General features: G+C 39.6%; 3 non-coding genes and 9 gene segments (V, D, J or C); 3 read left to right on the top strand and 9 right to left on the bottom strand.

Moving 5' to 3' along the window:
• Nucleotides 1-16,745: 16,745 nt before the first annotated feature.
• Nucleotides 16,746-17,295, bottom strand: LOC123943626. The segment is given in 2 exon segments: nt 16,746-17,080; nt 17,204-17,295. Coding segments are annotated over 2 exon segments (381 nt in total).
• An 8,224-nt stretch (nt 17,296-25,519) lies between these two features.
• Nucleotides 25,520-26,135, bottom strand: LOC123943625. The segment is given in 2 exon segments: nt 25,520-25,875; nt 26,060-26,135. Coding segments are annotated over 2 exon segments (405 nt in total).
• A 346-nt stretch (nt 26,136-26,481) lies between these two features.
• On the top strand, nt 26,482-26,586 carry LOC123945341. The gene has a single exon (XR_006819183.1). It is a non-coding gene; the product is annotated as a U6 spliceosomal RNA (small nuclear RNA).
• Nucleotides 26,587-29,159: 2,573 nt separating this feature from the next.
• LOC123943624 lies at nt 29,160-29,713 on the bottom strand. The segment is given in 2 exon segments: nt 29,160-29,494; nt 29,618-29,713. Coding segments are annotated over 2 exon segments (381 nt in total).
• A 16,254-nt stretch (nt 29,714-45,967) lies between these two features.
• Nucleotides 45,968-46,631, bottom strand: LOC123943623. The segment is given in 2 exon segments: nt 45,968-46,323; nt 46,508-46,631. Coding segments are annotated over 2 exon segments (405 nt in total).
• A 300-nt stretch (nt 46,632-46,931) lies between these two features.
• On the top strand, nt 46,932-47,036 carry LOC123945331. The gene has a single exon (XR_006819174.1). It is a non-coding gene; the product is annotated as a U6 spliceosomal RNA (small nuclear RNA).
• Nucleotides 47,037-49,387: 2,351 nt separating this feature from the next.
• LOC123943622 lies at nt 49,388-49,927 on the bottom strand. The segment is given in 2 exon segments: nt 49,388-49,722; nt 49,846-49,927. Coding segments are annotated over 2 exon segments (381 nt in total).
• Nucleotides 49,928-54,605: 4,678 nt separating this feature from the next.
• On the bottom strand, nt 54,606-55,226 carry LOC123943620. The segment is given in 2 exon segments: nt 54,606-54,961; nt 55,146-55,226. Coding segments are annotated over 2 exon segments (405 nt in total).
• A 343-nt stretch (nt 55,227-55,569) lies between these two features.
• On the top strand, nt 55,570-55,674 carry LOC123945329. The gene has a single exon (XR_006819173.1). It is a non-coding gene; the product is annotated as a U6 spliceosomal RNA (small nuclear RNA).
• Nucleotides 55,675-66,074: 10,400 nt separating this feature from the next.
• Nucleotides 66,075-97,182, bottom strand: LOC123943619. The segment is given in 2 exon segments: nt 66,075-66,451; nt 97,083-97,182. Coding segments are annotated over 2 exon segments (429 nt in total).
• A 4,266-nt stretch (nt 97,183-101,448) lies between these two features.
• LOC123943618 lies at nt 101,449-102,156 on the bottom strand. The segment is given in 2 exon segments: nt 101,449-101,846; nt 102,030-102,156. Coding segments are annotated over 2 exon segments (450 nt in total).
• A 10,102-nt stretch (nt 102,157-112,258) lies between these two features.
• On the bottom strand, nt 112,259-112,798 carry LOC123943617. The segment is given in 2 exon segments: nt 112,259-112,593; nt 112,717-112,798. Coding segments are annotated over 2 exon segments (381 nt in total).
• Between the last annotated feature and the right edge of the window lie 9,679 nt (nt 112,799-122,477).

The raw sequence follows: 122,477 nt of genomic DNA, 5'->3' as shown, positions 1-122,477 counted from the left end.
TTTTTGAAGGATGTAATGTATAGCCCTATATGGGACTTATCATTTCTGATAAAATGCTAGAGCAATTTTCTGATATACTTTAATGAAATAAATTCCTTCTGGGAAATTAGTGTTAACACACTCAAATGATTATTAATAATCTGAGGAACCTAATATCCAGTGCACAGACATTCAAAAATAGAATAATAATGAACCAGTCCTCTGACCATACTAATGATCTTTAATCAGACTTTTAAAAAAATCTAGTCTCCTACGAAATGTCTCTAACAAGGCTGATTATTTGAACTTGTTTCCTGAGGAGCTTTTCTCTTGCAATAATTTGAAGTAAAACTTTGACATGTGCTCATGATTATTTGACTTGAGTTCACTTTTCTACTTTCCAAAGCCTTTTGGATATGTCTTTTTTCCTTTTTCCTTTTAGGTGTTTCATTATGGGGTTACTAGCCTTTGAGTTGGCCCAGCTCATTCAAATTACACCTGATAAAGTGAGTGCAGCTGCGTGGAGACAGGCTGAGACTCTGAGTGGATATAATTATGTGGCAGACCCCACTGAGCAAAGAAAGGCCAGGATCTGAGTCTGGAGGATAAGGGCCACAGAGAACTAAATTATACCACATACTTAAGCAAAGATAATATATATAATGTTGGGTCAGGGATGAAAAGAAAGAAAAAGGGGGACAGAAAGGAGGGCCAAAACATTCATTCGTTCCATTCCTTCACGCATTCATTCAGTAGAATGATAGAGCAGTAAACTCCCTGAGTTTTCTTTTGCCTTGTATAATTGACAACTGTGGGTCAGTCACTATTCTGTGCACTAAGAACAAACCCATGAACAAAACAAATAATACCTCTGACCTCACAGAGCTTTTATTCTAACCAGAGATACAGGCAATGACTATATCGACACCTAAGTCAACAATGTAACTGCACGCGGTGGTTACTACCACCAGGGAAATAACTGGAGTGTTGGGATGGAGAGTTAGGAGGAGGTCTGTGGGGGGTCGCACTAGTCAGAGAGACCAGCAGAAGTCAGAAGGCTTTATCTACAGTAGTGCTATTTGAGCTGAGAGATGAAGATGAGTTGGGTTGCTGAGATGTAGGGGAAGAGCATCTCACATGGATGAAAGAGTGAGACCAAATGTGGGAAAAGATATGGCAAATTCAGAAAACTGAGAGGAGATCAGTGGTGTTGTGGCACGGAGAGAGACAGGGAAGGAGAGCTAAGATCTGAGACTGAGGGGTCAGGAGAGATTCAAATGATGCCCAACCTTGTATATCATAGCCCGCAGTTTGTATTTTACTGTAGGAGTTAATAGAAAACCACTGAAGCATTTTAGGCACGTAGAGACAGCTTTGGACTTATACTTTAAACAATCCTTCTGGCTACCAATCAGACTGCTGCTTCTCAAACTTTTAAGTGATAGAATTCCCTGGGACTCTTGGTAAAATGCAGACTTAAATTCAATCAATCTAAGGTGGAGCCTGAGATTTTGCACAAGTTTCAATACTGCTGGTCCACATTTTGAATAGCAGAGATGTAGGAAATAGACTGCTTTTAGAGAAAAAAGACCTGTTAGAAGGTAGCTTGGACTAGAAGAGTGTTTTTCAAACTCTGTTTAATGTTTTATGAAAGGATATTTATTCTAACTGTGTAGTGTACCCCGGTGTTTTCCAATCTTATTTTTTAATGACAAAATGCATAAACCCGCAGGTTAAAAGAAGAGAAAATTAAAACAAGGAAAATGTTCACTTAGTAAAATGGAAACCACCTTAAAATAATAATATCCTTATCTGGTAAAGTGTTGGAAAATCAGCAGCCTCATATACTCCTGTTGAAGTCATAGCTCAGTTACAAAATTCTTCAGGGAAATCAGACATTCAGTGTCATGTCTTTTCCCTTATCCAAGCAATTTCATTTCCATTAAAGGTACAGCTTTAATGATGTTCATAAAAGCATTGTCTGTAGTACTGGATGGTTGGAAATAATATCAAAAAGTGGTTAATTTAGGGTGAAATAAGTAATGGGAATTAAAGAGTGCACTTGCGATGAGCACGGGTGATGTATGAAACTGTTGAATCGCTATATTGTATACCTGAAACTAATATAACACTGCATGTTAACTGAAGCTAGAATTATAATTAAATTAAATTTTTAAAAGAGGAAACAAAGTGATTAATTCAAAAAATACATCTATATAATGGAAACTCAGCCCTTAATATATGTTTCCTGTGTTTCCTGGGGATGCCAGCCTGGCTCAGTCAGTGGAGCATGTGACTCTTGATATCAGGATCTTAAATTCAAGCCCCACATTGAGCATAGAGATTATATATTTATATATATATATAGGGCGCCTGGGTGGCTCAGTGTGTTAAAGCCTCTGCCTTCGGCTCAGGTCATGATCCTGGGGTCCTGGGATCGAGTCCCGCATCGGGCTCTCTGCTCAGTGGGGAGCCTGCTTCCTTTCCTCTCTCTGCCTGCCTCTTTGCCTACTTCTGATCTCTGTCTGTGAAATAAATAAATAAAATCTTAAAAAAAATATATATATATAATATCTCATATACATATATGTTTCTTGGCAGGGAAATACCTCCATTATTATAATATTGAGAGAAAGAAGTGTGCTAATAAATACCAGGTACATTATAAGTACCTTTTATAGGAAAATATAGCTGTATGTGTGCACTCACAAAAAATTGAAAAATAATAATAGTTACCATTTTTATATCGTGAAATTACACGACTGTTCTATTTTGGAAGGGGGGTTTATTTCTCCTAACTAACGCAAGGTTAACATGGAAATTAAATAATAAAATTTTAAATCTAATTTAAATTTAAAACACATAACTCATTCCTTCAAATTCTAGATCCTACTTTGCATCTTTAGTGGAAGAAGCAATTGATAAGGGGTCAAAATGTCCCGGTCTTACCTTTAGCTTCCGTTTTGCTGTAAGTCATGCTTTGAGTAAGTCATGCAATGCCTGTAGATCCTAATTCTTCCATCTGTTAAATAAAGGGCATGGCTGAATCAGTATTTCCTAAAGTGTGATTGATACTAGAAATTTGTTAGGTAGTACATTTTTATTTGTTACATATATCAGGCTGTTTTAACTTGTAATCAAAAAAACATGAGCACATCAATTATACGGTTTCACAGATGGCGTCAGTTAAAGCAAGCTACATTATTTTTATGTAGTTATTTTTAAAGTCTATTTAATATAAAAGTCAATTTAGTATTAAATTATTAAATAATGATATAAACTGTACACGGATATAGAAAATGTCAGGAAGATTATAAACAAATGAATAAAATGCTGCTGGTGAGGGTGCCACTTGGCAGAAAATTGCTTCAAGGAATGACAGCCTGAACCACAAAGGAGTCTGCCCTCTTCCAGTGACAGCAGTGGAAGGCCCTCTCTGGGTACACAGGTCCAGGATTAGTATAATCTGCAGTGAGCAATGAAATTTCAATAGCAACTAAAGGAAATTGAAGTCAATATAAATTCAGATTCATCACATTAGGGAGTTGGTATATTATCCTTCATTTCTGTTTGGAGCCAAAAATTATACAGAAAATTCCCTCTATAAATAAAGAAAACAGGTTTGCTCCCACCCACTTGTGTCAAGAGGCCCAGCTAGTGGGTTGTGCTCAGAGAGCACTGGACCACAAAAACAGAAGTAGATGGTCTAATTTCCAGGATGACAGGCTGGAATATGCAAAACTTTATACAATTTCTCCTTTCCAGGAAGTTCTTTAAAATTTTTGCCTGCCTGTTCTTTTCAGCTTGATTGAATTAAAGATGCACACCCTTTCCCAGAATCCTGCTTAAACCAATGAAAGTTGTATAATTAAGAATGGTGTGTGCTCTCTCCTAGATACTCAGGAATGAAGGAGTCTGTTCAAATGTATATGGGCTGCTCAACTGTGGTTAAACAGAACCACAGAAAAAGATTTATTAATTGCTGATTATTTTTGCAAGAATAGAGTGTCTTTTCACAATCCCCCCAGCTGAACCTGGTACCTCTAGCCACCCTTCCATAGCTTGCAGATTTATGGCAAAGACGATTAGGATCTGATCTTTTTGTTCATATCTCCAAAGCCCCAAAACTCACAGCACAGCTGCCAAAGAAAGTAGCAAATGAAACTCCCAGGGACTTCTCCATTTTCCTATCTTCAGACTTTAGTGGACTCAGCTTGGAGTCTGAGAGCTCTCAGATGCTACAAGCCTCATTTATCGTTCAGTTGTCACAGGAAGCAGAGAGATTCCCAGAATTAGATCCATTCGCCTGGGCATGTATTCACTCAGCCACTCCTGACCTCTGAAGAGATCATAAGGGAAGAGCACCATGTCAAGACCAAGTGCAGATTAGTTGGAGAGCTACACCTATTGTTTGTCCCCTAGACTGTTTTCTTTCCTTTTGTCTTTTATAAATTTTTTTCAGCATGTATCATGTATAAGTTATAAACTGAATAGTAAAAAAAGCATCCCTCCCCCCAAGGAAAACCGAGAGAGGTTCTTTTCTCTCTTCTCAGTGCAGAAATCTACTAAATGAGCCCCTACATAGGAACCTACCTAGTGACACTGTAGCTCAGTACAGTGATCTTATATCTAACCCCTGCTCATAAACTCATGTGGATCCGTCTTACAATTTACATTAAATACACTAGCAGTAGGGTGCCTGGGTGGCTCAGTCAGCTGTGCATCAAACTCTTGATCTCAGCTCAGGTCTTGGTCTCCGCGTTGTGAGTTCAAGCCCCATTTTAGATTCCACACTGGACGTGGAGCCTACTTTAAAAAAAATACACTAGAAGCAAGAAATTGTGATTTTGTTGTGCATAACACCTATGAAATAAAAACTAAAACAAAAACAAACCCAAGAAAGCCTTTACAGTCTGTTCAGATAATTGGATGGGATATGTCAAATAGAGGAAGACTCCCATCCATCACCATAGGAAAATAACATAATCAATAGTAGAATGAAGGATACCTAAGCCTTAGTTTATATTTGATATTTTTTGTTATTTTTTCTTAAATTATCTTCACTGCCTCATCCCATCTATGTCCAAGAATAAACATTAGTTGAAAAATTATTTTCTGCTAATGCCATTAATTTAATTTAATTAATTGAATTGAATCCTTACAACTATGTGATGAGGTATATGTTATTATAGATGATGAAATATAGGTCCTCTCAGTTTAGTAATTTTGTCATCACATCATTTAGTAAGTGCAAATTTCAATGTCTATGTCTTTCATCAGCAAATGAAACATGCCAGTTACAGAAAGCAAGTGAAGAAAATGTGTACATTGAAAAAGAAATTTAATAGTATATTCCTTTAAAAGAAAGTAAACACCATAGACCAATCTAGATTCACACCTCATTAGGGAAGGTCTTTTGGTATCTTCATTTGTCTGTTTTGTTCAGTACTCTACATTATAAGTCTACAAAAACATCTGTCACTTATTGTGTGTTCAATAAATAATTGTATAACAAATAAAATCAATGTGTGTCTTTTAGATCAATTATGACTAAAAAGAAAATGAAACTTTCTATTTTACCTTCACTTAGTCTTTTTTTGATGTTTTCCTTTGCTTTATGTCAGTCTCAATTGTTGACCTATATTCTTTTCCTTCTCTCTAAAGAACTTTAAATGTCTGTTGCAAAGCAGGTCTAGAAGAAAAAAATTCCTCAATTTGTGTTAGTCTGAGAAACTCTTTATTTCTCATTCACTTTTGAAAGATGATTTCACAGGGTACAGAATTCTAGGTTGGTTTTTTTTTTTTTTTACTTCTCTCAGACTTTAAACATTTCACTTCCCTCTCTTCTTGCTTGTGTAGTTTCTGAAAGAAGTCAGATGTAATGCCTATATTTGTTCCTCTATAGGTAGGGTTTTTTTTTGCCTTGGCTTTCTTAGGGATTTGTTGTTGTGGGTGTTACCTTTGATTTTCTATGTATGATAGAAATCACTATCTATGTAAATAGTGATATGCCTAAGTGTCATTTATTTATTTCTTTGTTTGTTTTTGGTTTTTTTGGCATTTATCCTGCTTGGTGTTCTCTGAGTTCCCCAAATCTGTGTCCGACATTAAATTAGGAAAATAAGCAGCCATTATTGTTTCAATTATTTCATCTTTTCCTCTCTCTGTTTCTTCTTCTTCTGATATTTCCTTTAGACATATGTTACAACTTTTGTAGCTGTGACATGTCTTTAGGATACTCTGTTCTGGGTTTTTTTTTCAACCTTTGTTTTCTTTGCTTTTCAATTTTAGAGGTTTCTGTTGAGATACCATCATGTTCAGAGATTTTTTTTCTTCAGGTGCTTCTATTCTAAGTGCTTTTGATCTCTCACGTTTCTTTTCGATTCTTTCTTGTGATTCCATCTCTCTGTTGAAATGGCGCATTTGTTTTTGCATGCTGTCTGCTTTATCCATTAGAGGGCTTAGCATATTAATTGTAGTTGTCTTAAACTCCTGGTCTTATAATTCCAACATCCCTGCCACGTCTTGTTGCTATGTTTCTCCAAAGTGTGCTTTTTGTTTTTTGGTCTGCCCTGTAATTTTCCTTAATAGCCAGACAGGATGTATAGGCAAAAAGGATTTGTTGAAATAAACCTTTGGGAATGCGGTGGTGAGAGATGGGAAGAGGGGAAGTATCCATGGTCCTGCTAAAGGGAAGTGAAAGACTGAGCCTGTGCTTCTGGATTTTGAACTTCTCTAGTTTTCTTTTTCTATTTCTTTCTCCCTCATTAGGAGGGACAAGATGGCTAAACTGGCCAGACTTGGGTATTTCCTTTCCCCTAGGTTAGTTAGGCTCTGATAGGACCTCGGCAGATTAAGTGCCAGTTAACTCTTCCTCTGAGGGCAAGCCTTGTGAAGGAAGAATAGATTGCTCTGGTGCATTTTCAAGCAGTTCTTCTCCCACCCCTCTCTGCAGAGCATTAGGGGATTTTTCTCCAGTATATACTGTGGGTACCTGATTGAGCTTCTAGATGTAATCTCACAACATTGTAGGGTTCCCCTATGACTGTGTGCCCTGGAATTTTTAACTCTCAGACTTGTCCACACTAAGCCTCCAGCAATTCATCAATTACAGTTTGGGATTTCTTGTCCAGCACTGGTTCCCCATGTAGTTTGTGCTCATGAGTCTTTGCTCCAATAAGCTGCAACTCTGTTTCCACTGTCTGTCTCTCCAAAAGGGACAGCAATTTGTCCTGTGTTCTCCTCCTCTACAGATCCAAGAACAGTTGTTGATTTTTCAGCCTGTTCAGCTCTTTACTTTCTAGGATAAGTGATAACTTTAAAGTTCCTTACATGCCGGGTTGTCTGGGTGGTACAGTCAGTTCAATATCTGACTCTTGGTTTTGGTCAGGTGTTGAAATCAGGGTTCTGAGGTCCAGCCTACATCGGGCTCTGCACTCACTGTGGAGTCTGCTTGAGATTTTCTCTCTCTCCCTCTGCCCTTCCTGCTTGTCTCTATCTTATAAATTAATTAACCAATCAAGCAATCTTTTTTAAAAATTTTTATTTATTTCTTATTTTTTTATAAACATATAATGTATTTTTATCCCCAGGGGTACAGGTCTAGGAATTGCCAGGTTTACACACTTCACAGCACTCACCATAGCACATACCCTTCCCAATGTCCATAACCCCCCTCCCCCTCGCCCAACCCCCCCCCGCCCCCAGCAACCCTCAGTTTGTTTTGTGAAATTAAGAGTCACTTATGGTTTGTCTCCCTCCCCATCCCATCTTGTTTCATTTATTCTTCTCTTATCCCCCTAACCCCCCATGTTGCATCTCCACATCCTCATATCAGGGAGATCATATGATAGTTGTCTTTCTCCGATTGACTTATTTCACTAAGCATGATACCCTCTAGTTCCATCCACATCGTCGCAAATGGCAAGGTTTCATTTCTTTTGATGGCTGCATAGTATTCCATTGTGTATATATACCACATCTTCTTTTCCATTCATCTGTTGATGGACATCTAGGTTCTTCCCATAGTTTGGCTATTGTAGATATTGCTGCTATAAACATTCGGGTGCACGTGCCAATCAAGCAATCTTAAAAATAAAAAATAAAGCTCTTTTCACACAGAACAAGAAACTGGAAGTCCCTAGTTTTTGTTTTTTAATGACCTTTATTTTGACATAGCAGAACCTATGAAGTATAGAAAGTTAGATATATAAACAAGAAAATATATAAAAATAAAATTATTCTTACCACTCAGAGATTACCTTTTTAAATATCTTATTATATATTCTTCTTCTTGTTTCTCTCAGTTAGTATCTACCTTTCAAATAAAACAAATATTTATCTCATCTAACTCTTAAACCATATTTAAATTTCTCAAAGTGTCTCAAAAAAGAACATCGTAGCTAATTTGTGCAATCTAAGACTACACATAGCATGAAGACATTCTGTCCTTTATGTTTATTTTCTAGAATACTATTAGTTGAAGAGCCTGGGACAGCTGCCCTGCTGTCCCAGAGTGACTGTGCCTGCTAGTATGATGTTGGCATAATAGTATGAGCAGAGACGTTCTCCGAAGGAGCAGCTGTGGAAGGCAATAAATGAGTTGGGGGTGCATCTGGAAAGGTGGCTTGATATGGATCATGGATAAATTGGTAAAGCAGATCTCTCCCCACAGAATACTTCCTCAGAAATTGAATAGCCATTAAGTGAGAACTAAAATCTGTCAGGGGGAAGGAAGCTTATCAGATATTGTTCTCAGCCCCATCAACTTGTTGCTTTTCCACTTGGTTGTCATTCTACTAGTCGCCGGACACCAGACAGAGCTGATCTGTCCCTTTAAAGCAAAATTATTATTTACTTCAACAGCAGTAATGCAACATGACAGTCTTACCTTTGGGAATAGCCAGATGTGGCAGTTAAATTTATGTGTTGAATGAAGATAACTTTATGTTATGTAGACATCCCAGTTTAAGTTCAAAATAATATGCAAGAAAGAAGTACCAGCTCACTTGTGAAAGTATAAATGACATAAAAAAAAAAAAACACAATGCTCTACTTCACCTCCTAAGCCTCCTTAACAACCTGCAGGTGCAGATTTTGGTACTGGCTGCAAGTGCCCAGGGAACACGGTGCGCTCACGGCACAGATGTAGAGGGCTGAATCGCTGAGCTGGATGGCTCTGATGTGCAAGGAGCTGTGCTTGGAGGTTGTATCCAGAGTCGCTGTGTACCTTCCATCAGACTTTCTGCCGTCATCATTAGCCATGACTATCAGAGAAGCAGGACCTCTTCCAGTGCCCTGCTTGTACCACCTTAAGCTGCTAAAGGGGGTCACTGAATAGTTGCATTGAATTGTGCAGTTCTCCCCCTCCAAGATGACCAGGGATTGAGGGTTCTGTTCCACTTGGTTTTTGCCACTCACCCCTATCCAGAAAGCAAAGTGAGATTTAAGAAATAGAACATCAATTTGAATGCTCCTTAATCTGCCACTTTTTCTTCTCTCCACTGAATCCCAGGTAAACCATAAAATGACCCAATTTTCTTCCCTTCTCCTATCCCAATGCAATGCACTTTTGCTGAAAATCCTAAGAGAATGTTCCCTAAACTTCCTGCGTCAACCTGGCTAAAACTCTGCATTAACTTACAACAAAAATGGAGCCACAAAACCACCAACGGGGTTCTCAGTTGCTTCTCCATCCTTCTTCTGCACAGGGCTGCCCCCAAAAGACGAGTCAGGGCTGACTCATCTATTCAACATTTTTTAAACACTAAACAAAGGGATTCTCAGAGGTTGTGATCAGCCAATCAGAAACAACACGCCCCTCCTACACACAATCTTTCTATAGGCAAGGCCATTGAAAACACCGCCATCTTGCGGCTGTAGCTACAGTTCCTCAAAAGCTCTGATTAATTTTCTTCTTCTTCTTCTTTTTCTTCTTTTTAAGACTATTTATTTATTTGATAGACAGAAATCACAAGTAGGCAGAGAAGAAGGCAGAGAGAGAGGGGTGAAGCAGGTTCCCTGCTGAGCAGAGACCCCCCCCCCCCCATTTGGGGCTCGATCCCAGGACCCTGGACCCTGAGCCGAAGGCAGAGGTTTTAACCCACTGAGCCACCCAGGTGCCCCTCTCTGGTTAACCTTCTTGCCAGGTTTTCTCCTTGCCATTTGCAATATAGTGTAGAATATAAGCCTGATGAGTCTGTATAAGCACAGTACACTAGTACTTAAAATATATGTTTAGGGGCGCCTGGGTGGCTCAGTGGGTTGAGCCGCTGCCTTCAGCTCAGGTCATGATCTCAGGGTCCTGGGATCAAGCCCCGCATCAGGCTCACTGCTCGGCAGGGAGCCTGCTTCCCTTCCTCTCTCTCTGTCTGCCTCTCTGTCTACTCGTGATCTCTCTCTGTCAAGTAAATAAATAAAATCTTTAAAAATATATATATGTTTAAACACTTCAGTCTGAATTCTGGCTATAGGTGATATTGGATCAAAGAGTTAAGCCTCAGCTTTCTCATCTGAGAATAAGTGTAGTAACACTTCTTTGACAATTTTGGAAAGATTTAGAAGACACGATGCAGACCATATCTTCCTATATAGAACCACTACACTGATTTAACAATGATATAGTACCTTGGAGACAAATTCAGAATCCAGCTAAGAATTAAAAGCACCCCAGAGTAACACAAACTGAAAATAGCTGCATTGATACAGGTAAGAAGACCAGTTTCACTTAACCCAGGTCTGTCCTTCCACCCCATCAAGTTAGCTCAGTACCAAGAAGATTGCCTGGGCCCGTGATTTCTTCCATGGAGAAGTAGGCGTTTCGAGGGTGGGGAGTAAGAATCAAGCACACACCTGGCTTCCCAGCCTCTCAGGGCCTCCTCTGTGGGGCTGGGTTCTATCTTGCCTTATACCAGTGCAGAACCACAGGCAGAGCCCAATCTGTTAGGACAGCTGGGAAAAAAGTAAAGGAAAGGCATCATTCTACAACTGGTATGGTTTGCAAGATTGGGAATAGGTGCAGAACTGAGGTTTTATCCTTGCAAAGAAGGGATGGAAGGGAAGGAGGCCCGATGCCCAGTAATTCCAACCACCCTCCATGAGCCAGTTTCTATCTCACCTCATACAGAGCACTGAACAACAGTCAGAGCTTGAGCCTCTCAGCTAGCTTTTTTTTTAGATATGACCCCCAAAGGCACAGAAAACAAAAACAAGAATAAATGAGTGGGATTGCTGTTAGGTCCGTGGTCAAAGGAGCGAGACTGATACAAAGTGAAGGTCAAGCAAAGCTTTATTTCGCACCAAGCATCGAGAATCAAACCAACCATTCGGGGCCACCTCTTACAGAGAGAGTGAGCAACTCCCAGACTCACAGACTAACTTTTATAGAGCAAAGGCCATGTGGTTGAGCCTGGCCACACACAGGTGGCCAATGAGATTGCAACACACAGAGAAAGCTGCACAGTCATGCTAGGTCACACACGGGTGGCCAATTGAATTACAATTCACCTATGGGTGAATAGCTACTATGGTAGCTATTTGAACTAGCCTATCACCTTGGTCAGAACTGGCACCCAAAAGCTGCCCAAAAGGCAGGGCCCACACTCCTTGGTAGCTAGGGAGACAGTATGTGTGCCCCACTGATTGGATGTCTCCACCTGGCCTGACTCATCCCTGCATTCGGGCTCTGTTTTCTCCACCTGACCTGACCCGCCCTTGTATTTGGGCTCTGTTATCAGGGACTGGTGGACCACGTGTTACTGGTTTCCTGGACTTGCTTTTAAGTAAGTTCCCCTGGAAGGGGGGGGCGGGGTCAGCTTAAGTTTTACTGCATAAACAACAAAATTACTGTTTAACTGAGATGAAATCGCTCTGGCTAAATAGGCCCTTACATTGCATTGAATTAAACACTTCTGCATGGCAAAGGAAATAGCCAAACTCGAGTGAAAAGATAACATATGGAGTTACAGAAAATATTTGTGAACCACACATCTGATAAGAGACTAACATCCAAAATACATAAGGAGCTCAAGCAACTCAACAGCAAGAAAGCAAATAATTTAAAAATGGACAAAGAAACTACATAGAAATGTCTCCAAAGAAGAAATACAAATGGCCAGCAGGTATATAGAAAGGGGCTCAACATCACTAATCATCAGGGAAATGCAAATCACACCCACCATGAGATACCACTTCACACCTGTTAGAATAGCTATTGTCAAAAAGGCAAGAGATAGCAAATGTTGGTGAGGATGTAGAAAACAGGGAGCCAGGTGTCTGGGTGATTCAGTCAGTTAAGTGTCTGCCTTCAGCTCAGGTCGTGATACCAGGATCTTGGGATTGAGTCCTATGTCAGGATCCCTGCTTAGTGGGGTGTCTGCTTCTCCCTCGTCCTCTGCCTGCAGCTCTCCCTGCTTGTGCTCTCTCTCTCTCCTTGTCAAATATGTAAATAAAATCTTTTTTTAAAAAGAAAGAAAGAAAACAGGGAGCCCTTGAGCACTGTTGGTGGTAATATAAACTGGTACAGTCACTATGGAAAACAGTATGGAAGTCCCACAAAAAGTTAAAAGTAGAACAACCATACAATCCAGCTATCCCATTTCTGGGTATAAATCCAAAAGAAATGAAATCAGTAATTCAAAAAGATATCTGTGCTCCCATATTCACTCCAGCATTATTCACAATAGCCAAGGTATGGAGAACAACCTACATGTCCACCAACAGATGAAATCCTGCCAGTTGTGACAAAAAGGATGCACCTGAAGGACACACAGTAAATGAAATAAGCCAAACACAGAAAGACAAATATTGCATGAATCAAGCTGTATGAGGAATCTTAAAATGTTAAACTCACAGAAGTAGAGAGTAGAATGGTGGTGTTAAGGTGGCTTTGGTGTGGGGAAAAATGGGGAGATGTATGTCAAAGGATGAAATAAAGTTTCAGTCATGCCAGGTGAGTAAGTTCTGAAGACCTAATATCCGAGATGGTAGGTATAGTTAATAGTACTGCATACGTGGAATTTGCTAAGAAAATAGACAGACCATAAGTGTTCTTATCACACACACACACACACACACACACACACACGCACACACAATAGTAACTATGTGAGATAGTGGATATGTTAATTAGCTTTGTTGTGGTAATCATTTCATAATGTATACATTTATCAAAACATTATGTGGGAAACCCTAAATATAGACAATTTTTATTGTCTATATTTAGACAATTTAGAAAATTTTATTGTCTATATTTAGACAATTTAGACAATATATATGCCTATATATAGGCAACTTTACATCAGGAAAGCTGGAAAAAAATTTTAAACAAAAGGGAAGATGCATATAAAGTGCCTACAGCAGGGAATAGTTTGAATTTAGCCCTTAACTAAAATATAAACTTCTTAGGATATCTGTTCTATTCTGTACTATACCCTCAGTTTGTAAAAATGGGCACATAATAAGGTTTCATTGAATGAATTAATAATAATTTTTCCCTCTAATACTGATGGTAGTACTTTTTATTACTCATTTGTAATTCAACAATTTTTTTTATAGACCTACTCTTTGTCAGGTATGCTTGTACATGCTGAGAATAAGCAAAGACTCTGCTCTCGTGGAATTACAATCTAGTAAGAGGAAAAGCAGAATATTTGAGCATAGATACTGGTAAATAGTAAGTTTAGAAGCTTGTGAAAATTCTCTTCTTATTGCTTCCATTTTTATCAATGAATAGTTGAGGGTGTATATGTATGAGGCTTCATTGCAAGTTTGAGATATAGTACACACAGTGGCTGAATGCTAAAGATGGAAAGAAATATACCATGCAAACCCTTATCAAAAGAAACCTGGCATACTGTATTCATAGAAAACAAACTATTCTAGAGAGTTTTGTTTTTTGAGAAAAGTAGAATTCTATTTCTTTAGAAATAGAATTATTGGAGGTAAAGAAGGTGTGATGGTTAATTTCATGTGTCTACTTGACTAGGTCGTGCAGATATTTTCAAACATCAGTTTAGAAGTCACTATGAATGTTTTTTCATTTTTGTTTTGTTTTGTTTTGTTTCAAGAGATGTAGGCAGAAGGAGAGGGAGAAAGAGAATCCCAAGCAGGCTCCACACCACATGGTACTCCATCCCACGACCCCGAGATCATGACCCAAGCTGAAAGCAAGAGTCATATGTTTAACCAACTGAGACAGTATGTTTTACCAACTGAGACACCGAGGCACCCGTGAAGATATTTTTAAGATGAGATTAATATTTAAGTCAATAGACTGAGTAAAGCAGATTACTCTCTATAACATGAGTGGGCCTCATCCTATCAGTTGAAGATCTTATGAAAAAAAAATGAGAGGTCCTGGAGGTAGAAGGAATTCTGCCTCCAGACTGCCTTTAGGCACAAGCTGTAACATCAACTCTTGCCTGGGTCTCTAGCCTGCCCACCTGCCCTATAGAATTGGACTTGTCAGTCTCCACAATCACATGAACCAATTCCTAAAATCTCTGTCTCTCTCTTTACACACACAGCCTCACACACACCCTGTTGATATTATTGATTCTGTCTCTCTGGAGAACCCTAATACAGAAAGTATTTTTAAAAATTAATGAAGAAATTTCATATTCAAAAAAAATCAGTCTTAAATTTGTGTACCCCTGAATAATACAGTTGGTGTGTTTGTGTTGGGTACTTTTGTGAAATTTTTTGGATTTCACAGTAAAATTGTTTTTAATAAAAAGTATCAATGGTGAAGATATTGTAGCCCCAAGAAATGGTTGATCCCTCAGAGACACTCACTTCAGGAAAGAACTAAAACACAGAATTGGTCCAGCAAACTCAGGAGGGAGAAAGCTGAAGAAAGAGAGGAGAGGATAGAGGGAGAAAGAGAGAATCTTAGACAATATTCCATTGTCATTATTCCATATTCATTCTGCTTAAAATAAGGGCATTCTGTTTTAAATAAAGTGTACTTTGAACAATATTCCATTGACAATATTCCATACTCATTCTGCTTAAAATAAGGGCATTCTGTTTTAAATAATGTGTACTTTGAACAGCACCCTCAAGAGAGGCAATGCTTGTTACTACAATGGATTTTCATAAACTTCATCAAGAAGCATATACAGTAATAGAAGAAAAGTTAGGAAATTTCCTGCAAAACAGTGACAGGTTCCAAAACACTGAGGCAGCATCAGCTTTCAAAGCATTTCAAGTAGCTGGGACTCTTCTGAACTCCAAAACCAAGTCTTGGGTATTTAATTCCTCTGCTTAAAGAAGGACAAAAAAGCTACAAAGTTGTACTTATTCTTCAAACTTGGCTGTCTACTTCCCATTCTTGAGTGAATCCAAAATGACTGGCAAGAGTCAGAAGAACTGGTGGATGGTTCACATGGCCTGAAAGGACCTCTCACTACACATCTTGTCAAGTCATGGGCTGGGTTTGCCTCTCCCTCCTTCTCTAATGGCACTTCTTCCATTCACAACATCTTCTCTGTATTAAGTTCTAGAATGGGCTCCAGGCTGAATGGACATATATATTCTTTACATATACAGTAAGTTATTGGCATGAAGCACCAAAATATTTAATATAAATTTTGGATGAAAACACAGCGGCTAGGTTGAAGACCTTAACAAGGAAACATTTATAAGTGGAAAAAACCCAAAGAGAATATTTAACATCAGTGAAGAATAATTAGTCATTCAAGAGTGGATGTTGAGCCTGGTTAGTTGCTTCAAACTAAACAAACAAAATTAAGGAAAAGAGAAAGCCTTGAACCTCAAGCTTCCATCTTATACTCACACATCCAAGTGAAAGATTTAAAAATAAAAATAATATGGGAAACTAAAGAAAATATGAGATAAAATGTTACCATTTTATGAAACAAGATGGGATAGGGAGGGAGATAAACCATAAGAGACTCTTAATCTCAGGAAACAAACTGTCGGTTGCTGACATCACTGCCCACTGTCATTTTTTGTCTGCTCTCTGTGGGGTTTATGCCCTTTATAATTTCCTTACCACCTTTTTAACAGGGCTTCAGGGATATAGAGGCTAGTATGTATGGTGCAGCTTTCCTTGGCACTGAAAAACCACTTCACTCAAGGCCTACTTGTTAGAAGGTTAATGATGCATGTACTTGCCGAGAATAAGAGGAAGGGCACAGTGGGTGATTTAGATATGAGCCAACTCCTCAATTCTGTTTCTAACCTACCCCTTCATGTTGAATATCAGCCTGAGTCTCCCACCTGATTTACTAGAAAAGAAAGCAGGGCAGAGGTTCCTGGTCTCTCTTTTCTTTGCTCAGGTACATGTGTTTCTCCTCCTTTCTACCCTTCCCTTCTTTCTCTACTAAAACCTGGTTTGGGATTGATGCTCTTCCATCACCTCTCCTGCCATACTCGGTCAGGAAGACACTGGACAGAGGTCACCTTCTCAGGCACATTGTGTGTCTCTAAAAGTGTCATAGACACAGAAACACCTAGCAGGGAGCCATGAACAACTTGTGGGACTGGACGTTCACTGCAAGGATGACCACAAGACCACTTCATTGTTATGTGATTCTACCTTGAAATCACTTATGCCATGGCTGAGGAACTCTTGGATTCAAACTAAGGAACACCTGGGGTTGGGGAATGTTACTTCTGGTTCCTGTGCTCTAGTCATTTGTATAATTTTGTGTCAACCACACACTGGGGGACGAACAACCACAGACTGTGCTGGAACCAGAATGGATCAAGCAGAGATGCTCAGCATCCAGGCCCTGTTCTGCTCAGAGTTTGTGCTCAGCTCCCCCTGCAGTCCCTGTCACTGTGTCGTACATGGCACAGTAGTACACAGCTGAATCTGATGCTTTCACTGAGCGTTTCTCCAAGTGGAAGGATTTGGAATCTTTGTTGTAGGTGGCTTCAAATCCTTTGTTGCTTCCTTTCTCTTTGTCCTTCAAGGCTTTCAGGAGGAGCTCTAGACCTTCTCCTGGATACTGGACATACCAAAAAAGAGTGGGGGACCATGATGTTGAAAAAGTACAATTTATAGTCAGGAAAGCCTCTTCTGAGAGGGTCACTTGGCCTTCTGTCTGAGTCACTGAGTCTCCATGTGTTTGTTCTGAGGAAAAGGAAATGAGACCTGTGTCACTTTGTCCATAAAGCTTTTGGAGAAATTACAGTTAAACAATTTGCTGATACAATTGAAGAAAGAATCCCAAATTTTAAAAGACATTTTACTTACCAAGCATTAAGAGTACCACAGTCACGAAGCCTGGAGAACACTTCATCTCTGGAGTGTCACCTAAATAATGTTCTTCATTCTTACCATGAAGAAATGTTGGACTGACAGAGAAATGATCAGTGGAAGCCAACATTTCACACAGGAAATGTGATTCTGTTAGGAAGCTGCACCCCCTGGTGGACAGGGACTGAAATGCATGCACGTTGGCCAGAAGCCTCCCCAAGTCAGCCATCTGTTTCATCCCTCACTTCATGAAGCACATGTCAGTCTTCAGGTGGCCCCTGGAAGTCTGAACAACAGCAATCCTGACCTCACAGGTCTATTTGTTCTTAAGAAACTACCTTATATGGGAGTTCTTTAACACAGCATCCCAGGGAACTCCTGTAGCTGAGAGGGTAACAAACTTCTTAAAGCATCTTACTACAGTACTTCATATACTCATGTGTCCATGTGGACCAGCCCAAAATCCACTGACTATCAGAAATACGGTTTGAGTTGAGTATGGAAAAAGTAATTACAAGTCCAGTCTTTGCGGAGTGATTCTGTATTCGTTTGTGTCTGTTTTGTTTTGCTCCAATATTTAGAACAGTGACTGTCATTTTTTAAGCACTCCCTAAATATATGTTAAATTAAAAAAAAATGAACAAATGCCCTTTCCCTGAAACACTGTATTACTTGGTCATAAAAATTAGCAATTTAAGAAATACTATCTTCTTAATATATGTTTTTCAGAATACAAGTCACCCTATTTTATAGGTAACCATTTTAATAGTCAAATATTTATTTTCAGAATCATAAACAAATGGAAAATATCAATTGTATTCAGAAGAGAGATCACAAATGAAGTTGTCAAATCCCTATAGAATGATGTGAGATTCTTCTTTTTTTAAAGATTTATTTTATTTATGTTTGAGAGTATGAGAGCAAGGGGTGGGCAGAGGGGCAGAGGGAGAGGGAAAACACTCCCCAGGCTGAGCACAGAGTCTAACGTGAGGATCAACCTCACGAAACTGAGATAACAACTTGAGCCAACCAAGGGCTGGATGCTTAACTGACTGATCTGAGATTTTTATCTTATGCTCTCACAGCTTCCTTGACTCTAGCATGAGATGAACAGCGTATGTGAATCAGGTAACAAATACTAATGTTATACTCCTTTTTTTAAAGAAAAATGTTTATTTATTTATTTATTTATTTATTTATTTGAGAGAGAGAGCACAGGCTGGCAGGTGGAGCAGGGGCAGAGGGATAAGCAGAATGGGAGAAGATAATGCTATATACTCTTAACAGGTTTTAGCCTCAAGGATGCATTCTATTACCACCCATCTACCACATTCTGTTGCCAAATGCTAATCAAAAAAATTTTCCTCATGATGTAAGAAATCTGGATTATCAGCATAAAGTTCCAGGAAGGAACACATCTTCTGTAAAGCCCTATAAACATTTATCTCTAGACACAGAGATGGAAGCTTAGCTCAAGCTCTTTCCTAAACGCCACTCTCCACACAATCAGATCAAGGAACTTCATGAGTCCGGAGCTAACATGGGAAGTTTTCCAGATGCAGAGCAAAATAAGAAATTCAGGCCTGGATATCTCTTGGGTTCACGTGGCCCTTCCCTTCCCTTCCACCTTCTAATCACATTATCAGAAACTGCCTAAAATCTATGTTAAAAAGGAATTTGGGACAAGTAGCTGCAAACTTGTATTCAGACATGTAGGCAGAATTCCAAATAAGTTGGAATGATGCTGGATTGAAAATAAACCTTTTAAAGGTGAGGATTCCCTTCCATCATTCTCTATTGAAAATAAACAGTATAGCACATGGTTGCGGAAAGTCATTACCTATAACTCCTAGTTAAAAAAAACATATTTCTAGGCCACTGGAAACGTACAAGAGAAATATTTTACCTTTTAGTTCACACAAAAGAATTGTACAGCATTGAGGGAAGATATGCATAGTAAATTTGGATGTTTAATGGCTTTATTAATGGGTCATTTTTGTAAAAAATAAACTGTGCCAATCTGAAGTGAACAATTCTATAAGACTTGCCCTCAGCACAGTTGAGATGATGAACATATGCATCACCCAACTGTTCCCTCATGTCTCTTTGTAATCTTTCTCTTAACACTCACCACCCCCATTTCTAGGGAATATTTCTGTCATGAATTTGACTGCATATTTTTAATTTTGTAGAAATTCTGTGTTGTACTCTTCTGTCTGACTTCTCAGCAGAATCATTTTGAGATTTTTTCATTGGTCATAATTATCAAGAGTTTGTTTCTTTCTGTTGCTGTGGTGTATCCCATCATGTGCGTATAAAACAATTTGTCTATTCACCTGTTGCTGACTATATCCCATTAGTCCCAGTGGGCCTCTTACAAATAAAGTTGCTGTGAATATATGTGTATAAGACTTTTTTATAGACATATGCTTTCATTTTTCTTAGTCCATATATGGGAGTACAATGGCTGGGTCATATGGTACATATACAATTGACTTCGGAAACTAATTTGTTCTAGCAGCTATTTTGTAGAGTCCCTTGCATTTTCTGCTGAGGCAATTATGCTGCCTGTTAATAAAGACAAGTTCACTTCTTCCTTTCCAAACTGTATGGCTCTTGTTTCTTCCACGTGTCTTATTGCATTGGCTGGAACCTCTACTTCAATATTAAATATAAGTGAAAACGAAAATTCTTTCCTTACATTCCAAACTAAGGATAAGGATTTAAGCTTTCACCATAAAGTATGATATTTGGTGCAGACTTTTTGTGGTACCCTTTTTAAAGGTGAGGATTCCCTTCCATTTGATCTAATTCACTGGGACTTTCTCTCAGGTTCAGATCAGGACTTTGTCAAGATCCCTCCTAAATTGCTCATCAGTTATTTGTCAGAGTCTTTGGATACATAACTGTCAAATTGTCACAACAAAATATTTAAAAAGATATCACTTTTCCATTTTATAAATAATGGAACAAAGCTCAAAATGATCAGGAAGTTTCATGGCAGGACTAACAGTTTAGAACACGGAGCTCAATGATAGCAAAAACCTGTTCTCTGTGTTTCTACTTTGATTGTTGTCAGAGAAAAATTGAGAGAGAGAGACTATATGGTAGTAAAATGACTTCTTCCCAGCCTTTGAAATATTTTAAGACACTCCTTAGCAGGATCTTTATTTATGCAAATGAAACTAATAAAGAAGAATTAAATAATTACAAGTTTAACTCTTTTAGCAAAAGAGGAAAGACAATGTAGTACAATGGATGGATACCCAAACTGAATGGATACCCAAACTGATATTCAGGAACTGACCAGTGGCTAGTGGCTTCACCATTCCTTCCAGACCAAATATTAGACACCTAATTTAAACAATGTCCTGTCAAACTCTTCTAGGGTTTTGTGAGTCACTGATACACTAGAGCTCCATTCATGACTAGTGATCACTCTCTTTCTCTGTTCCTTGAAACTTGTTTGTTATAAGGCAGTCTAGAACATTGTTGTTCTGATTAATAAGTATAAATGTTTCTGAAAAATTCTGAAATAGAATGGCCTTATAATCCAGAAATTCAACTGTCATCATGCACTGAATAAAGTTCTCAGACACCAGTCTGAGAAGTCATGCAGCACTGCCTCTGCAAGGGAGAGCAGCAGCAGCTGAATCCTGCACATAGCTTTTATTGTTTTGGGTTTTTTTTTAAAGATTTTTTTTTATTTTAGCATAACAGTATTCATTGTTTTTGCACCACACCCAGTGCTCCATGCAGTAAGTGCCCTCCCTATTACCCACCACCTGGTTCCTCAACCTCCCACCCCCGCCCCTTCAAAACCATCTGGTTGTTTTTCAGAGTCCACAGTCTCTCATGGTTCATCTCCCCTTCCAATTTCCCTCAACTCCCTTCTCCTCTCCATCTCCCCATGTCCTTCGTGTTCTTTGTTATGCTCCACAAATAAGTGAGACCATATGATACTTGACTCTCTCTGCTTGACTTATTTCGCTCAGCATAATCTCTTCCAGTCCCGTCCATGTTGCTACAAAAGATGGGTATTCATCCTTTCTGATGGAGGCATAATACTCCATCGTGTATATGGACCACATCTTCCTTATCCATTCATCCGTTGAAGGGCATCTTGGTTCTTTCCACAGTTTGGCGACCGTGGCCATTGCTGCAATAAACATTGGGGTACAGATGGCCCTTCTTTTCACTAAATCTGTATCTTTGGGGTAAATACCCAGCAGTGCAATTGCAGGATCATAGGGAAGCTCTATTCTTAATTTCTTGAGGAATCTCCACACTGTTCTCCAAAGTGGCTGCACTAACTTGCATTCCCACCAACAGTGTAAGAGGGTTCCCCTTTCTCCACACCCTCTCCAACACACGTTGTTTCCTGTCTTGCTAATTTTGGCCATTCTAACTGGTGTCAGGTGGTATCTCAATGTTGTTTTAATTTGAATCTCCCTGATGGCTAGTGATGATGAACATTTTTTCATGTGTTTGATAGCCATTTGTATGTCTTCATTGGAGAAGTGTCTGTTCATATCTTCTGCCCATTTTTTTGATATGATTATCTGTTTTGTGTGTGTTGAATTTGAGAAGTTCTTTATAGATCCTGGATATCAACCTTTGTCTGTACTGTCATTTGCAAATATCTTCTCCCATTCCGTGGGTTGCCTTTTTGTTTTGTTGACTGTTTCCTTTGCTGTGCAGAAGCTTTTGATCTTGATGAAGTCCCAAAAAGTTCATTTTTGCTTTTGTTTCCTTGGCCTTTGGAGACATATCTTGAAAGAAGTTGCTGTGGCTGATATCGAAGAGGTTACTGCCTATGTTCTCCTCTAGGATTCTGATGGATTCCTGTCTCATGTTGAGGTCTTTTATCCATTTTGAGTTTATCTTTGTGTACGGTGTAAGAGAATGGTCGAGTTTCATTCTTCTACATATCGCTGTCCAGTTTTCCCAGCACCATTTATTGAAGAGACTGTCTTTTTTCCATTGTATATTTTTTCCTGTTTTGTCGAAGATTATTTGACTATAGAGTTGAGGGTCCATATCTGAGCTCTCCACTCTGTTCCACCGGGCTATGTGTCTGTTTTTATGCCAGTACCATGCTGTCTTGGTGATGACAGCTTTGTAGTAAAGCTTGAAATTGGGTAACGTGATGCCGCCAGTTTTGTTATTGTTTTTCAACATTCCCTTAGCAATTCGGGGTCTCTTCTGATTCCATACAAATTTTAGGATTATTTGCTCCAGCTCTTTGAAAAATACTGGTGAAATTTTGATCGGAATGGCATTAAAAGTATAGATTGCTCTAGGCAGTATAGACATTGTAACAATGTTTATTCTTCTGATCCAAGAGCATGGAATGGTCTTCCATCTTTTTGTATCTTCTTCAATTTCTTTCATGAGTATTCTGTAGTTCCTCGAGTACAGGTCCTTTATCTCTTTGGTTAGGTTTATTCCCAGGTATCTTATGGTTCTTGGTGCTAGAGTAAATGGAATCGATTCTCTAATTTCCCTTTCTGTGTTTTCATTGTTAGTGTATAAGAAAGCCACTGATTTCTGTACATTGACTTTGTATCCTTCCACATTACTGAATTGCTGTATGAGTTCTAATAGTTTGGGGGTGGAGACTTTGGGGTTTTCCATATAAAGAATCATGTCATCTGTGAAGAGAGAGAGTTTGACTTCTTCATTGCCAATTTGGATACCTTTTATTTCTCTTTGTTGTCTGATTGCCCTTGCTAGGACTTAGTATTTCATTGTTTTTTTAATTAAAAAAAAAAGATGCCTCAAAACATGGGAAAGGATTACAATGGGATGGCGAATGCTTGAAGCAGGCTCCTATTGTAGGAACACAAGCAGTCAGTCATGGGGTAAGGGAGGAGCTGAATGTTTGGGCTAGCAATCGCCAGGGGCAGAAAGGGAGGACTGAGGGTGGAATTCTTTCATACCTCCTAACTTATGCCCTGCCCTGGGAATCCATCCTACTCCTACTGGGCTATTGGGCTCAATAGCCCAAGAGCTGGAATGCTGTTGATGTTTCAGCTGCTTCCACAGTCACTCCTTAGGGCTTACAATATATTTTCCAAGAAAACCTCCACATTCAACTTCAAGATTCTACTCAAAAATGGAAAGAATTTGGCTATATACCCACAATATTGAAATATTTATGGACTCCTATTTCCATCCAAAGGTGGAAGCAACCTTAAAGTCCATCCACAGATAGATGTACATAAACAAAATATGCTATGTACATACACTGGAAAATTATTCAACCTTAAAATGGAAAAAAATCCTCACACACACTTCAACAGAGGTGAATGTTGAGACATTATGTCAAATTAAATGCCACAAAATGAGCAGCATTGTATAATTCCACTTCTAGAGGGGATATAGCTCAGTGGTAGAACATTTGATGGCATAATTCCACTTCCATGAGGCACCTAAAGTAGTCAAACTCATGGAAAGAAAATCAGAATAGTAGCTCTCAAGGACTTGGGGAATGAAGTAATGGAGAGTTATTGTTTAATGAGTGCAAATATTTAATTTTTCAAGAGGAAAGAATTCTGGAAATGGGTGGCATTGCTAGTTGAACAACAACGTAAATGTATTTAATACCACTGAAATGTACACTCAAAGTTTTTTTAAATGGTAAAAATATATGTTAAAATGGTAACAGTTTGCAGTTAAAAACATTTGAAGAGATTCTAGTTAAGATTTCTATTTTACTCATCTGCCTTCCTAGCAAATAAAAGAGGGTGTTAGAATGCAAGACTAATTATCAACCATCCAGTACCATCTGAATTTTAAGGTACTGGGCAAATAGGGTTACAGATGAAGGAGGAAAATGGAGAGAATGAGGATTTTGGAGAGTAGAGCACTGTTCAAACGAGGAGGGCTCAGAAGTGTGCCAATTGAGCCACATGTTGGCAAGAAGTACTTTTGAAGGAGTGTTGAAGTGAAGGGCAGGAACAGATAAAGGGGAAAATTCACACTCTGCTCCTTCACTGTATCCCCCCTAAGTGTCCCTAATTATGATCATTTGTGGATCAATCTGGGGAGATGCAGGTAAACCTCCATGATGGAAACTGGGCACATCTATGCTAGAGGTTTTAGTAAGATGGAATGAACACTAGTACAAACTACCTTACAGAGCAGGCTCGCTAGAAACTAAATGTGAATATGATAACTCAAGGCAAACATAATTTTTTGTTATATTAGTTAAAACTAATTTTAAATTAAATCATTAAATGGCATAAGATATCAGGATATAAAACAAGAAAGGAAAATCACACTTCACAGCACTCACGATAGCACATACCCTCCCCAATGTCCATAACCCCCTCCCATTCTCCCAACCCCACCTCCCCCCAGCATCCCCCAGTTTGTTTTGTGAGATTAAGAGTCATTTATGGTTTGTCTCCCTCCCAATCCCATCTTGTTTCATTTATTCTTCTCCTATTCCCCTAACCCCCCATGTTGCATCTCCATATCCTCATATCAGGGAGATCATATGATAGTTGTCTTTCTCCAATTGACTTATTTCACTAAGTATGATACCCTCTAGTTCCATCCACATCGTCGCAAATGGCAAGATTTCTTTTCTTTTGATGGCTGCATAGTATTCCATTGTGTATATATACCACATCTTCTTTATCCATTCATCTGTTGATGGACATCAAGGTTCTTTCCATAGTTTGGCTATTGTAGACATTGCTGCTATAAACATAAGAGACTATGGACTCTGAAAAACAACCTGAGGGTTTGAAGGGTCAGGGGTGGGAGGTTGGGGGAACAGGTGGTGGGTGATAGGGAGGGCACGTTTTGCATGGAGCACTGGGTGTTGTGCAAAAACAATGAATACAGTTATGCTGAAAAAAATAAATAAATTAAAAAAATATATAAAAACAAGAAAGGAAAATCACAGAAACATTCACGATCTTTCTTATTCAAGAAATGCCTGTAACATAATATATACTCAATAAATATGTACTGAACAAATATGTACCAAACAAATAAATATGTACTGAAAATCCAACAATGCGTGCACATTATTACTGATTTTTGAGTCAAATGTTTCTAAATGTCCTTAGCCAATTCTTCTAGCTAAATCTAATTGCAACATGACAAATTCTTTTTCATGACTAGTCTTCAAAAACAATTTCAACACAAATTTTCAGGGATGAGGAAGTGTCTGATGCAGGATAACTCTTATCCAGAGTGGTATTTTCTTAGAGTGAGCTTGTCCCTCTAAGCCTGCACCTGTGCCACTTCCTGTCTGGCATGGCAATTGCCCCCCTTGGGCCCAGCACAGGGGAAGCATCAACAAGAGCCCTGGGGTTTGGGTATACCTCCCTCCATCCCTCCCCTCACTGTGGGCTCCAACAGTGCACAGAAATACACTGCAGAGTCCTCCAGCTGTGAAGCTGAGATGACAAGTTGGATGAAATTTCTTGCCTTCTGGAAATTCAGTGAGTAGCGACCTTCGGTGGCATTTTGCTGGTTGTAAGAATCCTGACGAATAAGGAAAACCATTGCCCCACTGCTGGGCTGCTTGTACCATAAAAGACTATAACTTGGTTGATTGGTGTTATATATGCATTCCAGAGTGACAGTCCCCTTCTCCTGCACTAACATTGCTGGTTGGGCTTGAGTTACCTTCTGGGCAATACTGGATCCTGAAGGAAAACAAAAGAAAAGCAAAAACACAGAATCAGAGACGTCTGGAATACGTGATGTGGCACAAAGAACTTCTATTTTACACACTGTCATCCCTCCTTCCCAAGGTTCCCATAAGATCCTGCCTATCTCTCTTGATTTTAGGTCATAGAGGAGACACATTCGCACAGGGACCATCCTTACCTAGCCACACAGAAGCCATGACCACCTTGAGAAGGTTGGAGAGCAACATGTTTGAGTTCTCCCACAAGAGGGAAAATTTCTTCTTCTTCAGCTTCAGGGCTCAGCACTGTGAGGGGATCCTGACAGGGTGAGGGAATGATTGCTAGTTATGTGCTGCTGTGGAAACAGGAAATAGGGCTTCCTGGTATAGCAAGTGTGTGGGTCATATTACACTTCTCTATGTCCCAGTGAGAGTCTCAGTACCCAAAATTCTTTGGTACTAAGCAACTTTAATTGAAAACCTTACCTCTGAAAATAGACATGAGTACAATTTATATTGAAATGAGGATTTGAGGATTGATGGTTTAACTAACTGTGATGTTCATTCATCACATCTGTGATAAAGTGGGTGGGTGGCACTTATTGAAAATGTGTCAGATAAGGCTCCCTTTGGGAGCACATATGCCAAAATTAGAATGATACAGAGAAAATTAGCTTGGCCTGTGTGCAAGAATGACATGCAAACTCATGAGGCATTCCATAATTTTTAATACCACATATAATGAATTATGGAAGCAATGAAGATGTAAGAATCATGGCGAAAAAAACGTAAGAATCTTGTATGTCTACACTGTATGATTTCACCCAAGGTAGAGATAAATCACTTTATGATAAGAAGGCAGTGTTTAGACATTCACTGTAGCTCTTTCAATGTAGCTATTGTTATGCCAGTGTTCCACCTCACTACTCGTGTCTGTTCAGATGCCTATGTTGGAGCCAAAAGCAGAAATATCTAATCACTCTTGCTGAAGAGTTGAGGCTGCAGCCCTCAGGCAATAGACCCTGTCATGGAGGACTTCTACTCACTCTTTAGTTTCCACAGCTCAGCTCTGTTCAGAAAGGCCAGAATAGACACCAGAGTTTGGTCATTAGGTTATCAATCCTTTGAATCTGTGTTTTTCCCTTACCTCATTTGAGCCACAATAACCTCCCATGCTTTGTCTGCTCAGTTCTGAGCACCCAGTGTGACCACTCAGTCTTCTTATATACCTTCTCTCCTCCAATACCCTCAACATACATGCACACAACCACACCTGTGCACACACATACCAACATGGGAAATGCCGTCTTCCTCATTTATCAAAAAACATGTGGTGCTTCTTTTCTCTGACTTTTCCCAGAGGCCCCAACACATACTGAGGTGCTTCCACAGTAGGCAAAGGTTTCTTCTTATCTAGTCTTTCATGCCAGTTTCCCTTTCTCCATATATAGCTTATTTCCTAAAATTGATTGGTGTCACAGTCTGCAAATAGCTTTTTTTCATATTTCTATTTGTTTCTATGGCTTTCTGTCCTTTCGGATGTCTTCACTAAAATTTTTTTTTAAAGATTTTATTTATTTATCTGACACAGAGAGAGATCACAAGTAGGCAGAGAGGCAGGCAGAGAGGCAGGTAGAGAGGCAGGTAGAGAGAGAGGAGGAAGCAGGCTCCCTGCGGAGCAGAGAGCCCAATGCGGGGCTCGATCCCAGGACCCTGAGATCATGACCCGAGCCGAAGGCAGCGGCTTAATCCACGGAGCCACCCAGGCGCCCCTTCACTAAAATTTTTAAAGAGTATTAGAGAGGCGCCTGGGTGATTCAGTCAGTTAAGCTTCTGAGTTCAGCTCAGGATATGGTCTCAGTGTCCTGGGATGGAGACCTGCCTCCTGCTCCCTGCTCAGTGGGAAGTCTATTTCTCCCTTTCCATTTGGCCTTCCCCCCTGCTTGTGTTCATGCACGCTCTTTCTCAAAAAAATAAAATCCTTTTAAAAAAGAGCATTGGAGAATTCAGGAGATAAATATATACATTATTAATCTACCAATTTTTTTTAGAGATTTTACCTTTAAGTAATCTTTACACTCAACATGAGCTCGAACATAAAATCATGAGACCCAGAGTTCCAGCTCTATCCACAGAGCCAGCCAGGCACCTCTAGTCTACCATGTTTATCCAAATGTCTGAGAAAACACTTATTAAGTATCTTCCAAATCATTTGAAGTATATTTTCACATGCATTTATGTATATACAAGTTGCAAAATAAAAATTACATTTTCAACCAATTAAAAAATGTTTTAAATCAAGAATATATAACTAACATCATAGGGAATGTATTAATATTCTGATCATGACTCATTCATAAAATCTGCAGATAAGTAGATAATAATTAAAGAAGATTGCAACAATATTAACAAAGTCTTGCACTGCAACACAAACATTGCTTTTGTTATTCTTACAGAACTGCACTGACTCCTGTACATTCTCCCAATCCCATGACTTGTGGCTCTCTGTGAGAGGTTGCAAAACAGGAGTTAGAGAAATCTATAGGAGTTCCCTCCCAGTGTCACCTAACTATCATATTTTTAGGAGATATCAGTGAAAGAGCATTTTCTCTCACCGTATTTTCTGGGCACTGAGAACAATCTCACTTCAGCTCTTACTGTCAGAAAGCCAACTGATCTGTTTAAGTTGGGAGGACATGAGCCACTTCCTCCACTCTGTTTCTGCTCCCTACCACTTCATGTTGAATATCAGCTTGTGTCTCTCACCCGATTGACTAGAAAAGAAAGCAGGGCAGAGGTCCCTTACCTCTCTTTTCCTTGTTCAGGTACATATGTTCCTCCTTCTTTCTTCCCTTCCCTTCTTTTTCTACTAAAACCTGGTTTCTAGCTGAAGCTCTCCCATCACATCTCCTGCCATACTCTGTCAGGAAGACACTGGGCAGACGACACTTTCTCGGGCACACTGTGTCTCTCTGAAAGTGTCATAGACACAGCAACACCTACCAGGGTGCCATGAACAACTTGTGGATGTTCGCTGCAAGGATGAGCAAGAGACCACTTCATTGTTATGTGATTCTACCTTGAAATTACTTATGCTCTGGCTGAGGAACTCTTGACATCGAACTGTTCTCAATGTCACTAAGGAATACCTGGGGTTGGGGAATGTTACTTCTGGTTCCTGTGCTCTAGTCATTTGTATAATTTTGTGTCAACCACACACTGGGGGACAAACAACCACAGACTGTGCTGGAACCAGAGTGGATCAGGCAGAGAAGCTCAGCATCCAGGCCCCTGTTCTGCTCAGAGTTTGTGCTCAGCTCCCCCTGCAGTCCCTGTCACTGTGTCGTACATGGCACAGTAGTACACAGCTGAATCTGAGGCTTGCACTGAGCGTTTCTCCAAGTGGAAGGATTTGGAATCTTTGTTGTAGGTGGCTTCAAATCCTCTGTTGCTTCCCTTCTCCTTGTCCCTCGAGGCTTTCAGGAGGATCTCTAGACCTTCACCTGGATACTGGACATACCAGAAGAAAGTTGGATACCCAGTTGCTGAATAGGTACAGTTTATAGTCAGAGAAGCCTCTTCTGAGAGGGTCACTTGGCCCTCTGTCTGAGTCACTGAGTCTCCATGTGTCTGTCCTGAGGAAAAAGAAAAGAGACCTGTGTCACCTTGTCCATAAAGCTCTTGGAGAAATTGCAGGTAAACAATTTGCTGATACAATGGAAGAAAGAATCCCAAATTTTAAAAGACATTTTACTTACCAAGCATTAAGAGTACCACAGTCACGAAGCCTGGAGAACACTTCATCTCTGGAGTGTCACCTAAATAATGTTCTTCATTCTTACCATGAAGAAATGTTGGACTGACAGAGAAATGATCAGTGGACGCCCACATTTCACACAGGCAATGTGATTCTGTTACGAAGCTGCACCCCCTGGTGGACAGCGACTGAAATGCATGCACGTTGCATGCATTTGGCCAGAAGCCTCCCCAAGTCAGCCATCTGTTTCATCCCTCACTTCATGAAGCACGTGTCAGTCTTCAGGAGGCCCCTGGAAGTCTGAACAACAGCAATCCTGACCTCTCAGATCTATTTGTTCTTAAGACACTACCTGATATGGGAGTTCTTTAACACAGCATCCCAGGGAATTCCTGTAGCTGAGAGGGTAACAAACTTCTTAAAGCATCTTACTACAGTACTTCATATACTCATGTGTCCATGTGGACCAGCCCAAAATCCACTGACTGCCAGAAATACGGTTTGAGTTGAATATGGAAAAAGTAATTACAAGTCCAGTCTTTGCTGAGTGAATCTGTATTCATTTGTGTCTGTTTTGGTTTGGCACTGTGCTCCAATATTTAGAACAGTGACTGTCATTTTTTAAGCACTCCCTAAATATATGTTAAATTTAAAAAAATGAACAAATGCCCTTTCCCTGAAACACTGTATTACTTGGTCATAAAAATTAGCAATTTAAGGAATACTATCTTCTTAATATATGTTTTTCAGAATACAAGTCACCCTATTTTATAGGTAACCATTTTAATAGTCAAATATTTATTTTCAGAATCATAAACAAATGGAAAATATCAATTGTATTCAGAAGAGAGATCACAAATGAAGTTGTCAAATCCCTATAGAATGATGTGAGATTCTTCTTTTTTAAAGATTTATTTTATTTATGTTTGAGAGTATGAGAGCGAAGGGGTGGGCGCAGGGAGAGGGAAAACACTCCCCAGGCCGAGCACAGAGTCTAACATGAGGATCAACCTCAGAAAACTGAGATAACAACTTGAGCCAAACCAAGGGCTGGATGCTTAATTGACTGGTCTGAGATTCTTATCTTATGCTCTCACAGTTTCGTTGACTCCAGCATGAGATGAATAGTGTATGTGAATCAATTAAGAAATACTAATGTTATACTCCTTTTTTTAAAGAAAACATTTATTTATTTATTTATTTATTTATTTATTTATTTGAGAGAGAGAGCACAGGCTGGCAGAGGGAGCAGGGCAGAGGGATAAGCAGACTCCCTGCTGAGCAGGGATTCCCAACATGGGGCTCAATCCCAGGACTCTGAGATCATGACCTGAGCCAAAGGCAGATGCTTAACTGACTGAGCCACCCAGGGGCCTCACTAATGCTATATACTCTTTTTGTTGTTGTTGTTGGTGTGTTTTTATTTTTATTTTTTAAATTAATTTATTTATTTTCAGCATAACAGTATTCATTGTTTTTGCACCACACCCAGTGCTCCATGCAATACATGCCCTTCCTATTACCCACCACCTAGAGCAATCTATACTTTTAATGCCATTCTGATCAAAATTCCACCGACATTTTTCAAAGAGCTAGAGCAAATAGTCCTAAAATTTGTATGGAATCAGAAGAGACCCCGAATTGCTAAGGAAATGTTGAAAAACATAAAGAAAAACAACACTGGCGGCATCACGTTACCTGATTTGAAGCTTTACTACAAAGCTGTGATCACCAAGACAGCGTGATACTGGCATAAAAACATACACATAGACCAGTGGAACAGAGTGGAGAGCCCAGATATGGACTCTCAACTCTATGGTCAAATAATCTTTGACAAAACAGGAAAAAATATACAATGGAAAAAAGACAATCTCTTCAATAAATGGTGCCGGTAAAACTGGACAGCTATATGTAGAAGAATGAAACTCGACCATTCTCCTACACCGTACACAAATATAAACTCGAAATGGGTAAAAGATCTCAACGTAAGACAGGAATCCATCAGAATCCTAGAGAAGAACATAGGCGGTAACCTCTTCGATATCAGCCACAGCAACTTCTTTCAAGATATGTCTCCAAAGGCCAAGGAAACAAAAGCAAAAATGAACTTTTGGGACTTCATCAAGATCAAAAGCTTCTGCACAGCAAAGGAAACAGTCAACAAAACAAAAAGGCAACCCACAGAATGGGAGAAGATAATGCTATATACTCTTAACAGGTTTTAGCCTCAAGGATGCATTCTATTACCACCCATCTACCACATTCTGTTGCCAAATGCTAATCAAAAAAATTTTCCTCATGATGTAAGAAATCTGGATTATCAGCATAAAGTTCCAGGAAGGAACACATCTTCTGTAAAGCCCTATAAACATTTATCTCTAGACACAGAGATGGAAGCTCAGCTCAAGCTGTTTCCTAGACACTACTCTCCACACAATCGATCAAGGAACTTCATGACTCCAGAGCTAACATGGGAAGTTTTCCAGATGCAGAGCAAAATAAGAAATTCAGGCCTGGATATCTCTTGGGTTCACGTGGCCCTTCCCTTCCCTTCCACCTTCTAATCACATTATCAGAAACTGCCTAAAATCTATGTTAAAAAGGAATTTGGGACAAGTAGCTGCAAACTTGTATTCAGACATGTAGGCAGAATCCCAAATAAGTTGGAATGATGCTGGATTGAAAATAAACAGTATAGCACATGGTTGCGGAAAGTCATTACCTATAACTCCTAGTTAAAAAAAAAAAACATATTTATAGGCCACTGGAAACGTAAAAGAGAAATATTTTACCTTTTAGTTCACACAAAAGAATTGTACAGCATTGAGGGAAGATATGCATAGTAAATTTGGATGTTTAATGGCTTTATTAATGGGTCGTTTTTGTAAAAAATAAACTGTGCCAATCTGAAGTGAACAATTCTATAAGACTTGCCCTCAGCACAGTTGAGATGATGAACATATGCATCACCCAACTGTTCCCTCATGTCTCTTTGTAATCTTTCTCTTAACATTCACCACCCCCATTTCTAGGGAATATTTCTGTCATGAATTTGACTGCATATTTTTAATTTTGTAGAAATTCTGTGTTGTACTCTTCTGTCTGACTTCTCAGCAGAATCATTTTGAGATTTTTTCCATTGGTCATAATTATCAAGAGTTTGTTTCTTTCTGTTGCTGTGGTGTATCCCATCATGTGCATATAAAACAATTTGTCTATTTACCTTTTGCTTACCATACCCCATTAGTTCCAGTGGGCCTCTTACAAATAAAGTTGCTGTGAATATATGTGTATAAGACTTTTTTATAGACATATGCTTTCATTTTTCTTGGTCCATATATGGGAGTACAATGGCTGGGTCATATGGTACATATACAATTGACTTCGGAAACCAATTTGTTCTAGCAGCTATTTTGTAGAGTCCCTTGCATTTTCTGCTGAGATAATTATGCTGCCTGTTAATAAAGATAAGTTCACTTCTTCCTTTCCAAACTGTATGGCTCTTGTTTCTTCCACGTGTCTTATTGCATTGGCTGGAACCTCTACTTCAATATTAAAAATAAGTGAAAACGAAAATTCTTTCCTTACATCCCAAACTAAGGAGAAGGATTTAAGCTTTCACCATCAAGTATGATATTTGGTGCAGACTTTTTGTGGAGCCCTTTTTTTTTTTTAATTTATTTATTTTTTCAGCGTAACAGTATTCATTGTTTTTGCACAACACCCAGTGCTCCATGCAATACATGCCCTCCCTATTACCCACCACCTGTTCCCCCAACCTCCCACCCCCGACCCTTCAAAACCCTCCGGTTGTTTTTCAGAGTCCATAGTCTCTTATGGTTCGCCTCCCCTTCCAATTTTTTTTTTATAAACATATAATGTATTTTTATCCCCAGGGGTACAGGTCTGTGAATCGCCAGGTTTACACACGTCACAGCACTCACCATAGCACATACCCTCCCCAATGTCCATAACCCCCTCCCCCTCTCCCAACCCCACCTCCCCCCAGCAACCCCCAGTTTGTTTTGTGAGATTAAGAGTCATTTATGGTTTGTCTCCCTCCCAATCCCATCTTGTTTCATTGATTCTTCTCCTATCCCCCTAACCCCCCATGTTGCATCTCCATGTCCTCATATCAGGGAGATCATATGATAGTTGTCTTTCTCCGATTGACTTATTTCACTAAGCGTGATACCCTCTAGTTCCATCCACGTCGAAGCAAATGGCAAGATTTCATTTCTTTTGATGGCTGCATAGTATTCCATTGTGTATATATACCACTTCTTCTTTATCCATTCATCTGTTGATGGACATCTAGGTTCTTACCATAGTTTGGCTATTGTAGACATTGCTGCTATAAACTTTCGGCTACACGTGCCCCTTCGGATCACTATGTTTGTATCTTTAGGGTAAATACCCAGTAGTGCAATTGCTGGGTCATAGAGTAGCTCTACTTTCAACATTTTGAGGAACCTCCATGCTGTTTTCCAGAGTGGTTGCACCAGCTTGCATTCCCACCAACAGTGGAGGAGGGTTCCCCTTTCTCCACATCCTCGCCAGCATCTGTCATTTCCTGACTTGTTAATTTTAGCCATTCTGACTGGTGTGAGGTGATATCTCATTGTGGTTTTGATTTGTATTTCCCTGATGCCGAGTGACGTGGAGCACTTTTTCATGTGTCTGTTGGCCATCTGGGTGTCTTCTTTGCAGAAATGTCTGTTCATGTCCTCTGCCCATTTCTTGATTGGATTGTTTGTTCTTTGGGTGTTGAGTTTGCTAAGTTCCTTATAAATTTTGGATACTAGCCCTTTATCTGATATGTCGTTTGCAAATATCTTCTCCCATTCTGTCAGTTGTCTTTTGGTTTTGTTAACTATTTCCTTTGCTGTGCAAAAGCTTTTGATCTTGATGAAATCCCAATAGTTCATTTTTGCCCTTGCTTCCCTTGCCTTTGCCGTTGTTCCTAGGAAGATGTTGCTGCGGCTGAGGTCGAAGAGGTTGCTGCCTGCATTCTCCTCAAGGATTTTGATGGATTCCTTTCTCACATTGAGGTCCTTCATCCATTTGGAGTCTATTTTCGTGTGTGGTGTAAGGAAGTGGTCCAATTTCATTTTTCTGCATGTGGCTGTCAATTTTCCCAGTACCATTTATTGAAGAGGCTGTCTTTTTTCCATTGGACATTCTTTCCTGCTTTGTCGAAGATTAGTTGACCATGGAGTTGAGGGTCTATTTCTGGGCTCTCTATTCTGTTCCATTGATCTATGTGTCTGTTTTTGTGCCAGTACCATGCTGTCTTGATGATGACAGCTTTGTAATAGAGCTTGAAGTCTGGAATTGTGATGCCACCCACTTTGACTTTCTTTTTCAATATTCCTTTGGCTGTTCGAGTCTTTTCTGGTTCCATATAAATTTTAGGATTATTTGTTCCATTTCTTTGAAAAAAATGGATGGTATTTTGATAGGGATTGTATTAAATGTGTATATTGCTTTAGGTAGCATGGACATTTTCACAATATTTATTCTTCCAATCCAGGAGCATGGAACATTTTTCCATTTCTTTGTGTTTTCCTCAATTTCTTTCATGAGTACTTTATAGTTTCCCTCGTATAGATTCTTAGCCTCTTTGGTTAGGTTTATTCCTAGGTATCTTATAGTTTTGGGTGCAGTTGTAAATGGGATTGACTCCTTAATTTCTCTTTCTTCTGTCTTGTTGTTGGTGTACAGAAATGCAACTGATTTCTGTGCATTGATTTTATATCCTGACACTTTACTGAATTCCTGTTCAAGTTCTAGCAGTTTTGGAGTGGAGTCTTTTGGGTTTTCCACATATAGTATCATATCATCTGCAAAGAGTGATAGTTTGACTTCTTCTTTGCCGATTTGGGTGCCTTTAATTTCTTTTTGTTGTCTGATTGCTGAGGCTAGGACTTCTAGTACTATGTTGAATAGCAGTGGTGATAATGGACATCCCTGCCGTGTTCCTGACCTTAGCGGAAAAGCTTTCAGTTTTTCTCCATTGAGAATGATATTTGCGGTGGGTTTTTCATAGATGACTTTGATAATATTGAGGTATATGCCCTCTATCCCTACACTTTGAAGAGTTTTGATCAGGAAGGGATGCTGTACTTTGTCAAATGCTTTTTCAGCATCTATTGAGAGTATCATATGGTTCTTGTTCTTTTTTTTATTAATGTGTTCTATCACATTGATTGATTTGCGGATGTTGAACCAACCCTGCAGCCCTGGAATAAATCCCACTTGATCGTGGTGAATAATCCTTTTAATGTACTGTTGAATCCTATTGGCTAGTATTTTGGCGAGAATTTTTGCATCTGTGTTCATCAAGGATATTGGTCTGTAGTTCTCTTTTTTGGTGGGATCCCTGTCTGGTTTGGGGATCAAGGTGATGCTGGCCTCATTAAATGAGTTTGGAAGTTTTCCTTCGATTTCTATTTTTTGGAACATTTTCAGGAGAATAGGAATTAGTTCTTCTTTAAATGTTGGGTAGAATTCCCCTGGGACGCCGTCTGGCCCTGAGCTTTTGTTTGTTTGGAGATTTTTGATGACTGTTTCAATCTCCTTACTGGTTATGGGCCTGTTCAGGCTTTCTGTTTCTTCCTGGATCAGTTGTGGTAGTTTATATGTCTCTAGGAATGCATCCATTTCTTCCAGATTGTCAAAGTTGTTGGCGTAGAGTTGCTCATAGTATGTTCTTACAATTGTCTGTATTTCTTTGGTGTTAGTTGTGATCTCTCCTCTTTCATTCATGATTTTATTGATTTGGGTCCTTTCTCTTTTCTTTTTGATGAGTCTGGCCAGGGGTTTATCAATCTTATTGATTCTTTCAAAGAACCAGCTCCTAGTTTCATTGATTTTTTCTATTGTGTTTTTGGTTTCTATTTCATTGATTTCTGCTCTGATCTTTATGATTTCTCTTCTCCTGCTGGGTTTAGGGTTTCTTTCTTGTTCTTTCTCCAGGTTGTGGAGCCCTTTTTAAAGGCGAGGATTGCCTTCCATTTGATCTAATTCACTGGGACTTTCTCTCAGGTTCAGATCAGGACTTTGTCAAGATCCCTCCTAAATTGCTCATCAGTTATTTGTCAAAGTCTTTGGATACATAACTGTCAAATTGTCACAACAAAATATCTAAAAAGATATCACTTTTCCATTTTATAAATAGTGTAACAAAGCTTAAAATGATCAGGAAGTTTCATGGCAGGACTAACAGTTTAGAACACGGAGCTCAGTGATAGCAAAAACCTGTTCCTGTTTTTGCTACTCTGATTGTCGTCAGAGAAAAATTGAGAGAGAGACTGTCTCGTGATAAAATGACTTCTTCCCAGCCTTTGAAATATTTTAAGACACTCCTTAGCAGGACCTTTATTTATGCAAATGAAACTAATAAAGAAGAATTAAATAATTACAAGTTTAACTCTTATAGCAAAGGAGGAAAGACAACGTAGTACAATGGATGGATACCCAAACTGAATGGATACCCAAACTGATATTCAGGAACTGACCAGTGGCTAGTGGCTTCACCATTCCATCCAGAACAAATATTAGACACCTGATTTAAGCAATGTCCTGTCAAACTCTTCTAGGGTTTTGTGAGTCACTGATACACTAGAGCTCCATTCATGACTAGTGATCACTCTCTTTCTCTGTTCCTTGAAACTTGCTTGTGATAAGGCAGTCTAGAACACTGTTTTTCCGATTAATAAGTATAAATGTTTCTGAAAAATTCTGAAATAGAATGGCCTTATAATCCAGAAATTCAACTGTCATCATGCACTGAATAAAGTTCTCAGACACAAGTCTGAGAAGTTATGCAGCACTGCTTCTGCAAGGGAGAGCAGCAGCAGCTGAATCCTGCACATAGTTTTTATTGGTTTTTTTTTTCCATTTTATTTATTTTTTCAGCGTAACAGTATTCATTGTTTTTGCACCACACCCAGTGCTCCATGCAAAACGTGCCATCCCCATTACCCACCACCTGTTCCCCCAACCTCCCAGCCCTGACCCTTCAAAACCCTCAGGTTGTTTTTCAGAGTCCATAGTCTCTTATGGTTCGCCTCCCCTTCCAAATTTTTTTTTAATAAACATATAATGTACTTTTATCCCCAGAGGTACAGGTCTGTGAATCGTCAGGTTTACACACTTCACAGCACTCACGATAGCACTTACCCTCCCCAATGTCCATAGCCCCCTCCCCCTCTCCCAATCCCACCTCCCCCCAGCAACCCCCAGTTTGTTTTGTGAGTTAAAGAGTCATTTATGGTTTGTCTCCCTCCCAATCCCATCTTGTTTCATTGATTCTTCTCCTATCCCCCTAACCCCCCATGTTGCTTCTCCATATCCTCATATCAGGGAGATCATATGATAGTTGTCTTTCTCCGATTGACTTATTTCACTAAGCATGATATGCTCTAGTTCCATCCACGTCGTCGCAAATGGCATGATTTCATTTCTTTTGATGGCTGCATAGTATTCCATTGTGTATATATACCACTTCTTTATCCATTCATCTGTTGATGGACATCTAGGTTCTTTCCATAGTTTGGCTATTGTAGACATTGCTGCTATAAACATTCGGCTACACGTGCCCCTTCGGATCACTATGTTTGTATCTTTAGGGTAAATACCCAGTAGTGCAATTGCTGGGTCATAGAGTAGCTCTACTTTCAACATTTTGAGGAACCTCCATGCTGTTTTCCAGAGTGGTTGCACCAGCTTGCATTCCCACCAACAGTGGAGGAGGGTTCCCCTTTCTCCGCATCCTCGCCAGCATCTGTCATTTCCAGACTTGTTAATTTTAGCCATTCTGACTGGTGTGAGGTGATATCTCATTGTGGTTTTGATTTGTATTTCCCTGATGCCGAGTGACGTGGAGCACTTTTTCATGTGTCTGTTGGCCATCTGGATGTCTTCTTTGCAGAAATGTCTGTTCATGTCTTCTGCCCATTTCTTGATTGGATTGTTTGTTCTTTGGGTGTTGAGTTTGCTAAGTTCCTTATAAATTTTGGATACTAGCCCTTTATCTGATATGTCGTTTGCAAATATCTTCTCCCATTCTGTCAGTTGTCTTTTGGTTTTGTTAACTGTTCCTTTGCTGTGCAAAAGCTTTTGATCTTCATGAAATCCCAATAGTTCATTTTTGCCCTTGCTTCCCTTGCCTTTGCCATTGTTCCTAGGAAGATGTTGCTGCGGCTGAGGTCGAAGAGGTTGCTGCCTGCATTCTCCTCAAGGATTTTGATGGATTCCTTTCTCACATTGAGGTCCTTCATCCATTTGGAGTCTATTTTCGTGTGTGGTGTAAGGAAGTGGTCCAATTTCATTTTTCTGCATGTGGCCGTCCAATTTTCCCAGCACCATTTATTGAAGAGGCTGTCTTTTTTCGATTGGACATTCTTTCCTGCTTTGTCGAAGATTAGTTGACCATAGAGTTGAGGGTCGATTTCTGGGCTCTCTATTCTGTTCCACTGATCTATGTGTCTGTTTTTGTGCCAGTACCATGCTGTCTTGATGATGACAGCTTTGTAATAGAGCTTGAAGTCCGGAATTGTGATGCCACCAACTTTGGCTTTCTTTTTCAATATTCCTTTGGTTATTCGAGGTCTTTTCTGGTTCCATATAAATTTTAGGATTATTTGTTCCATTTCTTTGAAAAAAATGGATGGTATTTTGATAGGGATTGCATTAAATGTGTAGATTGCTTTAGGTAGCATGGACATTTTCACAATATTTATTCTTCCAATCCAGGAGCATGGAACATTTTTCCATTTCTTTGTGTCTTCCTCAATTTCTTTCATGAGTACTTTATAATTTTCTATGTATAGATTCTTAGTCTCTTTGGTTAGGTTTATTCCTAGGTATCTTATAGTTTTGGGTACAATTGTAAATGGGATTGACTCCTTAATTTCTCTTTCTTCAGTCTTGTTGTTGGTGTACAGAAATGCAACTGATTTCTGTGCATTGATTTTATATCCTGACACTTTACTGAATTCCTGTTCAAGTTCTAGCAGTTTTGGAGTGGAGTCTTTTGGGTTTTCCACATATAGTATCATATCATCTGCGAAGAGTGATAGTTTGACTTCTTCTTTACCAATTTGGATGCCTTTAATTTCTTTTTGTTGTCTGATTGCTGAGGCTAGGACTTCTAGTACTATGTTGAATAGCAGTGGTGATAATGGACATCCCTGCCGTGTTCCTGACCTTAGCGGAAAAGCTTTCAGTTTTTCTCCATTGAGAATGATATTTGCGGTGGGCTTTTCATAGATGGCTTTGATAATATTGAGGTATGTGCCCTCTATACCTACACTTTGAAGAGTTTTGATCAGGAAGGGATGCTGTACTTTGTCAAATGCTTTTTCAGCATCTATTGAGAGTATCATATGGTTCCTGTTCTTTCTTTTATTAATGTGTTCTATCACATTGATTGATTTGCAGATGTTGAACCAACCTTGCAGCCCTGGAATAAATCCCACTTGATCGTAGTAAAGAATCCTTTTAATGTACTGTTGAATCCTATTGGCTAGTATTTTGGCGAGAATTTTTGCGTCTGTGTTCATTAAGGATATTGGTCTGTAGTTCTCTTTTTTGGTGGGATCCTTGTCTGGTTTGGGGATCAAGGTGATGCTGGCCTCATTAAATGAGTTTGGAAGTTTTCCTTCGATTTCTATTTTTTGGAACATTTTCAGGAGAATAGGAATTAGTTCTTCTTTAAATGTTGGGTAGAATTCCCCTGGGACGCCGTCTGGCCCTGAGCTTTTGTTTGTTTGGAGATTTTTGATGACTGTTTCAATCTCCTTACTGGTTATGGGCCTGTTCAGGCTTTCTGTTTCTTCCTGGATCAGTTGTGGTAGTTTATATGTCTCTAGGAATGCATCCATTTCTTCCAGATTGTCAAAGTTGTTGGCGTAGAGTTGCTCATAGTATGTTCTTACAATTGTCTGTATTTCTTTGGTGTTAGTTGTGATCTCTCCTCTTTCATTCATGATTTTATTGATTTGGGTCCTTTCTCTTTTCTTTTTGATGAGTCTGGCCAGGGGTTTATCAATCTTATTGATTCTTTCAAAGAACCAGCTCCTAGTTTCATTGATTTTTTCTATTGTTTTTTTGGTTTCTATTTCATTGATTTCTGCTCTGATCTTTATGATTTCTTTTCTCCTGCTGGGATTAGGGTTTCTTTCTCGTTCTTTCTCCAGCTCCTTTACGCGTAGGGTTAGGTTGTGTACTTGAGACCTTTCTTGTTTCTTGAGAAAGCCTTGTACCGCTATATATTTTCCTCTCAGGACTGCCTTTGCTGTGTCCCACAGATTTTGAACTGTTGTGTTTTCATTATCATTTGTTTCCATGAATTTTTTCAGTTCTTCTTTAATTTCCTGGTTGACCCATTCATTCTTTAGAAGGATGCTGTTTAGTCTCCATGTATTTGGGTTCTTTCCAGCTTTCCTCTTGTGATTGAGTTCTAGCTTCAGAGCATTGTGGTCTGAAAATATGCAGGGAATGATCCCAATCTTTTGATACCAGTTGAGACCTGATTTGTGACCCAGGATGTGATCTATTGTGGAGAAGGTTCCATGTGCACTAGAGAAGAGTGTGTATTCTGTAGCTTTCAGATGAAATGTTCTGAATATATCTGTGATGTCCATCTAGTCCAGTGTGTCATTTAAGGCCTTTATTTCCTTGTTGATCTTTTGTTTGGATGATCTGTCCATTTCAGTGAGGGGAGTGTTAAAGTCCCCTACTATTACTGTATTATTATCGATGTGTTTCTTTGATTTTGTTATTACTTGGTTGATATAGTTGGCTGCTCCCACGTTAGGGGCATAGATATTTAAAATTGTTAGATCTTCTTGTTGGACAGACCCTTTGAGTAGGATATAGTGTCCTTCCTCATCTCTTATTATAGTCTTTGGTTTAAAATCTAATTGATCTGATATAAGGATTGCCACCCCAGCTTTCTTCTGATGCCCAGTAGCATGGTAAATTGTTTTCCACCCCCTCACTTTAAATCTGGAGGTGTCTTCGCGTCTAAAATGAGTTTCTTGTAGGCAACATATAGATGGGTTTTGTTTTTTTATCCATTCTGATACCCTGTGTCTTTTGATTGGGGCATTTAGCCCATTAACATTCAGGGTAACTATTGAGAGATATGAGTTTCGTGCCATTATTAGCCTGTAAGGTGGCTGTTACTGTATATTGTCTCTGTACCTTTCTGATCTACTACTTTTAGGCTCTCTCTTTGCTTAGAGGACCCCTTTCAATATTTCCTGTAGAGCTGGTTTGGTGTTTGCAAATTCTTTCAGTTTTTGTTTGTCCTGGAAGCTTTTGATCTCTCCTTCTATTTTCAATGATAGCTTAGCTGGATAGAGTATTCTTGGCTGCATGTTTTTCTCGTTTAGTGCTCTGAATATATCATGCCAGCTCTTTCTGGCCTGCCAGGTCTCTGTGGATAAGTCTGCCGCCAATCTAATATTTTTACCATTGTATGTTACAGACTTCTTTTCTTGGGCTGCTTTCAGGATTTTCTCTTTGTCACTAAGACTTGTAAATTTTACTATTAGGTGACGGGGTGTGGACCTATTCTTGTTGACTTTGAGGGGGGTTCTCTGCATCTCCTGGATTTTGATGCTTGTTCCCTTTGCCATATTGGGGAAATTCTCTCCAATGATTCTCTCCAATAGACCTTCTGCTCCCCTCTCTGTTTCTTCTTCTTCTGGAATCCCAATTATTCTAATGTTGTTTCGTCTTATGGTGTCACTTATCTCTCGAATTCTCCCCTCATGGTCCAGTAGCTGTTTGTCCCTCTTTTGCTCGGCTACCTTATTCTCTGTCATTTGGTCTTCTATATCACTAATTCTTTCTTCTGCCTCATTGATCCTAGCAGTGAGAGCCTCCATTTTTGATTGCACCTCATTAATAGCTTTTTTGATTTCAACTTGGTTAGCTTTTAGTTCTTTAATTTCTCCAGAAAGGGCTTTTATATCTCCAGAAAGGGTTTCTCTAATATCTTCCTTGCCTTTTTCGAGCCCGGCTAGAATGTTCAGAATCGTCATTCTGAACTCTTGATCTGACATATTACCAATGTCTGTGTTGATTAGGTCCCTAGCCTTCGGTACTGTCTCTTGTTCTTTTGTTTGTGGTGATTTTTTCCGCCTTGTCATTTTGTCCAGATAAGAGGATATGAAGGAGCAAATAAACTACTAAAAGGGTGGCAAAGACCCCAGAAAAATGCGCTGTAACCAAATCAGAAGAGACCCCTAATTGCGGGGGGGGAGAAAGGGGATAAAAACAGGTTCTGAAAAAAAAAAAGAAAAAAAAAAGAAAAAAAAAAGGAAAAAAAATTTAAAAAATAAAACAAATAAAAAAATATAAAAAAGAAAGAAAAAATATATATATTTAGATGAACTAGTCAAAAAACGTTAAAAAAGAAAAGGATAAAAGTTTTAAAAAATTTAGCAGAAGAAGAAAAAAGAAAAAAAAATTGAAAAAAGAAAAAAAAATTGAAGTAGCCGCAAGACTAAAGAATCATGGGGAGAAAGCCATGAGTTCTGTGCTTTGCTTTCTCCTCCTCTGGAATTGCTCTGCTGTCTTAGGAATTGAACCTGCTTTCTCCTTGATAGATGAACTTCGTCCTGGCTGGATATTTTGTTGATCTTCCAGGGGAGGGGCCTTTTGTAGTGACTCTCAAGTGTCTTTGCCCGAGGCAGGAATGCACCGCCCTTACCGGCGGCCGGACTAAGTAATCTGCTCGGGTTCGCTTTTGGGACCTTCTGTTCCCTGAACGCTTTCCGTAGAGTTCCGGAGGACGGGAATGAAAATGGCGGCCTCCCAGTCTCTGGCCTGGAGGAGCCGAGAGCCTGGGGCCCCACTCCTCAGTGCACCCCCAGAGGACAGCACCTAATCACTCCCGTATCCCCAGCCTCTAGCCGCGCTCCGAGCTCACCCAGCCCGCGACCAGTTCAAGGTAACCCTGAGCTAAGAGTTCATTCCTCAGCTCTGTCTCTGCAGCAGGCTTCTCCGTTCTAATACCTGCGAGCTCTCCGACACTCTGACACCCCCGATCCTTCTGTGACCCTGCGGGGCCTGGGGCCACGCTGACCCCACGTGGGCTTCACCCTGGTTTAGCCTCTGGAGCAATGTCCCTCAGTGGAACAGACTTTTAAAAGTCCTGATTTTGTGCTCCGTTGCTCCGCCGCTTGCCGGGAGCCGGCCCCTCCCCCCGCGTTCTATCTTCCCGTCGTTTTAGATTCACTTCTCCGCCAGTCCTACCTTTCAGAAAGTGGTTGATTTTCTGTTTGTAGAGTTGCTGTTCTTCTTCTCTTCGCTCTCCCGTTGGATTTGTAGGTGTTTGCAATGTTTAGATAAGCTATCGAGCTGATCTCCTGCTACCTGATGTAGTCTCAGGCTGCTACTTCTCCCCATCTTGACTCCTCCTCCCTTTATTGGTTTTTTAATTAAAAAAAAGATTCCTCAAAACATGGGAAAGGATTACAATGGGATGGTGAATACTCGAAGCAGGCTTGTACTGTAGGAACACAGGTAGTCAGTCATGGGGTAAGAGAGGAGCTGAATGTTTGGTCTAGCAATCGCCAGGGGCAGAAAGGGGGACTGAGTGTGGAATTCTTTCATACCTCCTAACTTATGTCCTGCTCTGGGGATCGTATCCTACTCTTACAGGGCCATTGCTTTCAATAGGCCGAGAGCTGGAATGCTGTTGACGTTTCAGCTGCTTCCACAGTCACTCCTTAGGGCTTACAATATATTTTCCAAGAAAACCTCCACATTCAACTTCAAGATTCTACTCAAAAATGGAAAGAATTTGGCTATATATCCACAATATTGAAATGTTTATGGACTCCTGTTTCCATCCAAAGGTGGAAGCAACCTTAAAGTCCACCCACAGATAGATGTACATAAACAAAATATGCTATGTACATACACTGGAATTTTATTCAACCTTAAAATGGGAAGAAGTCCTCACACACACTTCAACAGAGGTGAATGTTGAGACATTATGTCAAATAAAATGTCACAAAATGACCAGCATTGTATAATTCCACTTCTAGAGGGGGTATAGCTCAGTGGTAGAGCATTTGATGGCATAATTCCACTTCTATGAGGCACCTAAAGTAGTCAAACTCATGGAAAGAAAAAGCAGAATAGTCCATCAAGGACTGGAGTAATGAAGTAATGGAGAGTTATTGTTTAATGAGTGCAAATATTTAATTTTTCAAGAGGAAAGAATTCTGGAAATGGGTGGCATTGCTAGTTGAGCAACAATGTAAATGTATTTAATACCACTGAAATGTACACTCAAAGTTTTTTTAAATGATAAAAATATATGTTAAAATGGTAACAGTTTGCAGTTAAAAACATTTGAAGAGATTCTAGTTAAGATTTCTATTTTACTCATCTGTCTTCCTAGAAATATAAGAGGGTGTTAGAATGCAAGACTAAATATCAACCATCCAGTACCATCTGAATTTTAAGGCACTGGGCAAATAGGGTTACAGATGAAGGAGGAAAATGGAGAGAATGAGGATTTTGGAGAGTAGAGCACTGTTCAAACAAGGAGGGCTCAGAAGTGTGCCAACTGAGCCACATGTTGGCAAGAACTTTTGAAGGAGTGTTGAAGTGAAGGGCAGGAACAGATAAAGGGGAAAATTCACACTCTGTTCCTTCACTGTGTCTCCCTAAGAGTCCCTAATTATGATCATTTGTGGATCAATCTGGGGAGATGCAGGTAAACCTCCGTGATACAAACTGAGCACATCTATGCTAGAGGTGTTAGTAAGATGGAATGAACACTAGTACAAACTACCTTACAGAGCAGGCTCGTTAGAAACTAAACGTGAATACGATAACTCAAGGCAAACATAATTTTTTTTATGTAAAACCTAATTTTAAACTAAATCATTAAATGGCACAAGATATCAGGATATAAAACAAGAAAGGAAAATCACAGAAACATTCACGATCTTTCTTATTCAAGAAATGCCTGTAACATAATATATACTCAATAAATATGTACTGAACAAATAAATATGTACTGAAAAATCCAACAATGCGTGCACATTATTACTGATTTTTGAGTCAAATGTTTCTAAATGTCCTTAGCCAATTCTTCTAGCTAAATCTAATTGCAACATGACAAATTCTTTTTCATGACTAGTCTTCAAAAACAATTTCAACACAAATTTTCAGGGATGAGGAAGTGTCTGATGCAGGATAACTCTTATCCAGAGTGGTATTTTCTTAGAGTGAGCTTGTCCCTCTAAGCCTGCACCTGTGCCACTTCCTGTCTGGCATGGCAATTGCCCCCCTTGGGCCCAGCACAGGGGAAGCATCAACAAGAGCCCTGGGGTTTGGGTATACCTCCCTCCATCCCTCCCCTCACTGTGGGCTCCAACAGTGCACAGAAATACACTGCAGAGTCCTCCAGCTGTGAAGCTGAGATGACAAGTTGGATGAAATTTCTTGCCTTCTGGAAATTCAGTGAATAGCGACCTTCGGTGGCATTTTGCTGGTTGTAAGAATCCTGACGAATAAGGAAAACCATTGCCCCACTGCTGGGCTGCTTGTACCATAAAAGACTATAACTTGGTTGATTGGTGTTATATGTGCATTCCAGAGTGACAGTCCCCTTCTCCTGCACTAACATTGCTGGTTGGGCTTGAGTTACCTTCTGGGCAATACTGGATCCTGAAGGAAAACAAAAGAAAAGCAAAAACACAGAATCAGAGATGTCTGGAATACGTGATGTGGCACAAAGAACTTCTATTTTACACACTGTCATCCCTCCTTCCCAAGGTTCCTATAAGATCCTGCCTATCTCTCTTGATTTTAGGTCATAGAGGAGACACATTCGCACAGGGACCATCCTTACCTAGCCACACGGAAGCCATGACCACCTTGAGAAGGTTGGAGAGCAACATGTTTGAGTTCTCCCACAAGAGGGAAAATGTCTTCTTCTTCTTCAGCTTCAGAGCTCAGCACTGTGAGGGGATCCTGAGGGTGAGGGAAGGATTGCTGGTTATGTGCTGCTGTGGAAACAGGAAATAGAGGCTTCCTGGTATAGCAAGTGTGTGGGTCATGTTACACTTCTCTATGTCCCAGTGAGAGTCTCAGTACCCAAAATTCTTTGGTATTAAGCAACTTTAATTGAAATCCTTACCTCTGAAAATAGACATGAGTACAATTTATATTGAAATGAGGATTTGAGGATTGATGGTTTAACTAACTGTGATGTTCATTCATCACATCTGTGATAAAGTGGGTGGGTGGCACTTATTGAAAACGTGACAGATAAGGCTCCCTTTGGGAGCACATATGCTAAAATTAGAATGATACAGAGAAAATTAGCATGGCCTGTGTGCAAGAATGACATGCAAACTCATGAGGCATTCCATAATTTTTAAATACCACATATAATGAATTATGGAAGCAATGAAGATGTAAGAATCATGACGAAAAAATGTAAGAATCTTGTATGTCTACACTATATGATTTCACCCAAGGTAGAGATAAATCACCTTATGATAAGAAGGCAGTGTTTAGACATTCACTGTAGCTCTTTCAATGTACCTATTGTAATGCCAGTGTTCCACCTCACTACTCGTGTCTGTTCAGATGCCTATGTTGGAGCCAAAAGCAGAAATATCTAATCACTCTTGCTGAAGAGTTGAGGCTGCAGCCCTCAGGCAATAGACCCTGTCACCGAGGTCTTCTCCTCACTGTTTAGTTTCCACAGCTCAGCTCTGTTCAGAAAGGCCAGAATAGACACCAGAGTTTGGTCATTAGGTTATCAATCCTTTCAGTCTATGTTTTTCCCTTACCTCATTTGAACCACAATAACCTCCCATGATTTGTCTGCTCAGTTCTGAGCACCCAATGTGACCACTCAGTCTTCTTATATACCTTCTCTCCTCCAATACCCTCAACACACACAAACACAACCACACCTGTGCACACACACGTACCAACATGGGAAATGCCGTCTTCCTCATTTATCAAAAAACATGTGGTGCTTCTTTTCTCTGACTTTTCCCAGAGGCCCCAACACATACTGAGGTGCTTCCACAGTAGGCATAGGTTTCTTCTTATCTAGTCTTTCATGCCAGTTTCCCTTTCTCCATACATAGCTTATTTCCTAAAATTGATTGGTGTCACAGTCTGCAAATAGCTTTTTTTCATATTTCTATTTGTTTCTATGGCTTTCTGCCCTTTCGGATGTCTTCACTAAAATTTTTAAAGAGTATTAGAGAGGCGCCTGGGTGATTCAGTCAGTTAAGCTTCTGAGTTCAGCTCAGGATATGGTCTCAGTGTCCTGGGATGGAGCCCTGCCTCCTGCTCCCTGCTCAGTGGGAAGTCTGTTTCTCCCTTTCCATTTGGCCTTCCCCCCTGCTTGTGTTCATGCATGCTCTTTCTCAAAAAAATAAAATCCTTTTAAAAAAGAGCATTGGAGAAATCAAGAGATAAATATATACATTATTAATCTACCAATTTTTTTTAGAGATTTTACCTTTAAGTAATCTTTACACTCAACATGAGCTCGAACATAAAATCATGAGACCCAGAGTTCCAGCTCTATCCACAGAGCCAGCCAGGCACCTCTAGTCTACCATGTTTATTCAAATGTCTGAGAAAACACTTATTAAGTATCTTCCAGATCACTTGAAGTATATTTTCACATGCGTTTATATATATACAAGTTGCAAAATAAAAATTACATTTTCAACCAATTAAATAAAAAATATTTTAAATCAAGAATATATAACTAACATCATAGGGAATGTATTAATATTCCAATCATGACTTATTCATAAAATCTGCAGATAAGTAGATAATAATTAAAGAAGATTGCAACAATATTAACAAAGTCTTGCACTGCAACACAAACATTGCTTTTGTTATTCTTACAGAACTGCACTGACTCCCATACATTCTCCCAATCCCATGACTTGTGGCTCTCAGTGAGAGGTTGCAAAACAGGAGTTAGAGAAATCTATAGGAGTTCCCTCCCAGTGTCACCTAACTATCATATTTTTAGGAGATATCAGTGAAATAGCATTTTCTCTCACCGTATTTTCTGGGCACTGAGAACAATCTCACTTCAGCTCTTACTGTCAGAAAGCCAACTGATCTGTTTAAGTGGTGAGGACAAGAGCCACTTCTTCCACTCTGTTTCTGCTCCCTTCCACTTCATGTTGAATATCAGCTTGTGTCTCTCACCCGATTGACTAGAAAAGAAAGCAGGGCTGAGGTCCCTGACCTCTCTTTTCCTTGTTCAGGTACATGTGTTCCTCCTCCTTTCTTCCCTTTCCTTCTTTTTCTACTAAAACCTGGTTTCTAGCTGAAGCTCTCCCATCACATCTCCTGCCATACTCTGTCAGGCAGACACTGGGCAGACGACACTTTCTCGGGCACACTGTGTCTCTCTGAAAGTGTCATAGACACAGCAACACTTACCAGGGTGCCATGAACAACTTGTGGACGTTCGCTGCAAGGATGAGTAAAAGACCACTTAATTGTTATGTGATTCTACCTTGAAATTACTTATGCTCTGACTGAGGAACTCTTGGCATCAAACTGTTCTCAATTGTCCCTAAGGAATACCTGGGGCTGGAGAATGTTACTTCTGGTTCCTGTGCTCTAGTCGTTTGTATAATTTTGTGTCAACCACACACTGGGGGACAAACAACCACAGACTGTGCTGGAACCAGAATGAATCAAGCAGAGATGCTCAGCATCCAGGCCCCTGTTCTGCTCAGAGTTTGTGCTCAGCTCCCCCTAGAGTCTCTGTCATTGTGTCATTCATGGCACAGTAGTACACAGCTGAATCTGAGGCTTGCACTGAGCGTTTCTCCAAGTGGAAGGATTTGGAATCTTTGTTGTAGGTGGCTTCAAATCCTTTGTTGCTTCCCTTCTCCTTGTCCCTTGAGGCTTTCAGGAGGAGCTCTAGACCTTCACCTGGATACTGGACATACCAGAAGAGAGTTGGATACCCAGTTGCTGAATAGGTACAGTTTATAGTCAGGGAAGCCTCTTCTGAGAGGGTCACTTGGCCCTCTGTCTGAGTCACTGAGTCTCCAAGTGTCTGTCCTGAGGAAAAAGAAAAGAGACCTGTGTCACCTTGTCCATAAAGCTCTTGGAGAAATTACAGTTAAACAATTTGCTGATACAATGGAAGAAAGAATCCCAAATTTTAAAAGACATTTTACTTACCAAGCATTAAGAGTACCGCAGTCACGAAGCCTGGAGAACACTTCATCTCTGGAGTGTCACCTAAATAATGTTCTTCATTCTTACCATGAAGAAATGTTGGACTGACAGAGAAATGATCAGTGGAAGCCCACATTTCACACAGGAAATGTGATTCTGTTACGAAGCTGCACCCCCTGGTGGACAGCGACTGAAATGCATGCACGTTGGCCAGAAGCCTCCCCAAGTCAGCCATCTGTTTCATCCCTCACTTCATGAAGCACATGTCAGTCTTCAGGTGGCCCCTGGAAGTCTGAACAACAGCAATCCTGACCTCACAGGTCTATTTGTTCTTAAGACACTACCTTATATGGGAGTTCTTTAACACAGCATCCCAGGGAATTCCTGTAGCTGAGAGGGTAACAAACTTCTTAAAGCATCTTACTACAGTACTTCATATACTCATGTGTCCATGTGGACCAGCCCAAAACCCACTGACTGCCAGAAATAGGATTTGAGTTGAATATGGAAAAAGTAATTACAAGTCCAGTCTTTGCTGAGTGAATCTGTATTCGTTTGTGTCTGTTTTGTTTTGGCACTGTGCTCCAATATTTAGAACAGTGACTGTCATTTTTTAAGCACTCCCTAAATATATGTTAAATTTAAAAAAATGAACAAATGCCCTTTCCCTGAAACACTGTATTACTTGGTCATAAAAATTAGCAATTTAAGGAATACTATCTTCTTAATATATGTTTTTCAGAATACAAGTCACCCTATTTTATAGGTAACCATTTTAATAGTCAAATATTTATTTTCAGAATCATAAACAAATGGAAAATATCAATTGTATTCAGAAGAGAGATCACAAATGAAGTTGTCAAGTCCCTATAGAATGATGTGAGATTCTTCTTTTTTTAAAGATTTATTTTATTTATGTTTGAGAGTATGAGAGCAAGGGGTGGGCAGAGGGGCAGAGGGAGAGGGAAAACACTACCCAGGCTGAGCACAGAGTCTAACGTGAGGATCAACCTCTCGAAACTGAGATAACAACTTGAGCCAAACCAAGGGCTGGATAATTAACTGACTGATCTGAGATTCTTATCTTATGCTCTCACAACTTCATTGACTCCAGCATGAAATGAATACTGTATGTGAATCAGGTAACAAATACTAATGTTATACTATTTTTTTAAAGAAAAATATTCTATTTATTTATTTATTTGAGAGAGAGAGCACAGACTGGCAGGGAGAGCAGGGCAGAGGGATAAGCAGACTCCCTGCTGAGCAGGGATTTCCAACATGGGGCTCAATCCCAGACTCTGAGATCATGACCTGAGCCAAAGGCAGACTCCTAACTGACTGAGCCACCCAGGGACCTCACTAATGCTATACTCTTAACAGGTTTTAGCCTCAAGGATGCATTCTATTACCACCCATCTACCACATTCTGTTGCCAAACGCTAATCAAAAAAATTTTTCTCATGATGTAAGAAATCTGGATTATCAGCATAAAGTTCCGGGAAGGGACACATCTTCTGTAAAGCCCTATAAACATTTATCTCTAGACACAGAGATGGAAGCTTAGCTCAAGCAGTTTCCTAGATGCTACTCTCCGCACAATCAGATCAAGGAACTTCATGAGTCTGGAGCTAACATAAGAAGTTTTCCAGATGCAGAGCAAAATAAGAAATTCAGGCCTGGACATCTCTTGGGTTCACGTGGCCCTTCCCTTCCCTTCCACCCTCCAATCACATTATCAGAAACTGCCTAAAATCTATGTTAAAAAGGAATTTGGGACAAGTAGCTGCAAACTTGTATTCAGACATGTAGGCAGAATTCCAAATAAGTTGGAATGATGCTGGATTGAAAATAAACAGTATAGCAGAAGTCATTACCTATAAGTCCTAGTTATAAAAAAAAAACATATTTCTAGGCCACTGGAGACGTACAAGAGAAATATTTTACCTTTTAGTTCACACAAAAGAATTGTACAGCATTGAAGGAAGATATGCATAGTAAATTTGGATGTTTAATGGCTTTATTAATGGGTCGTTTTTGTAAAAAATAAACTGTGCCAATTTGAAGTGAACAATTCTATAAGACTTGCCCTCAGCACAGTTGAGATGATGAACATATGCATCACCCCAACTGTTTCTTCATGTCTCTTTGCAATCTTTCTCTCAACACTCACCACCCCTATTTCTAAGGAATATTTCTATCATGAATTAGTCGGCATATTTTTAATTTTGTATAAATTCTGTGTTGTAGTCTTCTGTCTGGCTTCTTCTCAACATAATCATTTTGAGATTTTTTCATTGGTCATAATTATCAAGAGTTTGTTTCTTTTTGTTGCTGTGGTGTATCCCATCATGTGCGTATAAAACAATCTGTCTATTCACCTGTTGCTGACCATATCCCATTAGTCCCAATGGGGCTCTTACAAATAAAGTTGCTGTGAATATATGTGTATAAGACTTTTTTATAGACATATGCTTTCATTTTTCTTGGTTCATATATGGGAGTACAATCGCTGGGTCATATGGTAGGTATACAATTGACTTTGGAAACGAATTTTTTCTAGGAGCTGTTTTGTAGGGTCCTTTGCATTTTCTGCTGAGACAATTATGCTGCCTGTTAATAAAGAAAAGTTCACATCTTCCTTTCCAAACTGTATGGCTCTTGTTTCTTCCACGTGTCTTATTGCACTGGCTGGAACCTCTACTTCAATATTAAATATAAGTGAAAATGAAAATTCTTTCCTTACATCCCAAACTAAGGAGACACATTTAAGCTTTCACCATCAAGTATGACATTTGATGCGGACGTTTTGTGGAGCCCTTTTTATTTTATTTTATTTTATTTTTATTTTTATTATTTTTATTTATTTGACAGATAGAGATCACAAGTAGGGAGAGAGGCAGGCAGAGAGAGAGAGAGAGAGAGGAGGAAGCAGGCTCCCTGCCAAGGAGAGAGCCCGATGCGGGGCTCGATCCCAGGACCCTGGGATCATGACCTGAGCGAAAGGCAGAAAGGGAGGACTGAGGGTGGAATTCTTTCATACCTCCTAACTTATGCCCTGCCCTGGGGATCGCATCCTACTCTTACTGGGCTATTGGGTTCAATAGCCCGAGAGCTGGAATGCTGTTGACGTTTCAGCTGCTTCCACAGTCACTCCTTAGGGCTTACAATATATTTTCTAAGAAAACCTCCACATTCAACTTCAAGATTCTACTCAAAAATGGAAAGAATTTGGCTATATACCCACAATATTGAAATGTTTATGGACTCCTGTTTCCACCCAAAGGTGGAAGCAACCTTAAAGTCCATCCACAGATAGATGTACATAAACATAGTGTATGCTATGTACATACACTGGAAAATTATTCAACCTTAAAATGGGAAAAAATCCTCACACACACTGCAGCAGAGGTGAATGTTGAGACATTATGTCAAATTAAATGCCACAAAATGAGCAGCATTATGTAATTCCACTTCTAGAGGTGGTATAGCTCAGTGGTAGAGCATTTGACGGCGTAATTCCACTTCTATGAGGCACCTAAAGTAGTCAAACTCATGGAAAGAAAAAGCAGAATAGTAGCTCAAGGACTTGGGGAATGAAGTAATGGAGAGTTATTGTTTAATGAGTGCAAATATTTAATTTTTCAAGAGGAAAGAATTCTGGAAATGGGTGGCATTGCTAGTTGAACAACAACGTAAATGTATTTAATACCACTGAAATGTACACTCAAAGTTTTTTTAAATGATAAAAATATATGTTAAAATGGTAACAGTTTGCAGTTAAAAACATTTGAAGAGATTCTAGTTAAGATTTCTATTTTACTCATCTGTCTTCCTAGAAATATAAGAGGGTGTTAGAATGCAAGACTAAATATCAACCATCCAGTACCATCTGAATTTTAAGGCACTGGGCAAATAGGGTTACAGATGAAGGAGGAAAATGGAGAGAATGAGGATTTTGGAGAGTAGAGCACTGTTCAAACAAGGAGGGCTCAGAAGTGTGCCAACTGAGCCACATGTTGGCAAGAAGTACTTTTGAAGGAGTGTTGAAGTGAAGGGCAGGAACAGATAAAGGGGAAAATTCACACTCTGCTCCTTCACTGTGTCCCCCAAAGAGTCCCTAATTATGATCATTTGTGGATCAATCTGGGGAGATGCAGGTAAACCTCCGTGATGCAAACTGAGCACATCTATGCTAGAGGTGTTAGTAAGATGGAATGAACACTAGTACAAACTACCTTACAGAGCAGGCTCGTTGGAAACTAAATGTGAATACTATAACTCAAGGCAAACATAATTTTTTTAATGTAAAACCTAATTTTAAACTAAATCATTAAATGGCACAAGATACCAGGATATAAAACAAGAAAGGAAAATCACAGAAACATTCACGATCTTTCTTATTCAAGAAATGCCTGTAACATAATATATACTCAATAAATATGTACTGAACAAATAAATATGTACTGAAAAATCCAACAATGCGTGCACATTATTACTGATTTTTGAGTCAAATGTTTCTAAATGTCCTTAGCCAATTCTTCTAGCTAAATCTAATTGCAACATGACAAATTCTTTTTCATGACTAGTCTTCAAAAACAATTTCAACACAAATTTTCAGGGATGAGGAAGTGTCTGATGCAGGATAACTCTTATCCAGAGTGGTATTTTCTTAGAGTGAGCTTGTCCCTCTAAGCCTGCACCTGTGCCACTTCCTGTCTGGCATGGCAATTGCCCCCCTTGGGCCCAGCACAGGGGAAGCATCAACAAGAGCCCTGGGGTTTGGGTATACCTCCCTCCATCCCTCCCCTCACTGTGGGCTCCAACAGTGCACAGAAATACACTGCAGAGTCCTCCAGCTGTGAAGCTGAGATGACAAGTTGGATGAAATTTCTTGCCTTCTGGAAATTCAGTGAGTAGCGACCTTCGGTGGCATTTTGCTGGTTGTAAGAATCCTGACGAATAAGGAAAACCATTGCCCCACTGCTGGGCTGCTTGTACCATAAAAGACTATAACTTGGTTGATTGGTGTTATATGTGCATTCCAGAGCGACAGTCCCCTTCTCCTGCACTAACATTGCTGGTTGGGCTTGAGTTACCTTCTGGGCAATACTGGATCCTGAAGGAAAACAAAAGAAAAGCAAAAACACAGAATCAGAGACGTCTGCAATACGTGATGTGGCACAAAGAATTTCTATTTTACACACTGTCATCACTCCTTCCCAAGGTTCCCATAAGATCCTACCTATCTCTCTTGATTTTAGGTCATAGAGGAGACACATTCACACAGGGACCATCCTTACCTAGCCACATGGAAGCCATGACCACCTTGAGAAGGTTGGAGAGCAACATGTTTGAGTTCTCCCACAAGAGGGAAAATGTCTTCTTCTTCAGCTTCAGGGCTCAGCAACTGTGAGGGGATCCTGACAAGGTGAGGGAAGGATTGCTGGTTATGTGCTGCTGTGGAAACAGGAAACAGGGGCTTCCTGGTATAGCAAGTGTGTGGGTCATATTACACTTCTCTATGTCCCAGTGAGAGTCTCAGTACCCAAAATTCTTTGGTATTAAGCAACTTTAATTGAAAACCTTACCTCTGAAAATAGACATGAGTAAAATTTATATTGAAATGAGGATTTGAGGATTGATGGTTTAACTAACTGTGATGTTCATTCCTCACATCTGTGAAAAAGTGGGTGGGTGGCACTTATTGAAAACGTGACAGATAAGGCTCCCTTTGGGAGCACATATGCTAAAATTAGAATGATACAGAGAAAATTAGCATGGCCTGTGTGCAAGAATGACATGCAAATTCATGAGGCATTCCATAATTTTTAATACCACATATAATGAATTATGGAAGCAATGAAGATGTAAGAATCATGACGAAAAAATGCAAGAATCTTGTATGTCTACACTATATGTTCACCCAAGGTAGAGATAAATCACTTTATGATAAGAAGGCAGTGTTTAGACATTCACTGTAGCTCTTTCAATGTACCTATTGTAATGCCAGTGTTCCACCTCACTACTCGTGTCTGTTCAGATGCCTATGTTGGAGCCAAAAGCAGAAATATCTAATCACTCTTGCTGAAGAGTTGAGGCTGCAGCCCTCAGGCAATAGACCCTGTCACCGAGGTCTTCTCCTCACTGTTTAGTTTCCACAGCTCAGCTCTGTTCAGAAAGGCCAGAATAGACACCAGAGTTTGGTCATTAGGTTAACAATCCTTTGAATCTGTGTTTTTCCCTTACCTCATTTGAACCACAATAACCTCCCATGATTTGTCTGCTCAGTTCTGAACACCCAATGTGACCACTCAGTCTTCTTATATACCTTCTCTCCTCCAATACCCTCAACATACATGCACACAACCACACCTGTGCACACACACGTACCAACATGGGAAATGCCATCTTCCTCAAATATCAAAAAAACACGTGGTGCTTCTTTTCTCTGACTTTTCCCAGAGGGCCCAACACATACTGAGGTGCTTCCACAGTAGGCATAGGTTTCTTCTTATCTAGTCTTTCATGCCAGTTTCCCTTTCTCCATACATAGCTTATTTCCTAAAATTGATTGGTGTCACAGTCTGCAAATAGCTTTTTTTCATATTTCTATTTGTTTCTATGGCTTTCTGCCCTTTCGGATGTCTTCACTAAAATTTTTAAAGAGTATTAGAGAGGCGCCTGGGTGATTCAGTCAGTTAAGTTTCTGAGTTCAGCTCAGGATATGGTCTCAGTGTCCTGGGATGGAGCCCTGCCTCCTGCTCCCTGCTCAGTGGGAAGTCTGTTTCTCCCTTTCCATTTGGCCTTCCCCCCTGCTTGTGTTCATGCACACTCTTTCTCAAAAAAAAAAAATTAATTCCTTTTAAAAAAGAGCATTGCAGAAATCAAGAGATAAATACATATATTATTAATCTACCAACGGTTTTTTTTTTTTTTTTAGAAATTTTACCTTTAATCTTTACACCCTTCATGGGCTTGAACATAAAACCTTGAGACCCAGAGTCCCAGCTCTATCCATAGAGCCAGCCAGGCACCCCTAGTCTATCATGTTTATCCAAATGTTTGGGAAAACACTTATTAAATATCTTTCAAATTGTTTAGAGTATATTTTCACATGCATTTACATTTATACAGGTTGCAAAATAAAAATTCCTTCTTAAACCAATTAAATAAAATATTTTAAATCAAGAATATTTAACTAACATCATAGAGAATGTGTTAATATTCCGATCATAACTCATTCATAAAATCTGCAGATAAGCAGATAATAATTGAAGAAGATTGCAACAATATTAACAAAGTCTTGCACTGCAACACAGACATTGCTTTTGTTATTCTTACAGAACTGCACTGACTCCCATACATTCTCCCAATCCCATGACTTGTGGCTCTCTGTGAGAGGTTGCAAAACAGGAGTTAGAGAAATCTATAGGAGTTCCCTCCCAGTGTCACCTAACTATCGATATTTTTAGGAGACATCAATGCAAGAGCATTTTCTCTCACCATATTTTCTGGGCACTGAGAACAATCTCACTTGGATTCTTATTGTCAGGAAGCCAACTGATCTGTTTAAATGGTCAGGACATGAACCACATCCTCCACTCTGTTTCTGCTCCCTTCCACTTCATGTTGAATATCAGCTTGTGTCTCTCACCCGATTTACTAGAAAAGAAAGCAGGGCAGAGGTCTCTGGCCTCTCCTTTCCTTGCTCAGGTGCATGTGTTCCTCCTCCTTTCCACCCTTCCCTTCTTTCTCTACTAAAACCTGGTTTCTAGGGGCGCCTGGGTGGCTCAGTGGATTAAGCCGCTGCCTTCGGCTCAGGTCATGATCTCAGGGTCCTGGGATCGAGCCCCGCGTCGGGCTCTCTTCTCCGCAGGGAGCCTGCTTCCTCCTCTCTCTGCCTGCCTCTCTGCCTGCTTGTGATCTCTCTCTCCATCAAATAAATAAATAAAATCTTTAAAAAAAAAAAAAAAACCTGGTTTCTAGCTGAAACTCTCCCATCACCTCTCCTGCCATACTCTGTCAGGAAGACATTGGGCAGAGGCCACCTTCTCAGGCACACTGTGTCTCTCTGAAAGTGTCATAGACACAGCAACACCCACCGGGGTGCCATGAACAACTTGTGGACGTTCGCTGCAAGGATGAGCAAGAGACCACTTCATTGTTCTACCGAAATGGCATGGCTGAGGAACTCTTGGCATCAAACTGTTCTCAATGTCCCTAAGGAACATCTGGGGTTGGGGAATGTTACTTCTGGTTCCTGTGCTCTAGTTGTTTGTATGATTTTGTGTCAACCACACACTGGGGGACAAACAATCACAGACTATGCTGGAACCAGAGTGGATCAGGCAAAGACACTCAGCATCCAGGCCTCTGTTCTGCTCAGAGTTTGTGCTCAGCTCCCCCTGCAGTCCCTGTCACTGTGTCGTACATGGCACAGTAGTACACAGCTGAATCTGATGCTTGCACTGAGTGTTTCTCCAAGTGGAAGGATTTGGAATCTTTGTTGTAGGTGGCTTCAAATCCTTTGTTGCTTCCCTTCTCTTTGTCCCTTGAGGCTTTCAGGAGGAGCTGTAGACCTTCTCCTGGATACTGGACATACCAGAAAAGAGCAGGATACCCAGCTGCTGAATAGGTACAGTTTATAGTCAGGGAAGCCTCTTCTGAAAGGGTCACTTGGCCCTCTGTCTGAGTCACTGAGTCTCCATGTGTTTGTCCTGAGGAAAAAGAAAACTGTGTCACCTTGGGCATAAAGCTCTTGGATAAAAGCATACTTAAAACTTTTTCCTGACACCATGGAAAAAGGAATCCAAATTTTAAAGTCATTTTACTTACCAAGCATTATGAGTACCACAGTCATGAAGCCTGGAGAACACTTCATCTCTGGAGCATCACCTAAACAATGTTTTTCATTCTCCACATGAAGAAATGTTGAAATGACAGAAATGATCAGTGGAAGCCCACATTTCACACAGGAAATGTGACTGTGGTAGGAATCTGCACCCCCTGGTGGACAGGGACTGAAATGTGGGCGTGTTGGCCAGAGTCCGTTAAAACACTGAGACAATACCAGACTGGCCAAGAAATTACTACTACAGACCCCTTTGTAAATCCAAACCTTGGAGAAGTAACATTAATTCAAGTAGCAGAATTAATGAAAATCTCATTTATATCTCATTTTACAAAAAACCATGTTGTCAGTGTTGGTCAATATGTTTTTAATGTTGGTCACAACTTTCAAATACTATAAAGACGATGACTTTCCTTTTTTGTGTTAAAGATTTTATTTATTTTTGTGAGAGAGAGCGGAGGAGGGAGGGGCAGACTCTCCATTGATCAGGGTGCCCGATGATCCAGGACCCTGGGATCATGATCTGAGCCGAAGGCAGACGCTTAACCAACTGAGCCACCCAGGCACCCAACAATAAGGTTTTTTAACTTCCTAACTTTTCTTAACCCTTTCACATATCTCCTGCATCCTATTAGAAATGCAGAGCAGATACATGAATATTTGATTAATTCATGTAATTCAAGTTAATTTTGTCAGAGAGACGAATCTCACAGTAAAAAAGGCAAGGTAGAAGCTAAGAAAAGAAGCTTGAGCAAGTCATCTGAATATACATTTCCAAGTAAGAGTCTAGGTAGCCACCTCTTTTTTATTTATTTTTTAAAAAGATTTTATTTATTTATTTGTCAGAGGGAGAGAGAAAGCACAAGCAGGCAGAGGCAGAGAGAGAAGCAGGCTTTCCACTGAGCAAGGAGCCCAATGAGGGACTCAATCCCAGGACCCTGGGAATCATGACCTGAGCCGAAGGCAGCCGTTTAACCCACTGAGCCATCCAGGCAACACTGTAACCATCTCTTTAAAAACAAAAAGACAAAACCACAGGAAAGTTCAATAATACCATCTTGGTTACAGAAAATTTGGCACCAGGGCCTGGGTAGCTCAGTAGGTTAAGCGAATGCCTTCGGCTCAGGTCATGATCCTGGAGTCCAGGGATCGAGTCCCACGTCATGCTCCCTGCTCAGCTGGGAGTCTGCCACTCCCTCTGACCCACTCCCTGCTTGTGATCTCTTTCTCCCTCATCCTCTCTCTCAAATAAAAAATAAATAAAAATTAAATGTAAAAAAGAGAATGTGGTACCAAATTTTGTAAAGAATCACTATGAATGATTGATTTGATGATCTATGAGAACAAGATGTATCAAAGCCAGAACAGCTGCCTGGTGCAATTAATCCAAATAATCTCCAATGAACACTTGCTACAATCCACCAGAGACAACACTTCACATTGGGAATATATTGGTTGCAACATTAAACAAACACTAGTGGCAGACTTCTAGGATGACAGACAATGGGGCTAATCATGCCTTTCTGGGAGTGGATGAAATTCCATAAAATCTGGAAATGTGGAATATGCTCTGAAATACTGTCCTGAGGAAACATTTGAGTATCTCCACAGGGATCTAACACAGTTGCATTCTCTCCATGAGCTATGAGTGTGGACAGGTAATAGTATTTTATTTCCTACATGGATTGACCCACTTTCTTGTCTGAAAACCACAGCAATCACAAGAGCCAAACATAAACTGGATTTTCTGTTTACTGCCTATGCCATTTCAATTACTCTCTAGAGGGCAGAGCAAATTTCTCTGGGAAAGTTAGGTAAGGTTAGGACTCACATAGAAACTTCTCTTCTCCTCTCACACCACGATCTTATGGAAAAGTGGAAACAACAAATGGAATATTAAAACCGAAATGAGTTACTGTGACAGTTACCCTTGAACTACTGTGGTCTGGTACAGCCTTAGCCCTCATGGCCCTGTTTTCCCCTTACAAAGTCCTAGGTTGTCTCACTTTGAACTGTTCACTATAGCCCACATAACTCAGATGTCCCAACCCATATGCATTCCAACCTTCACCAACTATTGAACTAGATAAGTAAACCCTTGACACTCTTCCTTTCATCACAGGTACAGATTGCTCTGTGGCCATCCATTACATCACCATTACATGACCTAAACTTTAGGTGCTCTGAACAAAATCTCAGAAAAATATTGCCATTGAGATGTATGAAATGAGCTTATAAGTACAATTTATTACCAGTTTGGCAGATAAAGTATGAGAAAAGAATCCTTGCTTACATGTTTATCAACTATACAACATTATGCATCCTTCACTGACAAGAATTGAAAGAGTTACTCATATTAGAGATCTTATTTTTTTAAATATTTTATTTATTTATTTGACAGATCACAAGTAGGCAAAGAGGCAGGCAGAGAGAGGAGGAAGCAGGCTCCCTGCTGAGCAGAGAACCAGATGTGGGGCTCAGGGATCAATCTCACAATCTAGAGATCAAGACCTGTGATGAAACCAAGAATCCAGTGCTTAACCAGCTGTGCCACCCAGGCACACCTGCAATAATTCTTAATCTTTGTTACACTAGCAATGTCTGTGGACCCTGAGAGCATGACCTGAACTGAAGGCAGAGGCTTAACCCACTGAGCCACTCAGGCGCCCCTCATATTAGAGATCTTAAACTGAGGTTCTCCAGAGAATCAACAGAAAGACAGTCCACAGTTGAGTGTACAAGCAAGATCCTTGAAATAAGCATGTAATTGCTTAAAGCAGACAGTTCCACCTAGGCCATTAGAAGAGATGGAATCTAAGAATTCTCCTAGAAGTTTGGAACCACCAATTTCAATACTTTGCTTCTTTTGAGGTTATTTTTATACTTTTAGAGGTACCTTCCCACTTTAATGGTAAAATGTTACACATTTCTGATATCTTGACTTTGTTCTTTTACTAATAAAATAACTTGCATGTGTATAGCCTTTATCTGAGACAACACACGCCCACCCTAGTGCTATAGTTCAGCTCTGCACAGACATTGCTAGTGTAACAAAGATTAAGAATTATTGCAGGGGTGCCTGGGTGGCACAGCTGGTTAAGCACTGGATTCTTGGTTTCATCACAGGTCTTGATCTCAAGATTGTGAAATTGAGCCCTGTGTTGTGATCCATGCTCAGCGGGCAGACCGCTTGAGATTCTCTTTCCCTCTTCTTGTGCTCCTCTCACTTGTGCTCTCTCTCTAAAATAGATAAATTAACTTAAAAAATCATTGGATGTGTTATTTCATATGAATTCCTGGGAAAAAAAACACGTAATAGCCATACCCTAATTGGTACTGCTAGAGTGAATTTTCACCAATTAAACTGCTCTTACAATGTGAAAAGGCATCTATTGATAAAAATTTAAGATGGGGTTTGTACAATAAGACGTGTAAAAAATGTGATTCATTCTCGATTATGAGTTGACCCAAACTTCGACACCATCTCTGCATTATCAATTGCCAAATACATTCTGTAGAATTATAAATCAAGTCTCTAAAGAAATTCAAAACACTTGAAATGATGAGCTTATTCTGATGAAAATAACTTCAAAGTTCAAAACCTCAGGGGTAGGAAACACTGAGAGTAGTGACAGGGGTAAGGTCATGCATGTGCCTGTGGCATGTACTTCCTCCCGCCAAGACACATAATTCTCAAAAGCTCATGTATTGTATGCTCCCATCATTATGACATTTTAAAACACAAAAATAAGAATAGACCAATGTTTGCAAGAAGTGGGGAATATGAAAGTGTGTAAACGCAAGAGAATAGCACAAGGGAGTTTTGGAGACCAAAGAAATTATTTTGTACAGTGATTGTATGATGGTTACATGTACCTGTACATGTACATGAATTTAATACAATGTATTAAAATTCAAAATTCACAGGAACATACACCAAAAATGTGAATTTTCTATATAATTATTTTCAAATAAAAAACTTGGGGGCAAGTGGGTTGCTCAGTTGGCTAAAGGCCTTCTGAGGTCAGGTCATAATCCTGGGGTCCTGATATCTAGCCCTGCATCTGGCTCCCTACTCAGCCAGGAATTTGCTTCTCTTTCTCCCACTGTCTCCCCATTCCTGCCCACGCCCTGTCTCACTCTCTCTCAAATAAATAAATAAAATCTTAAAAAAAATTCACTTGAGGTATTATAAATAAATAAATAAAAATTTCAACACTGACATCAAAATGGCAAAATAGAAATTTTCTACCATCTCTGCCACCCCTCCCTCCCCCCAAAATCACCAATTTTCACAATCATACAATAAACTAAAAGAAAGTGCCTATTAAGAAGTCCCGCAAAGAAGACACAGCAGTTATGGAACAAGACAAATTTGATATTGTTTAGATTGAGGAGAGGATGAAAAACAATTTCACTTTACCTTCATCACCCCAGCCCATGTGACTCAGCCCCGAGCCAAGAGGAACTTTCCAGCCTGTGATTTCCCAATAGAGGAACGTGAGAACATGTGAGTGAACACATGACCCTCCAGCTCTGGAGGATGCTCCCAAAGAGGAACCTCTTTCTAGCCCCATCCAGAATACTGAGCTGTATTGCTCACTGGGGAGTGGGGACCTCCCAGCAGAACAGCACCCAGGGCTCTTGGAGGGCAGTAAAACAACATGGACCCTCCAAACCATGGCGCAGCCTCCATTAAGAATCTGCCCGTGACCCGCTGGAGATGGCCTGCCTAGACCCCCACAAATGGTCCATGAGCACACACAACACTCAGTCCCTCACCCGCACATCATCCCACCCTGTGGCATCCTACCAGTGCACACAGGATGGCAACAGCCTGAGCTTTTGTAAGCGGCTAGTGAGCATGCGCAGAGAGTAGACCCACTCTCACCCACTGGGAGAAATCACACAAATTCTGTCAGCACTGTCCTAGAGAAAGCAAACAAAAGGGAGACTCTCGGCACCCAGTCTGGCTTCACAGGATCCAGAGAAGGCCTAAAAGTTTGTACTACCTTGTCCCAGGACGTAGGAAACAAATACACCAAACATGATGAAGGTTTAAACCTGAATGTTTCTGGATCTGAGACTCAGTGCACACTCAGGCTAAAACACTTATTTCCTTCCACTACATCAGTTCTCAACTCAGTATGATCAAGTATTCAAACCTGTAGGAACTGTACCCTCTGTCTTGCTTCTAATTGATTTAAGAGGAAACGAATGAATGACATAGAAGCGTGCTTCCTTCTGACTCCATTATCAGGCTTGGAGGAAAGGAACCAGTCAGGAGTCATCTTCTTTCTACTGCACAGGAGCTGGCGGTATAAGGAGGGAAAGAATCAAGCCCATGGATGTGTTGGGCTACAGTTCTAACCTCCTTTGGTCAGATGTGATAAGCTGAATTTAATTTGAGAAATTTGAGAATTTAATTAAGAAAAAGCCAGTAAGCAAATAACTCACAACTGTAACTCTGCTAAGAGAAACCCCTCTCACCATGACAATTGCCAATTATATCCATCCTTAGTGAGGAAGACCTGAGAAACCTTATAAGGAGCCTACCTTTGAGCAGAGGTGGGAGAATGAGAGAATTAAATATTTACACAACTTCATTAGCTCCATTGATGTCTCTACAATACTAGAGAAATAACTTAAAAAAAAAAAGAAGGTTTTGATTAACAATGTTTAATTCCATGAACTGTGAATGTATGTGGAAGGAGGTTGGTAATAGGTCATCTCTACATCAGCCATTACTCCAAATGCCTTTGTGCAATCTACTAATAATTGTTAAGGGGGCTGAGCCTAACCTGGGTGGCTCAATTGGTTAAGCCTCTGCTCTCTGCTCAGGTCATGATCTCAGGGTCCTGGGATCAAGCCCCGCATCAGGCTCTCTGCTCAGCAGGGAGCCTGCTTCCCCCGCCCCTTCCCCCCCCCCCACCGCCTCTCTGCCTACTTGAGATCTCTCTTTCTCTGTCAAATAAATAAATAAAATCTTAAAAAAATAGTAAGGTGGCTGATACATACATATAAATATTTTCCCATATATCTCAGAAAGAAAAGTTTTCATTATAATGATAACAAAAAATTAAAGTCCAGGAAAAATTGAATTATCTTCAGACCACTGAGCACTATTAAGAAAGAGACATATATAAATGGAAAGAAACAGCATCTCATAAAACAATCAAATAATTATACATATACTTCAAGGACTTTTGTGTGTCACAAATAAATTTACAAATTCAATCCAATCATAAAGCTTAAATTAAATTATGGGTAGCAGAATTCTTTCTTTCTTTCGTTAACATCTACTGATAATGAATTATGTGAAAAAGTTTGTTTTACCCACTGAAAATATAGCAGTGAATGAAATACAAAATTCTGTCTCCTAAATTCTATGAAAGTGTTTCTGTGAAGAGATATGGAATTTTGTAAATGAGAATAGATTTCTGAGTTTTTCTGACGCTCACATTGTCAAACCACTCCCTGCTTATTTTTCTCAAACACACAAATATTACTTACCATCCCTGGGCTCTAAAGGAAAACCTGTGACAAAATTTCTGAACAAGAACGTAATCAAAGCACATAGAAATGGCTCTCAGATTTTGCCCAAAATACAGAGGAACAAAATTAATATGAAAATGTAATTAAGTAAAGTATCTCACAGAGTCATTTTAAAACACATGTTAAATAACTAACTTAAAAAATGAAATAAAGCAAAGCAGATCTTTGAGGAAAAGAATGAAAGGGGCATGCTCAAATCAAATCACTTTATATAAGTGAAAAAATCCCATTATGATTATAATAAGGATTTTTAGAGACTAAAAGCAATAATAGCAATATTATGTGCTCACAGAATTTTCATTTTCATATTTGTACTTTCCATAATTCTAAATGTCCAATTCTGTTTCAGAATCAGAAATATCATAAATGCTACTTTTGAAACTCAGTGTTTGAGTCCATCCATAATAAGGACTGTTATACTGGTACTAAGGAGTTATTTTTTTTTTTTTTTATAAATTTTTTTTCCCCTTTTTATTAATTTTTTCAGCGTAACAGTATTCATTCTTTTTGCACAACACCCAGTGCTCCATGCAAAACGTGCCCTCCCCATCACCCACCACCTGTTCCCCCAACCTCCCACCCCTGACCCTTCAAAACCTAAGGAGTTATTTATAGGAAAGGAGTCTGAATAGCAAATGTAAAGTCATCTTTAAAACCCAGATTTCAAAATAAAACATTACTGTCTTCAAGAATCCATTAAGCAACAGTCATCTAACAAAATGTTCTAACTCTGTCTAGGTCATCATGAACTTACTCTTCCTCTTATATGCTTTTAATGTCTAATACGTTAGCTTCCACTTGTAGATAAACAACAGCACAAAAGCTATCCTTGAAGGTCTGTGTTAGAGGACAGGGGCTGCTCCAATCCCAGGTTTGAGTGCAGGCAGCAGGTGCCTGGGAAGCAATGTGTGCTTGCTGCACAGAAGTACACAGCTAAGTCTTCAGACTGGGTGTCTCTGACATGCAGGGAGAGATGTTTGGCCGTTCTATTCAATGAGACAGTGAGTCTTTGGTCTTCTTCGGTGGCCATGCTTGAACGAATGTCTATAAGGAGCTGGGGACCTTTTCCAAGTTCTTGCTTATACCAGGGGAAGTAGTCTGAGTTACTGTCTGAATAACTGCAGTTGATAACAGAGCTGCCTCCCTCCTGGACACTCAGGGTAGAAGGATGCTGCTCCACATTCTCTCCCTGGCTGAACCCTGTGCAGAAAGAAAAGGTCAGAGAAAGGAGAAGAGAGTCCAGATTATTTTGTTTCAGAATTCTCTTTTTCTACACTAAGTGGAGGAAACCTGAGTAAAGCCAGTCTTGAGCTCTGAAGAATATCCACTAATATGCTCTGAACTCATAGTTGAGCTGCAGCCACGAGAACATGATTAAAGCTCCCATGGATGTCTTCATGGTTCCACCCAGTTAAGCTCAGTTTCATCATTGGAGCCTCCAGGCGCTCAGCTCCCTCTCTTATCAGGCTGTCCCTTCTTTCCTCTAACAGAGTAATGTCCCACATTGTCTACCAGCCAATAAGAAAAAGACTCTGCCTCTGCTGTAGTCTAGTCCATCAGATGCACTGAAATGAACCTTTCACATGTTCTGCAGGTACACTGCCTTCTTATGGTCTCTTCTTCTTATGGTCTACTGAACTCACTGGGGAAATGCTTTTCTCTTAGCCTGTGCATCTGAGGGACTCACATGCATCAAGGCAGCAGTCAGTCAAGCAAATTATATCTTAGGTCAGGGATGAAGGGCACAGTGAGAACGTGGAGATCAAGGTTTATGCCTCTGTGCACTACTGAGTTACTGTTTATAAGTTGGAAAGCTATAGATGTTATTGCTATTTATTCCATGATAGGTCTAGTGCACACGTTTGAAATCAGGAAGGAATCATGATTCACTCTCTTAAAAAAGATATTAGAGAAACTTCCGTATCTGCCAAATCTATCATTCTCATTTGTGATGGAGAAATCTCTTTGTAAAAGGAACATGGAACCCAAAGCTTAGAGTAAGAGAGAGAAGATCATATGATATTTCAAATGTTTCTGATCTCAGGCTCTGTTCTGTCTAGCTGGTCTTGCCCATGACCTTGTTTTTTTCAGAGGATTGGCAGTACCAACAGTCAAAATGTGGACTATTCTCACACTTGAGATGACTATAACAAAAAGTAAAGGACTAAATCTAAATGATAAGCAGTGGGGATAACTTCCATCAGTTATTAGTATTTCAACTACAGAAAACACTTTGACCCAAGATTGCAGGAATTTACATAAATAAATCTGATATGCTTTAAGAAATCTATTTGAATGCTATGTGTTTTATATTCTGGAAAGTACTGAAAGACACAGTAGAAATTCTGATGAAACCTCAACCTGCGAACTCAGAAAATATAACCACATGTAAGTTTATCCTTGAGGTGATTTCCTTTTCTCAAATTGAAATAGATGGCATGTCCTCCAATGCAGTTACTGACTCACAGCCTCAGGACAATTTCCTCTTAAGTATTAGCCATACAACCTGTCATGCTTCCCAGTTCCTGCCCAGCGCTGCTTCACATTTCATACGCCATCATATTTCTCCTAAACGCCACCACAATGTTTGATAAAGGTCAGTGGCCCTGTGAGTTTCCAGAATTATCTCTCTCTGTTAAAACCCCTTTCACATTCACATTAATTATCTGGAAATTTCTGATGACCTCTGTGACAATAAATCCAGGCAATAACAAATACTCCCTGTGCTCTGGGGATGGTACCGACAAGAAACTTGTCCTAAAGAACTGATCAGGAGAAATGGTCTCTGGGAAACCGACTACCTCATTTTCAAAAGTGGAAGCCCCTTTCCTCTAATTCCTACTCATGGATCCTCTTAAATGACAAAGAATAAACTTATCTTCCTTCCACCTCTCTCACGTTGAAAGCTCTAAAGACAGCCATGGTGAAGAATATCAACTCAATATATAAATATATGTGTATATATGAAATTGTTTTTATGTTTGGAAAATTTCTTGATTCAGAGCATCTTCCATTCTTTCACCCATTCCCCATAAAATAAGCATTCTCAAACACTTCTCTGGGCAAATTTTCCTCTTCTCAGAGACCAATAAGACAATATTTGCACTTTTGAGGTGTGACACTAACAACAAATATAATGGTCTGAATATGATCATTCATATGAACGACTCTCTTCCATGAATTAACTATTGCAGAGAAACAGCCATTCTCGGAGCAAAATTTCCAGCCCCATGTGATTTCATAGAATATTGTTTCCTTTTGTTAAAGTGCTGGCCTAGAAAACCTTCACCTACCATCTTCCTGGACTTCCAGCTGCACGAGTCTTCCAATTCCAATGATCATTTTGCAGACAATGTGTGAATTATACACATTATACTCAAACTGCCTTCAAGGGATTTCCACCTGGGATGATAAATATATTTCCTATTTTGGGGAATGTCCTTAGAAATACATGTTTGTGTTCACATGACACCATCAGCTCTGGCTTTCTCCTGCAGAAACAGTGAGTGATGCACGAGTTTGCTGGTAGAATCACAGTAGCTCAGCCTGAGTGTCTTTCCTGCCCAAGGTCTCAGACATTGACACAAAGTGGAACTCTTCGTTTAGGGTTTCAAACTGATAGGATCACGACTTTATCAGACCAAAACGGCAGAGATCTGGGCTTGCATTAAACACATTCTCTTTACACAGCAGGATGGTCCTACAGCAAGGAGGCAAGGGAGAGAATTTTTTTTTTTTTTTTTAAAGATTTTATTTATTTATTTGACAGAGAGAGAGATCACAAGTAGGCAGAGAGGCAGGCAGAGAGAGAGGAGGAAGCAGGCTCCCTGCGGAGCAGAGAGCCCGACGCGGGGCCCGATCCCAGGACCCTGAGATCATGACCCGAGCCGAAGGCAGCGGCCCAATCCACTGAGCCACCCAGGCGCCCCGGGAGAGAATGTTTTAAAGGAAGCAGGAAACCTACTTTCTTTCTCGCCTAGATCATTTACTACCTAACTGTTCCATGCTGTCAGCTAGAATGCAGTCTCTATTTCATAAAATGAAGTTGGACAAAAGACTTTCTAAGGGCTCTTCCAACTCTAAGTTCCTTTTATACTGTGTAACAGAGCAAATATTTATTGAATACTGGTTGTGTGCCATGTGGACTAGTGTCAGAGTGGGAGAAATTGCCTGCATCATGGCACCCCAACACATTGCATCACAATAGCGTGTAATCTAATGGATCTGAGGTTGATCCTAACCCACCCTGAGGCCTCTTCAGAATAGAGACACAATTCTCAGGACAAGATCCTATTTGGGTTTTTGTTTCTTCTATGAGATCAATAATGTATCAAGGAGAATTAAAGCCAAATTAACATGGGGAAAAAATGGGATTTTATTCAGTGAGTGGAAAGTCCTTCATAGGCAGTGAGAGCAGGGGGCTCCATGGCTGAGCCATGGGTAAGCAGGATGTTCTTCTGGAGTCATATTTCTTCTACTTATCTATTACATATAATTGTATGTATTGTATGAAAAAAAGAAAAACAAATTAGGCAAGGTGGATGAACTTACTAATATGGAAAGTGGGAAGCACTTTCTAAAACAGTCTAATTGCTTGCTGGATTCTGACTTCCTCCTTAAAACTTCAGTTTGGAGGTTTAAAATTTCCAGCCATGGATACCTATACAATTTTTGAGATCATTTCAAAATGAAAATGTAGAATCTTTATTCAAAAAGCAGGGAAAATGTGTCACTAGGTAATGTTTCTAAAGGACCATTTTTCTAAAATGCTTTAACTCTTCATACATACTAGTTTCATGTCTCTCTCTTTTTTTAAAGACTTTCTTATTTTCAAACACTTCAACTAAGTTCAAAGATAATGAGGCAGACATACTGAGGTAATCAGTGCATTTCCTGCCCCCATACAGGTGTAGCCTCTCCCATTGTCACCTTCTCCAGGACACCTTTTACAATGGCCGAGCCTTCACTGCTTCACCCTATCACTCAAAGCCCACAGTTTTCTAGGGTTCACTCCAGCTGTTGTACATTCTGTGTGTGTGAACAAGTGTATAAGGAATGTATCCACCATTATACTATCATAGAGACTAGGCTTACTACAGTAAGTATTCTCTGTGCTCTGCTGCTCCCCTTAAACTTTGGCAACCACAATCTTTTTTTTTTCCCTCCTAGTTTTCCTTTTTCCAGAATGTCATAGGATCAGAATCATACCCTATGCAGTCTTTTCAGATGGGCCGTATTCACTTACTAAAATGCCTATAAAGTTCCCCTATCTTCATAGCTCCTTTTCTTTTTTTTAGCAGCGAATCATATTCCATTGTTTGGATATACTACCATTTATTTATTGAAAGACATGCAACTTACCTCAAGATTTTGGCAATTATGAATAAAATTGCAATAAAACACCTGTGTACAAGTTTGTGTGGACATAACTTTTAAAACCCTTTGGGAAATACTCAGGAAAGTCATTGCTGCATCATACAATAAGAGTATGTTTAGTCCCGTAAGAAACTGCCAAACTGCTTTCTTGAAATGTCCAGGTATACACTTTCAATTTGTAGTAATTTTGCAACAATATTTACTATACCCTTGGCTGCATGTCAAAGCCCCAGCTAGTCCAAAGTAGGCACAGACACCACAGGTGGCCCTGCCAACTGCTCAGCTCACTGTGACCCAGAACCTGAGCCTCCATGTATTCCTGCCTGTGTCCTGCTGCCCACATATCTCTCTGCTCAGGCACTTGTTCCCTCACTTATGGAACTCACTTATAAAAAACAAGCATAAAGGTAAAACTGTATTAATTTCAAGACAGTGAGGGCACAGCATCAAACCAAGGGCAGGGTTCCTTGGAAGAGTGGAGGGCTGTGTAACTGCACAGGTCCTACGCTTAAGAAGCTGACTTTCCTCTCAGCTTCAGGGAGTCTGCCCATTTACCACCATCTGAATTTTCAGGGGCATAGGCCTTCCTATCAGTGCCCTTTTCTCAACATAAAAGCCAGTGCAGGCTAGAATTCGGTTTGTGTTGGAATCTTTACACATGTAAGTTTCGACTTTGTATTTGAGGTCTGGCTACAACAGAGACAGGGATCTTTTAGGGGAGTCCTGGAAGCAGTTTGCTTCCCTTCCCCAAACTAGGAATGATGTTACAAAATCATGAGTAATAGATTCATTTAAAATGCAAGGAAGAGCAATAGATTTTTCATGGAACAGAAAGAAAATTTCCATGAGCTCTTCTCCACAAGGTGCTATTTAGAATTACTCGAATAGATACTTTTGTCAGTGATGTATGTCAATACATTGTACAAATTGTTTGGATTTTGTTATTCTGTAGGGTCTTCTATATCAGGTTCCCAGAGGATAAGTTCTAATGTCACCTCAGATTCACTAATTTTGAAATAATATGATCTCAACAATGTCACTTATGCTCTAGAATCCTCCCTTTATTCATGCATGAAAGTAAAGTACTTATTCACAGAGTATTATCTTACTGAAAAAGAAAATACATATTATAAGTAGAGTGCCCAACCCTCAATAAAATTATTTTATTGTATTTGTGTTTCCAGGAGTAAAAAAGCTGAATACAGACTTTAAAAAACATTGTGCATATTCTCTTTACATTTCTTTGAAAAAGAACCACCCACGGTAACTAAAAAATTTAGTCATCTCTTTGCTGATGACCACTGAATTTTTGAGCATTTTCCATTCGACTACTTACAGATAATTTATATGCTAGCTGCCAGGACATCTGTTTTCCCAGGGTACTGGGCATGGGATCTCTGTCACTTGCTCCAATGACTCCATGGTAGAGGTTTTTACCTGCAAAGGGCTTTCTGGGAAGAAAAAGGGCAAGTAAGTGAAATGAAAGTCCTGATGGGTCTAATTTTAGGAGGGGGTAAAGAGTGCCCTAACATAAATCTGAAAGTCTGAAAATGTGCAAAGCCTGCCGTGGGGGCAAATGCACGACCCAGGGAAGGGCGGGGGCTGCAGGCGCAGCTGCAGTTTGGGTGCAGGCTGCAGATCACCGCGGAGCACTGTGCCTCCACCGCACACAGGTAGGTGGCTGAGTCTTCCAGCTGGGAGGCCCCGAGGTGGAGGGTGCTGGACCGATCCTTAGTATTCACTGTGCAGTTTAACCTCCCACTCTGCTGCATCCCTGAAGTTATGTAAAACAGCCGGGTGAGACCGCCGCCCCCGGGGTTCTGTTGGAACCACTGTACATTGTTCACTGCATTAGAGAAATTGCACTTGAGAGTAGAGCTGGCTCCCTCCTGGAGGCTCAGGACTGAAGGGCTCTGCTCCACCGTCATCCCTCTCACCCCTGTGTAGAAAGAGAAGAACAAACACAAGTGATGTCACTGGGGAATCACGGTGCTATTTTCAAACCTGTAAAATAAATATCCCAAGGCACACCACTGAAAATGTAAGACCTTCTAGGAGCTCAGTGTCAGCCGCTCCCCCCCCCCACAAATGTGGGTTGTGCATTGCTCCCCAACCCCATCTGGAACACCCCACTCACAGCAAACCTGGAGCCATAGGAGCCCCAGCAGAGCTCCCCAATGTCTCCTCATGATTTCTTGTCTAGATGTTGAATTACTGACAATGATACTGTGCTGGGTGTAGTCTTGGATTCAGAGCAATTGTGTTCTTACACTCAATCCTTTCCACCAGAATCACTGAACACCAATCACACCTCAGTTCTGTCATTCACTGAACTCGAGACTCCACCCACAGTGGCCCAGTGACACTCATAACAATCTCTCCAAAATTGTGATTTTTACAGTGCAGGGAGGTAGGGACAATATTCCCAATACAGGAAGATGTAAGAGGTTTTTTTTCTTAAACACTTTATGTAAAAAATTTGTGGGTTAGTGTATGAGGAAAAGCAAATGATTCTTCTAGAAGAGTCAGTGTCTCAGTGGGTTGCACTGAAGATTGAGGAATCATGGGGAAGAGTGACTCCATTCCCTAAACTTCATAGTTTGACAGACAAGATGAGAATTTGGTTATATAAAAATGCTAATAAAAGAAAACTATCAATAGTATGCATTGTGTATTGCAGAAGTAACTACACATTCTTGAAACAGGAGAGTTCTAGAAATCAAGACAGACAGTCACCGTCTACATAGAGTATTATTTCAACCAGAATTTATTGGTGAAAAGAAAGATACCTGCATGATGTCCCCTCTGATTTAATTTCTACTTATCCACCTCTCCTTTGCCATTAACGAGTGGACACTCTGTTTATATACACAGCTGAGTCTGGCCAGGCCATACATTGCTGGTCATGGGCAATATTGTCTTCTCCCTTTCCTTCTCTTATTTATTGTCCCTTATTTTATCCTTTCTTATCTTCATTCTTGTTCCCTCCTACATGAAAAGGTAGGGTATCTGAGGTATTGAAATAATTTCAGGGGCAGTAAGTTTAGGGGGTTTTATTGATATTGACAACGGGTAATGGGACATTTTCTGTTGAGTTTCCATGGTCACAATGCCCAGAAATAATCCTATCTTGTCACCCATGCTCCAAGAATTATCTGTACAATGGATTTCTAGAGACATGGTCTCCAGATGTGTGAAGCTGATATAGAATGGCAGAACTGAAAACCTGAGATGAACTTTACATCTGTCCATCCCTGCCTCCCCTGACTTTGCTATCTATAATTGGACTGGCTTATATGATTTCTGTTCTCTCTTTAATGGCTCAATCCTGGACCATCAGAAAGTCTTTGTTGGATGTGGCGTAAACAATGAATTTTGGAACACTGAAAAAAAAAATAAGATTAAAAAAAAAAAGTCTTTGTTTCTGGTAAAGCCTAGAGTGCCCTCTAGAGGATTGAGACGGTCAGCAAAAACACTTCAGACACAGCAACTCCACAGAAAGAATCTCCCAGCTCTTTTCATTCCAGATTTCCTGATGAAGGAAATGCAGATGATCAGTAAAGAAAATAACTGCTTAGTTTGAATGGGGATTACCAGTGAGCCAAATCCTACCTTTAAAATGGAATTGCCTGAAAATTGATATCAAAAAATAATTTGGGGGTCACTCAGTCTGGTGTCCCACTCTTGATTTCAGCTCAGGTCTTGATCTCAGGGACCTGAGGCCCAGCATAGAGCCTACTTAAAAAAAAAAAAGGTGAATAGGCGTGCCTGGGTGTCTTATTCGGTTAAGCATCTGCCTTTGGCTCAGGTCATGATCCCGGGGTCCTGGGATCAAGCCCCGCATCAAACTTCCTGCTCTGCAGAGAATCTGCTTCTCCCTCTCCCTCTGCCTGCCACTCACCCTGCTTGCTCTCTCTCTCTCTCTCTCTCAAATAAATAAATAAAATCTGAAAAAAAAATAATTTGGTAAATCTCATCTTGTGCTTTTATTTGATTTCTTTAACTTAGTTCAAAAGAAATCCACATTCATTGAGCTTTTCGTTTCAGTCGGGTAATTTCCTAGATGTTCAGAATATCTAAACGTGTGATGGAATATTATTCAGCCACAAAAAAGAATGAAATCTTGCCATTTGCAATGACATGGATTAAGCTAGAGAGTATAACACTGAAGGAATAAGTAAGTCAGAGAAAACAAATACCATATAATTTCACTCATGTGGAATTTAAGAAACAAACCAGACAGGCAAAGGAAAAATATATAATAGAGATCGATAAATCAAGAAACAGACTCTTAATTAAAGAGAAGAAACTGATGGTTACCAGAGGGAGAGGACTGGGGGATGGGTTCCATAGGTGAGGGAATGAAGGCATGCCCTTGTCATGATGAGTATCAGGTGTTCTGTGGAAGTGTTGAATCATTATATTGTACAGATGAAACTAATATAACATTGTACCTTAAGTAACTGAAAATAAAATAAAAACAAATAAAATACATAAAATTAGAAAACATACTAGTTTACAGTCTTCAGGTAAAGACAAAAATATACATAATTATAGAGTCAAAGGGTAGGGCCATAAGAGGAGGAAACTAAAAGCTACCTGATATGAGAGGAGGGAAAAATACATATTCATTAGGTCCTTGGACAAAATCTTGCGAAAATCTCCCTTCCCCTTTTTGGCCTCAAGGATAGAAGAGAATATGGATAAGCCTTTATGATGGCTTTTATGATTTTTATTACTTTTAATAATAGGAGGAACTTGTGCATATATGAATTATTAAAAGTAATAAAATATTACCTATAGACTAAAATCCCTTTTGACTACCACTTCCAATTCTGACCCTTAGATCATTGATTACCGTAATACTTTCTTCATCTTTACAATTTGGAGTTGATGTTTCCAGATGTTTACTAGATTTGAATCAACAGAAAATATATAGTATTTTATTTAGATTTTATTATAATGTAAGCATACATTTAAGGTATACCATTCTGTAACTTGTTTTATAAACTCAGTAGTAAATCTTGTAGGTTTTATTATATTAACCCATATATATCCCTTGTTCCATTATATTCTATATAGTGTACATATTTTTATACATTATTTCCTCTATTGATTAAAGGCTACAATGATTTATTTAATCTAGGAAATACTACACTACAATAAAGCTTATTAAGCATTCCTCACATGAGCACATGTTTTTTTAGGAACAGAGATGAGGAAGAAATGAAGGAATAAGCCCTGAGGCTGGCAGGTGAAAATTACTCCAGGTGGAGGAAAGTCAGGGACAAAAGACTTGAAGAAGAATGAAGAGCATTCATGTTCTGATTATTGTGTTGGAAGATTTTCATTTTCTATTTTTTCTTAATGTGCATTAAAACTAGAGTTTATCAGCTCATTTGATAAACTCTTTCTGAAATTCTGTCCTGATACAGAGATAATGTATAGTTTGCTCTAAACAGTCACTGAGGTTTTCCAAATATAGTATATCAGCAAGAGAAAAAGCACACCCAAGGAGAAGCAGTGGTATGTATATAGAAAGAAAAAATATTACAGAACAAAATTAAACATAGAAAAAATGTAAACACCTGCACACACCCCCACACGATTTGAGAATATTGTCAATAATATAGAAGCGCATTTTACTTTTTTCAAATCAGCAGAGAAAAAGAGAAAATTCTGTCAATGCAACAGAAGAGAAAAGAAATGAAAGAAGCAAAAGCATGTGGAACAAAACCAAAGTATTAGAAACAAGTTCAAATATTCAGTAATCAGAACATAGATTAAAAAGAAATTATTCCTCATATGAAAGAGATCGTATGATAATTGTGAATCAAAAATTTTAAAAGATTTTATTTATTTATTTGACAGAGAGAGAGAGAGAGAGCACAAGTAGACAGAGTGACAGGCAGAGGGAGAAGCAGGCTCCCACTGAGCAGGGAGCCTGATGGCGAGGTTTGATCCAAGGAACCCGATATCACAACCTGAGCCAAAGGCAGCTGCTTAACTGACTGAGAGACCCAGGTGCCCCGAATTGAATCAAAATTTAAAACTATTTTTCCATATTGCTTAAGAAACAAACCTGAGAGCAAACAACCAACAAACGTGAGCAGATAGGATGATATTTTCCTGCTGTCCCAGCGTGGAAATTCTAAAGTCCCCTCCTCATCTACTTAAACCACTACACCCAAAGAAAGAACCCAAAGAACTGTCAGTTCTGCCCAAGAGACAGTCAAAAGGCACCTAAGAGAAGACCTAGCTAGCAAACTGATTAACCCTTACAAAGGGAAGATCTAAGAAAAAACACACAAAGGCTAAAAAAAACAAACGAAACTAAAAAAGTCAGCATAAGAAGGAAAACAATCAACAGCATCAAAAGTCACAAACCATAAATGACTCTTAAACTCAGAAAACAAACTGGGGGTTGCTGGGGAGAGGTGGGGTTGGGAGAGGGGGAGGGGGTTATGGACATTGGGGAGGGTATGTGCTATCATGAGTGCTGTGAAGTGTGTAAACCTGGCGATTCACAGACCTGTACCCCTGGGGATAAAAATACATTATATGTTTATTAAAAAAAAAATTGGAAGGGGAGGCAAACCATAAGAGACTATGGACTCTGAAAAACAACCCGAGGGTTTTGAAGGGGCGGGGGTGGGAGGTTGGGGGAACCAGGTGGTGGGTAATAGGGAGGGCACGTATTGCATGGAGCACTGGGTGTTGTGCAAAAACAATGAATACTGTTATGCTGAAAAAAAAAATTAATTAATTAAAAAAAAGTCATCCTACAGAGTTGGAGAAAATATTTGCAAACTACATACGTGATAAGGGTTTAATATCCAAACAATATAATAACTCCTACAATAACAGTTTTTAAGAAAACTAGTAAGTCAATTAAAAATGGTCTAAGGACTAGAATAGACGTTTCTTTAAAGAAGACATTCGAATAGCCAACAAGTGTGTGAGCAAACACCCAATGTCACTGATTATCAGGAAAATGCAATCAAAGCCCTAGTGAAATATCACCTCCCACAGTCATGCAATTCTGTAAAAAAGGACCACCCTATTTGGTACTTCAGTATTTAAAATGGTATTAGCCACAACTTAACCATGGGAGAAAAAAATACATACTATAAACATGTGTAATTTTCTTGTTTCTTTTTAATGATGACTATCTCAATGTATTTGCCTCTACATTTACAATAAATTCTTTGATATCATCCATAGTTTTATATATTTTTTAAAAATTTGATGGCTATTATCAAAAACACAAAATTCAGGTGTTGCTGAGGATGTGAAGAGATTGGAACACTTGCACACTGTTGGTGGGAATGCACAATGCTGCAACCATGGAAAACAATATAAGAGGTCATCAAAAAGTTAAAAAGAGAACCACCGTATAATCCAGTAATCCCACTTCTGAGTACATATCAAAAAGAATTTCAATCAGGATCTTGAAGAGATATTAAGCACTCCTTTGTTCATTGCAACACTGTTCCCAATGGCCAAGATGGGGAAACAATATGAATGCCCAAAGACAGATGAATGGATAAAGAAAATGTGGTGTATACAAAGAAGTAGTGTACTACCCAGCCTTAAGAGAAAAAAGAAAAAGGAAATCTGACAATATGAAGCCATATGGATGAATCTTGAGGACATTATGATAACTGAAATAAGCCAGTCACAGTAAAACAAATAATGGATGATTCCACCTAAATGTGGTATCTGTGATAGTCAAATTCATAGAATGAAAGAGTGAATAAAAATTTGGTTGCCATGAGCTCTGGCTATTGGGTAATGGAGAATTACTAATCCAGCATATGAAAGAATACAGAGTTGCTGTACAACATTGTACCCATATCAACAATCATGTGTTGTATACCTAAATTTTAAGAGGCTAAATCTCATGGTAAGTGTTCTTTGCACAATACAAATTAAATTTTTTAAAAAGTAAGAAACCACAGGTATTACCTGTTAGAATGGTCAAAATCCAAAACACTAACACCACCAAATGCTGGTCTCAAAAATTCAGAAAAAAGCCTAGGTCAATCCAATGAACTACACCAAGGTGTTAATTAGTAAAAGCATCATGCACACACCAAAAAGACAGTTCATGAACTGGGAACACTCAAACCAAAACATGGAATGAGGCTCAGGGGTATATTGTTAGAAAGCAATTTGTATAGTGAGAAAACCAGGAGTCTACCTTCTTCCCGGTGATTAGTTATATCAGAGTTGCTGTAAACGATATCTGAAATTGGTCAGTGGGTACCTCATGTCAAACCTGGGAAACAGTTCAAGTTTTGCTTATGATTTCCAGAGGCTGAGCCAAAAATGATGCAGGTAATGTTGATTCAACAAAATAAACTAAATTAAGCTTTATTTATAGGGCTAAGCTGATTTTGGAAGTGATCTTTGCCCAGGGAACTTTCAAGGCTGCTCAGTTTGGTTTTTATTTTAACATGGACAAGGATGTCCAGCAACAAGAAACATCATTTGGGGCTGATGGGAATGCACAATGGTCCAGCCTACTTGGAACAAAATCATAGAAGGTCCTTACACAGCTAATCAGACTCCTACCATATCATCTAGAAATGACAATCTTTAGTGTTTCCCAAATGGCAGGAAAACTTCTGTCTACAAAACACTTGCACAAAAATGTTTGTAGCAGTTTTATTTATTATTGGCAAAACATGAAAGCAACCAAGACGTCATCAGTAGAAGAAAGGGTAAGTAAACTATAGTACAGCTAGATAAGGGAATCTTATTCAGTTCTGAAAAGAAATGAGCTATCAAACCACGGGAAGATGTGGAGGAAAATTACATGCATATTTCTAAGTGAAAGAAGCCAATCTGCAAAGGTTGCATTCTGTTTGATATCCACTATGTGACATTCTGGAAAAGGTAAAACTATAGAGACAATAAAAAGATCGGTGGTTGTCAGGGGTTACAGAGAGGAAGGGAAGAATTTCTCTAAGAAAAGGAAAGTTGAGGGGTTCCTGGGTGGCTCAGTAGGTTAAGCCCCTGCCTTCGGCTCAGGCCCTGATCCCAGGGTTCTGGGATCCAGCCCTGCATTCGGGGGGGGGGGGGTCTCTGCTCAGCAGGGAGACTGCTTTCCCTCCTCTCTCTGCCTGCCTCTCTGCCTACTTGTGATTTCTCTGTCTGTCAAATAAATAAATAAAATCTTTAAAAAAAAAGAAGAAGAGGAAAGTTGAACTGGAGAGCAAAAATCAAAAAGCTTAGTAATACACAAGATGTGTGGAAAGTTTTTATGTTCTCTTCTCAATTCCTCAAATACCAACTTGCAGTCTTGTGCTGAGTTTAGAAGTGATCATTGCTTCTTATAAAGGGCCGTGTAGTGCATGGTTGTTCTGTGACTTAAAATTTTCTCATGTGGCTCACCTAATTTATTCCCTCCACCCCAATACCTTCAACACACACACACGCAAGCACACACACACACACACACACACACACACACACTCACATATGTACACACCCACCAACGTAGGCAGCACCGTCTTCCTCAATTATCCAAAAATGTGTGGTGCTTCATTTCCCTGACCCTTTCCAGGAGGCACAGCAAACACTGAGGTGCTTTCACAGGAAGCCTGGGTTTCTCCTTATCTACTCTTTCATGCAAGTTTGCTTTTCTCCATAAACAGCTCATTTTCTAAAGCTGGTTGACTTCACAGCCTGCTGATAGCTTCTGTCCGGTTTCTCTCTGTGTTTGCACCTTTCTGCCCTTTAAGATGTCTTTACTATCTTTTTAATAGAGCTTCAGAAATATCAAGAGGTAAGCATGCATTATTAGTGTACCCTGTTTTTTTATTGTTAAAATAATTTTTTATTTCTTATTTTTCCTATAAACATATAATGTATTTTTATCCCCAGGGGTACAGGTCTGTGAATCGCCAGGTTTACACACTTCACAGCACTCACGATAGCACATACCCTCACCAATGTCCATAACCCCCTCCCCCTCTCCCAACCCCACCTCCCCCCAGCAACCCCCAGTTTGTTTTGGGAGATTAAGAGTCACTTATGGTTTGTCTCCCTCCCAATCCCATCTGGTTTCATTTATTCTTCTCCTATTCCCCTACCCCCCCATGTTGCATCTCCACGTCCTCATATCAGGGAGATCATATGATAGTTGTCTTTCTCTGATTGACTTATTTCACTAAGCATGTACCCTCTAGTTCCATCCATGTCATCACAAATGGCAAGATTTCATTTTTTGATGGCTGCATAGTATTCCATTGTGTATATATACCACTTCTTCTTTATCCATTCATCTGTTGATGGACATCTAGGTTCTTTCCATAGTCTGGCTATTGTAGACATTGCTGCTATAAACATTCGGGTGCACGTGCCCCTTCGGATCACTATGTTTGTATCTTTAGGGTAAATACCCAGTAGTGCAATTGCTGGGTCATAGGGTAGTTCTATTTTCAACATTTTGAAGAACCTCCATGCTGTTTTCCAGAGTGGTTGCACCAGCTTGCATTCCCACCAACAGTGGAGGAGGGTTCCCCTTTCTCCACATCCTCTCCAGCATCTGTCATTTCCTGACTTGTTAATTTTAGCCATTCTGACTGGTGTGAGGTGATATCTCATTGTGGTTTTGATTTGTATTTCCCTGATGCCGAGTGACGTGGAGCACTTTTTCATGTGTCTGTTGGCCATCTGGATGTCTTCTTTGCAGAAATGTCTGTTCATGTCCTCTGCCCATTTCTTGATTGGATTGTTTGTTCTTTGGGTGTTGAGTTTGCTAAGTTCCTTATAGATTTTGGATACTAGCCCTTTATCTGATATGTCGTTTGCAAATATCTTCTCCCATTCTGTCAGTTGTCTTTTGGTTTTGTTAACTGTTTCCTTTGCTGTGCAAAAGCTTTTGATCTTGATGAAATCCCAATAGTTCATTTTTGCCCTTGCTTCCCTTGCCTTTGCCATTGTTCCTAGGAAGATGTTGCTATGGCTGAGGTCGAAGAGGTTGCTGCCTGCATTCTCCTCAAGGATTTTGATGGATTCCTTTCTCACATTGAGGTCCTTCATCCATTTGGAGTCTATTTTCGTGTGTGGTGTAAGGAAGTGGTCCAATTTCATTTTTCTGCATGTGGCTGTCCAATTTTCCCAGCACCATTTATTGAAGAGGCTGTCTTTTTTCCATTGGACATTCTTTCCTGCTTTGTCGAAGATTAGTTGACCATAGAGTTGAGGGTCGATTTCTGGGCTCTCTATTCTGTTCCACTGATCTATGTGTCTGTTTGTGTGCCAGTACCATGCTGTCTTGATGATGACAGCTTTGTAATAGAGCTTGAAGTCCGGAATTGTGATGCCACCAACTTTGGCTTTGTTCTTCAATATTCCTTTGGCTATTCAAGGTCTTTTCTGGTTCCATATAAATTTGAGGATTATTTGTTCCATTTCTTTGAAAAAAAAAGGATGGTATTTTGATAGGGATTGCATTAAATGTGTAGATTGCTTTAGGTAGCATAGACATTTTCACAATATTTATTCTTCCAATCCAGGAGCATGGAACATTTTTCCATTTCTTTGTGTCTTCCTCAATTTCTTTCATGAGTACTTTATAATTTTCTGTGTATAGATTCTTAGTCTTTTTGGTTAGGTTTATTCCTAGGTATCTTATAGTTTTGGGTACAATTGTAAATGGGATTGACTCCTTAATTTCTCTTTCTTCAGTCTTGTTGTTGGTGTACAGAAATGCAACTGATTTCTGTGCATTGATTTTATATCCTGACACTTTACTGAATTCCTGTACAAGTTCTAGCAGTTTTGGAGTGGAGTCTTTTGGGTTTTCCACATATAGTATCATATCATCTGCGAAGAGTGATAGTTTGACTTCTTCTTTACCAATTTGGATGCCTTTAATTTCTTTTTGTTGTCTGATTGCTGAGGCTAGGACTTCTCGTACTATGTTGAATAGCAGTAGTGATAATGGACATCCCTGCCGTGTTCCTGACCTTAACGGAAAAGCTTTCAGTTTTTCTCCATTGAGAATGATATTTGCGGTGGGTTTTTCATAGATGGCTTTGATAATATTGAGGTATGTGCCCTCTGTCCCTACACTTTGAAGAGTTTTGATCAGGAAGGGATGCTCTACTTTGTCAAATGCTTTTTCAGCATCTATTGAGAGTATCATATGGTTCTTGTTCTTTCTTTTATTAATGTGTTCTATCACATTGATTGATTTGCGGATGTTGAACCAACCCTGCAGCCCTGGAATAAATCCCACTTGATCGTGGTGAATAATCCTTTTAATGTACTGTTGGATCCTATTGGCTAGTATTTTGGCGAGAATTTTTGCATCTGTGTTCATCAAGGATATTGGTCTGTAGTTCTCTTTTTTGGTGGGATCCCTGTCTGGTTTTGGGATCAAGGTGATGCTGGCCTCATAGAATGAGTTTGGAAGTTTTCCTTCCATTTCTATTTTTTGGAAGAGTTTCAGGAGAATAGGAATTAGTTCTTCTTTAAATGTTTGGTAGAATTCCCCTGGGAAGCTGTCTGGCCCTGGGCTTTTGTTTGTTTGGAGATTTTTGATAACTGTTTCAATCTCCTTACTGGTTATGGGCCTGTTCAGGTTTTCTATTTCTTCCTGGTTCAGTTGTGGTAGTTTATATGTCTCTAGGAATGCATCCATTTCTTCCAGATTGTCCAATTTGTTGGCATAGAGTTGCTCATAGTATGTTCTTATAATTGTCTGTATTTCTTTGGTGTTAGTTGTGATCTCTCCTCTTTCATTCATGATTTTATTTATTTGGGTCCTTTCTCTTTTCTTTTTGATGAGTCTGGCCAGGGGTTTATCAATCTTATTGATTCTTTCAAAGAACTAGCTCCTAGTTTCATTGATTTTTTCTATTGTTTTTTTGGTTTCTATTTCATTGATTTCTGCTCTGATCTTTATGATTTCTCTTCTCCTGCTGGGTTTAGGGTTTCTTTCTTGTACTTTCTTCAGCTCCTTTACGTGTAGGGTTAGGTTGTGTACTTGAGACCTTTCTTGTTTCTTGAGAAAGGCTTGTACTGCTATATATTTTCCTCTCAGGACTGCCTTTGCTGTGTCCCACAGATTTTGAACTGTTGTGTTTTCATTATCATTTGTTTCCATGAATTTTTTCAATTCTTCTTTAATTTCCTGGTTAACCCATTCATTCTTTAGAAGGATGCTGTTTAGTCTCCATGTATTTGGGTTCTTTCCAGCTTTCCTCTTGTGATTGAGTTCTAGCTTCAGAGTATTGTGGTCTGAAAATATGCAGGGAATAATCCTAATCTTTTGATACCGGTTGAGACCTGATTTGTTATTTCATTGATTTCTGCTCTGATCTTTATGATTTCTCTTCTCCTGCTGGGTTTAGGGTTTCTTTCTTGTTCTTTCTCCAGCTCCTTTAGGTGTATGGTTAGGTTGTGTACTTGAAATCTTTCTTGTTTCTTGTGAAAGGCTTGTACCGCTATATGTTTTCCTCTCAGGACTGCCTTTGCTGTGTCCCACAGATTTTGAACTGTTGTGTTTTCATTATCATTTGTTTCCATGAATTTTTTCAATTCTTCTTTAATTTCCTGGTTGACCCATTCATTCTTTAGAAGGATGTTGTTTAGTCTCCATGTATTTGGGTTCTTTCCAGCTTTCCTCTTGTGATTGAGTTCTAGCTTCAGAGTATTGTGGTCTGAAAATATGCAGGGGATGATCCTAATCTTTTGATACTGGTTGAGACCTGATTTGTGACCCAGGATGTGATCTATTCTGGAGAATGTTCCATGTGCATTAGAGAAGAATGTGTATTCTGTTGCTTTGGGATGAAATGTTCTGAATATATCTGTGATGTCCATCTGGTCCAGTGTGTCATTTAAGGCCTTTATTTCCTTGTTGATCTTTTGCTTGGATGATCTGTCCATTTCAGTGAGGGGAGTGTTAAGGTCCCCTACTATTATTGTATTATTATCGATGTGTTACTTTGATTTTGTTATTAATTGGTTGATATAGTTGGCTGCTCCCACGTTAGGGGCATAGATATTTAAAATTGTTAGATCTTCTTGTTGGACAGACCCTTTGAGCAGGATATAGTGTCCTTCCTCATCTCTTATTATAGTCTTTGGCTTAAAATCAAATTGATCTGATATAAGGATTGCCACCCCAGTTTTCTTCTGATGTCCATTAGCATGGTAAATTGTTTTCCACCCCCTCACTTTAAATCTGGAGTTGTCTTCGCGTCTAAAATGAGTTTCTTGCAGGCAACATACGGATGGGTTTTGTTTTTTTATCCATTCTGATACCCTGTGTCTTTTGATTGGGGCATTTAGCCCATTAACATTCAGGGTAACTATTGAGAGATATGAATTTCGTGCCATTATTAGCGTGTAAGGTGATTGTTACTGTATATTGTCTCTGTACCTTTCTGATCTACTACTTTTAGGCTCTCTCTTTGTTTAGCGGCCCCTTTCAATATTTCCGGTAGAGCTGGTTTGGTGTTTGCAAATTCTTTCAGTTTTTGTTTGTCCTGGAAGATTTTTATCTCTCCTTCTATTTTCAATGATAGCCTAGCTGGATAGAGTATTCTTGGCTGCATGTTTTTCTCGTTTAGTGCTCTAAATATATCATGCCAGCTCTTTCTGGCCTGCCAGGTCTCTGTGGATAAGTCTGCTGCCAATCTAATATTTTTACCATTGTATGTTACAGACTTCTTTTCCCAGGCTACTTTCAGGATTTTCTCTTTGTCACCAAGACTTGTAAATTTTACTATTAGGTGACGGGGTGTGGACCTATTCTTGTTGACTTTGAGGGGGGTTCTCTGCATCTCCTGGATTTTGATGCTTGTTCCCTTTGCCATAGTAGGGAAATTCTCTCCAATAACTCTCTACAATAGACCTTCTGCTCCCTTCTCTCTTTCTTCTTCTTCTGGAATCCCAATTATTCTAATGTTTTTTTGTCTTATGGTGTCACTTATCTCTCGAATTCTCCCCTCATGGTCCAGTAGCTGTTTGTCCCTCTTTTGCTCGGCTTCTTTCTTCTCTGTCATTTGGTCTTCTATATCACTAATTCTTTCTTCTGCCTCATTTATCCTAGCAGTGAGAGCCTCCATTTTTGATTGCACCTCATTAATAGCTTTTTTTATTTCAACTTGGTTAGATTTTAGTTCTTTAATTTCTCCAGAAAGGGCTTTTATATCTCCAGAGAGGGTTTCTCTAATATCTTCCATGCCTTTTTCGAGCCCAGCTGGAACCTTCAGAATTGTCATTCTGAACTCTTGATCTGACATATTACCAATGTCTGTGTTGATTAGGTCCCTAGCCTTCAGTACTGCCTCTTGTTCTTGTGTTTGTGGTGATTTTTTCCACCTTGTCATTTTGTCCAGATAAGAGGATATGAAGGATCAAATAAAATACTAAAAGAGTGGCAAAGACCCCAGAAAAATGTGCTGTAACCAAATCAGAAGAGACTCCAAATTGGGGGGGGGGGGGGAGAAAGGGATAAAAAGAGGTTCAGAAAAAAAGAAAAAAATTTAAAAAATAAAACAAATAAAGAAAAAATGTAAAAAAGAAAGAAAAATATATATTTTAGATAAACTAGTCAAAAACGTTAAAAAAGAAAAGGGTAAAAGTTGTAAAAAATTTAGCAGAAGAAGAAAAAAGAAAGAAAAAAAATTGGAAAAAAATTGAATTAACCACAAGACTAAAGAATCATAGGGAGAAAGCCATGAGTTCCGTGCTTTGCTTTCTCCTCCTCTGAAATTCCGCTGCTCTCCTAGGTATTGAACCTGCTTTCCTTGATAGATGAACTTCATCCTGGCTGGATATTTTGTTGATCTTCTGGGGAAGGGGCCTGTTGTAGTGACTCTCAAGTGTCTTTCCCGGAGGCGGAATTGCACTGCCCTTACCTGGGGCCAGACTAAGTAATCTGCTCGGGTTCGCTTTTGGGAGCTTCTGTTCCCTGAACGCTTTCCGTAGAGTTCTGGAAGACGGGAATGAAAATGGCGGCCTCCCAGTCTCCGACCCAGAGGAGCCGAGAGCCCGGGGCCCCACTCCTCAGTGCACCCCCAGAGGACAGCACCCAATCACTCTCGTATCCCCGGCCTCCAGCCGCACTCAGAGCTCACCCAGCCCGCGACCGGTTCAAGGTAACCCCGAGCTGAGAGTTCAGTCCTCGGTTCTGTCTCTGTAGCCGGCTTCTTGGTTCTAATACCTGTGAGCTCTGCGACACTCTGACATCCCCAATCCTTCTGTGACCCTGCGGGACCTGGGGCCACGCTGACCCTGTGTGGGTTTCACCCTGGTTTCGCCTCTGGGGCAATGTCCCTCAGTGGAACACACTTTTAAAAGTCCTGATTTTGTGCTCTGTTGCTCCGCCGCTTGCCGGGAGCCGGCCCCTCCCCCTGTGGTCTATCTTCCCGTCATTTTGGATTCACTTTTCCGCCAGTCCTACCTTTCAGAAAGTGGTTGATTTTCTGTTTCTAGAATTGCTGTTCTTCTTCTCTTCGATCTCCCATTGGATTTGTAGGTGTTTGCAATGTTTAGAGTAGTTATCAAGCTGATCTCCTGCTGCCTGATGTAGTCTCAGCCTGCTACTTCCCCGCCATCTTACCATGTTTTTTTTAAAAAAGATTTTATTTCTAAGTAGTCTCAACATTCAAAATGGGTCTCAAACTTACAACCACGAGATCCAGAGTTGCAGCTCTGCCTTCTGAACCAGCAGGCACTCCTAGTCTGCCATTATATCCCAGTGTCAGAGAAAAATTCTTATTATATATCCTTTTCAATTGTTTGAAGTACATTTTGACACGCATTTATATTTATAGAAGTTTTTTAAAAGTTTATATTTTAAACCATTTAAACAAAAATTAATTTAAACCAAGAATATGTACAAATATATATGTAAATATATTAATATTTTGATCATAGCTCATTCATAAAATCTACTGAAGTGGATAATAATTAAAGATTACAGGGTACCTGGATGGCTCAGATGGTTAAGCAGCTCACTCTTGCTTCCGGCTCAGGTCATGATCTAAGGATTATGAAATCAAGCCCCGTGTTGGGTTCCCTATTCAGTGAGGAGTCTGCTTGAGATGTTCTCTCCGTGTCCCACACCCCCTCCACCCAAGCCCCTGGCTGTCTTTCACTCTTGCTCTAAAATAAATAAATTCTTAAAAATATTTTAAAAAATTTTTTAAATAAAATAAATAATATTTTAAAAATAAAGAATATTGCAACGTTTTTGGCAAAGTATTGTACTGCAATACAGACACTGTTTTTCTATTATTCATTACATAACTTCACTGATTCCTAAACATTCTCCCAAACCCATGATTATGACCCTCTGGGAGAGGGTGCAAAACAGGAGTTAGAGAAATATAAAGGATTTCCCTCCCAGTGTCACCTACTCACCTATACTGTTAGGAAACTTCAGTGCAAGAGCATTTTCTCTCAGATTTCTCACATGGGTACTAAGAAGGGTCTGACTTGAGTTCTTACTGTCAGATCTTAAATAGTTAAATAGATCTTACTGATCTATTTAACTGGCCAGGACATGAGCCAATTCCTCCATTCTGTTTCTGCACCCACCGCTTTATTTTCATTATCAGCCTGAGTCTGTCAACTGATTTACTAGAGGAGAAAGCAGGGCAGAAGTCTCTGCCTTCTATTTTCCTTGCTCAGGTTCATGTGTTCCTCCTCCTTTCCTCCCTTTCCTTCCTTCTCTAATAAATCCTGGTTTGGGGCTGAAGCTCTCCCATCACCTCTCCTGCCATTCTCTGTCAGGAAGACATTAGGCATCACCACCTTCTCAGGCATACCATGTCTCTCTAAAAGTGCCATAGACACAACAACACACACCAGGGTGCCATGAACAACTTGTGGGGCTGGATTTTCACTGCAAGGATGAGCAAGAGACCACTTCATTGTTATGTGCATTTACCTTGAAATTACTTATGCTCTGACTGGGGAACTCTTGGCATCAAACTGTTCTCAGTGTCACTAAGGAACAGCTGGTGTTGAGGAATGTTACTTCTGGTTCCTGTGCTCTAGTTGTTTGTATGATTTTTGTTCCAACCACACACTGAGGGACAAACAACCACAGATTGTGCTGAAACCAGAATGGACCAGTCAGAGATGCTCAGCATCCAGGACCCTGTCCTGCTCAGAGTTTGTGCTCAGCTCCCCCTACAGTCCCTGTCACTGTGTCATTCATGGCACAGTAGTACACAGCTGAATCTGAGGCTTGCACTGAGCCTTTCTCCAAGTGGAAGGATTTAGATTTGCTGTCCAAGGTTGCTTCAAAACCTTTGTTGTGTTTCATCTCTTTGTCCTTCAAGGCTTTCAGGAGGAGCTCTAGACCTTCTCCTGGATACTGGACATACCAAAAAAGAGTGGGGGACTGTGTTGTTGACAAAGTACAGTTTATAGTCAGAGAAGCTTCTTCTGAGAGGGTCATTTGATGCTCTGTCTGAGTCACTGAGTCTCCATGTGTTTGTCCTGAGGAAAAAGAAAAGATATCTGTGTCACCTTGGGCATAAAATTCTTGGATAAAATTATGGTTAAAGGTTTTGCTGACAAAATGGAAGAAAGAATCCAAATTTTAAGAGGCATTGTACTTACCAAGCATTAAGACTACCACAGTCATGAAACCTGGAGAACACTTCATCTCTGGAACGTCACCTAAAAAATGTTCCTCATTCTTACCATGAAGAAAGGTTGGAGTGACAGAGAAATGATCAGTGGAAGCCCACATTTCACACAGGAAATGTGACTGTGGTAGGAAGCTGCACCCCCTGGTGGACAGGGACTAAAATGCGTGCATCTTGCCCAGAATCCTCCCCAAGTCAGCCATCTGTTTCATCCCTGACTTCATGAGGCACAAGCCAGGCTGCAGGTGGCCCTTGGAAGTCTGGACAACAGCAATCCTGACTTCTCAGGTCTATTTTGTTCTTAATACTCTACCTAATATGGAAGTTCTTTAACACAGCACCCCAGGGAATTTCTGTAGCTGGAGGATAGCAATTTTTTAAAGCATCTTACTTCATATTCTCATGTGTCCATGTGGGCTGGCCTATAACCCACTGACTGCCAGGAAAGGAGTTGGAGTTGAATATGGAAAAAAGTAATAGGAAACCAGGTCCTTTTCTGCGTGATTCTGTGTTTTTGGCACTGTACCACAATATTTAGAACTGTGACTGTAATTTTTTAAGCACTCCCTAAATATTTGTTAAATTAAACAAAAATGAACAAATAGCCTTTACTTGAAACACCATATTACTTGGTCATAAAAGTTAGCAATTGTAAGGAATACTATCTTTTTAATGAACGTTTTCCAGAGTAAAAGTCATACTATTTTATAGTCAATAATTTTAATAGTCAAATATTCTGGAAAATCAGAATCATTCAATAATGAAATATATGAACTCTCGACAGAAGAAACATCATAAATGATGTTGAATCCCACAAAATGATCTCAGATTCTTTTTAAAAAAGATATTTTTGTAATTATTTGAGGGAGAGAGAGAGGAAAGAAAGAGGGGAGGGTCCAAGACAGAGGGAGAGGAAAGCAGACTCCATGCCAAGATTTCAGTCTGATACAGGACTCAATCTCAAGACCCTGAGATCCTACTTGAGCCAAAAACCAAGAGTTGGGGGGCACCTGGGTGCCTCCATTGATCCAGCAATCCACATATGGTATATACTCAAAAATTGAAAGAATTTGGCAATATACTCAGAATATTGAGATGTTTATGAATTTCTGTTTCTACCAAAAGGTAGAAGTAACCCAAAAGTCTATCAACAGATAGGAATAGATAAACAAAATGTGGTATGACATACACTGGAATATTATTCAGCCTTAAAAGGAAAGAAATTCTGTCTGTGATTCAACAAGGAAGAAACCTGCAGTAATTATGTTAAATGATATGTCACAAAATGACCAATACTGCATAATTCCACCTCCATGAGGTATCCAAAGCAGTCAAACTCATGGCAAGAGAAAGTAGAATGGCAGTTTCCAGGGACTGGAAGGATGGAGTAATGGAGAGTTATTGTTTAATGAGCACAAATATCCAGTTTTTAAAGATGGAAAGAATTCCAGAAATCAATGGTGGTGCTGGTTGAACAACAATGTCAATGTATTTAATACCACTGATTTGTACACTTGAAAATTGTTAAAATGGTAAATAGTAGGTTAAAATGGTAAAAGTTTGTGATTAAAAAATTTGAAGAGTTTCTTGTTAAGATTTCTATTTTACTCATATGCCTTCCAAGTAAACATAAGAGGGTGTTACAATGCAAGACCAATTATCAAGCATCCATTACTATCCAAATTTTAAGGCACTGCAGGAGTGGGGTTAGAGGTAGAAGAAGGGAAATGGAGAAAATGAGGATTTTGGAGTGTGAAACACTGTTCAAACCCCAGGGTTTGGAAGTGTGCAAACTGAGCCACATGTTGGCAAAATGTGCTTTTGAAGGAGTGATGAAGTCAAGGGCAGGGACAGACAAAGAGAAAAATTCATACTCTGCTCCTTCACAGTGTCTCCCTAAGAGTCCCTAATTATGATCATTTGTGGATAAGACTGGTGAGAAGCAGGTAAACCTCCAGTGTGGAAACTGAGCACACCTATGCTAGAGGTGTTAATAAGATGGAACGAACACAGAACAGGCCCTTTAGTCCCCTTAGGAGGATAGCACATTGCTGGTTCTAAGAATCCTGATGAGTAGGAATATCATCGCTCCACAGCTGGGCTACTTCTACCACTATAGACTATCACTTAGATCACTGGGGTCATATGTGCATTTCAGAATGTCAGCCCCCTTCTCTAGCACTAACTTTGTTGGTTGGGCTCGAGCTACCTTCTGGGCAATACTGGATCCTGAAGGAAAAAACTTGGAATTAAGGGTGTCAGAATAAGTGATATGGCACAAAGAAATTGTAGTTTACATGTTATTATCCCTATTTCCCACAATACCCACAAGACACTGCCCATCATCCCTGTTTTAGGACATAGAGGAGGAACATTCCAACAGGGTTTCTCACCACCTAGCCGCATGGCAACCACAAACACCTTGAGAAGGCTGGGGAGCAACATGTTTGAGTTCTCCTCCTCCCCCTCCCCCTCCCGCTCCCCTTTCTTCTCCTCCTCCCCCTCCCCCTCCTCCCTCCTCTTCCCCCCTCCTCCTCTCCTCCTCTTCCTCCTCCTCCTTCCTCCTCCTCCTCCTCCTCCTCCTCCTCCTCCTCCTTCTTCTTCTTCTTCTTCTTCTTCTTCTATCAGGGTTTGGCATTGTGAGGGGAGCCTGACAGGGTGAGGGAAGGGTTGCTGTGTATGTGCTGCTATGGCCCCAGAACAGGAAACAGGATATTTGGTGTACCAAGTTGTGTGGGGTCATGTCATAGTTCTTAATGTGCCAGGGAGAGTCTCACTGCCTCACATCCTTTTGCATTATACAACCCTTAACTTGGAAACAATTACATCTGAAAATCAGATTTTTATATTGAAATGAAGATTGATGGTTTAACCTACTATGATATGTACATTCATTGCATCTGTGATGAAAGTAGTTGGGTGGCACCTACATGAAAATACTCCATGTAATGGATTATGAAAACAACATAAGATTAGGAATCACGTATCCTCACACTACATATACTGCTCTTTCATCTAAGGTAGAAATAGATCCCATGACAGGAAGGCAGTGTTTAGACATTCACTGTAGCTCTTTCAGTGTATCTATTGTTATGCCAATGTTCCTCCTCACTACCCATGTCTGTACAGATATCTATGTACAGAGCCAAAAGCAGAAAAATCTAATCATTCTTTGTCAAAAAGTTCAGGTGGCAGCCCTCAGACAACAGATCCTGTCACCGAGGTCTTCTCCTTACTGTTTAGTTTCCACGGCTCCACTGTGTTCAGAAAGGCCAGAATAGACACCAAAGTTTGGTCATTAGGTTATCAATCCTTTAACTTTACATTTTGCCCTTACCTAAGTTGAACCAGAGTAAGCTTCCATGCTTTGTGTGCTCAGTTCTGAAGAGAATGTGCCCTAGGTGACCCCATATACCTCCATAGGACTCTTGATGATATAATAAGTGATTGTAATAAAACTTTCCCTGTGTATGTACTAAAAGTAAGGCTGTGCCCCAAGGATATTCCTCTACATCATGGCGACAACGAAGATCCTTTGCCTATCATTGTCTGTCTCTTGATAAAGTAGCCAAGGCTTAACATCCTTGCCTCAAAATCATTGTAGCTTCAGGCAAATTGGTTGAAGCATCTTCAGACCTTCATTGCATATGTCTGCATGAAATATGATGGAACCACATACAGTACAAACTGGCCTCCTCTCTAAGGGATAGACTATAACATTCTAAAAACACCCAACATTTTTCTACCAGCTGGGTGAATAAGTGTGAAATATTCATTACTCCTCCCATTATTCAACTCTAATAGATTTCTCAGTGAAGGGAATCTCATGATTTTGCTTCTGTCATTCAACAAGTGTCCATGTCCAGGACAGACGTTTTAAACACTCTCGGACCAAATTCCGAGTTAATAGATTTTTAATAATCCTATCTTAAATATTGAAATAGACAATACCAGACTGATCATGCAATTATTACTCTGGACTTCCTTATAAAATCCAATCACTTACCAGAAGCAAAATTAATTCAAGTGGTTAAATTGGTGAATATCTCTTGGCCACGTCAATTGACAAAAAATGATGTAGTCAGTGTCAGTCGATATGCTTTTAATGTAGTTCACAGCTAGTAGTGTCTGGTATATGTTACCCTTATCCCAGGTGGCCCTGCATCCTACCCTCACAATGTCCTATGCTGTCTTACCATAAATTTCTCACTGTAGCCCACATAACTCAGATGTCGCAACCCATACTTATTCAGCATCACAGACTAAAATAGATAAGAAAGCCCTTGGCCCTTTCCTTTCATTCAGACAGAGATTTCTCTCCTGGCCTTTCATTTATTCACCTTTACAAGACCTTAACCTTTGGTGCTCTGAACAAAATCCCAGAACAAGTTGCCATTGAGATCAGTGAAATGATCTTACTAGGTGCTACTTATTATCTGTTCAGCAAATAAAGTACAAGAAATGGATCCTTGGTTACATGTTTACGAACTAGTATGACATCATGCACCTTTCGCTGACAAGAATTGAAAAAGTTATTCATATTAGAGATCTTAAACTGAGGTTGTCTAGAGAATCAGCAGAAGCCAGAGATGCATGTATATGGAAGATCCAGCCTGTGAATTCCCCATGGAGGGAAGTAAGAACATGCGAGTGACATCTGTCTTCCCAAGCTCTGGAGGATGCTGCCAAAGAGAACCATCGTCTAGACCCATCCAGAATACTGAGGTGTACTGCTCACTGGGGAGTGGGGTGCTCCCAGCAGAACAGCACCCAGGGCTCTTGAGAGGTAGTACCTAACATGGACCCTACAAACCATGGCACAGCCTTCATTAGGAATCTGCCCATGACCCACTGGAGATGGCCTGCCTGCAGACCCCCACAAATGGTCCATGAGCACACACAACACTCAGTCCCTCACCCACACATCACCCCATCCTGTGGCCCCCTACCAGTGCACACAGTGGGGCAACAGCAGTGAGCTTTTGTAAGCGGCTAGTGAGAATGCACAAAGAGCAGCCCCACTCTCCCGGATTGGGAGAAATCACACAAGTTCAGTCAGCACCATCCTAGAGAAAGCAAACAAAAGGGAGACTCTTGGCACCCAGTCTGGCTTCAGGATCAAGAGAAGGCCTAAAAGTTTGTACTACCTTGTCCCAAGATGTAAGAAACAAATACACCAAACATGATGAAGGTTTAAACCTGAATGTTTCTGGATCTGAGACTCATTGCACACTCAGGCTAAAACACTTGTTTTCTTCCACTGTATCAGTTCTCACCTCAGTCTGATCAAGCATTCAAACCTGTGGGAACTGCACCCTCTCTCTTGCTTCTAATTGATTTAAGAGGAAACAAAAGAATAATATAGAAGCATGCTTCCTTCTGACTCCATTATCAGGCTTGGAGGAAAGGCACTGATCAGGAGTCATCTTCCTTCTACTGCACAGGAGCTGGCGGTATAAGGAGGGAAGGAAACAAGCCCATTGACATGTTGGGCTACAGTTCTAACCTCCTTTGGTCAGATGTGATAAGCTGAATTTAATCTGGGGACTTCACCAGTAAGAGAAAGCCAGTTACCAAATACCTAGCAACCATATCTCAGCTAAGAGGAACCACTGTCACCCTACCAATGACCAATTATATCCACTGTTAGTTAGGAAGACTTGGAGGGACCTTGACAGGACCCTTGAGAAGGGGTAGGGGTAGGAATGAGAGAATTAAATATTTACTCATTTTATTTCATTCCATTGATTTCTTTGCAACACTAGAGAAATGATTTTTTAAAATATATGTTACGGTGAGTAATGTTTAATTCAGTCGAACATGAACATGTGGAGGGAGGTTGGTAGCACATCATCTCTACATTAGCCATTAGTCCAAATGCCTTTGTGCAATCTACTAATAGTAAGGTTATTATTAGTAGATTGTACTAATGCATACAAAAATTTTACCATATATCTCAGAAATAAAGGCTCTCATTATGATAACAAAAAATTACAAATTCAAGAATAAATTGAATAATCTTCTAACAGCAGAACATCATTAAGAGAGACATAAAAATGGAAAGAAACATTATGTACTCAAACAATCAAATAATCCAATATACTTTAAAGACTTTTATTTTTTGCAAATTAATTTATAAATATAATTCAAACAGAAAGCTTAAAATTATGAGTCAGTAACAGAATTGTCCTTTCCTTCTTTTGTTATCATCTATTGATAATCTATTATGTGGAGAAGTTTTCCTAGGTACTGAAAATATAGAAATGAATGAAATACAAAATTCCGTGTCCTAAATTGTATGAGAGAGTTATTGTGAACAGATAACATACAGAATTGTGTAAATGAGAACAGATTTCTGAGCTTTATCTGAAGCTCACATTGTCAGATCACTCCCTATCTAAATTCCCCTTAAACACACAAATAGTACTTACCACCTGTGTGCTTGGAAAAACTGGGGCACAATTTTTGAACAAGACATTAATCAAAGCACATAGAAATGGTGGTCAAGGAGTGCCTGGGTGGCTCAGTAAACCAGGCAGCTGACTTCAGGTCATGTCATGATCTCAGGTTCCCAGGATCCTGCTCCAGGCTGAGAGAGGAATCTGCTTCTCCCTTTCCCTGTGTCCCTCCTTCCACTCATACTTGCACTCTATTTTTTTCCTCTCTTTCTCAAATAAACACATAAAATCTTTTTAAGAAAAAGAAATGGCTGTCAAATATTGCCCCAAATACAGAGGAACAAAATTGATTTGAAAGTGTAATTAATTAAAATATACCACAGAGCCATATTAAAGCCCATGTTAAATGAGAACTTAAAAAAGTAGATTTAAAAAAAGCAGATGTTTGAGGGAAAGACTTGATGAAGTGTGGAATAATCAAATCAAAATGCATAAAGTGAAAAAAATCATGATCCTAATTATAATAAGAATTTTTAGCCTAAAAGGAATATTAGCAATATTATGTGATTACAGAATTATCACTTTCATATTTGCACTTTCTGTATTTCTATATTTGACATGTAAGTTTTAGAATTGAAAAATTATAAATTTTACTTTGAAACACAGTATTAAGTAGCCATCCATAATAAGGACTGTATTACTGGTTATTTGTAGGAAAGGAGTCTGACTAGCAAATAAGAAGTCATCCTGAAAACCTGAATTTCAAAATAAAACATTATTAAATCACTTCAAAAATCCAAAAACAAGAATCATCCAACAAAATGTTTTCACCCTGTTTGGGTCATCTCCATCTTAATAGTCTAACATGTTAGCTTTCACCTAGAGACACACACAGCACAAAAGCTATCCTTGAAAGTCTGTGTCAGAGGACAGGGGCTGCCCCAGTCCCAGGTTTGAGTGCAGGCAGAAGGTGCCTGGGAAGCAATGTGTGCTTGCTGCACAGAAGTACACAGCTGAGTCTTCAGGCTGGGTGTCTCTGATATGCAGGGAGAAACGTTTGGCCATCTTATTCAATGAGAGAGTGAGTCTTTGGTCTTCTTTTGTAGCCACGGTTGAACGAATGTATGTAAGGAGCTGGGGACCTTTTCCAAGTTCTTGCTTATACCAGGGGAAGTAGTCTGAGGCACTGTCTGAATAACTGCAGTTGATAACAGAGCTGCCTCCCTCCTGGACACTCAGGGTAGAAGGATGTTGCTCCACATTCTCTCCCTGGCTGAACCCTGTGCAGAAAGAAAAGGTCAGAGAAAGGAGAAGAGATTCCAGGTTATTGTTCTTCAGGATGCTCTTTTTCTACACTAAGTGGAGGAAACCTGAGTAAAGTCAGTCTTGAGCTCTGAAGAATATCCCCTAATATACTCAACTCACAGTTGAGCTGCAGCCACGAGAACATGATTAAAGTTCCCATGGATGTCTTCATGGTTCCTCCCAGTTAAGCTCAGGTTCAGAATTGCAGCCTCCAGCCAGCTCAGCTCCCTCTCGTATCAGGCTGTCCCTTCTTTCCTCTAACAGAGTAACGCCCCACATTGTCTACCAGCCAATAAAAAAAAAGGCTCTGCTTCTGCCATAGTCTAGTCCATTAGATGCACTAAAATGAACCCTCCACGTGTTCTGCATCAGCACAGGTGCACTGCCATCTTGTGGTCACATCTCTACTAAACTCGCTGGGGAAATGTTCTCTTAGCCGTGCCTCTGAGGGACTCACATGCATTAAGGCAGCTATCTGTCAAGGAAATTATATCTTAGATCAGGGATGAACTGTACAGTTGGAACATGGAGATCAAGGTTTACATGCCTGCACACTGCTGAGTCACTGTTAGTAAGTTGGAAAGGGGTAGATGCTATTGCTATTTATTCAGTGATGGACCTGGTGTACATGTTTGAACTCAGGAAAGAATCAAGATTCAGTCTCTTAAACAAAGAAAATGGAAACCCTTCCCTTTCTGCCAAACCTATTGTCCTCATTTGTCTGTTATGGAGAAAAACCATTTGTAAAAGAAACATGGAAGCCAAAGATTAGAGTAAGAGAGAGAAGGTCATTTGATATTTCAAAGGCCTCTTTTTTCAGACTATTCCTCCTCTGGTCTTGCTCCAGACCTTGCGATTCCCGAGAGCTGACTGTATCAACAGTTAAAATGTTTAATGTCAAAGAGGAAGTGAGGAACCCACTTTCTTTCTCGCCTCACTCATTCAATACCTAATTGTTTCTTACTGTTATCTTGGTTACAGTCTGTGATGTGTAAATGAAGTTGGACTCAAGAATTTCTAAGGGCACTTCCAGCTTTAAATTTCTTTTGTACTATATAACAAAGCAAATATTTGTTGATGACTGGTGGTGTGCACTGTGGACAAGTGTCAGAGTGGGTGAAATTGCCTGCATCATGGAACTCCAAGACTATTTTCATAGCCACAGTGACTGAGTATGTCTGAGGTTGATCTTAGCCAATGGCGGAGGCATCTTCAGAAGCAGAGATATGGTCCTCAGGATGAAATCCTATCAGGATTTTCATTTCTTCTATAAGATCACTAATGTATCAAGGAGAGTTAAATCCATATGAAAATGTAATAAAATGGGATTTATTCACTGAGTGAAAGTTCTTCACAGGCAGTGAGATCAGGGAGCTTCATGGCTGAGCCATGTGAAGGCAGGATATTCTTCTGGAGAGGTATCTCATATATATACATATGTATATATATACATATGTATATATATATGTGTATATATATGGCATATAATTTATATATCCTACAGAAGAAAGAAACAATGTTGGCATTTGAGGCAGCCTAGAGGGGGTAAATGAGCTTACTAATACAGAAAGAGAGAAGCACTTTTTAAGACAGCTAAATTTCTTTTTGGATTCTGGCTTTCTCCTTGAAACTTTACTTTGGAGTTTCCTTATTTCCAGCCACGGATATCTACACAATTTTTGAGATCATTCTAAAATGAAAACTTGGGAACATCTTTCAAAAAACAGGGAAAAATTCTCATTAGGTAATGTTTCTAGAGGAATCATTTATCAAAAATGCTTTAACTCTTCATACATATTAGTTTCATATCTCTCAATTTAATTTTTTAAAGACTCTCTTATTTTCAACCATCTCAACTAGGTTCAAAGAAAAACAAGGCTGATGTACTGGGTATCCAGTGCAACTCCTGCCCCCACACAGGTATAGCCTCTCCTATTGTCAACCTCCCCTGGACAATTTTCACAGTGAAAGAGCCAATGCTGCCAGATCATATCACCCAAAGCCCAGAGTTTATCTAGGGTTCACTTCAGCTATTGTGCATTCTATGGGTGTGAACAAATGTAAGTATGTATCCACCATTATAGTATCACAGAGACTAGGCTCACTACACTAAGTATTCTCTGTGCTCTTCATCCCTGCTGCTCCCTTCAACCTTTGACAACCACAATCTTTTGCTCCCTCCATAGTTTTGCCTTTTCCAAAAAGTCACAGGATCAGAATCATACTCTCCCTAGTCTTTGCAGATCAACTGTATTCACTTAGTAAAATGCATACAGGTTTCCCCTATCTCTTCATGGCTTCATGGCTCATTTCTTTTTTTTTTTGTAGACATATATAACATTTTTATTTATAAAAATATTATTTGGAAAATAGAAGTATATTTTCCAAACCAGAACATTTAGAGAGAAGAGTGGCACTAATATTTTTGCATAACTTTAATGTCTGCTTAACAGGTAAACAGCTGGACTCTCATATCTGCTTCTATAATCTATCTGTTGTGATTTGTTTTAATTGAAGCATATGAAGACTTTCAGCTTCACAAAGACACATTTTAGCAGCAAATCATATTCCATTGTTTGGATGTACCACCACTTATTTATTGATTCACTTATTAAAAGACTTGCAACTTACCTCAAGGTTTTGGAAATTATGAATAAAATTGCTATAAGACATCTGTGTACAAATTTATGTGCACATAATTTTTAAAACCTTTTGGGAAAATACTCAGGAAATTCATTGCTACATCATACGGTAAGAGTATGTTTAGTCCCATAAGAAACTGCCAAACTGCTTTCTTGAAATGTCCAGGTATACACTTCCAATTTGCAGTAATTTCCCAACAATATTTACTACACCCTTGGCTGCATGTCAAAGCCCCAGCTAGTCCAAAGCAGGCACAGACACCACAGGTGGCCCCGTCAACTGCTCAGCTCACACACAGCCTGCTGTGACCCAAAAGCTGAGCCTGCATATGTTCCCGCCTGCGTCCTGGTGCCACATGTACCTCTCTGCTCAAGCACTTGTTCCTCCCACTTATAGGACTCATTTATAAAAGACAAGCATAAAGGTAAAACTAGTATTAATTTCAAGACAGTGAGGGCACAGCATCAAACCAAGGTCAGGGTTCTTTGGGAGATTTGGGGGGCTGTGTAACTGCACAGGTCCCATGCTCAAGAAACTGAGTTTCCTCCCAGCTTCAGGGAGTCTGCCCATTTACTTGCATCTGAATTTTCAGGGCACAGGCTTTCCTATCAATGCCCTTTTCTCAACATAAAAGCCAGTGCAGGCTGGAATCCCATTTTTGCTGGAATCTTTCTGCATGTAAGTTTCAACTTTGGGTCCGGATCAGCAGTCTTTGTCTCTGGGTCAGCAGTCTTTGTCTCTGGTTACAAGAGGGAAGGGCTCTTTTAGGGTAATCCTGAAAGCTGTCTTCTCCCTTTCCCAGACTGGGAATTATGTTATAAAATCATGAGTAGGGGCTCCTGAGTGGCTCAGTGGGTTAAAGCCTCTGCCTTTGGCTCAGGTCATGATCTCAGGGTCCTGGAATCGAGTCCCACAACGGGCTCTATGCTAACCAGGGAGCCTGCTTCTTCCTCTCTCTCTGCCTGCCTCTCTGACTACTTGTGATCTCTGTCTGTCAAATAAATAAATAAAATCTTTTAAAACAATAAAATCTTGAGTAATAAATTCATGCAAAACGCAAGGAAGAGCAATGATTTTCATGGAACAGAATGAAAATTTTCAGAAGCTCGTCCACACAAGGTGCTATTTAGAAATGACTTAAATACATACTTCTGTCAATGATACGTTAACATATTGTAAAACTGATCAATGGAAATCATTAAGATTTTGTGATTCTGAAGTGTCTTCTCTATCAGGTACTCAGAGGATAAGCTCTTATGTCGCCTCAGATTCACTAACTTTCAGAATAATAAGAGCTCCACTAAAGCACTTATGCTCTAAAATCCTCATTTATTCTCGCATGAAATAAAAGTACTTATTCACAGGGTATTACCTTACTAAAATAAAAAAATATATGTAATTAGATAAGTAGAGTGCTTGACCTTCAATAAGATTATTTTATTTTATTTTACTTGTATTTCCAAGGGGAAAACGGTGAATACAGACTGGAGAAAACATTACACATGTTCTCATTACTATCCTTTGATAGTAATACATTTACCTTTAATCCTTTGATAGTAAAACATTTACAGGTAACTAAAAATTTTAGTCAACTCTCTCTATTTGTTGATGACCATCTATTTTTTTCAAGCCTTTTCCATTTGGCTATTTACAAATAACTTATATGCTAGTTGCCAGGGCATCTGTCTTCCCAGAGTACTGGACATGGTCATCTCTGTCACTTGCTCCAAAGGTTCCATGGTAGAACTTTTGACCTCAAAGAGCTTTTTGGAAGAAAAAGGGCAAGAAAAGCAAGTGAAATGAGAGCACTGGTAGGTCTAATTTAGAAGGGAAAAAAGTGCTGTCACATAAATCTAAAAATATGCGAAGCTTCTGTGGGGGCCCGCCCCAGGGAGGGGGGGGTGCTGCAGGCGCAGCTGCAGTTTGGGTGCAGGCTGCAGATCACCGCGGAGCACTGTGCCTCCGCCGCACACAGGTAGATGGCTGAGTCTTCCAGTCGGGATGCCGCGATGTGGAGGGTGCTGGACTGTTCCTTAGTATCCACTGTGCAGGTTAACCTTCCACTCTGCTTCATCCCCGAAAATATGTAAAACAATGAGGTGAAGGCTCCGCCCCCGGGATTCTGTCGGAACCATTGCACTCTGTTCACTGTGCTAGAAAAATTGCACTTGAGAGTAGAGTTGGCTCCCTCCTGGAGGCTCAGGTCTGAAGGGCTCTGCTCCACCGTCATCCCTCTCACCACTGTGTGAAAAGGGAAAAACACAAATGATATGACTGGGGATCACCAGTGCCACTTTCAAACCTGTAAAATATCCAAAGAACCAATCCCAATGATGTAGGATGTTCTAGGAGTTCTCTGTCAGCTCAGTCCCCTCACCACTGGGCTGTGGACTCCACCCAATACCCATGAGGAATGCAACTCACAGTAAACATGGACCCACACAAGCCCCTGCAGAACTCCCCAGTCTGTCTTCATGTTTCTTTTTCAGTAGCTGAATTAGGAACACTCCAGTCCACAGAGTGTAGAGTCCAGGATCCAGAAAAATTGTGTTCTTACCTTCAATCCCTTCCAACAGAACGACTGAGCACCAATCACACCTCAGCTCTGTCATTCACAGAACTCCAGACTCCACCCACAGTGACCCAGTAGCAGCACACAGTAATCTCTCCAAAAGTGTGCTTGCCAACAAGGCAGAGAGGTAGGTGCCATATTTCCAATAAAGGAAGATATAAGCGTTTTTTCTGAAAACCCTTTATGTAAGATTTATGGGTTACCATGTGAGGAAAGCTGAATGATCCTTCTAGAAGTGTCAGTATCTCAAAGGAAGTTACACAGAACTTTGAAGACTCATAGGGAAGAGACACTCCATTCCCCAAACTGCACATTTAGACAATGTGAGAATTCAGCTATGTATAAATACTGACAAAGGAAAAGTATCTGATAGCATGCATTGTGTATTGCAGAAGTAACTACAATTTCTTGAAGTCAGAAGAGTTCTAGAAAACCAAACAGGCAGTCAACACCTGCATAAAAAATGATTCCAACCAGAATTTTGTTGGCGAAAAATACATTTCTGCATGACGCTCCCTCTGATTTAATTTCCACCTCTCCACCTCTCCTGTGCTACTGGTGGATACTCTTTCACCCACATAGCTCAGGCGGGCCAGGTCACATGTTGCTGGTCAAAGTCAATATTGATCTCTTCCTTTCCTTCTATTTTTGTTCCTTTTTTTCCCCCCTTTTTTCTTCTTGTTCCCTCCACTCTGAGCAGAGATATATAAAAAGGTAGGATATCGGGGGCTTTGAAATAATTTCAATGCCAGTAGTGTTAGGGACTTTTATTCATAACAACCGATACCAGGTAACAGAATGTTTTCTGTCTCATTTCCTTGGTCACAAGATCCAGACTATCCCTATCCTGTCACCTGTCTCTAAGAACTATGATTCTAAGAAATCTATGGATTTCTAGAGACATGGCCTACAGACGTCTGAAGTTGATATGCAATGGCAGAACTGAAAACCTTAGATGAGCTTTACACAGACCTGGTCCCCACTCTCTCCCCACCTTTCCTATCTATAATTGGACTGGCTCACATGATTTCTGTTCTAATTGTTCAAACTTGGACCACCAGGAAGTCTTTGCTTCTTGTTAGGCCTAGAGTGCCCCCTAGAGGACTGAAGGGGTCAACTAAGATGCCTTCAGACCAAGCAACTCTGGACACAGATCCCCAGGCCTATTCATTCCAATCTCCCTGATGAAGGAAATGCAGATGGTCAGAGTTGAAGATTATTGCTTAGATTGAATGAGGATTACAAGTAAACCTAAACCTACTTTTAAAATGGAATTTTAAAGAAAATTATATCAGAAAATTATTTGGTAAATCTCATTTTGTGCTATTTATTTGATTTCTTTACTGCAGTTCAAAAGAAATCCATAAATATTCATTGAATTTTTAGTTTCATTTGGGTAATTTACTAGATTTCAGAATATGTAAAAGTAATGGAATATTACTCAGCCATATAAAAGAATGAAATTTTGCCATTTGCAATAACATGGTCAGAGCTAAAGAGTATAATAATGAGGGAAAATGAGGAAAATAATGCAGTCGGAGGAAGACCAGTACCATATGATTTCACTCCTCTGGAATTTAAGAAACAAGCCAAACAAGATAAAGGGAAAAAATAAGACAGAGTGAGATAAAGGAAGAACAGACTCTTAACAGAACATACTGATGGTTACCAGAAGGGAGAGGGATGGATTGGTTAAATAGGTGAGGAGATGAAGAAGTGCCTTTGTCCTGATGAGCACCAGGTGATCTGCGGAAGTGTTGAAAGAAAACAGCCAAGAAAGGTGAGCAGATAGGATGGGATTTTCCTGCTGCTTCTGTGTGGAAAGACTAAAGTCCCTTCCTCACCTGCTAAACCCACTACACCCACAAGAGGGATCCCAAGGAAGGTCAGTCTTGTGGAATCAGTCAAAGCTATCTAAGAGAACACCTCGTTAGTGAACTAAGGTAACTCCTGCAAAGGGAAGATCTAAAGAAGAAGGAGAGGTTAAAACATTTAATATTCCAGTAGAAAAGAGAACAGAAGAGAGAAGAAAACTGGGAGAGATGAAATATCAAGAAGAAATTGAGATTTGCAGAAAAGGATGAAAGTAAAATTAAGCAAATTTCACATCTTGATAGAGCACAGGATTAAAAACAAGTGTGAGTAACAGCCTCTACACATTCTTCAGGGGTCCCCCAAATATCCATTCTTTCACAACTTGGAATGCTTTAAGAGCTATTGAAAGCACACATTGCTAATGCCTCTAAAAACCCATTACAAGAAGTTGAAAAACCATCATCAAAATTGTCTATAATCATTCTCTGCATGAGAAATCAAGAGCAAATTTGAATCAAGGGAGACTTCAACTGTCTTGTTTATGAATATCACATTTATTTAATAGAGGGACAATTTTAGTATCTTATTAAATGAAATGTATCACAAAAAGCAATCTTGGAGTCATACCCACACATAAAAATATCTTAATCATTTTAACAGCTTATCTTTTATTTATTTATTTATTTTTTAAAGATTTATTTTTTTGACAGATAGAGATTACAAGTAGGCAGAGAGGCAGGCAGAGAGAGAGAGAGAGGAGGAAGCAGGCTCCCAGCCAAGCAGAGAGCCCGATGCGGGGCTTGATCCCAGGACCCTGGGATCATGACCTGAGCCGAATGCAGAGGCTTTAACCCGCTGAGCCACCCAGGCGCCCCACAGCTTATCTTTTAAATGCATGCTTTAGTGCATTGTTTCCTAAATTAAAGTGTTCCTTTGTCTTAGATATTCCCCCTAGGAATTATGTATATAGATCTAATATCCTAACAAAAGATTCCCACTAAATAATCTAATTTACAGATCAAGGAACTAAGAAAAGAATAAAGTAAGTTCCAAGTCTAGAGAAGGAAGGAAATAACAAAAATTACAGCAGAAATAGCAAAACAATAGAAAAAGTCACAAACTGAGAGATTTTTTTGTTAGTTTAAAAAGAGAGAGTACATGCAAGCTGGGGGAGGGAGAGGGAGAGAGAGAATATTAAACAGGCTCCGCATTCAGTCCAGAGCCTGACACAAGGATCAGTCTCACAATCCTGAGGTCATGACCTGAATCTAGATCAAGAGTTGAATGTTTAACCCACTGAGCCACCCAGGCAACCCTAAAAGTTATTTTTCTGAAAAGAAAACATAGGAGAGAAGTTCCACAATATTGGTTTTAGCAGTAATCAATGATGTGACATCAAAAGCAAAGGGAACAGAAGCAAAAACTAACAAGGGAGACCACATCAAACTAAAAAGCTCAGTACAACAAAGGAAACAGTCAGCAGCATCAAAAGTCATCCTACAGAGTGAAAGAAAATATTTGAAAACTGTATATATATGATAAGTGGCTAATATCCAAACTATAAAAGGAACTCCTATAATAATAGTTTTTAAAAATACTAATAAGCCAATTAAAAGATGATCTAAGGACTAGATAGACATTTCTTCAAAGAAGATACTCAAATTACCAACAAGTATGTGAGAAAATACTCAATGTCACTAATGATCAGGAAAATACGAATCAAAGTCTCAGTAAAATATTACCTCACAGAGTCATGTAAATATGTAAAAATGGGCCATCCCATTATATATTTCAGTATTTAAAATGTTGATACTAGTGGGGCGCCTGGGTGGCTCAGTGGATTAAGCTGCTGCCTTCGGCTCAGGTCATGATCTCAGGGTCCTGGGATCGAGCCCCACTTTGGGCTCTCTGCTCCACAGAGAGCCTGCTTCCTCCTCTCTCTCTGCCTACTTGTGATCTCTCTCTCTCTGTCAAATAAATCAACAAAAGACTATCTCCCTGGTTGTTTAAAAAATAAAATCTTAAAAAAAAAAAATGTTGATACTAGCCACAACCTAAAAGTGGCAGAAAAAAGCACATACTTTAAACATGTGTAATTTTCTACTCCCTTTTAATGATGACTGTCTCAATGTATTTGCCACTACATTTACAACAAATTTTATATCATCCATATGTTATACATTAAACAATGATGACTATTATCAAAAATAGAAAATGCCAGTGTTGTCAAGGATGTGAAGAGATTGGAACACTTGTGCATTCTTAGTGGGAATGCACAATGCTCTAACCATGGAAAACAATATAGAGGTTCTTCAAAAGTTGAAAACAGAACCAACATATGATCCAGTAATCCCACTCCTGGGTATATAATAAGAAGAACTGAAATCAGGGGACACCTCTGTGACTCAGTCAGCTAGATGTTTGCCTTTGACTCAGGTCATGATCCCAGGATCCCTACTCAGTGGGGGATCTACTTCTCCCCATGCCTGCTCCTCCCCCTGTTGTACTCTCCTTCTCTCTCTGACAATAAATAAATAAATAAATAAATAAATAAATAAATAAATAAATCTTTTAAAAATAATTGAAATCAGAATCTCAAAGAGTTATTAAGCACCCCTATGCTCATTGCAGCACTGTTCACAATAGCCAAGATAGGGAAAAAACTTGAATGCCCAACAACAGGTGAATGAATAAAGAAAGTGTGCTATATAATAAGCAGAGTACTGTTCAGCCTTAAAAAGAAAAAGGAAAAGAAAATCCTATAATATGCAACCACATGGATGAATCTTGAGGATATTATGGTAACTGAAATAAGCCAGTCACAGGAAGACAAATAGTATGTGATTCCACTCTTTTTTTTTAAATGATTTTTTTAAAAGATTTTATTTATTTGACAGACAGAGATCACAAGCAGGCAGAGAGGCAGGCAGAGAGAGAGAGGAGTTAGCAGGTTCCCTGCTGAGTAGAGAGCCCAGTGGGGGGCTTGATCCCAGGACCCTGGGATCATGACCAGAGCCGAAGGCAGAGGCTTTAACCCACTGAGCCACCCAGCCACGCCATGTGATTCCACTCTTAATGTGGTATCTAAAATATTCAAATTTATAGAATCAAAGAGTGAATCAAAGAAAAGGTTGCCATAGGTTCTGCAGACAGGGTAAAAGGGAGTTACTAATCCAGCATATGAGAGATTACAGAGTTATTGTACAACATTGTACCCACAGCCAACAATCTCATATTGCACACTTAAAATTTTAAGAGGCTATATCTCATGGTAAGTGTTTGCTACACAATACAAATTATATTAAAAAAAAAAGACAGCACATTCTCACCTGTTAGAACAGCCAAAATCCAAAATACTACCACCACCAAATACTGGTGTGAAAAACTCAGAAATAGCCCAGGTCAATCCAATGAATTTCACCAAAGTAGTAATTAATAATAAAAGTGTCATGTGCATATCTGAAAAAGTTCATGAAGTGGGAACACTCAAACCAAAATATGGAATGAGGGTCAAAGGTATACTGCTAGAAAGGAGTTGATACAGTGAGGAGTCTGGGAGTGTCTACTGGGAGTGTCTACACAGGCAGTATTGGTAATAATATCAGAATTCCTATAAACGATATCAGAAGTTGCTCAGTGGATACCTAATATCAAACTTGGGAAACAGTTCAAGTTTCACTTACAATTTCCAAAGGTACAGCAAAAAATGATTCAGGTCAAGGTAGTCTGCCAAAATAAATTAAATTAAGCTTTATTTGAAGGATTAAATTGATTTTGAAGTGATCTTTGCCCAGGGAATTTTCAAGGCTGATTTTTTTTTAAATACCAGGAAGGATGTCCAGCAACAGGATACCTCATATGTGACTTACAGGAATGCACAATGGTACCACCACACTGGAACACAAGACTACCAGTTTCTTACTCAGTTAAACAGACTCCTACCAAATGATCGAGCAATGGCAGTCTTACATGTTTACCAAAATGGTTGGAAAACTTCTGCCTACACAAAAACTTGCACACAAATATTTATAACAGCCTTATTCATAATTGCCAAAACATGGAAGCAACCAAGATGCCCTTCAGTAGAAAAAAGGGTAAATAAACTATGGCATATCCAGATAAAGGAGTCTTCTTTTTACTCAAAGTTGTATTTTTTAAAAAAAAATTATTTAAATTCAATTTAATTAACATATACTGTAGTATTAGTCTCAGAGATAGAATTCAGTGATTTATCAGTTGCGTATAATACTCAGTGCTCATTATTTCAAATGCCTTCCTTAGTGCCCATCACCCAGTTCTGCCTCAACCCACCACCTCCCCTCCAACAACCCTCAGTGTGTTCCCTATAGTTAGGAGTCTCTTAGAGTTTGCCTCCCTCTCTTTTTTCCTCTTACTTTATTTTTCCGTCCCTTCCACTATGTTTGTCTGTTTTATTTCTTAAATTCCACATATGAGTGAAATCATGTGGTTTTTGTCTTTATCTGACTGGCTTGTTTCATTTAGCATAATACCCTCTAGTTCCCTCTACGTCATTGCAAATCAGCAAGATTTCATTCTTTTTTATGGCTTAGGAATATTCCTGTGTGTGTGTGTGTGTGTGTGTGTGTGACATGTTCTTTATCCATTCACCTGTCCATGGACATCTGGGCTCTTTCCATAGTTTGGTTATTATAGACCTTGCTGCTATAAACGGTGGGGTGCAGGTGCACCCCACCCTACGAATCACTATGTTTGTATCTTTTGGATAAATACCTAGTAATGTAATTGCTGGGTCATAAGAGAACTCTATTTTTAACTTTTTGAGGAAACTCCATATTGTTTCCAGAGTAGCTGCAACAATTTGCATTTCCAAAACAGCTTAAGAAGATACCCCTATCTCTGCATCTTCACCAACATCTGTTGTTTTCCTGATTTGTTAATTTTAGCCATTCTGACTGGTGTGAGGTGGTGTCTCATTGTGCTGTTTTTTTTTGTTTCAAATTAACATATAATATATTATTTGTTTCAGGGGCACAGGCCAGTCTTACAAAATTCACAGCACTCACCATAGCACAACCCTCTCCAATGTCCATCACTTAGCCACCCTATCTTCCCCCCACCCCCCAGCAACCCTCAGTTTGTTTCCTGAGATTAAGAGTCTCTTATGATTTGTCTCCCTCCCCAGTCCTATCTTGTTTCATTTTTCCCTCCCTTCCCCCTCATGATACCCACCCTGCCTCTCAAAGTCCTTACATAAGAGAGATATGATAATTGTCTTTCTCTGATTGACTTATTTTGCTTAGCATAATACCCTCTAGTTCCATCTGCATTGTTGCAAATGGCATGATTTCATTTTTGATGGCTGCATAGTATTCGTGTGTGTGTGTGTGTGTGTGTGTGTGTGTGTGTGTGTATTACATCTTTATCCAGTCATCTGTTGATGGACTTCTAAGTTCTTTCCATAGTTTGTCTTTTCATAGTTTGGCTATGGTGGACATTGCTCCTATAAACATTGGGGTGCACATGCCCCTTCAGATCACTACATTTGTATCCTTAGGGTAAATACCCAGTAATGCGATTGCTAGGTTGTAGGGTAGCTCTATTTTCAACTTTTTGAGGAGCCTCCACACTGTTTTCCAGAGTGGCTGCACCAGCTTGCATTCCCACCAACAGTGTAGGAGGGTTCCCCTTTCTCCGCATCTTCGCCAACATCTGTCATTTCCTGACTTGTTAATTTTAGCCATTTTGACTAGTGTAAGGTGGTATCTCACTCTGGTTTTCATTTGTATTTCCCTGATGCCGAGTGATGTTCAGCATTTTTTTCATGTGTCTGTTGGCTATTTGTGTGTCTTCTTTGGAGAAATGTCCATTTGTCTGCCCATTTCTTGACAGTATTTTTTGGTTTTTTGGGTATTTAGTTTGAAAAGTTCTTTATAGATAAGATTAAAAAAATCTTATTCAGTGCCAAAAGGAAATGCATTATCAAGCAATGGATAGACATGGAGGAAACTTACATGCATATTTCTAAGTGAAAGAAGCCAATCTGAAAAGGTTGTATTCTCATTGATACCTAGTATGTGACATTCTGGAAAAGGCAAAAATATGGAGACAGTACGAAGATCAGTGTTTGCCAAGGGATAGAGGGAGGAACTGAATAACTTATTTAAGGAAGGAAAGTTGGACTGGTGATCAAAAATTAAAAAGCTTACTAATACACAGATTTGTGGGAATTTATATATGTACTCCTCTCAGTTCCTCAAAGACCCACATCCAATTTCCTGCTGGGTTAAGAAAGTGGTCATTGCTTCTTATAATGGGCTATGGATGGACGGCTCTTCTGTGACTTATAAGTTTTCTCACTCAGTCCACTTATTTTACTTTCTTCACCCCACTACCCTCAACACATGCACACAGGCACACAGAGCACACAGACGCAAGCACACACCAATGCTGACAATGCCATCTTCCTCAATTATCAAAAATTATGTGGTGCTTCTTTTTCCTGACTCTTTCTGGAGAGCCCAGCACACAATTACTTTCTTCTACACTAGGCCTGGTTTTCTTTTTCAGCTAGTCTTTCATGCAAGTTTGCTTTCTCCATATACAACACATTTTCTAGAATTGGCTGATGTCACCATCTACTAGTAGCTTCTTTCCTTGTTTCACTTTACATTTGTGGCTTCCTGCCCTTTGTGATGTCTTTACTATCTTTTTAATTAAATTTTAGATAAATCAATAGATGAGCAATAATCTACATGATTTTTTTTAAAAAAAGACTTTAAGTAATCTCATAACACACTGTGGGGCTAGAACTTACAACCTTGAGATCAAGAGTTGCAATTCTACTGATTGATCCAGCCAGGCATCCCTAGTCTACATTGTTTATCCCAATGTCAGGGAAATTCTTATTATATACCTTTTTGAATTGTTTAAAGTACATATTGACATGCATTTATATTTCTAGAGCTTTGAAAAACATTTATATTTTAAAGGATTAAATAAAAATTAATTTAAACCAAGAATATATCATTACTATATAAAGAAATGTATTAATATTTTGGTCATGGCTTATTCATAAAATATACTGATAAGGAGATAATAATTTAAAGCTCTAAGGGCATCTGGCTGGCACAGTTGGCTAAGCAATTGACTATTATCTAAGCAACTGACTATTAGTTTTGGCTCAGGTCATAATCTCAGGATGGTGAGATCAGCTCTTTGTCTGGCTCCTAGCTGAATTCAGAATCTGCTTCAGATCAATTTCTCCCTCTCTGCTTTCTCCCCACCTCACCCGCCCCTCTGTCAATCTCCCTAGCTCTCTATGTTAAATAAATAATCTTAAAAATATTTTAAAAATAAGGAAGATTGCAACACTACTGGCAAATCTGGCAGTGTAATACGGACATTGTGTTTCCTATTATTCCTTGCAAAACTTCACTTACTCCCATGCATTCTCCAATCCCATGATTTGTGGCCCTCTGTGAGAGGTTCCAAAGCAGGTGTTAGAGAAATCTATAGGATTTCCCTCCTGGTGTCACTTATCTATCTATATTGTTAGAAAACATCAGTGCAAGAGCATTTTCTCTCACCATATTTCCCGAGTACTGAGAACAATCTCACTTGAGTTCTTATGGTCAGAAAGCCAACTGATCTGTTTAACTGGCCAGGACTTGAGCCAATTCCTCCACTCTGTTTCTGTCCCCACCCCTCCATGTTGAATATCAGTTTGTGTCTATCATCTGATTTACTAGGAAAACAAAAACAGAAACAAAAACAAAAAAACAGGGCAGAAGTCCTTGGCCTCTTTTCCTTGCTTGGGTACATGTGTTTCTCCACATTTCTTCCCTTCCCTTCTTTCTCTACTAAAACCTGGCTTGGGGCTGATGCTCTCCCTTCACCTCTCCTGCCATACTCTGTCAGGAAGACACTGGACACCTTCTCAGGCACCCTGTGTGTCTCTAAAAGTGTCATAGACACAGCAATACCCTCCAGGATGCCATGAAAAACTTGTGCAGCTGGACCTTCACTGCAGGGATGAGCACAAGACCACTTCATTGTTATGTGGTTTTTACCTTAAAGGAGTTACACCCTGGTTGAGGAGCTTTTAGCATCAAAATATACTCAGTGTTCCTACAGCTGGGGTTGGGAAATGTTACTTCTGGTTCCTGTGCTCTAGTTATTTGTATGATTTTGTACCAACCACACACTGAGGGACAAACAACCACAGACTATGCTGGAACCGGAGTGGATCAGGCAAAGACACTCAGCATCCAGGACCCTGTTCTGCTTAGAGTTTGTGCTCAGCTCCCCCTGCAGTCCCTGTCACTGTGTCCCTCAGGGCACAGTAGTACACAGCTGAATCTGATGCTTGCACTGAGCGTTTCTCCAAGTGAAAGGATTTGGATTTGCTGTCCAGGGTGGCTTCAAAACCTTTGTTGCTTTTCTTCTCCTGGTCTTTTGAGGAGCTCAAGAGGAGCTGTGGACCTTTACCGGGATACTGGACATACCAGAAAAGAGTGGGAAACACAGTTGTTGAATAAGTGCAGTTCACAGTCAGGTAAGCCTCTTCTAAGAAGGTCACTTGGCCTTTTGTCTGAGTCACCGAGTCTCCATGGGTTTGTCCTGGGGAAAAAGAAAAGAGACCTGTCACCTTGTGTATAAAGCTATTCGATAAAATTATAGTTAAAGGTTTTCTGATACAATGGAAGAAAATAATCCAAATTTTTTAAGAGGCATTTTACTTACCAAGCATCAAGAGTACCACAGTCACGAAGCCTGGAGGGCACTTCATCTCTGGAGTGTCACCTAAATAATGTTCTTCATTCTTAACATGAAGAAATGTTGGAGTGACAGAAAAATGATCAAAGGAAGTCCACATTTCACGCAGGAAATGTGATTGTGGTAGGAAGCTGCACCCCCTGGTGGACAGGGACTAAAATGCATGCATGTTGGCCAGAATCCTCCCCAAGTCAGCCATCTCTTTCATCCCTGACTTGATGAGGCACATGTCAGTCTTCAGGTGACCCTTGGAAGTCTGAACAACAGCAATCCTGACTTCTCAGGTCTATTTTGTTCTTAAGACACTGACTGATATGGAAGTTCTTTAACACAGCATCCTAGGGCATTTCTGTAACAGGGAGGGTAATAAACTTCTTAAAGCATCTTACTACAGTACTTCATATTCTCAAGTGTCCATGTGGACCAGCCCCAAACCCACTGACTGCCAGGAAAGGGGTTGAGGTTGAACACGGAAAAAAGAATAGTAAGTCAAGTCATTGCTGAGTGGTTCTGTGTTTTTTGGCACTGTGCCCCAATATTTAGAACTGTAAGTATCATTTTTTAAGTATTCACTGAATAATATTTACATTAAACAACAACAACAAAAAAGAACAGATGGCCTTTACTTGATATATACCATATTTCTTTGTTCCTAAATTATTAGCAATTGCAAGAAATACTATTTTAATAAAGCTTTCAGAAGAAATGTCACACTATTTTATAGGCAAGCATTTATTAATCAAGTATTCCTGAATTTCAGAATTATTAAAAGGTAAAAAACAGGAATTCTAGACAAAAGAAACACCATACATGAAGTTGTCAATGATCTGAGACTGAATGATCTGAGATTCTTATATTGTCACTGTTTTAGTGACCCCAACATAAGGTGACTAGTGCATGTGAATCAAGCAACAAATACTAATGGTATACTCTTAACAGGTTTTAGCTCAAAGATGCTTATTATCATCCATATGTCACATTTGGTTGCCTAGCATTAATCAAATAATTTTTCACACAAGGTAATAAATCAGTATTATCAGCATAAAGTTCTGGAGAGGGACACATCTTCTATAAAGCCCTGTAACTGTTATCTCTAGACACATAGAGAAACAGCTCAGGCTATTTCCTGGAGGCATCTCTGCACCGATTTAATGAGTCTGATTCAGCATGGGAACGCTTACCCAGATGGAGAGTGAAGTAAGAAATTCAGTTCTGGGTACTATTTGGGTCCATGTATCCTTTCCCTTTCCCTCCACCTTCCAAATCACATTGTCAGAACCTGCCTCAAAATAATGCTAGAAAGGAATTAGGGACAAGCCACTACAAACTTCTATTCAGATATGCAGGGACAATGCTAAATAGGTTGGGACTATGCTGGTTGAAAATAAACACTGTAGCTCATGATGCAGAAAGTCATTATCTAGAATTTAAAAGAAAACATTTCATGCCAATGAAATCCTACAGGAGAAATATTTTCCATTTTGTGTCACACAAGAAGACTTGTACATTTAGGGAAGATAGTACTTGGTAAATTTAGATATTTAATGGCTTTATTTATACATAATTTGTATAACAATGAACTACCAAATTAAAGTGAACAATTCTTTTTTTTTAAAGGGAAGACTTTTATTTTTATTTTTTTTTTAATTTTTATTTATTTGACAGAGAGAGACACAGTAAAAGAGGGAACACAAGCAGGCGGAGCTGCAGAGGGAGAAGGAGTAGCAGGCTTCCCACCCAGCAGGGAGCCAGATGTTGGGCTCGATCCCAGGATGCTGGGATCATGATCCAAGCTGAAGGCAGATGCTTAATGACTGAGCCACCCAGGCTCCCCATAAAGTGAACAATTCTATAAGATTGGACATATATATTTATCTGTGAAGCTATCACCACAATGGAGATAATGAACATATGCATTACCCCTGAACATATGCATTACCCCAAAAAGTTTCCTCATGTCCCTTTGTAATCCTCTCAACCTTTTCCTACTCCCATTTCCAGGCAACACTTCTGTCACGAATTAGTTTGGGTATTTTATAATTTTTTTAAATGAGATCATATGTGTCCTTTCATCTGGCTTCTTCTCAACCTAATTATTTTAAAAATTCTCATTGATCATAATTATCAGGACTTTGTGTGTGTGTGTGTGTGTGTGTGTGTGTGTGTGGTGTCCCATCATGTGCCTAAAAAATAATTTGTCTATTCCCCTCTTGCTAACCATATCGGTTAGTCCCAGAGGAGCTTTTGCAAATAAAATTGCTGTGAACATTTGTATATAAATATTTTTATAGAAATATGCTTTCCTATCTTTTGGGTCCATATCTGAGAGTAGAAAGGCTGGATAGTATACTAGGTACATTTTTGACTTTGTTAAACCAATTTGTTCTACTAGCTGTTTTGTATATTCCCTTCCATTTTCTGTTCAGAGAGCTAATTATGCTAGCTATTAATAAAGATAAGTTCCCTTCTTCCTTTCCAAACTCTATGGCTTTTGTTTCTTTCATGTGCTTTATTGCATTATCTGGAACACTACTTCAGTATTAAATACAAGTGGTGAAAGCCAAAAATCTTCCCTTGTTTGTGAAATTAAGGAAAAACCATTTAGGCTTTCACCCTCAACTATGATAGTTGATGTAGGTCTTTTGATAGCCCTTTTTCAGGATGAGGAAATTTCCTTCAATTCTATATAATTTAGTGGAAGTTTTAATTAGGAATGGATCTGGATTTTTTTCAAATGCTTTCTCTGAACCTATTGAGATACTCTCCTAAATTGCTCATCTCCTACTTCACAATCTCTTGGATATATTATTAATAAATTGTCACAACAAAACACAATACCACTTCTCATTTTACAAATAATGAAACAAAGTTCAAAAGTATCAAGAAAGTTCACGGCAGAGCTAATGGATTACAACACAGAGCTGGGATAGCAAAGGCCTGTTCCCTGTTTTTGTTACTATAGATGGTTACCAGAGAAAAACTGAAAGAGAGACTAGAGGGTAGCAAAATGACTTCTTCCCAAGTTTTGAAATATTTTTAAGACAGTCTTTTGCTGGTATTTTCTTTATCCAAATAGAACTACTGAAGAAAAATTAAGTAATTGTAAATTTGGATCTTTACCAAAATAAGAAAGAAAACATATTATAATGGATGCCAAAACTGCTATTCAGGAGCTGATCATTGGAGAGTGGTTTCATCATTCCATTCACAGTGGCTATTAGACACTTGATTTAAGCAATGCACTGTAGCAAGAGTGACAAACTTTTTTAGAATTTTGTGACTCACCCAAATACTGGAGCCCTATTCATGACTAGTGATCACTCTCTTCCTCTTGTCCTTGAAACTTGCTTTTGAAAACAAAGTCTAGAGCATAGGTGTTGCAATTAACTACTACAAATGTTTCCCAATTTTTTAAATTTATTTATTTATTTTCAGCATAACAGTATTCATTGCTTTTTTTATGTAGCTATTTTTTTAAAATTTTTATTTGTTTATTTACAGCATAACAGTGTTCATTGTTTTGGCATCACACCCAGTGCTCCATGCAGTACGTGCCCTCCCTATTACCCACCACCTGGTTCCACAACCTCCCACCCCCCCCCCCACCCCCCTGCCGCCCCTTCATAACCCTCTGGTTGTTTTTCAGAGTCCATAGTGTCTCATGGTTCATCTCCCCTTCCAGTTTCCCTCAACTCCCTCTCCTCTCCATCTCCCCATGTCCTCCATGTTATTTGTTATGCTCCACAAATAAGTGAGACCATATGATACTTGACTCTCTCTGCTTGACTTATTTCGCTCAGCATAATTTCTTCCAGTCCTGTCCATGTTGCTACAAAAGTTGGGTATTCGTCCTTTCTGATGGAGGCATAATACTCCATTGTGTATATGGACCACATCTTCCTTATCCATTCATCCGTTGAAGGGCATCTTGGTTCTTTCCACAGTTTGGCGACCGTAGACATTGCTGCAATAAACATTGGGGTACAAATGGCCCTTCTTTTCACTACATCTGTATCTTTGGGGTAAATACCCAGCAGTGCAATTGCAGGGTCATAGGGAAGCTCTATTTTTAATTTCTTCAGGAATCTCCACACTGTTCTCCAAAGTGGCTGCACTAACTTGCATTCCCACCAACAGTGTAAGAGGGTTCCCCTTTCTCCACATCCTCTCCAACACACGTTGTTTCCTGTCTTGCTAATTTTGGCCATTCTAACTGGTGTCAGGTGGTATCTCAATGTGGTTTTAATTTGAATCTCCCTGATGGCTAGTGATGATGAACATTTTTTCATGTGTCTGATAGCCATTTGTATGTCTTCATTGGAGAAGTGTCTGTTCATATCTTCTGCCCATTTTTTGATATGATTATCTGTTTTGTGTGTGTTGAGTTTGAGAAGTTCTTTATAGATCCTGGATATCAAGTCTGTACTGTCATTTGCAAATATCTTCTCCCATTCCGTGGGTTGCCTCTTGTTTTGTTGACTGTTTCCTTTGCTGTGCAGAAGCTTTTGATCTTGATGAAGTCCCAAAAGTTCATTTTTGCTTTTGTTTCCTTGGCCTTTGGAGACATATCTTGAAAGAAGTTGCTGTGGCTGATATCGAAGAGGTTACTGCCTATGTTCTCCTCTAGGATTCTGATAGATTCCTGTCTCACGTTGAGGTCTTTTATCCATTTCGAGTTTATCTTTGTGTATGGTGTAAGAGAATGGTCGAGTTTCATTCTTCTACATATCGCTGTCCAGTTTTCCCAGCACCATTTATTGAAGAGACTGTCTTTTTTCCATTGAATATTTTTTCCTGTTTTGTCGAAGATTATTTGACCATAGAGTTGAGGGTCCACATCTGGGCTCTCCACTCTGTTCCACTGGTCTATGTGTCTGTTTTTATGCCAGTACCATGCTGTCTTGGAGATCACAGCTTTGTAGTAAAGCTTGAAATCGGGTAACGTGATGCCGCCAGTTTTGTTTTTGTTTTTCAACATTTCCTTAGCAATTCGGGGTCTCTTCTGGCTCCATACAAATTTTAGGATTATTTGCTCCAGCTCTTTGAAAAATACCGGTGGAATTTTGATCGGAATGGCATTAAAAGTATAGATTGCTCTAGGCAGTATAGACATTTTAACAATGTTTATTCTTCCAATCCAAGAGCATGGAACAGTCTTCCATCTTTTTGTGTCTTCTTCAATTTCTTTCATGAGTCTTCTGTAGTTCCTCGAGTACAGGTCCTTTACTTCTTTGGTTAGGTTTATGCCCAGGTATCTTATGGTTCTTGGTGCTATAGTAAATGGAATCGATTCTCTAATTTCCCTTTCTGTATTTTCATTGTTGGTGTATAAGAAAGCCACTGATTTCTGTACATTGACTTTGTATCCTGCCACCTTACTGAATTGCTGTATGAGTTCTAGTAGTTTGGGGGTGGAGTCTTTGGGGTTTTCCATATAAAGAATCATGTCATCTGCGAAGAGAGAGAGTTTGGCTTCTTCCTTGCCAATTTGGATACCTTTTATTTCTCTTTGTTGTTTGATTGCCGTTGCTAGAACTTCTAATACTATGTTGAACAAGAGTGGTGAGAGTGGGCATCCTTGTCGTGTTCCTGATCTCAACGGGAAGGCTGCAAGCTTTTTCCCATTGAAGATGATATTTGCTGTGGGTCTTTCATAGATAGATTTTATGAAGTTCAGGAATGTTCCCTCTATCCCTATACTCTGAAGCGTTTTCATCAGGAACGGATGCTGGATTTTGTCAAATGCTTTTTCTGCATCAATTGAGAGGACCATGTGGTTCTTCTCTCTTCTCTTATTGATGTGTTCTATCACATTGATTGATTTGCGAATGTTGAACCAACCTTGCAACCCAGGGATGAATCCCACCTGGTCATGGTGGATAATCTTTTTAATGTGCTGCTGGATCCTGTTTGCTAGGATCTTGTTGAGAATCTTTGCATCCATATTCATCAGTGATATTGGTCTGAAATTCTCCTTTTTGGTAGGGTCTTTGCCTGGTTTGGGGATCAGGGTAATGCTGGCTTCATAAAAAGAGTCTGGAAGTTTTCCTTCTGCTTCAATTTTTTGGAACAGCTTCAGGAGAATTGGTGTTATTTCTTCTTTGAAAGTTTGGTAGAATTCCCCAGGGAATCCGTCAGGTCCTGGGCTCTTGTTTTTTGGGAGGTTTTTGATCACTGCTTCAATCTCATTACTAGATATCAGTCTATTCAGGTTGTCAATTTCTTCCTGGTTCAATTTTGGGAGTTTGTAGCTTTCCAGGAATGCATCCATTTCATCTAGGTTGCTTAGCTTATTGGCATATAACTGTTGGTAATAATTTCTGATGATTGTTTCTATTTCCTTGGTGTTAGTTGTGATCTCTCCCTTTTCATTCATCATTTTATTAATTTGGGCTTTCTCTCTTTTCTTTTGGATTAGTGTGGCCAATGGTTTATCGATCTTATTGATTCTTTCAAAAAACCAGCTTCTAGTTTCATTGATACATTCTACTGTATCTCTCGTTTCTACCTCATTGATCTCTGCTCTAATCTTGATTATTTCCCTTCTTGCATGTGGAGTTGGTTTGATTTGTTGTTGATTCTCCAGTTCTTTAAGGTGTAGAGACAGCTGGTGTATTCTGGATTTTTCAATGTTTTTGAGGGAGGCTTGGATGGCTATGTATTTCCCCCTTAGAACCACCTTTGCTGTATCCCATAGGTTTTGGACCGAGGTGTCTTCATTCTCATTGGTTTCCATGAATTGTTTAAGTTCGTCTTTGATCTCCTGGTTGATCCAAGCATTCTTAAGCAAGGTGGTCTTTAGCTTTCAGGTGTTTGAGTTCCTTCTGAACTTTTCCTTGTGATTGAGCTCCAGTTTCAAAGCATTGTGATCGGAGAATATGCAGGGAATAATGTCAGTCTTTTGGTATCGGTTGAGTTCTGCTTTGTGACCCAATATGTGGTCTATTCTGGAGAAGGTTCCATGTGCACTTGAGAAGAATGAATATTCTGTTGTTTTAGGGTGGAATGTTCTGTATACATCGATGAGGTCCATCTGGTCCAATGTTTCATTCAATGCTCTTATTTCTTTATTAATTTTCTGCTTCGATGATCTGTCTATTTCTGAGAGAGGCATATTAAGATCTCCTACTATTATTGTATTCGTATCAATATGACTCTTTATCTTGATTAATAGTTTTCTTATGTAATTGGGTGCTCCCATATTGGGGGCATAGATATTCACAATTGTTAGTTCGTCTTGGCGGATAGTCCCTTTAAGAATTATGTAGTGTCCTTCTGTATCTCTGACTACAGTCTTTAGTTTAAAATCTAATTTATCTGATATGAGAATCGCTACTCCGGCCTTCTTTTGAGGCCCATTGGCATGAAAGATGCTTCTCCATCCCTTCACTTTCAGTCTGTGTGTATCCTTAGGTTCAAAATGGGTCTCTTGTAGACAACATATGGATGGGTCCTGTCGTTTTATCCAATCTGCAACCCTGTGTCGTTTTATGGGCGCATTTAGGCCATTCACATTGAGAGTGATTATTGAGAGATAGGTTTTTATTGACATCGTGTTGCCTTTGAAGTCTTTCTGTCTATAGATTGTTTCTGTATTTCTGTTCAATGATATTCTTGGGATTTTTCCTCTCTTATAGGACCCCCCTTAATATTTCCTGCAGTGTCGGCTTGGTGGTTGCATAGTCTTTTAAGCCTTGCCGGTCTTGGAAACTCTTTATCTCTCCATCCATTTTAAATGTCAGTCTTGCTGGATAGAGTATTCTTGGTTGCATGTTCTTCTCATTTAGTACTCTGAATATATTTTGCCAGCCCTTCCTGGCTTTCCAGTTCTCTGTGGAAAGGTCTGACGTTATTCTAATGGGCTTTCCTCTGTATGTAAGAAGCTTCTTTGTCCTAGCTGCTTTTAAGAGGGTCTCTCTTGAAACAAAATTCCCCATTCTAACGATAAGGTGCCGTGAGGACTTTCGAGAATCTAAAATCTTGGGAGGAAATCTTTCTGCCTCTAGTACATGAACGTTGTTTCCATTCGTGAGATTGGGAAAATTTTCATAGACAACTTCTTCCACTATATCTTCTAGACTTCTTTCTTTTTCTTCCCCTTCAGGGATTCCAATAATTCTGACGTTGGAACGTTTCATGGTATCGTTTATTTCCCTGATTCTGTTTTCGTGGCTTCTGAGCTGTTTGTTCCAGGCTTCCTCCTGATCCTTTCTCTCTGTTTGTCCTCCAGATCACTAATTCTATCTTCTGTCTCAGTTACCTTTTAGAGAATTTAGATTGGATTGGAACTCATTGAGAGCATTTTGAACATCATCCCTGGTGGCTTTCAGTTCTGCCCTAACATTGTGAACATCATCCCTGGTGGCTTTCAGTTCTGCCCTAATCAATTCTGTTTGGTCATCCATGGCTTTCTCCAACCTAGCTATTGCCTGGATAATTGTTAGTCTGAATTCCTTTTCTGACATATTGTCTATGTCGATAGCCATTAGCTCTGTTGCAGAAGGTCCATCCTCTGTATTTTTCTTCTGTTGGGTATTCCTCCTCCTAGTCATTTTGGTAAGAGATGACTAAACAGATGCAGCTGGACTTATCGATTGTGGTGCAGTCAATGTGCACCCTGGAACGCTTCTGTGCAATCAGGATTCCCCACCCAAATGAGAGAAAAACGAGAAGAAAAAGAAATAGAGAAGAAGAAAGAAAAAAAAGGGGGAAAGAAAAAAGGAAAAAAAAAGAGAGAGAGAGATAGGGAAAAAAGGGAAGATAAAAGAGAAGGCTCAGCCCAAATGGGCCACAAGGTAAGATTTGTGGAGTATACAAACAAAAACAGACAGACAAAAAGAGTGATAAAAGTATATGACAAGAGAAAAAAAAAATGTATATATAAGCAAAAAAAAAGGGAAGAACCTCATCAGAAAGAACCCCAAGTATAAGGTTTATATATTATCAGGACAAACACAAATTCACAGAAACACTGACAGAAGGAAAAATTGGGAGAATGGTTATAGATTCTCAGTGTGGGTGAGGAAGGTTATTTTGATTCTTCCTGAAGGTATCTTGATGTGTTTGTTAAGGGACTCAACTTTCCTAAGTTACAGGGGGATTAGAAACTGGTTTGCCTATAGGGGTAGCATTGATTGGGGAAAGGGGATTACCTTGAAGTTTAACTCTATATGTATAGTAGAAAATAAAAATTAAAAAAGAATAAACTAGACTAAACTAAGTTAAAATTAAAAAAGAATTAAAAAATAGAAAAACAAAAGAAAAACACGGGTGTATGTATCAAAAAGTTCAGGTTAGAAGGTTATTAAAGAATTTGATGTACTGGACATCTTGGTGTGATGGTAAATAGGTTAAAAAATTATCTGTATGTATAAAAAAAAAAGAACCAGAATATTGGTAAAGAGTTAAAAGTAAAAGTTGTATTTATGAAGTAGTGGTGATTGTTCTCTTGTAGTCTTTTTTTTTTTTTTTTCTTCCTTCCTGGTTGGTTTTCTGGGGGAGGGGCCTGCCACGTGGGTTTTCAGACAATGATGTTCCCTGAGTTAGGTCCTCCTGCTCCCCTCAAGGGGGTGAGCTCTTTTTTTTTTCAGGAAACTGTTTTTTTTCAGCCTTTTGTTCTCTGGGGGTTTTTATGTTCTTTCATATGCTTTCTCTCGCCTTGACAGCTTTTGATGGTTTTTGGAGGTTTAGAGGAGAGCAAACAGCACCCCAACCTCCCTCTCAGAGAG

The sequence above is a fragment of the Meles meles genome, chromosome 6 (genome assembly GCF_922984935.1).
Source record: "Meles meles chromosome 6, mMelMel3.1 paternal haplotype, whole genome shotgun sequence".
Lineage (NCBI taxonomy): Eukaryota > Metazoa > Chordata > Mammalia > Carnivora > Mustelidae > Meles > Meles meles.
This window is presented reverse-complemented; position numbering and strand designations above follow the sequence as displayed.